The sequence below is a fragment of the Sus scrofa genome, chromosome 6, assembly GCF_054392235.1.
Source record: "Sus scrofa isolate SSC_HxYL_T2T_F1_AM1 chromosome 6, Sscrofa_HxYL_maternal_Yorkshire_Landrace_v2.0, whole genome shotgun sequence".
Classification (NCBI taxonomy): Eukaryota; Metazoa; Chordata; class Mammalia; order Artiodactyla; family Suidae; genus Sus; species Sus scrofa.
Window position 1 is genome coordinate 61,915,152 of NC_139388.1, and position 108,823 is coordinate 62,023,974.

Below are 108,823 nucleotides of genomic sequence, written 5' to 3' on the forward strand. Positions count from 1 at the left end.
AGCTATTTATAAAAACTTTGACTTCATGGAGTGGCAAACCTTTGCTCTCCCCCTTCCTCCTGGGCACTGTCTGCCTCCTCTTTAAACCCTGGGTCCCCACTCCCTTCTCCTTGGTCTTGGGTAGCATATAAACTCCAAGTGTCTGACTGTCTTTGAGCCACAGAGTTTTTATGGGCCTCCTCTAGATACCAAACGACATTCGTCAATCTGTTAGGAAAATGTAATTATTCGACCAGGCAAAGAAATGTTTTCTGTCCCTTCAGAAACTAGAGCTGCTTGAGAGAGGATTAAGACGGCAGAAGAGAAGGACTGGAGCTCAACTTCTCTCCTAAAAAGAACAAAAGTCACACCTAAAGGCTGACCAATCTCCACCCAAATGGACTGGAAACCTTAAAAAAGACATCCTACTCCAGAAGAAAAAGAGGTAGGAGAGGTGATTACATGATATAAACAACCCCATACCTCCCAGGTGGGAAGCTCTACAGACTGGAAACTAACTGGTTCACAGAGACTCACCTACAGGAGTGAGAGTTCGGAGCCCCACATCAAACCCTCACATGCGGGGATCTGGCACTGGGAGAAAGAGTCCCTGGAGCATCTGGCATTGAAGGCCAGTGGGGCTTGTGCACAGGAGCTCCACGGGACTGGGGAAAATGGAGGCCCCATTCTTAAAAGGCACACACAGACATTCACGAGCACTGGGTCCCAGGGCAGAGCAAGGTCTCCATAGGTATCTGGGTCAAACTTGACTGCAGTTCTTGGAGGACATCCTGGGAAAACAGGGGTGAATGTGGCTTGTTGTGGGGGAAGGACATTGAAGGCAAAGCTCTCTCAGGAATATTCAGCAGCAGTGCCTTTCTCTGGAGGTGGCCATTTTGGGAAAATCTGGCCCCACCTGTCAGTCAGAGCTGAGAAGCCCCAGGGCAAACAACAATCCAGGTGGGGTCACAGCCCCATCCCTCAATAAACAGGCCACCTCAAGACCCCTCAGGCACACAGTTGCCTCTAGCCCCATCCAGAGACTAAGCCCCACCCACCAGAGGGATTAGAATCAGCTCCACCTACCAGTGGGCAGGCATCAGTACTTCCCATCAGGAAGCCTACAGCAAGCCCCTGTACCAACTTCAGCCACAAGGAGGGCAGACACCAGAAGTAAGAGAGGCTACAACTCTAGTATCTGTCAAAAGGTCACCACACCAAAAACCTATCAAAATGAAAAGACAGAGAACTATAGCTCAGATGAGGGAGAAAGAAAAAAACCCAGAAAATCAGCTAAGTGACCAGGAGATTCTCAGCCTCCAGGAAAAAGACTTTAGATTGTTGATGCTGAAGATGAGGCAAAACATTGGAAATAAACTGGAGGCAAAGGTGGATAACTTACAGGAAACACTGACCAAAGAGATACAAGCTATAAAACTTAAACAAGAAGAGATGCAAAATACAATAACGGAAATAAAAAGTTCACTAGAGGCAGCTAACAGCAGAATACAGGAGGCAGAAGAACGAATAAGCGAGGCGGAGGACAGATTAGTGGAAATCATGGATGCAGAACAGAAAAGAGAAAAAAGATTGAAAACAAATGAAGAGAGTCTCAGAGAACTCTGGGACAACGAGAAACACACCAACATCCGTATTACAGGGGTGCCAGAAGGAAAAGAGAGAGAGAAGGGGACAGAAAAAATATTCCAAGAGATAACAGCCAAAAACTTCCCTAACACGGGAAAGGAACTACTCACTCAAATCCAGGAAGCACAACAAGTACCACATAAAATAAACCCAAGGAGGATACACCCCAAGGCACATATTAATCAAACTGACCAAGATTAAAGACAAAGAGAAAATCTTGAAAGCAGCTAGGGAAAAGAAACAAGTAACATACAAGGGAACCCCAATAAGGTTATCCGCAGATTTTTCAGCAGAAACTCTGCAGGCCAGAAGGGCGTGGCATGATATACTTAACGCGGTGAAAGGAAAACACCTCCAACCAAGAATACTCTACCCAGCAAGGCTCTCCTTCAGATTTGAAGGAGAAATCAAAACCTTCACAGATAAGCAAATGTTGAGAGAATTCAGCAACACTACACCAGCTTTACAACAAATACTAAAGGAACTTCTCTAGGCAGAAGAGAAAAGACAGCAACAGGAAACAAAAATGCCACAAATGACAAGGCTCACCAGGAAAGGTATAGATACAGTAAAGATACAAAATCATCCATGCACAATTATACCACCAAAATCATAAATCATGAGAAGAGGTGGTACAAATGCAGGACACTGGAGATGAACTTGCAATTAAGAGAACAACAACTTAAAATGTAGGAGAAAATGTCCCAATAAAATGTAGAAAGGAGAGACCCCAGCCATGATGACTAAGCAAAGTCTAGCCAACTGCCCCAACCAGTCCTCCCCCATGCATCTGCTTCTGTAAATTTGTTTCCACATCTACTACCTTGCCTGACGTCACTCCAGTCCAACTAGCCAAGCTTGGACCCGGAAGACATAGCCCATAAAAGCCTTGTGAAACCCTTCTTCCGGGCTCAGACTCTGGAGAGCGATCTCCTCTGAGCCCGCCGGCGTAATAAACCTGAGTTCTCCAACTCTCCGAGTGCTCACTTGGTTTCTCACCGGGTAAAAGAGCTGATCCACTACAGCCACAGAGCTGCCTGAGCTGGTATGCTACAGCCACGGGGCTGTCGCCAGAGCTGATACGCTGCAGCACAGGGCTGCTGGGTATCTGCTGTAACAAAAACAATCTCACATACATATAGACTCTTCTATCAAAACTTCAGAATAACTGCAAACCAAAAATCTACAAGTGATACACAAACAAGGACTCTCTGGGGAAGAAACACAGCTCATAGTCAATAAGTGCATAATCCACCATGAAGGGGGTCATTTGACATCATTCTTGGAATGATGAAGTCTTCTTAGATCTGATTCTGATTTCCTCTCCATCAAAGAATTGATGATAATTATAATCAAATAATGCCACTGTACAATTAACTAATACAGTTCTACAATTGTATTATTAATAACCATTTCTCTCCATGGTACAATGTAAGGTCTATAATGAATGCCTTGTTTATCACATCACCTAGAATGGCGTAATGCCTATATTGAAGAATCAATAAGATGTAACAAATTGTGAGGACATATTTATATAGTTACATTATTTTTTAACCAATTTATGCATTTTATATTTTACTTATTTTCAGAGGGTGTATTATTTTTGTTATTCTTACAAGTTAAGTTATTCTTTTTATTATGCTATATAAAATATTTAATGGTATATAAGGCTTTCTTTATAAATTTTAGTTGCATAATATACACAATTTTAATATAATGCTAATTTTTAAAGAAAAATTGAAATGTAATAGATAAAACTAAGTAGTAAAGATAAAAGCTATAAAAAATGGGATAAAGTACAGAATAAATTTCCTATTTGTCTCAGCATATTTTCCATTCCACTTCTCCAGTGGAGGAGTCACTTAATCTGCTTCTTAAGATCCATGATATAATAATCTGTGTGAATGTAATTGTGTTTAAATGTATGTATTTTATTCTGTAAAAAATAAAAATAAAATTTCAGAAAAAAATTATACAATATTAAAGTGATTCAGTCCTCTGTCAATGAAAACAGGGCTCTAAATGCAACCCACTCATACCCCACAGAGGATCACAGTGTCCCTTGAACCACAAGACACCTCCCGTGTTTGAAGGGAAACACACACAGCATCTACTTCCTACGGTTAAGAGGATTCAGCACCAGGGGTGTGTTCATCCAGAGTCTGGAAATTGGAGGCTGGTGGCTGTGGATCCCTCTTCTCCTCCAAGCTGTGTCGGATCCCATATTCAAAGAATATAGCAAGTCCTAGCAGGGAAATGAGACCATGAGAAGGAAAGTAGGCCCTCTCCCCACTTACAAATGCCCCAAAGAACCCCTATTACGGCATCTGACACAGTTTGTGGGGAGAGGTAATTAGGAAGGGAGTTGGGTTCAGTCACTCTAGAGGCTTCTTCATCCCAGAAAGCCACTCACCAAGGGCATTCCAGATGCCACACTGGGCCCAGGTCGCAGAGGACATCTGCATCATCAGGTAGACATTCACAAAGATGCTCAGCACTGGGAGGACGGGCAGAGCAGGGACCTGGAGGCAAAGTCAGTGACTCCCTGAACATAACACCCACATCTCTGAGAGGGAGACCCCAGTCCTCCTCAGGCTGTGCATGCAGGGCCCACTGAGACTGGGTGGGACCAGGGAAGGTCCATTGCTTTGAGCAAGGCCCCCCTTCCCTGGTCCAGCAAAGGAGGCTTCACCTCAAAGCATGCCGACTTCAGCCCCTCAGCCTGGACAGCTGGGCACATAAGGTCACCTACCCTGAAGGGAAGAGGAGAGGGGTTCTGGGGCTGCCTCCAAATGATGGCAGTGATCCCCGCAATGAGCAGCAGCAGCAGCACAGCCCCTGCTGTGAACCCGGGGTCTCCAGAGAACACGCGGCTGGGCCACTGGGCCAGAAACAGGCCCAGGATGGTCAGCAGGAGAACTGCACGGGTCAAGGGGGAGGACAGCAGGCTCAACTCCAGAGGCCAAATGGGCCAAGACCTCGGGTCACCCCTCCCCACACTGCCCACCCCAGGAAGGGCCATCACATCTGCAAGACCCCTCAGCTGCCAGCACACCCACTCCCTGCCCATCCTGCCAATCTCAGAAGGTGACCAAAGAGAAGTCCCTGTGCTCACCCAGCAGGAAGGCGCATCCATAGACCATCTGGCCAGATTTCAGAGTGGGGGTGGGGCTGACAGGCTCCCACAGACTCTTTAGAGGGTTTGAGGTTCCTGCTTCAGGTACAGATCCCAAAGGACTTTCTTCAGCTGTATGCTTCAGTTGAATTTCCTCCTCTACTTTCTCCTTCTTGCTGAAGTTCTGGTCTGGCTGGTACTTGCATTAGCGGCACAAGGCAGTACTAACGGCAGCCCCTACTCATCCAACATCAGACAGTCTCATTCATCTCTCTCCTGACTTAAACCCAGCAGGATTTTTTGAAAGGTTTATCTCCCCCTGAGTCCAAGACCCCAAGTCAAGGTGTGGTGGAGTCTCACCTGAGGATAAGGACCGAAAGAGCCACGAGGGAATAAGCAAGCAGGGTCCCGATTAACGTGAGGTGCACAAGATCCCTAAGCTTGAAGAGTAAAGCCATAACCCCTGGAATGAGGGCACACACAAGGTGGGAGAGGGAATTCATAAAAAAAAAAAAAAAAAAAAAAAAAAAGTCGAAATAGCTAAGTTGAGGAAATTTGTCAAAGAGGAAGTGGACTTTTTTTTTTTTTTTTTATTCACCTGCAAGCATTCCAGAAGCCAATATGGCCATGATCAGGGTGCCTGTGCGCCTTCGGGCAAGTCCCCAGAAAATGAGCCCTTCTTCTGCCATTTCATCAATTACCGACAGCATGGGGAACATGTCACCCAAGAGGCTGGAGCAGAAAATGGAAAAGCGTGTGAGGATGTGGCGAATCAGGACAGACTGGGGCTTCTTCTCCCTAATAAGCCACATGGGGTGAGGTGTCTTCCCCTCTTGCGTCTCAGTCCCAAGGGCTGGGACACCTGAGCATGTGACAGTAGCTGGGCAGCAAGCTGTGACACTGACCTGGATGTCAGAGCACAGAGGGTGCCAACAGCCACGACATATCCAGCAGGGGCCCAGCCGACCTGGAGAAAAGCCTGCGGCAGGGGGTTCTCAGGCTGAATCTGGTAGTAGGGAACCATGAGGGTGAGCACCGCCGACACCAAAGCACATCAGAAAGCAGAGGCAGATCGTGATCATGATGCTCCAGGGGATGGAACGCTGGGGATTTTGAGCCTCTGCCACTGCAGGACAAGTGGACATACCGGGTTGGAAAAGCACGCAAGAGTGAAACGCAAACTGCCCTTCCCTCTTCCCCACCAAGAGCAGGCTAACCTGGAGTTCCCATTGCAGCTCAGTGGCTAACGAACCCGACTAGCATCCATGAGGACGCAGATTCAATCTCTGGCCTGGCTCAGTAGGTTAAGGATCTGGCGTTGCCGTGAGCTGCGGTGTGGGTCGCAGATGTAGCTTGGATCCCACATTGCTGTGGCTGTGGTGTAGGCTGGTGGCTACAGCTCTGATTGGACCCCTAGCCTGGGAACCTCCATATGCTGCAGGTGCAGCCCTAAAAAGACAAAAAAAAAAAAAAAAAAAAAAAAAGAGCAGACTAACCATCTACCCACGCCTATGCCCGAGGGCAGCCCAGTCTCTGCCCTGACCCCTGATGGGACCCACAGGGACCACATTACCTTTAGTGACAATATCATCAAAACCAACAAACACGTAGTAACATGTAGCTGCTCCTTGGAGAATCCCTTCAAAGCCAAAAGGCACAAACCCTCCAGAACCCAGAAGGCCGAGGCTGTGGTGAGAGAAGGGAGGAGGAGGAACATGGGGCAGGTTCAGACAGCCCTACTGTTCAGCCATCTCCTCTGCTGATACCCCGAGTCCTGGGCTCCAGGACCCCATCATCTGGATCCATCAGCCCAAAGCTCTTTAGACCCCACTATATTCCCAGCTCTTCCCCATGACACTCACAAGCAATCCTATGGCCAAGGGGACCCTCCTAACCTAGAGGTGTCACTGGATCCAGATGCAGCCAGTTTGTAGTCCTGTTCTGTGAGCTGCCAGTTGTGCAGGTCTCCCTTAATGATGCCAGAGAGGATGATGAAGCTGAGCACCAAGAGATTGATGGCTGAGAACACCTTGTTACCCAGGGCTGACTCATGAGCTCCCAGAGCCAGCATTCCTGTGGGAAAGATGGACTATGAAATATCTAACATAACCAATATACAGCACAAATGAACATTTCCACAGAAAAGAAAATCATAGACTTGGAGACTAGATGTGTGGCTGCCCGGGGGGAGAGGGGGAGTGGGAAGGATAGGGAGCTTGGGGTTCATGGAGGCAAATGATTGCTCTTGGAATGGATTTACAGTGAGATCCTGCTGCGTAGCACTGAGAACTATGTCTAGATACTTACATTGCAGCACAACAATGGGAGAAAAAAGTATGTATACGTGCATGGGTAACTTGGTCCCCATGCTGTACAGCAGTAAAAAATTAAATTAAATTAAATTAAAAAGTGGTAAAATTTTTAAAAAATAAAAATAAAATAAAATAAAATAACCAATGCAGGCATTCCTTTTGTGACTCAGGGGATTAAGAACCTGACATAGTCTCTGTGAGGATCTGGGTTCGATCCCTGGCCTCACGCAGTTGGTTAAGGACTCGGCTGGCCATGAGCTGTGATGTAGGTCACAGAATTGGGTCGGATCTGGTGTTGCTGTGGCTCTGGTGTAGGCCAGCAGCTACAGTCCAAATGGACCCCTAGCTTGGGAACCTCCATATGCCGCAGGTACAGCCCTAAAAAAAGACAAAAAAAAAAAAAAAAAAAAAAAAAAAGGTAATTTTATGCTATGTTGAATTTCCTCTCAAAAAAAAAACCCTTTGGTTTCAGTACAGATGAAGTAATTATTTGCTCTAAATAAATGATCCTGGGAGTTATCATCATGGCTCAGTGGTTAATGGACCTGACTAGTATCCATCAGGATGCGGGTTCCATCCCTGGCCCCACTCAGTGCGTTAAGGATCCGGAGTTGCCATGAGCTGTGGTATATGTTGCAGACATGGCTCGAAACCCACATTGCTGTGGCTATGGCATAGGCTGGAAGCTGCAGCTCTGATTCAACCATTAGCCTGGGAAGATTCATATACTGTGGGTGCAGCCCTAGAGATACAAAAAAAAAAAAAAAAGATCCTTAGCTGGTGTGATTTTGCCCCCCAGGGGACATTAGACAATGACTGAAGATGTTCTGATTGTTACAATTTGGGATGTAGGCATCACTGGTATCTAGTGAGTAAAGTCCAGGGATGTTACCCATCTGACAGTGATTAAATTAAGAAAAATCTACAATGCACAGGACGGCACCTCACGCTAAAAAATGTCCAGGCTAGGAATTCCCATCGTGGCTCAGTGGTTAACGAATCCGACTAGGAACCACAAGGTTGCAGGTTCAATCCCTGACCTTTCTCCGTGGGTTAATGATCCGGCATTGCTGTGAGCTGTGGTGTAGGTCCCAGACGCGGCTCAGATCCCGAGTTGCTGTGGCTGTGGTGTAGGCTGGTGGCTACAGCTCCAATTGGACCCCTAGCCTGGGAACCTCTATATGCACTGGGTGGGACCAGGGAAGGTCCATGGGTTTGAGCAAGTCCCCCCTTCCCTGGTCCAGCAAAGGAGGCTTCACCTCAAAGCATGCCGACTTCAGCCACTCAGCCTGGACAGCTGGGCACATAAGGTCACCTACCCTGAAGGGAAGAGGAGAAGGGTTCTGGGGCTGCCTCCAAATGATGGCGGTGATCCCCGCAATGAGCAGCAGCAGCAGCACAGCCCCTGCTGTGAACCCGGGGTCTCCAGAGAACACGCGGCTGGGCCACTGGGCCAGAAGCAGGCCCAGGATGGTCAGCAGGAGAACTGCACGGGTCAAGGGGGAGGATAGCAGGCTCAACTCCAGAGGCCAAATGGGCCAAGACCTCGGGTCACCCTTCCCCCATACTGCCCACCCCAGGAAGGGCCATCACATTTGCAAGACCCCTCGGCTGCCAGCATACCCACTCCCTGCCCATCCTGCCAATCTCAGAAGGTGACCAAAGAGAAGTCCCCGTGCTCACCCAGCAGGAAGGCACATCCGTAGACCATCTGGCCAGATTTCAGAGTGGGGATGGGGCTGACGGGGTCACACAGACTCTTTAGAGGGTTTGAGGTTCCTGCTTCAGGTACAGATCCCAAAGGACTTTCTTCAGCTGTATGCTTCAGCTGAATTTCCTCCTCTGCTTTCACCTTCTGGCTGAAACTCTGGTCTGGTTGGTACCTGAAGCAGAGGATTTAAGGCAATGTTAATAGCAGCCTGTACGCATCCAACATCGGTCGGCCTAACCCACGTCTTTCCTTCCAGAAGCCTAGCAGGACACTTAGAAGATAGATATTCATTAACTCCCCTTCAATTCCCATGAGCCCAAGACCCCCAGTCAACGTGTAGTGGAGTCTCACCTGAGGACCAGGACAGAAAAAGTCACGAGGAAGTAAACAAACAGGGCCCCAACTGACAGGAGTTCCACAACACGAAAGATCTCGAAAAGCAATGCTGTTATCCCTACACCGAGGGTTGGGGGAGGGAGTGAGAAGCCACGGGATATATCCAAGCTAAAGAAATTGATCCAGGAAGGGCTGGGTTGTGTTTATGGACCTGAAAGAGTTGCAGAAACCAGGACGGCCACGAGGGGTGTGCCTCTTCGGGCATAGATTTGGCCAAGTCCCCGGAAAAGGAGCCCATCCTCTGCCATTGCACCAATCAACCGAGACATGGCCAACATGACAACCAGGAGGCTGGAAAAGACAATAATGGGGACACGTGTGAGGATGTAGAGAAGCAGGACAGACCTGCTTTCTGCTCCCTGCTCCCACCTGGGGTGAGGTGTCTTTCGCTCTCATCCCTCAGTCCCAAGAGAGAGGATGCCTGAGCATCTGACGGTACATGGAGAGAAAGCTTTGACACTGACCTGTATAAAAGAGCACACAGGATGACAACAGCCACGAAGTATCCGGCAGGAGCCCACCCAACATGGTGGAAAGCCTGCGGCAAGGGGCTGTAAGGATGAATCTGGTAGAAGGGCACCATGAGGGTGAGAGCTGCTGAGACACCAGAATAGGTCAAAAAGCAGCTGGAGGAGTTCCCGTCGTGGCACAGTGGTTAACGAATCTGACTAGGAACCATGAGGTTGCGGGTTCGGACCCTGCCCTTGCACAGTGGGTTGACCATCCGGCATTGCCCTGAGCTGTGGTGTAGGTTGCAGACGCGGCTCAGATCCCGTGTTGCTGTGGCTCTGGCGTAGGCCAGTGGCTATAGCTCCGATTGGACCCCTAGCCTGGGAACATCCATATGCTGTGGGAGCGGCCCAAAGAAATAGCAAAAAGACAAAAAAAAAAAAAAAAAAAGCAGCTGGATATGAAGATTACTAGGCTCCAAGGGATGAAACGCTGAGGATTGGGGGTTTCTTTCCCTGCAGGATGGTGGGAGCATCAGGTCAGGAAGACACACAGCTGTGAAATCATTCAATATTCTTCCACCTCCCACCTCCAAAAGCAGCCTCATCAACTGCTAACCCCATTGCTCAAGGGCACCCAAACTGAGCAAAGCCGGAAAGGACACATGAAGACCATGTTACCTGTAGTGATAATGGCATTGAGACCAAAGAATGAGTAGAAAGGCATTGCTGCTCCTCGGAGAATCCCTTCAAAGCCAAAGGGCACAAACCCTCCAGAACCCAGAGGGCCCAGGCTGTGGTGAGAGAAGGGATGAGGAAGAGCATGGGGGAGGTTGCTCAGACATCTCTACTGGACTCCTCCGTTAATACCCCAAGACCTGGGCTCCAGGACCCCATCTTCTGGATCCATCAGCCCAGGTCTCCTCCGTTCCCACCGTATTCCCAGATCTGCAGCCCCCTTTCAGCAGGACTTGGGGCAAAAGGACCCTCCTAACCTATAGCTGTCAGAGGATCCAGATGTGGCCAGTTTGTAGTCCTGTTCTGTGAGCTGCCAGTTGTGCAGGTCTCCCTTAATGAAGTCAGAGAGGATCATGAAGCTGAGCAACAAAACACTGAAGCCTGCGGACACTTTGCTAACCAGGGCTGAGTCACGAACTCCCAAAAGCACTAGCCCTGTGGAAAGATGGAAAGTGTAAAACCTCCAAAATAATTAAATCCGCAGAGACAGAAAGTGGACTGGCGGTGGTCAAGGGCTTAGGGCTGGGGACCTGAGGTGGGGTGGGGGATGGACAGTGATGCTCAGTGGGTACAGGGCTGCTTTTGGGGGAGATGAAAATGTTTGGAAGTAGAGGGAGATGTTGGTTGTGAATGTCCTAAGTGCCACTGAATTGTACACCCTAAGATGGTTCATTTTTTCTCTCTTTTTTTTTTTTTTTTTTTTTCCTTTTTGCCATTTCTAGGGCCACACTTGTGGCATATGGAGGTTCCCAGGCTAGGGGTTGAATCAGAGCTATAGCCACCGGCCTAAACTACAGCAACGTGGGATCCAAGCCACATCTGCAACCTACACCACAGCTCACGGCAACGCCGGATCCTTTACCCACTGAGCAAGGCCAGGTATCGAACCTCATGGCTCCTAGTCAGATTCTTTAACTACTGAGCCATGACAGGATTCCCTAAGATGGTTCATTTCGTATTGTGGCAATCATCTCTCAATATATACATCTATTGGAAAATCATGCTGTATATTTCAAACTTACAGACTGTTGTATGTAAATGATATTTCAATAAAGCTGAAAAAAAGAGTAATTAGTTCTTCCTCTGAGAAACTCGTTTCCTTTATTTTTTTAATTTTTTTTCTTTTTGCCTTTTCTTGAGTTGCTCCTGCGGCATATGGTGATTCCCAGGCTAGGGGTCTAATCAGAGCTGCAGCCACCGGCCTATGCCACAGCCACAGCAACTTGGGATCCGAGCTGCGACTGCGAACTACACCACAGCTCATGGCAACGCCAGATCCTTAACCCACTGAGCAAGGCCAGGGATCAAACCCACAACCTCATGGTTCCTAATCGGATTCGTTAACCACTGTGCCATGACGGGAAGTCCCGAATCTCCTTTCCTTTAAAAGAATATCCTTGTTCTCAATACAGAGGAGGAAACTTCTCATTTTCTAAGTGGTTCGGAGCTGGGCTGATTTTGTTCCCGGATGGAGGTGTGGCCATATCTGGAGACGTTCTGACTATCATGTGTCATATGGGGGAGCAAAGGCCAGGGATGCTAGTCAACATCCAACAGTGATTTTACAGGAGTTCTCATTGTGGATCAGCAGGTTAAGTACCCAGCTTTGCCTCTGGAGGATGCGGGTTGGATCCCTGGCCTCACTCACTGGGTTCAGGATCCAGTGCTGCCATGAGCTATGGTGTAGGTCACAGATGTGCCTTGGATTCAAATCCTAGCCTCAGGAACTCCCATCTGCCACCACTACACATGTATTAAAAAAAAGAAAAAAATAATTCGGGGAGCACAGGACAGCCCCCACCCGTGGGCAAACGTCAGTACTGCAAAGGTGGAAAACAATGGGCTCAGCTTTGCCTTCCTGACCCTTTCTCTCCAGTCCTAACCCCCCCACCATTCGGGGACCCAAGCCCTTCCCACCCCAGCGCCCCCATTCACAGTCCATGCTCCCCAGCTTAGCTCTGACCCCTTCTTACCAGCCATCAGCAGCACCAGGGCCAGCGCAACAAAGTCTGGGTATGGGGCCAGGAACGAGGGCATATGCTCAGAGAACGTTCCCTCTAACACCTGTGAGATGTGGTTCCCAATCAGGCTGTCAAAGGTGTAGCTCCAGGCCCTGGTCAAGTAGGCGGTGGCTGCAGTGGCAGAAGGAAGATTCATGAAAGGACAGTAACTGAACCCCTACGAACTCCCTGGAGTAGATTGGGGGCGGGGGGGGAGGGGGCAGAAACGGACAACATACCCCGTCTCAAAGTTTCTCTTCATGGGCTGGGGGGGCAGGGCCAGGTGACTAAATCAGCTATGTGATATGTAAGGAGGAGATGGAGGTTATGCAAGAAAAGAACACAGGGAAGTAGGACCAGCACGGCTGGGAGATGAGGGCTGAAATCTCCCTCAACTGGTACAGGGAAATCCAGGAAGACAACAGCTGAGCAAAGCCTTTCAAATGCTGAGGGATGGGCCTGTGGGACGTGCCTCCCTCGCACCCACTCCCTACACTTCCCCCTCCTTCTAGGTTTTGGGTCCAGTCATTTTACGATGACAGGATAGAGCCGAGGAGAATGCAAGTGGAGGGGATTCTGCCACGACGACCTGACTCCCTCTACAAGGTCAATGACAAAGGGCAGATGAACGAGGGAAGACCCCAGATCTCTCTCCCAGGTCCCTGGTCTTAAGCCCACAGCATGCGCCACTTGCGTCATCTCACCAAGGACGAAATGCAGTATGAGGGTCCAGCCAGTGATGAAGGCATACAGTTGTCCCATTGTCACATAGCTGTAGAGATACACAGAACCTGAGCGGGGTACCCGGGCCCCAAACTCAGCGAAGTAGAATCCAGACAACATGGAAAAGAAGCCAGCCACCAAGAGGGAGAGGATGATCCCAGGTCCAGCTACATACACGGCCACTGAACCAGCCAGGATGTACACACCAACACTCAGGGTTCTGTTCACACCAAAGACCAGGAGGCTGAAGATGTTTGGATGAGGTGTGGGAATCTCAGACTCGTCACTGGGCTCCAGTGGCCGCATTCAGACCTGTTTCTCACAAAACTGGCGAACATACTGACCCAGCATCCCACACAGAGTTGAAGAGGCTCGACCCTGCAGAGACAACAACACCCAAAGTCACCAAGAATGTCCATGCACACTTGACCCTGGGAGTCTGACTCCACGAAGCAACGGGGTTATGGGAACAGCGGGTAAAGGGGTACACGGGGCACGTCTTCCAGCTCTGAGCTTTGGTTTCCTCAAATCTAAGGAAGACTTTCCACATGGTTCAAAGTTACTGGAAGGGCTGCTTGCAGCGAAGGGAGGGGAGAGAATTATGTCTCCCCCAAAATGCACCACTTCACATGTGCACTGTTTTCAGCGAAAGGCAATGAAGACTCAGCAGACTCAGGAACAGTTCTTGCCTCTCCCTTAACTGATCAATAACTTAGACGGACCGCTTTCTGTGTCACTGCTTGCAGAGTGACATGGAGTTGGGACTGCGAGTTCAGGCAGAATGACATGGGACAGACTCTAGCCCAGCTCAGTCAAGGCATCAAACCACACTGGTCTGTCTCCCAGCTGCCTGCAGGAAAGGGTCCCACCTTCACTCTCAATCAGAAGTGACAGGATTCTGTCTCCTAATCTTTGGGGCACACAATGTCTCCCCACTACCCAGCTCTGAGGGCCAGGCTGACCCAGAGAACACAGTCATCTTCAGGAAGCTCCTGCCCATGGATCCTCCAAAGTTCAAGCTCAGCCCATTGGTTAAGAGCAAGCATTTGATGGAGTTCCCGTCGTGGCGCAGTGGTTAACGTATCCGAATAGGAACCATGAGGTTGCGGGTTCAGTCCCTGCCCTTGCTCAGTGGGTTAACGATCCGGCGTTGCCGTGAGCTGTGGTGTAGATTGCAGACGCGGCTCGGATTCAGCGTTACTGTGGCTCTGGCGTAGGCCGGTTGCTACAGCTCCAATTAGACCCCTAGCCTGGGAACCTCCATATGCCGCGGAAGTGGTCCAAAGAAATAGCAAAAAGACAAAAAAAAAAAAAAAAAAAAAAAAGAGCAAGCATTTGAAGAGCCAGCTAACTCTGACTAAAATCTAAGCTCAGAATTTCTATGCTCAGTGGAAACCAAACTGACTAGCATCAATGAAGACACAGGTTCAACCCCTGGCCTCGCCCACTGTGTTAAGGAACTGCCGTTTCCATGGGCTGTGTTTAGGTGGCAGATGCAGCTCGGATCTGGCATTGCTGTGGCTGTGGCATAGGCCAGAGGCTGTAGCTCCAATTCGACCCCTAACCTGAGAAATTCCGTACATCTTGGGTGCGACCCTAAAAAGACTGAAAAAAAAAATTTTTTTTACAAAGAATCTTGGCTCCACCAACCCCTCTGTGTGCTCGGAGAAGACATTTCATTCTCTGGGTGTCTGTGTTCTTCTGGTTCAGATACTATGGAGGAGCCCTTGGGCACTGTGAGTAGGAAAGAAAAATGGAGAAGGGAGGAGATACAATGCATAAAATATGGTCATTCCTCAAATATTGAAAATGGATTTACCCTATGGTCCAGCAATTCAACTTCTGGGTATAGACCCAAAGGAACAGAAAACAGGGTCTCAAAGAGATAACCATACACCCATGGTTATACCAATACTATTCACAGTAGCTCAAACATGGAAGCATGTCCTACGTCCATCCACAAAGGAATAGATAGACACAATGGGTTCCATACAGACAGTGGAATATGATTCAGCCTGAGAAGACAGCAATGGCTGACCCCTGCTACAACACGGAGGACCCTTGAGGACATTTTGCTGAGTGACATGAGCCAGTCACACAAAGACAGACAGTGTATGACTCCACTTCTATGAAATGCCCAGAGAATCAAATTCATAGACAGAAAAGTCAATTGGTGGTTTGCCAGGAGCTGAGGTGAGGGGGGAACGGGAGATATTGTTAATTGGGCACAGGAAGAGAAGAGTTCTGAGACTGGACGAAGGACAATGGAAATGTACTCAATGATACAGAACTGTACATGTACAATGGTGGAGACGGCTAATTTTATGCTATACGTATTTTACCACCACATTTTATTTCTATTTTATTTTCAATTTTTGGTTTTTTAGGGATGCACCCGCAGCATATGGAGGTTCCCAGGTTAGAGGTGGAATTGTAGCTGTGGCTGCTGGCCTATGCCACAGCCACAGCAACTCAGGGTCCAAGGCACTTCTGAAACCTACACCACAGCTCATAGCAACACTGGATCCTTAACCCACTGAGCGAGGCCAGAGATCGAATCTGTGTCCTCAGGGATGCTACTCTAGATTCCTTTCCACTGAGCCACAATAGCAACTCCTACCACCATATGTTCAATTAATACCACTAATGTGTCCTCTGAGCCAGCATCACAGTGTCAGCAAGCCTAGTGTTGATTCATATGCATCACCATCAGCCCTCCTCCACAGATACCAAAAGCCACAGGTGTCCAAGTCAGTTCCCTCGGTTACAATGTTCCAGGAATCCGCAGAGGTGGAAACCCAGACCTCCAACTGTACACAGGAAGCTGAAGTCAGTGGTTCTCATGTCATAAACCCTGTATAAGGGTCATCTTTACCGCTGTTTGAGCACAGGTCCAAAAAAATGAGTCTTAGAATCCAGGCACTGAGCCAAGCTCCACCTCTTCTTTCACAAACATAGCAGCTCCCAGCCCCTTCCGCTTTCAAGTGTACAATGGGTCTTCCCACCCTCAGGCTGAGCCAGGCTGACCCAGATGCACCCTGGGATGGCAGAGTCTCTTTAGGAGCAGATAAACCCTGCACCCAGACTCGTCCAGGAGAGGGAATACCCAAGACTTACTGGACCCATGGAGCAGAACCTGGAACAGGGATGAACCAGGGAAGCTGAGGTTAAGCTATGTGGGGCTGGAGCTGCCACATCTCCAATGAGGGAAGTGGAGGGTCCCTGAGCATCAAGGATAAGGCTTAACCCCTGGGTTGTTGGGTGGGGGTGGGGCTGGGGCTGGATGGGTGGGAGCATCTGGAGTGTTGCTGTCAGCCCTTGACATGTCTGCAGTTGCCCTCAGGAGGGCATGGTTCTGAGACAATTTTTCCAGTTGTAAAATATGAAGATTTCATCCACTTTAGGTGTCCGGTACAGCCATATTAAAGTATGTTCAGGGAGTTCCTGTCGTGGCGCAGTGGTTAATGAATCCGACTAGGAACCATGAGGTTGCGGGTTCGATCCCTGGCCTTGCTCAGTGCGTTAAGGATCCGGCATTGCCGTGAGCTGTGGTGTAGTGGCAGATGCGGCTCGGATCCCGCCTTGCTGTGGCCCTGGCAAAGGCTGGCAGCTTCAGTTACGATTAGACCCCTAGCCTGGGAGCCTCCATATGCCGCAGGAGCGGCCCAAGAAATGGCAAAAAAAAAAAAAAAAAAAAAAAAAAAGACAAAAAAGACAAAAAAAAATAAAAATGAAAAAATAAACTGTGCTCACATTTTGTGCCACCAAACCCCAGATGGTTTTGCCTCTTGCACAATTGAAACTGTACCCACTCACCAACAAACCCCATCTCCTCTCCCGGTTCCTCACAATCTCCCTACCACTTTTTGTCTCTAGGCATCTGACCACTCCAGGTGCCTCTTACAATACTTAAGTGGAGTCATTCCAAGTTCTCCTTTGCAGGAAAGCTCACCTTACTTAGCAGGACGTCTGTAAGGTAGACACACGGTGCGGCATGTGTTAGCATACCCTTCCTTCTTAATGCTGAACAACACGCTGCTGTGTGTACACACGACCTCCGACAGCCCTTCATTGGTCCGTGGGCACTTGGGGTGCTGCGTGTTCTAGCTCTCGTGAGCAACGCTGCCATGAACAAGGCTGTACAGAGAATTCTTCTGGAGGGTGCCTTCAGTTCTTCTGGGTGAGTCCTCAGAAGGAGAATTGCTGGACCTGATGGGTCGAAGAGTATCATGCGTTTGCAGTGGAGACAACGTTCACCACTCGAGGGGTGGAGACGTCATTTTGGCTCATACGTGCTTCTGCCTGAACTTTGTGGGAACTCATCCTCTCAACCCCTCCTGGCAGATCTGCTTTAACCATTGAGGTAAAGAATGCCTTTTTTTTAAAATAATGATTTTCATTTTTTCTATTATACTTGGTTACAGTGCTCTGTCAGTTTTCCAAATAGCAGAGACCCAGTCACACACACACACACACACACACACACACACACACATATGTCTGTGTATGTATTCATTCTTTTTCTCACATTATCCTCCATCATGCTCCGTCACAAGTCACCAGATGGAGTGCCCAGGGCTACACAGCAGCATCTCATTGCTTATCCATTCCAAATGCAAGAGTAACCCCACATGCCCAGGCCATCCCACTCCCTCCCCCTCCCCCTAAGAATGTCTTTTTCATAGATAAGGATGAATCCCTCCCTCCTTATGGTTCCAGGTTAACCCTCTCTCACAGATAAGGAGTGTCGGAGTTCCCGGTGTGGCTCGGTGGGTTAAGAACCAGACATTGTGTCTATGAGGAGGCGGGTTCCATCCCTGCCTTCACTCAGTGGGTTAAGGATCCAGCATTGCCAAAATCTGCAGCTTAGGTCACAGGTCTGGCTGGGATCTGGCCTTGCTGGGTCTGTAGGATAGGCTGGCAGGTGCAGCCCCCATTCAGCCCCTAGCCTGGAAATTTCCATATGCACCAGGGGAGGTCCTAAGAAGAAAACCACAAAACCACAAAGATAAGGACTGGTAACATTACCTTCCCAGCCACCATGCTCCTGCTGTGCGGCTCTATATATACGAAACCTGTCACTTTCAAAACCTGAAGGAGTATATCCTGCCCAGTTTGAGGTATATCCTTAGTTTGGAGGAGGTATGAGAATGTGCTGAAAACCATGCCTCAGTGGAGCAGGTCCTCAGAGCCATTGGAAGGATGTCTCCCCTGCTATATAGTCCTCAGTTTGGCTCAAATATAAAAATATATGTATGTATATAAATATATACACATCCCCATATGTGTGTATACATACACACATATATTGTATACATAGAATACGTATATATCTGTGGGTATATATTTAACTGAATTTTTGCTGTACACCTGAAAAATTGTAAATCAATTATATGATAAAAATGAAATTAAAAATTAAAATAAAAGTTTGAAAAGACATACATTTAAAAGATAAAAAAATATATCTCACCTCAATGAGAAATAAATCTAGGGAGTCCCCCGGTTGCCTAGTGGTTAAGGGTCCAGCATTGTCACAGCTATGACTTAGGTCTGATCCCTGACCCAGGAACTTCTGCATGTCACAGGTGTAGTCAAAAAAAAAAAATCTAAATGAAGTCTTTTTGACTAGAACATACAAAGACAAATGCACATGTCATAGGATAGAGGTTGATGAATTTTCACAAATGAATGTACTCACATTAGGACAAGCAGGGAAGGAGTTCCCATCATGGCGAAATGGAAACGAATCCAACCAGGAACCACGAGGTTGCAGGTTCCATCCCTGGCCTTGCTCAGTGCGTTAAGGATCCAGCATGACCTTCAGCTGTGGTGTAGTCGCAGATGCGGCTCGGATCTAGCATTGCTGTGGCTGTGGTGTAGGCCGGCCCCTGAGGCTCTGATTAGAACCCCTACCCTGGGAATCTCCATATGTGAGGGTGCGGCCCTAACAAGACCACACACACACAAAAAAGGAGCCAAGCAGAAATATTGCCAGCACCCTGGAACCTCCCCTCCCCCCACTGCCAATCCAGTCCCCACTCCTCCTAGGAGGACCTCTGTCCTGATCCAGCAGCAGAAACTGATGTTGTCTCACGTCGGGTGATCTATAAATGGACCCAGTGAAGATGGACACAGGGTCTGGCCTCTTTCATGTATCTTGGGTTTGCAGGTCCCTCTGCAGGGCTGTTGCAGGGAACTGAGAGGGCCCAGACTCCCTGCAGGCAGGTAAACTTCAGCTCATCACAGTCTCCACCTAAAAATTACCCAGGGTTTTGGGCACTTGTATCCCATCGAAGCTGGAAGAAATCATGTCCATCCCTCACAAAGAACTGACCCCGTCCAGTCTCCATGGGCTTTTGGTCGGCTCCAGTGGGGAGCCATCACAAGGAGAGCTGAGATGAACCTCTAGTAGATGTGTCGTCGTGCATATTTGGGTCAAACTGTGTTGGGAACATACCTAGAAGAGGTGACACCTCTTTCTATTTCCAACAGCAGAATATCCACACTCCACATCCCACCAAACCCTGTTTCTTTTGTTTTTTTTTCCCCCATCGTTTTCATTCTAGCTCTTCTGGAGCATGTCTAGTGGTATTGCATTTTATTTTTAATTTTAAAATATTTAATGTAGTTAATACCTGCATCATAAGGGGAACTCCTATCATGCAAAGGTTTTAATCTCAGCCACTAGAAGGAGTTCTGAGTGAGAAAGGAATCTGAGCTCTTCATCCAAGCCAACAATCCCTCAGGGAGTTTTTCTGTCCTTCTTCTGGCTATTAGGTGATGTCTAGGCACTGGACGAGGGCGTGGAAGATCCACAGGAAGGAAGGGAAGGGTCGTTTAAGAGTAGAGTGAAGGGCTCTGGTTCTGGAGGTACACTGCCCGGGCTGACCCCCTCTCTATGGGGCAACCCATGGAGGCTGTCACTAAGCTTCAGAGTCACATCTGTAAGTGAGAGAAAGAACCTTGTAAGCTTGAAGCAAGTCCAGGTCCTAAGCGTCCTCCACTTCCTTTGTAGGAGTCTCCTACATAGAGTCGATCCCTTGCAAATATTGGTTGAGCTTTCCCGAGTGACAGAATTGACACCAGGCCATGGTGGAGACCCGGGTTTCTGTCCCCAAGGGGCTGATAACTGTTCGGGATCCAGACAGGAAAGCAGCTCAGGGAAGCTGGCCAAAGCTTTAGAAGAGCGGTGATGACATGCCAGTTTCACGTGTTTGGTGTGAGGCGCTTTCTCTTGGATGTGGTTCCTCAAGGCAAAACCTGGGATGGGTTCTGCCCACATGTGTTTGTTCCTAGTTGTCCCTCAGGCCCTTCTTTCCCCACCCCGATTTCCCATCATCCTGTCTTCCCTCCAATCCAGCTGGGCACTTGGGCATTTAGGGTCCTTTGTTCTGCAAACTGAACCCTCATACCTCAGAGTGTGTCTGTATTTGGAGACAGGCCCTTAGAGGGGGAATTCAGGACAAGCAGGTCATTGGGATAACCCCTAACCCAATGCACTCAATGTCTCTCTAAGAGGAAATGAGAATGCAGAGAGCATACACAGAGACCGACGGGTGAGAGACACAGCAAAGAAACACACACGATGCCGCGAGACAGTGAATTCCAGATGAACAGGGAAGAGTAACACGTGTCTTTTTAGTACTTAAACTACATGTACCTATTTGATGGGTATTGACTACACATAAACATATGAACATATATGTGTACAGGCACACCTTGCTTTACTGGGCTTGGAAAACACTGCATTTCTTTTTTTTTCTTTTTTTTTTTTTTTTTTTTTGCAAATTGAAGCTTTGAGGCAACCCTGTGTTATCCAAGATGATTGGGGTTTTTCCTTTTTTTTTTTCCTTTTTAGGGCCTCAGACACCTAAGGTAAATTGATCTTCAACAAAGGAGGCAAGAATATAAAACGGGAAAAAGGAGTGCCCATAGACACACTGTGTATTTTGTCTGCACTATCCCAACACTCAACATCTTGCTCTAGGAATTCCTGTTGTGGCTCAGCGGAGACAGATCCAACTGGGATCCAGGAGAAATGAGGGTTCCACACCTGGCCTCACTCAGTGGGTCAGGGATCTGGCGGTGCGTGAGCTATGGTGTAGGTCTCAGACATGCCTCGGATCCTGAGTTGCTCTGGCTGTGGCATAGGCCGGCAGTTGTAGCTCCGACTCACCCTCTGGCCTGGGAACCTCCATATGCTGCAGATGTGGCCTTAAAAATCAAATAATAATAATAATAATAATAATTAATGTTTTAATTAAAAAGATGGGGAGAAGACAGTCTTTTCAGCAAGTGGTGCTGGGAAAACTAGACAGCTGCATGTAAATCGATGATACTAGAACACACCCTCACACCATGCCCAAAAAGAAACTCAAAATACCTTAAAGACTTCAACCTAAGACAAGGCAACATAAAACTCCTAGAAGACAACCTAGGCAAACATTCTCTGACATCAACCCCACAAATGGTGTCATAGATTGTCTCCCAAGGCAATAGAAATAAACACAAAAATAAGCCAATGGGGTCTAAGAAAACTTATCAGCTTTTGCAAGGCAAAGGAAACCAGGAAAAAAAAATAGACAATGTACAGAATGGGTGAAAAGAGTTGCAAACGATGCCACTAAAGAGGGCTTATTCTCTAAAATAGACAAAAAACTCATACACCTCAATAGCAAAAAAGGCAAACAACCCAATTTTAAAAATGGGCAGAAGACCTAAATAGACAGTTCTCCAAAGAAAACATAGGGATTTATTTCCAACAGGCACATGAAAAATGCTCAACTAATCACCAATTATTAGAGGAATGCAAATCAAAACTACAGGGAGGTACCACCTCAAACCGGTCTGAATGGCCATCATTAATAAATCTACAGGAGTTCCCGGCCGGGCTCAGCAGAAACAAATCTGACTAGCATCCATGAAGACGCAGGTTCAATCCCTGGCCTCACGCAGTGAGTTATGGATCCAGTGTTGCCATGAGCTGCCGAGTAGGTGATACATGTAGTTTGTATCTCACTTTGCTGTGGCTGTGGTGTAGTGTGGCAGCTACAGCTCCAATTACACCACTACCCTGGAATATCCACATCCCCCAGGTGCGATCCTTAAGAAAGAAAGAGAGAAAGAGATAAAGAAAGAAAAAGAGAAAGAGATAAGAAAGAATGAAAGAAAGAAAGAAAGAAAGAAAGAAAGAAAGAAAGAAAGAAAGAAAGAAAGAAAGAAAGAAAGAAAGGAAGGAAGGAAGGAAGGAAGGAAGGAAGGAAGGAAGAAAGAAAGGAAAAGATAAAGAAGGAAGGAAGGAAAGAAAGAAATGTATAGTTAAAAATTACACAATATGAAAGTGATTTTGTCCTCTGTCAATGAAAACAGGTCTCCAAATGCAACCCACACATACCCCACAGAGGATCACGGTGTTGCTTGAACAAGAAAACAGACACAGTATTGGAGGGAACCACACAGCATCTACTTCCTGTGGTTAAGAGGATTCAGCACTAGAGGTGCTTTCATGCAGAGTCTGGAAGGTGGAGGCTGGAGGCTGTGGATCCCTCTTCTCCTCCAAGCTGTGTTGGATCCCATATGCAAACTATATGGCCAGTCCTAGTAGGGAAATGAGAATAGGAGAAGGAAAAGCAGACCCTCTTCCCACTTACAAATGCCCAGTAGGTCTCCTATTATGGCATCTGACACAGTTTGTGGGGAGAGGTCATTTGGAACGGGGTTGGGTTGTGTCCCTCAAGAGGCCTCTTCATCCCAGAAGGCCACTCACCCATGGCATTCCAGATGCCACACTGGGCCCAGGTCACAGAGTACATCTGCATCATCAGGTAGACATTCACAAAGATGCTCAGCACTGGGAGCACGGGCAGAGCAGGGACCTGGGGGCAAAGTCAGTGACTCCCTGAACACAGCACCCATATTGAAGAGGGAGGCCCCTCCCCCACGTGGGCAAGGAGACCCCAGTCCTCCTCAGGCTGTGCACACAGGGCCCACTGAGACAGGGGGTGGGTGGAGGACGCACGGGGTGGGACCAGGGAAGGTCCATGGGTTTGAGCAAGTCCCCCCTTCCCTGGTCCAGCAAAGGAGGCTTCACCTCAAAGCATGCCGACTTCAGCCACTCAGCCTGGACAGCTGGGCACATAAGGTCACCTACCCTGAAGGGAAGAGGAGAGGGGTTCTGGGGCTGCCTCCAAATGATGGCAGTGATCCCCGCAATGAGCAGCAGCAGCAGCACAGCCCCTGCTGTGAACCCAAGTTCTCCAGATAACATGTGGCTGGGCCACAGAGCCAGAAGCAGGCTCAGGATGGTCAGCAGGAAAACTCCATGGGTCAAGGGGGAGGACGACAGGCTCAACTCCAGAGGCCAAATGGGCCAAGACCTCGGGTCACCCCTCCCCCACACTGCCCACCCCAGGAAGGGCCATCACATCTGCAAGACTCCTCAGCTGCCAGCCCAGACACTCCATGCCCATCCTGTCCATCTCAGAAGGTGACCAAAGTGAAGTCCCAGTGCTCACCCAGCAGGAAGGTGCCTCCATAGACTATCTGACCAGACTTCAGAGTGGGGGTGAGGTGTCTCGATATAGGGTTTGAGGTTCATGCTTCAGAAACAGATTGTGAAGGATTTAACTGAACTATTGGCTGCATCTCAATTTCCTCCTCTACTTTCTCCTTCTTGCTGAAGCTCTGGTCTGGCTGGTACCTGAATTAGAGGTATAAAGGTAACATGAACAGCTGCCCCTATGCATCCAGCATCAGACAGCCTAGTCCACTGCTTTCCTGACTCAAGCCCAGCAGGACATTTAGGAAGCAGCAGGAGGGGATCATACTGTCAACCTCCACAAGTCCAAGACCCCCAGTCAAGGTGTAGTGGAGTCTCACCTGAGGACCAGGACAGAAAAAGTCACGAGGAAGTAAACAAACAGGGCCCCAACTGACAAGAGTTCCACAAGATGAAAGATCTCGAAAAGCACTGCCAGGATCCCTAGAACGAGGGTTGGGGGAGGGAGTGAGAAGCCACTGGATATATCCAAGCTAAAGAAATTGATCCAAGAAGGGCTGGGTTGTGTTTATGGACCTGAAAGAATTGCAGAAACCAGGACGGCCACGAGGGGAGTGCCTCTTCGAGCATAGATTTGGCCAAGTCCCTGGAAAAGGAGCCCATCCTCTGCCATTGCACAAATCAACTGAGACATGGTCAACATGACAAGCAGGAGGCTGGAAAAGACAATAATGGGAACACGTGTGAGGATGCAGGGAAGCAGGACAGCTCCGGTTTCTGCTCCCTGGTCCCACATGGGGTGAGGTGCTTTCCCTCTTGTCCCTCGATCCCAAGAGAGAGGATGCCTGAGCATCTGACGGTACATGGAGAGAAAGCTTTGACACTGACCTGTAAAAAAGAGCACACAGGATGACAACAGCCACAAAGTATCCGGCAGGAGCCCACCCAACATGGTGGAAAGCCTGCGGCAAGGGGCTGTAAGGATGAATCTGGTAGTAGGGCACCATGAGGGTGAGAGCTGCTGAGACACCAGAGTAGGCCAAAATGCAGCAGAAGATGACGATTACTAGGCTCCAAGGGATGGAACGCTGAGGGTTGGGGGTTTCTCTCCCTGCAGGATGGTGGGAGCATCAGGTCAGGAAAACACACTGTGAAACCATTCAATATTCTTCCCCCTCCCACCTCCAAAACCAGCCTCATCAACTGCCAACCCCATTGCCCAAGGACAGCCCAAATGACCATGTTACCTGTAGTGATAATGGCATTAAGACCAAAGTATGAGTAGAAAGGCATTGCTGCTCCTCGGAGAATCCCTTCAAAGCCAAAGGGCACAAACCCTCCAGAACCCAGAGGGCCCAGGCTGTGGTGAGAGAAGGGATGGGGAAGAGTGTGGGGGAGGCTGTTCAGACATCTCTACTGGACTCCTCCGTTAACGCCCCAAGACCTGGGCTCCAGGACCCCATCATCTGGATCCATCAGCCCAGGTCTCTTGCGTTCCCACCGTATTCCCAGATCTGCAGCCCCCTCTAAGCAGGACTAGGGGCAAAAGGACCCTCCTAACCTAGAGGTGTCATTGGATCCAGATGCGGCCAGTTTATAGTCCTGTTCTGTGAGCTCCCAGTTGTGCCGGTCTCCCTTAATGAAGCCAGAGATGATGATGAAGCTGAGCAACAAAACATTGAAGCCTATGGACACTTTGGCAACCAGTTCTGTCACCTGAACTCCCAGAATCAGTAGCCCTGTGGGAAAGATGGAAAGTGTGAAACCTCCAAAATTATTAAATCCGCAGAGACAGAAAGTGGATGGGCGGTGGTCAAGGGCTTAGGGTTGGGGATCTGAGGTGGGGTCTGGGATGGACAGTGATGCTCAGTGGGTACAGGGCTGCCTTTGGGGGAGATGAAAATGTTTGGAAGTAGAGGGAGATGTCGGTTGTGCAACACTGTGACTGTCCTAAGTGCCACGGAATTGTACACTCCAAGAGGGTTCATTTCTTATCGTGGCAATCATCTCACAATACATACATCTATCGAATAATCATGCTGTATAACATAAACTGAGACAATGTGGTATGTGAATGATATTTCAATAAAGCTGAGGCAAATAGTACATTAGTTCTTCCTCTGAGAATCTCCTTTTCTCTCAAAGAATATCCTTGTTCTCAATATAGCGGAGGAAACTTGTCATTTTATCAGTGATTCTGAGCTGGGGAGATTTTGTCCCCTGAGGAAAATGTGCCCATATCTGGAGACATTCTGACTGTCACAGTTGGGAGCAAACTCTAGGGATGCTAGTCAACATCCAACAATGATTTCAAAGGAGTTCCCATTATGGATCAGCAGGTGAAGTACCCAGCCTTGCCTCTGGAGGATGCAGGTTGGATCCCTGGCCTCATTCAGCGGGTTCAGGATCCAGTGTTGCCATGAGCTGTGGTGTAGGTCATACATGTGCCTTGGATTCAAATCCTAGCCTCAGGAACTTCCATATGTCCCCCATGCAGCTGTGTTAAAAAAAAAAAAAAAGAAAGAAAGAAAGAAAGAAAGAAAGAAAGAAAGAGAAAAGAAAAATGCAATTTGGGGAGCACAGGACAGCCCCCACCCATGGGCAAACGTCAGTGCTGCAAAGGTCTAAAAGAAAGGTCTAAGCTTTTGCTTTCCTGTCCCGTTTCTCTCCAGTCCTAATCCCCCAACCATCCTGGGACACAAGCCCTTCCCACCCCAGCTCCCCCATTCACAGTCCATGCTTCCCAGCTTAGCTCTGACCCCTTCTGACCAGCCATCAGCAGCACCAGCACCACTGCAACAGTCTGGGTATGAGGCCAAGAACAGGGCATATGCTCAGAGAAAGTTCCCTCTAACATCTGTGAGATGTGGTTCCCGATCAGGCTGTCAAAGGTGTAGCTCCAGGCCCTGGTCAAGTAGGCAGTGGCTGCAGTGGCAGAAGGAAGATTCGTGAAGAGACAGTAACTGAACCCCTACGAACACCCTGGAGTGGATTTGGGGGGGGGGGGAACCAGACAACATACCCCGTCTCAAATTTTCTCTTCATGGGCTCAGGGGAGCTGAACCAGGTGACTAAATGTAATATGTTAGGAGGAAATGGAGGTTATGCAAGGAAAGAAAACAGGGGGACTCCCTGTTGTGGCTCAGTGGTTAGCAAAACCAACTAGGAACCTTGAGCTTTCGGGTTGGATCCCTGGCCTCACTCAGTGGGTTAAGGATCCAGGGTTGCCATGAGCTGCGGTATAGATTGCAGACTCAGCTTGGATCCCGCTTTCCTGGTGGCTACAGCTCTGATTTGACCCTTAGTCTCGGAACCTCCATGTGCCGTGGGTCCGCCCCAGGAAAAAGGAAAAAAAAAAGTAAAGAAATGAAAAAAAGCACAGGAAAGTAGGACCAGCAGGGCTGGGAGATGAGGGCTGAAATCTCCCCTCGACTGGTACAGGGAAATCCCAGGAAGACAACAGCTGAGCAAAGCCTTTAAATGCTGAGAGGTGAGCCTGTGGGATGTGCCTCCCTCTCACCCACTCCCTACATCTCCCCCCCACTTCTAGGTTTTGGATCCAGTCATTTTAGGACAACAGGATAGAGCCAAGGAGAATGCAGGTGGGGGGGATTCTGCCACAACCACCTGACTCCCTCTACAAGGTCAATGACAAAGGGCTGATGAATGAGGGAAGACCCCAGTTCTCTCTCCCAGGTCCCTGGTCTTAGGCCCACAGCATGCCCCGCTCCCGACATCTCACCAACGCCTAAATGCAGTATGAGGGTCCAGCCAGCGATGAAGGCATACAGTTGTCCCATTGTCACATAGCTGTAGAGATACTCAGAACCAGAGCAGGGCACCCGGGCCCCCAACTCAGCAAAGCAGAATCCAGACAACATGGCAAATAAGGCAAAGACCAAGAAGGAGATGATGATCGCAGGTCCAGCTACATACACGCCTGCTACGCCAGCCAGGATGTACACACCAACACTCAGGGTTCTGTTCACACCAAAGACCACTAGGTCAAAGCTGTTGAGATGAGGTGTGGGAATCTCAGACTCGTTCCTGGGCTCCAGTGGCCGCCTTCGGAGCAGTTTCTCACCAAATTGGTGAACATGCTGACCCAGCATCCCAGACATAGTTGAGGAGGCTCCAATCTGCAGAGAAAATAAGACCCAAAGTCACCAAGAATGTCCATCCACACTTGACCCTGGGAGTCTGACTCCATGGGGAAACGGGGTTATGGGATCAGCAGATAAAGGGGTACACGGGACACGTCCTCCATCTCTGAGCTTTAGTTTCCTCAATTCTAAGGAAGACTTTCCACATGGTTCAAAGTTACTGGAAGGGCTGCTTGCAGAGAAGGGAGGGGAGAGAATTATGTCTCCCCCAAAATGCACCACTTCACATGTGCACTGTTTGGAGCTGAAGGCAATGAAGACCCAGCAGACTCAGGAACAGCTCTTGCCTCTCCCTTAACTGCTCAATAACTTAGACAGACGGCCCATGCCAGGAAGAGAGCTGTTTCTGGAGATAACCTTTTATCTCAGAAAGACGTCTCTAACTAAATGGGCAAACATCTGCTTTCCAAGCATTTCTTCTCCCAGCTTCCTGGGGGCTGTCTCCCTCCCGTGGGAACCCACAGATCCCCACCCACTTCTCCTTAAGCTCAGGGTGTGAGCATTTAAGCCTCAGGTGCCTGACTGTCTTTGAGCCTCTGAGTTTCTATGGGCCTCCTGTACCTAACAAACTAAATTTGTTCATCTGCTATGTAAATGTCATGATCAGACCAGCCAAAGAATCTAGAAAGCCAAGATTCCTGCCCCTTCAGGAGCAAAAGTTTCTAAAACAGTGCCTGGCACACACAGCAGCCTCTTAATTGTTCTAAGCTGAGTGGCTAAGAATGATGATTTTAGAACTGAAGTCAACCAGATCTGCTGGTTCCAATTCAGCTCTGCTGTGCATCAGCTTGTCTGATTGTGTACAAACTATGTGCCATCTTCGTCCTCCTTTCCACCATAAAACAAGGGATATTGTTACCATCCTTATTCCTTCCCTTCCTTGTTATATGTGAAGTGACTTTTAAGGGGCTGGGTGATCAGAGAACGTAAGACTCCACAGGTTTCTACACCAAGGTTCCTGAAAATGGACCGCTTTCTGTGTCACTGCTTGCAGAGTGACAGGGAGTTGGAACTGCGAGTTCAGGCAGAATGACATGGGACAGACTCTAGCCCAGCTCAGTCAAGGCATCAAACCACACTGGTCTGTCTCCCAACTGTCTGCAGGAAAGGGTCCCACCTTCACTCTCAATCAGAAGTGACAGGATTCTTTCTCCTAATCTTTGGGGCACACAATGTCTCCCCACTACCCAGCTCTGAGGGCCAGGCTGACCCAGTGAACACAGTCATCTTCAGGAAGCTCCTGCCCACGGAGCCTCCAAAGCCCAAGCTCAGCCCAGTGGTGAAGAGCAAGCTTTCCAAGAGCCAGGAAACGCTGATTCGCATCTTGGCTCCGCCCCCACACCTGTGCCTTTGAACATGTCATGTACTGCTCAGCACCCCCGTTTGCCTCTTTTTCAAATGCTTCTGACCAATCTCGTGCACTGTTAGGATGAGTGTAAAAGGAGCAGCTTCTGTGGAGAAAAGACGGGGGTTCCTCCAAAAACTAAAAATGCTTTCCCATATAATCCAACACTCCTCCTCTGGGGATACCCTCCAATAACAGAGAAGATGGTCTCAGAGAGCTGTGGACACCCCTCTTCACAGAAGCATTAGTCACAAATGCTGAAACATGGAAGCAACTCAGATGTCCATCCATAAAAGAAAGGAGAAAGACAGTGGGATATCCACTGAGATCAGGAACAAGACAAGGATGTCCACTCTCGCCACTACTCTTCAACATAGTTCTGGAAGTCCTAGCCACAGCAATCAGAGAAGTGAAAGAAATAAAAGGAATCCAAATTGGAGTAAAAGGTATCCAAATTCGAAAGAGATCCAAAGAACTATCACTATTTGCAGATGACATGATACTATACCTAGAGAATCCCAAAGACTCTACCAGAAAACTGTGAGAGCTCATCCATGAATCTGGCAAAGTCACAGCATACAAAATTAATCCACAGAAATCAACGGCATTTCTATACACTAACAATGAAAGAGCAGAAAAAGAAATTAGGGAAGCAATCCCATTTACCATCACATCCAAAAGAATAAAACACCTAGGAGACAAAAGACCTATACTCTGAAAACTATAAGCCACTGATGAAAGAAATCAAAGATGATGCAAATAGATGGAAAGACATACCATGCTCTTGGATTGGAAGAGTTAATATTAGCTAAATGACTATACTACCTAAGGCAGTCTACAGATTCAAATGCTATCAAAGTACCAAGGACATTTTTCACAGAACTCAAACACAATATTTTAAAGTTTCTTTGGAAGCACAAAAGACCCAGAAGAGCCAAAGACATCCTGAAAAAGAAAAATGGGGCTGGAGGAATCAGGCTCCTGGACTTCAGGCTATACTACAAAGCAACAATCATCAAATCCGCATGGTACTGGCACAAAGACAGACATAGAGATCAGTGCAGCAGGATAGAAAGCCCAGAATTCAACCCACGCACCTACAGCCAACTCATCTAGGACAAAGGAGGCAAGGATATACAATGGAGAAAGGACAGCTTGTTCAATAAGTGGTGCTGGGAAAACTGGACAACCATGTGGAAAAGAATGAGATTAGAACACTCCCTAACACCATCCACAAACATAAACTCCAAATGGATTAAAGACCTAGATATAAAACCAGACACTATAAAACTCTTAGAGGAAAACATAGGCCAAACATTCTCCCACATAAACGACAGCAACATCTTCTCAGATCCACCTCTTATTAGAGTATCGACAATAAAAACAAAAATAAACAAATGGGACCTAATCAAACTTCAAAGTTTCTACACAGCAAAGGAAACGCTAAACAACATGAAAAGACAACCCACAGAATGGGAGAATATGTCTGCAAATGAATCAACTGACAAGGGATTCATCTCCAAAATTTATAAACATCTTCTGCAGCTCCATACCAAAACAACAAACAACCCCATCAAAAAATGGGCAGAAGAGCTAAACAGACAGTTCTCCAAAGAAGACATACAGATGGCCACAAAACACATGAGAAGATGTTCAACATCACTCATTATTAGAGAAATGCAAATCAAAACCACGATGAGGTACCACCTTACACCAGCCAGAATGGCCATCATCCAAAAGTCGACAAACAATAAGGGCTGGAGAGGGTGTGGAGAGAAAGGAACCCTAGTACACTGGTGGTGGCATTGAAAATGGGTGCAACCACTGTGGAAAGCGGTATGGAGATTCCTCAGAAAACTAAACAGAGAACGACCATTTGATCCAGCAATCCCGCTCCTGGGCATCTGTCCAGAGAAAACCAGGACTCGCAAAGACACGTACTCTGATGTTCACTGCAGCACTATTTGCAACAGCCAAGACATGGAAACAACCTAAGTGTCCATTGACAGAGGAGTGGATCAAGAAGATGTGCTACATATACACGATGGAATATTACTCAGCCATTAAAAGGAATGAAATACCAGCATTTTTTGCAACATGGATGGACCTAGAAACTATCATGCTAAATGAAGTCAGCCATACAATGAGACACCAACATCCAATGCTTTCACTGACAGGTGGAATCTGAAAAAAGGACAAACTGAACTTCCTTGCAGAACAGATGCTGACTCACAGACATTGAAAAACATATGGTCCCCAGAGGAGACAGTTTGGGGGGTGGGGGGATGTGCTTGGGTTGTGGGATGGAAATCCTCTGAAATTGGATTGTGATGAACATTATAGAACTACAGATGTGATAAATTCATTTGAGTAATAAAAAAATTTTTTAAAAAGACAGTGGGATAGTAGTCAGCCTTCAAAACACAGCATTTCTTGTTTTCTTTTTTTCTTTTCTTTTACTTTTTGGGGCTGCACCCTCAGCAATGGAGGTTGCCAGGCTCGGGATGGAATCAGAGCTGCAGCCACAAGCCTACACCACAGCCACAGCAACAGGGATCCAAGCCACGTGCGTGACCTACACCAAAGCTCATGGCAACACCTGATCCTTAACCCACCAAGCAAAGCCAGGGACTGAACCCAAATCCTCATGGATCCTACTCAGGTTCGTTAACCACTGGGCCATGAAGGGAACACAAAGACAGCAATATCTGACCTGTGCTACCACCTGGAGGAAGCTTGAGGACATTGTGCCAAGTGACAGGAGCCTGGCACCAAAAGACAAATACTGCGAGTTTCCACCTCCATGAAGCACCCAAAGGAGTCAGATCCTTAGAGACACAAAGTCAAACGGAGCTGGGGTGAGGGGACAATGAGAAGCCCTTGTCCAATGCGGACACAGTTTCAGGTTTACAGCATGAAAAGCGTCTGGAGACTGGATGCTCAGCAAATATGTAAACGTACATCAACTTAGTGACCTGCACACTTTAAACTGCTTAGCATGGGTGCCGGCCTCAGCAGCACCTCTGCTAAAACTGGAATCTTGCAAAGAAGATTAGCATGGCCCCTGCGCCAGGATGACACACAAAGTCATGAAGCATTCCATGGTCTTTACCTGAACCCCTTTGCTGTAAAGCAGAAATGATCAAAACACTGAAAATCAGCCATCATCGGGGATTCCCGTTGAGGTGCAGGGGAAACCAATCTGACTAATATCCATGAGGATGTGGGCTCCATCCCTGGCCTCGGCCTCGCTCAGTGGGTTAGGGATCTGGCATTGCTGTGAGCTTGGATCCCACGCTGCTGTGGCTGTTGTGTAGGCTGGCAGCTGTAGCTCTGATTTGACCCCTAGTGGGGGAGCTTCTATATGCAGCGGATGTGGCACTAAAAAGCAAAAGAAAAAATGAAAGAAAGAAAAGAAGGAAGGAAATCAACTATACTTCCATAAAACTTGAAAAATTTTTAAATACTTAAATAGATTTTGTTGTGTATTTTATCACCAATTTTAAAATTGCCGCTGCCAATGATAAACAATAGAGCCAGCTTCACAGAGTTCCTGGCTGTAACAAACCCCAAGGGGATTTAACATAAATCTCCACACAGTCATCCTTCACGGATACCAAATCCAGGATGCTGCCAAGTCCCTCACGTCATCCTTGTACCTGCAGACACAGTGCGCCAGGTAGTAGACAGGAGCCTGAAGTCAGTGGTCCCCAGGTCATACACCTTACATAAGGGCAATTTTTCCTGTTGTCAGAACACAAACCTAAACACTAGTCTTAGAGCCTCTGGACACGGATGTAATCTCCCCACCCCCACCTCTTCTCACACAAACCCTTACACCTGCTAGCTCCTGCTTTCCTGTGCAAAATGGGTCTTTCCACCCTTAGGCTGAGCCAGGCTGACCCAGCTGCACCCTGGGATGGCAGACGACTCTTTAGGAAGAGCTAAGGAGTTCCACTGTGGCTAGGCGGCAACGCACCCAACTGGTATCCAGGAGGATGGGGGTTCGATCCCTGGCCTTGCTCAGTGGGTTTAGGATCTGGCGGTGCTGTGGCTATGGCAAAAGGCTGGTAGTTGCAGTTCAGATTCCACCCCTAGCCTGGGAACGTCCCTATGCTGCAGGTGCGGCCACAAAGAGACAACAACAACAGCAAATATCCAGGAGAAGCTGAACCCAGCACCCAGTCTCCTCCAGAAGAAGGGGATGCCAAGACTCACCGGATTCTTGGAGCAGAGCCTGGAGCACTGGATTACACAAGGAGCCTGAGGTTAAGCTGTGTGGGGCTGGAGCTGACACATCTCCAAAAACGAAAGCAGGAAATTACTGAGCACAAAAGGCTAGACTCAATTAACCTTGGGTTGTTGGCATGGGGCTGGGAGTGGGGCTGGGGGTGGGGCTGGGTGAGCAGGATCACCGGTAGTGTTGCACTGTGGTTACCCTCAGTGCAAGGTTCTTGGGGGTTTGTTTTGTTGTTTCTTTATTTGTTTTTCCTTTTAGGCACCTGCAACATATGAAAGTTCTGAGGCTAGGGGGCCGATCGGAGCCAATGCCAGGAAGAGAGCTATTGTCACAGGTAACTTGTTATCTTGGAAAGACTTCATGAGTGGCAAAGCTTTGCTCCTCCCATCCTCCTGGGCACTGTCTCCCTCCCCTTTGAACCCCCAGAACCCCACCCCTTCTCCTTGGCTCTGGGTAGCATATAAACCCCAGGTGCCCGACTGCCTTTGAGCCTCAGAGTTTTTATGGGCCTCCTCTAGATACCAGACTACATTCGTCCATCTCTTAGGGAAATGTAATTATTACAGCAGGCAAAGGAAAGTTTTCTGTCCCTTCAGAAGCAAAAGCAGGAGTTCCTGTTGTGGCGCAATGGAAAGGAATCTGACTGGGAACCATGAGATTGTGGGTTCCATCCCTGGCCTCACTCAGTGGATTCAGGATCTGGCATTGCCATGAGCTGTGGTGTAGGCCATAGACACGGCTCGGATCTGGCTTTGCTGTGGCTCTGGCATAGGCTGGCAGCTACAGCTCTGATTAGACCCCTAGCCTAGAAACCTCCATAGGCCGCAGGTTCCGCCCTAAAACGTCAAAAGGCAAAAGGCAAAAAAAAAAAAAAAAAGGAAAGAAAGAAAGAAAAAAAGCGAGAGCAAAAGCTTCAGAAGAAACAGAGAAAAAAGTCTTCTGTCCCTTCAGAAACAAAAGCTGCTTCTTTTTGTGTGTTCTTTAGGGCCATACCCAGGGCATATAGAAGTTCCCAGGCTAAGGTTCCAATCAGGGCTGTGACTGCCTGCCTACACCACAGCCACAGCAACAGCAGATCAGAGCTGATACTGCAGCCTACACCAAAGCTCATGGCAATGCCAGATTTTTAACCCTCATCTCAAGGCCAGGGATCCAACCCACATCCTCACAGACACTGGCTGGGATCTTAACCTGATGAGGCACAGTGGGAACTCTGTAAAAGCTTCTGATACAGTGCCTGGCACACACAGCAGCTGCTTAATTGGTATACGGTGCTGATTTGAGAATTGTTGATTCTATTATTTTTATTTTTCTTTCTCCTTGTCTTTTTAGGGCCACACCCACGGCATAGGGAGGGTCCCAGGCTAGGGGTAGAATCCCAGCTACAGCTGCCGGCCTACACCACAGCCACAGCAACGCCGGATCCTTAATCCAACAAGTGAGGCCAGGGATCAAACCTGCGTCCTCATGGATGCTAGTCAGGTTCATTTCCACTGAGCCACAAGGGGAGCTCCCCTAGAATTGATGATTCTAGAATTGGGATCAACCAGCTCTGCGAGTTCAAATCTAGCTCTGCTATGCATTAGCTTGTCTGGTTTGTCCTTCTATTTTCTAGTTTTAAAACAGGAAATTTTCATCATTATTCCATTCCCTCCATGTTATGTGTGAAGTGACTTCTAAGGGGCTGGGTGATCAGAGAACGTAAGACTCCACATCTTTCTACACCAAGGATCCTGAAAACGGACCACTTTCTGTGTCACTGCTTGCAGAGTGACATGGAGTTGGAACTGCGAGTTCAGGCAGAATGACATGGGACAGACTCCAGTCCAGCTCAGTCAAGGCATCAAACCACACTGGTCTGTCTCCCAACTGCCTGCAGGAAAGGGACCAACCCTTCATTCTTCATCTTCAGGAAGCCTCTGCCCATGACACCCCAAAGTCCATGATTAGCACTTTGGATAAGAGCAAACATTCAAAGACCCAGGGAACTCTGGTTAAAATCTTGGTTTAGGAGTTCCTGTTGTTAAAGAATCCGACTAGGGACCATGAGGTTGCAAGTTCAATCCCTGGCCTTGCTCAGTGGGTTAAAAGATCCGGCGTTGCCGTGAGCTGTGATATAGGTTGCAGACGCGGCTCGGATCCTGTGTTGCTGTGGCTCTGGTGTAGGCTGGCGGCTACAGGTCCTATTGGACCCCTAGCCTGGGAACCTCCATATGCCACTGGAGCAGTCCAAGAAATGGCAAAAAGACAAAAAAAAAAAATCTTGGTTCAGAGCTTCCGTGCTCAGTGGAAACGAATCTGAATAGCATCCGTGAGGACACAGGTTCAATCCTCAGAATCACTTGGTGGGTTAAGCATCCGGCATGGCCCTAAGTTCTGGTATAGGTCGCAGATGTGGTTTGGATCCTGCTTTTATGTGGCTATGGTTTAGGCTGGCAACTACACTTCTAATTCGACCCCTAGCCTGGGACCCTCCACATACTAGGATGCAGCCCTAAAAAGATTAAAAAAACATTTAAAAATAAAGAGTTTAAAAAAGAATCTTGGCTCCACCAATACCTCTGTGCCCTTGGAGAAGTCATTTCATTCTCTCGGTGTCTGTGTTCTTCTGCTTCAGATACTACGGAGGAGCCCTTGGGCACTGTGAGTAGGAAAGTAAAATGGAGAAGGGAGGAGATACAATGCATAAAATATGGTCATTCCTCAAATATTGAAAATGGATTTACCCTATGCTCCAGTAATTCAGCTTCTGGGTATAGACTCAAAGGAACTCAAAACAGGGTCCTAAAGTGATAACCATACGTCCATGTTTATAACAATACTATTCACAGTAGCTCAGACATGGAAGCTTCTCCTATGTCCATCCACGAAGGAATGGACAGACACAATGTGCTCCATACAGACAGTGGAATATGATTCAGTCTGAGAAAACAGCAATGGCTGACCCCTGCTACATCATGGAGGACCCTTGAGGACACTGTGCTAAGTGACATGAACCAGTCACAAAAAGACCAAAAGTGTATGATTCCACTTCTATGAAATACCCAGAGAATCAAATTCATAGACAGAAAAGTCAAACAGTGGTTTGCCAGGAGCTGAGGTGAGGGGGCAACGGGGAATTATTGTTAAATGGGCACAAGAAGAGAAGGGTTCTGAGACTGGTCGCAGGACAATGGAAATGTACTCAATGGTACAGAACTGTACACCTACAATGGTGGAGACGGTTAATTTTATGCAATCAGAGCAACCAGGGACCCAAGCCACGTCTGCTACCTACACCATAGCTCACAGCAACACCAGATCCTTAACCCACTGAGTGAGGCCAGAGATCAAACCTGGGACCTCTTGGATGCTAGTAAGATTCCTTTCCGCTGAGCCACAACAGCAACTCCTACCACCATATGTTCAATTAATACCAGTAATGTGTGCTCTGAGCCAGCGTCATGGTGTGAGCAAGCCCAGTATTGATTTCGTATGAATCACCATCAGCCCTCCTCCACAGGTACTAAAAGCCACAGATGCTCAGGTCAGTCCCTCAGTTACAGTGTTCTGGGAATCCGCAGAGTTGAAAATCACAGACCTCCAACTATACACAGGAAACTGAAGTCAGTGGTTCTCATGTCATAAACCCTATATAAGGGTCATTTTTACCGCTCTTGGAGCACAGGTCAAAAAAAAAAAACGAGTCTTAGAATGCAGACACTGAGCCAACTCCCTCCACTTCTCACACAAACACAACAGCTCCCAGCTCCTTCTGCTTTCGTGTGCACAATGGGTCTTCCCACCCTCAGGCTGAGCCAGCCTGACCCAGCTGCACCCTGCGATGGCAGAGTCTCTTTAGGAGATGCTGAACCCCACGCTCAGTCTCCTCCAAGAGAGGGCATACCCAAGACTTACTGGATCCTTGGAGCAGAGCCTGGAGCAGGGATCAGTCAGGCAAGCTGAGGTTAAGTTGTGTGGGGCTGGAGCTGACACATCTCCAAAGAGGGAAGCAGGGAGTCCCTGAGCACCAACGACTAGGCTTAAACCTTTGGTGGGGTGGGGCTAGGGTGGGGCTGGGGCTGGGTGGGTGGGAGCATCTGGAGTGTTGCTATCAGCCCTTGACATGTCTGTGGTTACTCTCAGAGGATGGGTTCAGAGATTTCTTTGTACTGGGCTAAAATACACAGTACATAAAAGTGGCCATTTTATTTTTTTATTTATTTTTATTTTTTTGGCTTTTTGCCTTTTCTAGGGCTACTCCTGGGGCATAAGGAGGTTCCCAGGCTAGGGGTTGAATCCGAGCTGTAGCTGCCGGTCTACACCACAGCCACAGCAACTCGGGATTAGAGCCGCGTCTGCAACCTACACCACAGCTCACGGCAACGCTGGATCCTCAACCCACTGAGCAAGGACAGGGATCAAACCCCCAACCTCATGGTCCCTAGTCGGATTCGTTAACGACTGAGCCACAACGGGAACTCAAAAGTGGCCATTTTCATCACCTTCAAGTAGGCAGTTCAGTCCTGTTAAGCATGTTCACCTTTTGTGCCGCCAAACTCCAGAACTTTCTGCATCTTGCAAAACGGAACCTCTGTACCCACTCGCCCCCAATGCCCCTTCTCCTTTCCCAGTTCCTAGCCAATCCCATCCTACACTCTGTCTCCATGAATCTGACCCTTCCAGGTGCTGCACTGAAGGGAATCCTTCAATATTCGTCCTTTCCCGTCAGGGCTGTTTCAGTGAGTAAAGTGTCCACTGGGTTTCTCCACGTTGTAGCGTGTGTGAGATTCCCTGCCTTGTTGATGCTGAATGATGTTCTGTCATTTACACATATGATGTTTGGCTTATCCATTCTTTGGTCAGTGGGCACGTGGGCTGCTCCACGTTTTAGCTCACGTGACTTAACGCTACTCTAAACGTGAATGTACAAGTGTCTCTTCCAGGGTGTGCTTTCAGGTCTTTTGGGAAGATCCTCAGCAGAGGAATTGTTGGGTCACATGGCTCTAAGACTTGCCAAGGCTGGTGATGGAGAAGGTGTTCACATACTGAGGTGTGGGGACGTCAGGGTGGCTGGTACAGGCTTCAGCCTGAATGTTGTGTGCAGCTGCGACAGCCGGTCAGACCCTCACGGCACATCTGCTCTCACCACTGAGGTCAAGGAGGTCTGTTTGGAGGATGAGGATGAACAACTCCCAGCTTATGGTCTCCATGGCAACACTCACTCGAAGATAAGGTTTCCTTCCCACCCAGACCCGAGGGTCCCGCTGTCTCGCTGTCTGTGGACTAAGTCTGTCTTTTTTGAAATCCTGAAGGAACCTAACCGGTCATGGTTGATGTCTGACCTATATTTTAACAAGATAGAAGAGTATGCTGAAAACGATGCTTCCATGGAACAGGTCCTCAGAGCTACTGGAAGGCTGTCTCCCCTGCTATGGGCCTCAGTTTGGCTCAAATGAAACTCTTTCCTATGTTTGTTTGTTTGGCTGCACTCCTGGCATGTGGAAGTTCCCAGGCCAGGATCAAACACCATGACACAGTGGTGAAAATGCCAGATCCTTAGCCCACTTGGTCACAAGAGAACTCCAACGCTTTCCTATTCTTCTTTCTTTTTATTTCTTTTTTTTTTTTAGGGCCGCACCCACGGCACATAGAGGTTCCCAGGCTAGGGGTCCAATCGGAGCTACAGCTGCCAGCCTACACCACAGCCACAGCAACACAGGCCCTGAGCTGTCTCTGCGACTTACCCCACGGCTGGCCGACAGCCATGCCAGATCCTTAACCCTTTGAGAGAGGCCAGGGATCAAACCTGCATCCTCATGGATACTAGTCAGATTCATTTCTGCTGCGCCACACCAGGAGCTCCCTCTTTCCTATTCTTATGACAGATTGTTTATCGATTATTTCTGTGGACACTTGAGTTCCTTTGATCAGCAAGGACCCTGAGAAGTGGGGGCTGCAAGACCGGGGACCCCGCTCACAACCCTACTCCCTCCCAGGCTTCTTACCCTACTCAACTCTCCACAGTCTGCACGTGGCCTGAGATGCTCCAGGGTGGGCAACCCCCAAGCCCAGCTGCACCCCACCCAGGAGAAGGGGAGCTTAAAACCTCTGCTGTGAAGTCAGGCAACAAAAGCATTGAACAAGCATCCTGCCTGCACCCAGCCTTGCAGGAAGGGAGGGAGGAGACAAAGGGGAGGGTGACCTGGGCCCCTTCTCCAAGCAGCTCTGTTTGCTGGAGAAGAGCTGAGCACACAGGCAGAGCAGGGGACCTGGATGTCAGAGCAGAGGAGCCCCGCTCCTCAGGGAAGGAAGCCCAGGAGCAGGAAGTGGAGAGGGGCAGGGTGGTGGTGGCGGCAGGGGAATGGCAGGTGGTGGTGAAGCGGTGACAAGACCATGACACGCATCAAGTGACACTGAGCACAAACTCAGTATCAAAAGGGACTTACATGTAGTAGTTGACTCTTACATGAACATTTTTCTTTTTTCTTTCTTTCTTTTTTTTTTTTTTTTGCTTTTTAGGGCCCCACCTGTGCCATATGGAAGTGCCCAGGCTAGGGATCCAATCAGAGCTGTAGCTGTGGGCCTACACCACAGACCCAGCAAGGCCAGATCTGAGCCACATCAGTAAACTACACCACAGCTCACGACAACGCCGGATCCTTAACCCACTGAGCGAGGCCAGGGATCAAACCTGCAACCTCATGGTTCCTAGACGGATTCATTTCTGCTGCACCAGGACGGGAACTCCTGCAATCAGATATTTAATCATGGCACTTGAAGTCTTCTGTCCTTTGTGCTTTTGCAAACATGCTTCATCTTTGGAGTTTCCAGATGGTCTAGGGGGTTAAGGATCTGGCATTCTCACTGCTACGACTCAGGTTGCTGCTGTGGCACAGGTTCCATCCCTGGCCTGGGAAGTCCCGCATGTGCCACAAACATGGCCAAAAGAAAAAAAGAAAGAAAAAAAAAGTTTTATCTTCAAGAAGATTCATAGAAAGGACTTGGCTTTCTGGACTGAGAGGTTTCTGATACCTTTTGGACCATACCAGCGGGCTGGGTAAGAAATTCTAGGACTCTCACGGAAAACCTGGTCGCTTTGTGTCCCTGCTGACCAAAGATCAACGAGAATTCAACACCAGGACTGGATGAACGCGTCCATACAATTTACACCTTGTATGACTTTTTGTCTGGAACACTACTGGCTTTTCCATCTCTGTTTCCCAAACACAAACATCAGACCTTAGCATCCTTCACCAGCTAAAATGGAGCATCCTGGAGAAAGGAGGGAATGACCGAGACGGCCAGGGGTTTCTCACACACTAGCCAGAGAAACTGCACAAAGAGATGGCTGAGATCTTCTCAGCAAAAGAAGGGGGATCCCGGCAGGAAACAAATTCACTGAGACCCACTAGAGCGGATACTTCACAAATGTCAGCATGACGGTGACTATGACAGGGCTAAACCTGGGGACACCAGGAATGAACAGTCATCAACTGTGTGAGTCCAGTGGGGCTGATTCTTGCTTCGCTGCTCAAGGGGAAGAGGAAGGACAGAAAATGAACTGATGGAGGAGTCCCCGTCGTGGCTCAGCGGAAACAAGTCCAACTAGGAACCATGAGGTTTCGGGTTCCATCCCCGGCCTTGCTCAGTGGGTTAAGGATGTGGCGTTGCCGTGAGCTGTGGTGTAGGTGGCAGATGCGGCTTGGGTCACAGGTGGCTGTGGCTCTGGTGGAGGCTGACGGCTACAGCTCCGATTAGACACCTAGCCTGGGAACCTCCATATGCCCCAGGAGCAGCCCTAGAAATGGCAACAAAAAAAAAAGAAAACAAAGATTGATTCTAAGTTTTCAGAGTTTCCTGGGTCCCCGAGGCCTGACCCACCTACCTCTTGGGAACTCCCCGGGTAAGAACTGGGGAGGACAAAGCCTTCCTCACATGTCCCATCTGGGCTGTGACCCCGTATCTGAAATAACAGTGACCCGAGGGGACCAGGGGAGCCCCATTCTTACCAGCGCCATCCAAGAACCCCTTAGGTTTTCAAAATCGTTTTTGCTCATGGGCTCTCTCTGATCCCTGACTCATTCTACGTGATTTTCTTTTCTGTTCTCTCTCTACATCTTCTTTTTCTTGCTCTATCTGTCAGCTCCTAGCTCTTTCTTTCCTTCGTCTCCAGTTCTCTGTCTTACCTGGTCTTCTTCGGCTTCTCTGCCCCAACCTGGACCCTCCCTGCCTTTCTCCTTCCTTCAGCATCTGTCTGCGTTGACTGTGTTTCTCTCTTTTCCTCTCCAGGGCCTGTCCTTGTCTCTGTCACTGGCTCATTGTGTGGGTCACCTTCTCCTTTGCCTCTGCTTCGTGCCATATGCCTCTCCGAGAAAATTCTAGATCTAGTCTTGGACCCTTTGTGACAAAGACGACTGTAAACGCCAGGTAAAAACCTCACTGCCTGTCATCTGGATGCCAGTCCCACCACCTTCCGGGAAACTGGGGACAGAGCAGGAGGGGATGCTGAAGAGGCTTTGGGGAAGGAACTGAGGTCAGGGGAGTGCTTCCTGATTCCAAGAGAAATAGAATTTGACTGCAGCCTGAAGGAGGTGGTGGGGGGATCGAAGCCACAGCGGTCCCCGTGCGGGAGCCCTGAGCTGGCTGCCGACACTGGGCCCTCGAACCGTGCCTGCTCTGCAAGGGTCTGGGCTGTGAGTGTGAACTCACACCTGAGTCTGAACACAGAGACCACAAACACATAAGCAAACAAATAAAAAGGAATGTAACACAATTCACCTACGGCCTTTTCACAGTGATGGCACGTGGAAATGATAACGCTTATACCCACGGGGTCAGATAAAACCTGTTCCTCACACCCCCTGCACCTGTTTCTGTTTCCTCAGTCTATTCATGTGGCTCCTAGAAAATCCAAAAGAACACCTGGGGCTTGGGTTTGTGATGCAGGTTACCTCGCTCAGGGGCCAGAGCTGGTCTAGGCGTGAGTGTGTTTCAGGTGAGGACAGAGGAGGCATCGAGCAGCCATAGGAGGCTGAGAGTATCGATGTGATACAGTAGTTCCTGGGAGCTCAGAACTGTCAAGACTCTTCCAGCTGCCCAGCACCCCCTCGTCTCTCCCCTCCCCTATCCCTTCCCTGTGCACACCTTTGGGAGAGGGCGTTCTGCCAAGAAGGGGCACGAGGTCCTATTCTGTGTCTCGATCCGGGTGCTGGTGGCAATTGTCTGTTCCATTTGAGAAAAGGCACTGAATGTTCAGGGATGACATATGCACGTCTGGAAATGGATGTTACCTTACAATTCATAAATACAAGCAATCAGATAGATAAATAGCTGTGACAAGCAAACCCCCAATTCTCTCCATTACTCGTGCCTGGTTCCCACCTGTATTAACTCGTTCAATCCAAAATAACAGCCCACCAAAGAACAGGACTCACCCCTCAGCGGATTATCAAAGAATTTACCCAGCAAACTGGGTAGGGGCAAGAGGAAAATTTTTCTGACGAAAGCAAACGATGCTTTGTCCATTATATACAGATAATAGCCAGCATCCGGGAGGGTGTTATCACCCGTCAGGCCCTGTTCCAGGTTGCCATTCATTCCTTCTTCACAAGCACCCCAAGGGATGGGTCCTCTTAGCATCCCTGCCTTCCTGATGAAGCGCTGAGCCCCAGCCAGGCCAAGCCACAGAGCCAGGACCAAAGCAGGTTGCCCTGACTCCCGAGTGGGCACACCGAACCCCCACGCTCGGCTGCCTTCCCAGACGGGACCCCCTGGCCAGGCCATGCCGCCAACCGCACCGCACTGCTGGCGTTTGTGCTCTTGGGGGTCACCCACGTGCGGGCACCCCAGCTCCTGCTCTGCGCTGAGCTCGGGTCACTTACCTGCTGCCTCTCCTGGGCAACCTGCTCGTGGTCACCTTGACCCTGGCTGACCGCCGCCTCGCCTCCCGGATGGATTCCTTCCTCCCCACTTCTGGCGGCTGGAGGTGGGCTTCACCTCCGCCATCGCCCCGCAGGTGCGCGTCCCCCTGGTCACGGGGCAAGGGACCATCTCCAGAGCCAGATACTTCGCCCAGACGGAGCTCTCCTTCGTCCTGGGCACCGCCGAGTCCCTGCTGCGGGCGGTCATGTCCGCGGACCGCCACCTGGCTATCCGCCGGCCCCTGCGGTACCCGGCCCTCCTGAGCCCCCGGCTCTGCCCCGTGCTCGGGCTGCGCTGCTGGGCCGGCCGCCTCCGCGTCCTCGCGGAGCCCAGCGCCTGGCTGTTCTCCCTACCCTTCTGGGGCCCCAGCTGCTCCTGTGACACGTCTTCTGTGACAGCACGCCCTCGCTGGAGCTGGTATGTGCAGACACCAGGCCCCTGCAGTTCCGGTCCTTCCTGGCAGCCGTGTGCCCCCTGGCCGGCGCCCTGGCGGTCACCCGCCTGTCCCACGGCCGCATCAGCAGCCGCACCATCGGGTGCCCGCCTCCGCCAGGGGGCCGCCCCAAGGCCTCCTCCACCTGCTCCCCCCACAGCCTCGGGCCTCCCTCAGCCTCGGGAGCTGCCTCCTCCTGGACCTGAGCCCCGCCCAGGCGGGGCGGCAGAAGCTCACCAAGGGGCTTGCTTTCTTCAGCACCATCGTGTGGGCCCCGCTGAGCCCCTTCATCTCCTGCCTGAGGAGTGAGCTGGTCCACAAAACGAGCAGGGATCTGCCGATCAAGGCGGGAAGGTTTCTTGCCAAGAAGCTCCAGGCAGGAGCCTTCCAGCAGGGCTGCCTGTTATTTCATCCATGTTGCCCCCAAGGAAGGCCTTTTTTTCCCTCCTTGAGCAGGGAGAACACGTTTGCTGGTTTGAAAGCTGATTGGGGTTAGTTCTGCCTTCTAGGCCCACAAACCGTGGCCTGAACGGCTCGTTTGCTCAGGAAAACACCGCCTTTTGGCAGTAACCATGGAGACTGCCAGCCACTCTCCTCCGGTCTCTAGGTGAGTGGCAGCACACTCTGAATTTTCTCTGGGCACGTGGGGGCCACAGAGGGACAATTTCCATCACCCTCCCTTGCAGCTGCTGTGGGCACATGACCACGTTTAGAGGATGGGGTGTCAGTGGAATGATCGCTGTGATTTATGGGTTGTGATCTCCTAGGAAAACTGCATCCTCTCCATGTTTTTCCTTCCATCTTCTTGCTGCCTGGGGTGCCTGACAACGGTCGTGGCCACCTTGGGACAAGGGGTGTTAGCAGTTGTGGAGAGCAGACACCCCACCAGCCTGGGTCCCTGGAGGCGCTTGCGGAACAGAGCCCCCTGCTGGCCGGGCATCAACCACACACTTGCCCTGCAAGCCCAGAAAGAAAGGTCTATCTTATCCGGTCCCTGGGACTTGGGGATTCTTTGTTACATCCGCTTAGCATCGATTTCCCCGCTGATGCAGATATCCAGGAAAATCCTCAGAGCATAGCCTGGCATGGGACGTGAAGCTAAAAGCACAGAACTGCTGTGGAAAGGAAGGTAACAAGATGTGCCCTGTGAGCTGGGAAGGGTGTTGCAGTGCAAACCGGGCTGGGCTCCCAAGATAGCACTTGTGTGGGGAGCCTGAACCTTTAGAAGAGAAGGAAGATCACATTTGCTTAGGGAAAAAAAGGGCCTAACAGCATGGTGGGCAGGAGGCAAATGGATAAGACGGAAGGCAGCCACCAGAGAGGAGGTTCAAGGACTGGCTGCTGTCTGCTGCATTTTGTGATTAAAGATCTCTGATGGTCAGGCTCTTTTTTTGGGGTTTTTTAGGGGGTGCCGCCCCCGTGGCATATGGAGGTTCCCAGGCTAGGGGTCCAATCAGAGCTGTAGCCACTGGCCTATGCCGCAGCCACGGCGATGTGTAGGGTGCAGACGAGGCTCAGATCTGCGTGGCTGTGACTGTGGCTGGGGTGTAGCCTGGCAGCTATAGCTCTGATTCAGCCCCTCCCCTGGGACCCTCCATATGCCATGGGTGCTGCCTAAAGCCATCATCATCCTCCTAACCCCTCACAACAGCCAGGAGAATGTTGTGGAATGAAGCAGCTTGCCTGACTATAAAACCAAAAAGGTGTCCAGGGACAGATAAAGTGAGGCCCGTCTTCAAGTTCAGCAAGATACTCATCCTTAGGACCCGGGACAGGAAGGGAAGGGAAAGCGGACCTTCCAGAGGAGGAGCCCCTCCTTATAGGGAACCCTGAGATAATGCAACATAATCTAGCACAAGTTACCACCCCTCTGCTGATTGGAACCAGCACCACGACCGTCCTCGTTGCACCTCACAAGGTCAAGTATGTTCTTACCCAAAACGAAGAAGGAGCTGGTGATGTAAGCCTGACTCTGCCTTCTACCGGAAGAGTGAGGAAGGTGGACTTTCCCTCTCCCCCACGTTCCTTGGATCATAAAACTGTAGCCCACCTGATCCTCGGGCCAGAGCCCCCTTGCCTGCCTGCCTGTATCCCTCACAAGCATCCTGTCTGCATAAATCGATTTCTTGCCTATCCCTTGGTCTCTCGCTCAATTCCTTCTGTGCTGAGACACAAAGAACCTGAGCTTCAGTAGGTCCAGCTTCAGTAGGTCCAGACATCAGGTGAGTGATTCGAATTAAAAAAAAAAAAAAACCTGTGGGTCCAGGGAGTTCCCATTGTGGCACAGTGAAAACAAGTCTGATTAGGAACTATGAGGTGGTGGGTTCGATCCCTGGCCTCGCTCAAGGCTTAAGGATCCAGCGTTGCCGTGAGCTGTGGTGTAGGTCGCAGTCGTGGCTCGGATCCTGTGTTGCTGTGGCTGTGGTGTAGGCTGGCAGCTGCAGTGCCAATTTGACCTCTAGCCTGGGGAGCTCCCTGTGTCGCAGGTGCCGCCTTAGAAAGCCAAAACAACAAAATCTGTGGGTTCAGCTCCAATCTGGGTTTAGGCTGGCTTTGAGGCTGAGGCGTTTTTGTTTCACTGTGACCACATTTGGGGGTTTTTTTAGGACAAACGCTTTTACCAGGCATACGGAGGTTTTTACCAAGGCTGGTGCCCCAGAATGACACCCCTGCCCCTCTCTTCAACAGAAACCAGTTGCTCCTACGGAATTTTCGGGAGGAGGCTGCAAAGAGAAAACAAGAACTGATGAGAACAAGCTAGCCTGTGATTTGACCTCCAGTGGACCTAGAGCTCATATGCACTCATGATAACACACGAGGATGCTGCTAAGCGACACACCCACCGGCACCCTGACCCGGGATGGTTGCCATGACGACCACCAGAACAAGCCCTTACAAGGACTGGAAAGGAGAGGTGCCTCCCTTTGGGGTCCAAACCACATCAGAGAAGCGATGAATATCCCTCCCTCTCTTCCCAGTCCCCTCCCTTTCCCCTCCACCCTCCTAGATGCCCAGTGTCTCCGCCAGAATTAACAGTCTCCACCTGAATTGGGTTGAGAGGCTGATTGGCAAATTAAGTTCCTGCTTCTCCCTTCTCTGGCCGTTGAATGAAATTTGTGCTGTTCCAGTCTCAGCACTGCTGCATTATAAGCTCGAATCCAAGTGGGAAAAGGATCTCCCTGCAGGGAACTTGATCCAGTTTCTGGGGATAGAAGCTAATGGAAGATAATACAAGAAAAAGAATTTATATATATATGACTGGGTCACTTTGCTGTACAGCAGAAGTTGGCACAACATTGTCCATCCACTATATTTTAATTAAAAAAAAATAGAACCTGTCTGGCTGAGACAAGGAGTCAGCCCCTGGGTCGGGCCCCGGGCATGGGTCCAGGGGATCAATTTGAAAACAAGGTGATCCTGTGCCTGCTTTGTTTCCTTTTATTGGTGAACATGTTGCATTATGTTGATGGATTCTTTGGACCTCGGTTTACCTCGCGTTCAGGATGAACTGCGGAAAATATTCACCGTTGAGCCTCTACCATATAAGGATTCTTTGAGTCAAAGTTGATCCATTGCTTCCTTGAGGGTCTAATGTAACTGGGCATCGTGGATTTTTTATCCGGGCATTTATTTCCACTGCCCAGTGGTCTGTGAGTGCCTTTGTCTGGCAGAACTGTCTCCCTGCCTTTGTTTTTTGGTTTTTCTTTGTTTGTTTGTTTGGCGGTGCCCACTACTTGCAGAAGTTCCTGGGCCAGGGATCAAATCCCCTGATCCACAGCACTGACAATGCCAGGTCCTTAACCCACTGAGCCACAAGGGAACCCCTCCCTGCCTTTGTTGCTGTGGTCAGATGGTGCTTAGTCTCCCATAAGAAACCTCATCATCCATTTTTTTTTGGGAACTGATTGAGAAAAATGTTTTTGAGCAGTAGCCCCTGCCAAACACTGAACTGCTCTTTGGATGGGTGAATTCAAAAACAGCAGTGGAGTTCCCAGTGGGGTGCAGTGGAAACACATCTGACGAGTATCCACGAGGATGCAGGTTCGATCCCTGGCCTCACTCAGTGGGTTGGGGATCTGGCATTGCCATGAGCTGTGGTGTAGGTGAAAGACGTGACTTGGATCCCATGTTGCTCTGGCTGTGGCACAGGCTGGCAGCTGGAGCTCTAACTGGACCCCTAGCCTGGGAACTTCCATATGCCATGGGTGTGGCCCTAAAAAAAAGCCAAAAAAAAAAAAAAAAGAATAACATCTGTCAAAAGGATCTTAGGGTCCCCCAGTAGGATACAGAAATGCATCATTAAATGAAATAGAGACTAGGAGTGCTCTGCTGGCACAGAGGCTGAGGGATCTGGCATTGTCACTGCAGTGGCTTGGACTGCCACTCTGCTTGGGTCAATGAGGTGGCACGGGTTCAAGTTCTGGCCCAGGAACTTCCACATGCCGTGGGCACAGCCAAATAAATAAGAATGATACAATTAAATACAGACTGATACGCATCACAATAAATAAGTTACAATGACCCACAGGCTTTGAAAACACAGGGTTACCCCAGGGGAGGGGGAGGGGATGGAGTGGGGGTTTGGGGTTGGCAGATGCCCACGGTGATGTATGGAACGACTGGCCCAGGGGACCTGCCGTCTGGCACAGGACACTCACCCAATATTCTGTCATGGTTTTGATGGGAAAAGGATCTAGAAAAAAGCTAATGTGTCTACATGTATAACTGAATCACTTTGTTGTACAGCAGAAAGTATCACATTTTAAATCAACTACACTTCAATAAAACTTTTTTTTTCTCTTTTTGCCATTTCTTGGTTCTCTCCCGTGGCATATGGAGGTTCCCAGGCTAGGGGTCCAGTCAGAGCTGTAGCCACCGGCCTACGCCAGCACCACAGCAACGCAGGATCTGAGCCGTGTCTGCAACCTACACCACAGCTCACAGCAACGCCGGATCCTTGACCCAGTGAGCAAGACCAGGGATTGAACCTGCAACCTCATGGTTCCTAGTCAGATTCGTTAACCACTGAGCCACGACGGGAACTCCTAGATAATTTTTAAAAGGTAAAAGTTGACAGGGGAGTTCTCTCAAGGCCCAGTGGGTTAAGGATGGGGCATTGCCACAACTGTGGCTGGGATTCGATCCCTGACCCAGGAACTTCCATTATGCCATGGGTGCTCCAAAAAAAATAAAAAATAAAAGTTTGACAGGCCTCACTCCCACCCACCTACCTTTCTTTCTTTCTTTCCTTTTTTGGCTTTTGTGGGCCACACCCAAGGCATAGGAATCAAACCCACAACCTCATGGGTAGATTCCCAGGCTGGTTGGTTGAATCAGAGCTACAGTGGCCAGCCTACACCACAGCCACAGCAACCCCAGATCCACGCTGAAACTGCAACCTACACCACAGCCCTCAGCATTTCTCGGATCCTTAACCCACTGAGCAAGGCCAGGGATCGAACCCGAATCCTCAGGCATACTAGGCCAGTTTGTTACTACTGGGCCACCATGAGAACTCCTCTTTCTTTCTTTCTTTCTTTCTTTTTTTCCCTGCCTTCCTTCTTTCACTATCTTTCTCTCAGCTGAGGAAAGTTCCCAGGGCCAGGGAACCTGTGCCACCGCAGTGACGCCAGCTCCTTCACCTGCTGAACCACCAGGGAACACCCTGCCCTTGGTTCTTTCCCCCCAATCATTGTGTCCTCACCACCCACCCAAACAGGGGGTCCTGCAGTCACAACACATTGTCGCCTGTGTTCCTTGGATTTGTACCACCTGCATCGTTTTGTTCTCCCAACAGTGAATCCTGGAAATTTCTCCAAATCAGAAAGCGCATCCTCACTTTTTCTATAGAGTTGCATCTCTTCCAGTGTGTCTACGACTCAGAATCATGTATTTAGGCCCTGACGGATGGATTGTTTCTAATATTTTGCCGTTACCACAGATCCCCGATCTACACTCTGTAGGCAGTTAGGGGGAGAAGTTCAAAGGTTCTCCCTGAGTCTTTTGGGCCAGGGCTGTTTTCAGCACAAAATAATCCCCATGCCAAAGAGGCACCTATTGGGGTGGCCAATTTTGCTCCCCTGCAGGCCTCGGAGGAGGCTGACTCAAGTTTGGTCAAGAAGAAAGTCCTGATCAGAACACGCACTTGAGGAGTCGCTGTCAGGGCTCAACAGAAAGGAATCTGGGAGTTCCCGTCGTGGCGCAGTGGTTAATGAATCCGACTAGGAACCATGAGCTTGCGGGTTCGGTCCCTGCCCTTGCTCAGTGGGTTAACGATCCAGCGTTGCCGTGAGCTGTGGTGTAGGTTGCAGACGCGGCTCGGATCCCACGTTGCTGTGGCTCTGGCGTAGGCCGGTGGCTACAGCTCCGATTGGACCCCTAGCCTGGGAACCTCCATATGCCGCGGGAGCGGCCCAAGAAATAGCAACAACAACAACAACAATAGACAAAAGACAAAAAGACAAAAAAAAAAAAAAAAAAAAAAAGAAAGAAAGAAATCTGACTGGTATCCATGAGGACGAAGGTTCAATCCCCCGACTAGCTCAAGGGGTTAACGATCCAGTGTTGCCGTGGCATTGCTGAAGGCCAGCAGCTACAGCTCCGATTTAACCCCTAGCCTGGCAATTTCTGTATGCTGTGGATGCGGCCCTAAAAAGACACACACACACAAACAAAAGTTTATTTTAAAAAAAGGGCAGTTCCCAGAGTTCTCATCGTGGCTCAGTGGTTAACGAACCCAACTACTATCCATGGGGATGCGGGTTCCATCCTGGCCTTGCTCAGTGGGTAAAGGAGCAAGCATTGCCGTGCCCTAGCCTGGGAATTTCCACATGCTGCAAGTGCGGCCCTAAAAAGACAACAACAACAAAAAAATTTTAAAAAAGGAGAAAAACTGTTCTGGGCGTTCGTGTTGTGGCACATCAGAAACCCTAGGAACCACGAGGTTGCAGGTTCAATGCCGGGCGTTGATCACTGCGTGAAGGATCTGGCCTTGCCATGAGCTGTGGTGTGGGTTGCAGATTCAGCCTGGATCCTGAGTTGCTGTGGCTGTGGCATAGACCAGCAGCTATAGCTCCGATGTGACCTCTGGTCTCTGCTTACATTGTTGTACTTTCTTTGTGAAAATTCATCTTGCCAGCACACTTACGAAGCGCATGATTTTCCGCATGCATGTTATGCTTTTAAGGGTTTGCGTTATGCCCTCCAGGGGTACAGAGACATCGCCAGACTGCAAAACCAAGAGGTCATGGGAAAACACCCATCCTGAGTAGGAAATTAGGTCCAGATGAAGAGAGCATGAAAGAGGAGACTGGGGAGGTATGTAAGGAGAACTTCCAAAGGAGTAAAAAGATTGAAAAGACTGTGAGAGGCAGGAAGCCAAAAGACCAGGGTAGCTTCTCAAATGATAAGACAAAGTCTGTTGGTTGAAGGAAAGTGCTGCCTTGAACATGGTGATTCCTGAGGATTCAGGAGACTCTGCATTGGGAGAGGAAGGCGACGATGAAATGGATGAGGTCGAATGCCTTCTTGAAGAAGGGAGTCTGCAGAGCCCTCTGACAGCTTCCAAAGGAAGGTCTCAGCAGAAGGCTGGGAGGATGCTCAGGGTGCCCCTTGAGAGCCCGGTCCCTCCCCAACTATCACCTGGACCACGAGAAATCTGTACAAGTGACCGCAAGTTCATGGTGGATATGAGCGCATCCCCAAGGTCTATCAGGAGGAACAACAGGATGGCTGTGGGAGCGGTGGCCACAGGCTCCGAAGCAAACACACCATGACCAGGCTGAAAGGCCTGGAGTCCAGGAGAGCCTCCCACAAATGACTGGAGTGAATATCACCGAAGCAGCTACCGTCCTGGGCAAGACCACTGCCCCGAGCAAGAAGCCCGGAGTCAGAGCACCGCTCAGCCTCTTACCTGGGACACTTCCTGACATATGCAAGGCGGCTTCATGATCTACAGAATAGGGATCATGCCTTGACTTTAACAGCGCTGTGCTGAGAACGAGTGAATTAAAAGAAGTAAACTCATTTATTAAAAAAAAAAAAAAAGTTTACTTTAAATTACATGTTAAAGTCATTGTGTCCACCAGCAATAAATAGAGGGCTCTAAATGCATCCCACATTCATAGGCAACAGAGGCTTAAAACTCCATTGAATCAGAAAGCATTTGCCCTTTTGGAGGGACCCACAGAACATCTACTTCCTGTGCTTAAGAGGATTCAGCACCAGGGGTGTGTTCATCCAGGGTCTGGAAACTGAACGCTGCTGCTGTGGATCACTCTTAAACTCCGGGCTGTGTCGGATCCCATATCCAAAGTATATAGCCAGTCCTAGCAGGGAAATGAGACCATGAGAAGGAAAAGCAAACCCTCTCCCCATTTGCAAATGTCCAGAAGGTCCCCTATTATTGCGTCTGACACAGTTTGTGGGGAGAGGTCATTAGGAAGGGGGTTGGGTTCTGTCCCTCAAGAGGCCTCATAATCCCAGAAAGCCACTTACCAATGGCATTCCAGATGCCAAACTGGGCCCAGGTCACAGAGGACAGCTGCATCATCAGGTAGACAGTCACAAAGATGCTCAGCACTGAGAGCACGGGCAGAGCAGGGACCTGGGGGCAAAGCCAGTGACTCCCTGAACACAGCACCCATATCGGAGAGGGAGGCCCCAGTCCTACTCAGGCTGTGCATTCAGAGCCCACCGAGACTGGGGATTGGGTGGGGGGAGCACTGGGTGGGACCAGGGAAGGTCCATGGGTTTGAGCAAGTCCCCCCTTCCCTGGTCCAGCAAAGGAGGCTTCACCTCAAAGCATGCCGACTTCAGCCACTCAGCCTGAACAGCTGGGCACATAAGGTCACCTACCCTGAAGGGAAGAGGAGAGGGGTTCTGGGGCTGCCTCCAAATGATGGCAGTGATCCCCGCAATGAGCAGCAGCAGCAGCACAGCCCCTGCTGTGAACCCGGGGTCTCCAGAGAACACGCGGCTGGGCCACAGGGCCAGAAGCAGGCTCAGGATGGTCAGCAGGAGAACTGCAAGGGTCAAGGGGGAGGACAGCAGGCTCAACTCCAGAGGCCAAATGGGCCAAGACCTCGGGTCACCCCTCCCCCACACTGCCCACCCCAGGAAGGGCCATCACATCTGCAAGACCCCTCAGCTGCCAGCACACCCACTCCCTGCCCATCCTGTCCATCTCAGAAGGTGACCAAAGAGAACTCCCAGTGCTCACCCAGCAGGAAGGCACATCCGTAGACCATCTGGCCAGATTTCAGAGTGGGGGTGGTGCTGACAGGCTCCCACAGACTCTTTAGAGGGTTTGAGGTTCCTGCTTCAGGTACAGATCCCAAAGGACTTTCTTCAGCTGTATGCTTCAGCTGAATTTCCTCCTCTGCTTTCGCCTTCTTGCTGAAACTCTGGTCTGGTTGGTACCTGAAGCAGAGGATTTAAGGCAATGTTAATAGCAGCCTCTACGCATCCAACATCAGGCAGCCTAACCCACCTCTTTCCTTCCAGAAGCCTAGCAGGACACTTAGAAGACACATATTCATTGGCTCCCCTTCAATTCCCATGAGCCCAAGACCCCCAGTCAACGCGTAGTGGAGTCTCACCTGAGGATCAGGACAGAAAAAGTCACAAGGAAGTAAGAAAGCAGGACCCCAACTGACATGAGTTCCACAAGATGAAAGATCTTGAAAAGTACTGCCAGGATCCCTAGAACGAGGGTCGGGGGAGGGAGTGAGAAGCCACTGGATATATCCAAGCTAAAGAAATTGATCAAAGAAGGACTGGGTTGTGTTTATGGACCTGAAAGAGTTGCAGAAACCAGGATGGCCACGATGGGGGTGCCTCTTCGGGCGTAGATTTGGCCAAGTCCCTGGAAAAGGAGCCCATCCTCTGCCATTGCACCAATCAACCGAGACATGGCCAACATGACAACCAGGAGGCTGGAAAAGACAGTAATGGGAACACGTGTGAGGATGCAGAGAAGCAGGACAGACCTACTTTCTGCTCCCTGCTCCCACATGGGGTGAGGTGTCTTTCCCTCTCATCCCTCAGTCCCAAGAGAGAGGATGTCTGAGCATCTGACGGTACATGGAGAGAAAGCTTTGACACTGACCTGTATAAAAGAGCACACAGGATGACAACAGCCACGAAGTATCCGGCAGGAGCCCAACCAACATGGTGAAAAGCCTGCGGCAATGGACTGTAAGGATGAATCTGGTAGTAGGGCACCATGAGGGTGAGAGCTGCTGTGACACCAGAGTAGGCCAAAAAGCAGCTGGAGATGAAGATCCCTAGGCTCCAAGGGATGGAACGCTGAGGGTTGGGGGTTTCTTTCCCTGCAGGATGGTGGGAGCATCAGGTCAGGAAAACACACAGCTGTGAAATCATTCAATATTCTTCCCCCTCCCACCTCCAAAAGCAGCCTCATCAACTGCCAACCCCATTGTTCAAGGGCACCCAAACTGAGCAAAGCCGGAAAGGACACATGAAGACCATGTTACCTGTAGTGATAATGGCATTGAGACCAAAGAATGAGTAGAAAGGCATAGCTGCTCCTCGGAGAATCCCTTCAAAGCCAAAGGGCACAAACCCTCCAGAACCCAGACGGCCCAGGCTGTGGTGAGAGAAGGAATGAGGAAGAGCATGGGGGAGGTTGCTCAGACATCTCTGCTGGGCTCCTCCGTTAATGCCCCAAGACCTGAGCTCCAGGATCTTCTGGATCCATCAGCCCAGGTCTCTTCCGTTCCCACCATATTCCCAGATCTGCAGCCCCCTTTCAGCAGGACTTGGGGCAAGAGGTTCTTCCTAACCTATAGCTGTCAGAGGATCCAGATGTGGCCAGTTTGTAGTCCTGTTCTGTGAGCTGCCAGTTATGCAGGTCTCCCTTAGTGAAGCCAGAGAGGATCATGAAGCTGAGCAACAAAATATTGATGCCTGCGGACACTTTGGCAACCAGGGCTGTGTCATTAACTCCCAGAATCAGTAGCCCTGTGGGAAAGATGGAAAGTGTGAAACCTCCAAAATAATTAAATCCAGAGACAGAACGTGGACTAGCAGTGGTCAAGGGCTTAGGGTTGGGGACAAGAGGTGGGGTGAGGGATGGACAGTGTTCCCATTGTGGCTCAGTGGGTTCAGGGCTGCCTTTGGGGGAGATGAAAATATTTGGAAGTAGAGGGAGCTGTCGGTTGTGCAACACTGTGACTATCCTAAGTGCCACGAAATTGTACACTCCAAGATGGTTCATTTCTTTTTTTTTTCTTTTTTTTTCTTTTCATCTTCTCGAGGGCCACTCCTGCAGCATATGGAGGTTCCCAGGCTAGGGGTCTAATCAGAGCTGTAGCCGCCAGCCTGCAGCACAGCCACAGCAATGTGGGATCCGAGCTGCGTCTGCAACCCACACCACAGCTCATGGCAACGCCAAATCCTTAACCCACTGAGCAAGGGCAGGGATCGAACCCCCAACCTCATGGTTCCTAGTCGGATTCGATAAACACTGCGCCACGACGGGAACTCCCAAATCTCCTTTCCTTTAAAAGAATATCCTTGTTCTCAATACAGAGGAGGAAACTTCTCATTTTTCAGTGATTTGGAGCTGGGGTGATTTTGTTCCCAGATGGAGGTGTGTCCATGTCTGGAGACATTTTGACTGTCACGTGTCACATGGTGGAGCAAAGGCCAGGGATGCTGGTCAACATCCAACAGTGATTTTACAGGTGTTCCCATTGTGGCTCAGCAGGTTAAGTACCCAGCTTTGCCTCTGGAGGATGCGGGTTGGATCCCTGACCTCACTCACTGGGTTCAGGATCCAGTGCTGCCATGAGCTGTGGTGTAGGTCACAGAGGCGCCTTGGATTCAAATCCTAGCCTCAGGAACTCCCATCTGCCACCCACGCAGCTGTATTTTAAAAAAAGAAAAAAGAAAGAAAAAAAAATGCCATTCAGGGAGCACAGGACAGCCCCCATCCGTGGGCAATCGTCAATGCTGCAAAGGTGGAAAACAATGGGCTAAGCTTTGCCTTCCTGAACCTTTCTCTCCAGTCCTAATCCCCCGAACATTCTGGGACCCAAGCCTTTCCCATCCCAGGGCCCCCATTCACAGTCCATGCTCCCCAGCTTAGCTCTGACCCCTTCTTACCAGCCATCAGCAGCACCAGGGCCAGCGCAACAAAGTCTGGGTATGGGGCCAGGAACGAGGGCATATGCTCAGAGAACGTTCCCTCTAACTTTTGTGAGATGTGGTTCCCAATCAGGCTGTCAAAGTTGTAGCTCCAGGCCCTGGTCAAGTAGGCAGTGGCTGCAGTGGCAGAAGGTAGATTCATGAAAGGACAGTAACTGAACCCCTACGAACTCCCTGGAGTGGATTTGGGGGGGAAGAAACAGACAACATACCCTGTCTCAAAGTTTCACTTCATGGGCTCAGGGGAGCTGAATAGGTGACTATATGGGCTATGTGATATGTTAGGAGGAGATGGAGGTTTTGCAAGAAAAGAACACAGGGAAGTAGGACCAGCATGGCTGGGAGATGAGGGCTGAAATCTCCCTCGACTGGTACAGGGAAATCCAGGAAGACAACAGCTGAGCAAAGCCGTTCAAATGCTGAGGAATGGGCCTGTGGGACGTGCCTCCCTCGCACCCACTCCCTACACTTCCCCCTCCTTCTAGGGTTTGGGTCCAGTCATTTTACGATGACAGGATAGAGCCGAGGAGAATGCAGGTGGAGGGGATTCTGCCACGACGACCTGACTCCCTCTACAAGGTCAATGACAAAGGGCTGATGAACAAGTGAAGACCCCAGTTCTCTCTCCCAGGTCCCTGGTCTTCGACCCACAGCATGGCCCGCTCCCGGCATCTCACCAACGCCTAAATGCAGTATGAGGGTCCAGCCAGTGATGAAGGCATACAGTTGTCCCATTGTCACATAGCTGTAGAGATACACAGAACCAGAGCGGGGTACCCGGGCCCCAAACTCTGCAAAGCAGATTGCACACAACACGGCAAATAAGGCAACGACCAAGAAGGAGATGATGATAGCAGGTCCAGCTACATACACGGCCACGGCACCAGCCAGGATATATACACGAGCCTTTGGGGTGTTCACACCAAAAAGTACTAGATTGAGGGTGTTTAGATGAGGTGTGGGAATCTCAGATTCTTCCCTGGGCTCTAGTGGCTGCCTTCGGACCAGTTTCTCACAAAACTGGCGAACATACTGACCCAGCATCCTGGACATATTGAAGATGCTCCGCCCTGCAGAGAAAACAGTCACAAAGTCCACAGGAATGCCCATCCACACTTGACCCTGGGAGTCTGACTCCACAAAGCAACGGGGTTATGGGAAAAGCGGGTAAAGGGGTACACGGGGCACATCCTCCCCTCTGAGCTTTGGTATCCTCAAATCTAAGGAAGACTTTCCACATGGTTCATAGTTACTGGAAGGGCTGCTTGCAGAGAAGGGAGGGGAGAGAATTATGTCTCCCCCAAAATTCACCACTTCACATGTGCACTGTTTGGAGCTGAAGGCAATGAAGACCCAGCAGACTCAGGAACAGCTCTTGCCTCTCCCTTAACTGCTCAATAACTTAGACAGACGGCCCATGCCAGGAAGACAGCTGTTTCTGGAGATAACCTTTTATCTCAAAAAGATACATCTAGGAGTTCCCCTCTTGGCTCACTGATTAACAAATCCAACTAGGAAACATGAGGCTTCGGGTTTGATCCCTGCTCTTCCTCAGTGGGTTTACAATTTGTCATTTCCGAGAGCTGTGGTGTAGGTTGCAGATGTGGCTCGGATCCCACGTTGCTGTGGCTCTGGCATAGGCCAGTGGCTACAGCGCCAATTGGATCCCTAACGTGGGAACCTCCATATTCCGCGGGAGCGGCCCATTTCAAAAAAAAAAGACATCTCTAAATACATGGGCAAACATTTGCTTCCCAAGCAGTTCTCCTCCCAGCTTCCTGGGGACTGTCTCCCTTCCCTGGGAACACCCAGATCCCCACCCCTTCACATTAAGCTCAGGGTGTGAGCATTTAAGCCTCAGGTGCCTGACTGTCTTTGAGCCTCTGAGTTTCTACGGGCCTCCTGTACCTAACAAACTAAATTTGTTCATCTGCTATGTAAATGTCATGATCAGACCAGTCAAAGAATCTAGAAAGCCAAGATTCCTGCCCCTTCAGGAGCAAAAGTTTCTAAAACAGTGCCTGGCACACACAGCAGCTGCTTAATTGGTCTACGCTGAGTGGCTAAGAGAGATGATTATAGAATTGAAATCAACCAGATCTGCTGGTTCCAATTCAGCTCTGCTGTGCATCAGCTTGTCTGATTGAGTAAAAACTGTGTGCCGTCTTCGTCCTCCTTTCCAACATAAAACACGGGAAATTGTTGCCATCCTTATTCCTTCCCTTCCTTGTTATGTGCAAAGTGACTCTTTAAGGTGCTGGGTGATGAGAGAACTGAGACTCCACATCTTTCTACACCAAGGTTCCTGAAAACTAACTGCTTTCTGTGTCACTACTTGCAGAGTGACAGGGAGTTGGAACTGCGAGTTCAGGCAGAATGACATGGGACAGACTCTAGCCCAGCTCAGTCAAGGCATCAAACCACACTGGTCTGTCTCCCAACTGCCTGCAGGAAAGGGACCCACCTTCACTCTCAATCAGAAGTGACAGGATTCTGTCTCCTAATCTTTGGGGCACACAATGTCTCCCCACTACCCAGCTCTGAGGGCCAGGCTGACCCAGTGAACACAGTCATCTTCAGGAAGCTCCCACCCATGGATCATCCAAAGCCCAAGCTCAGCCCAGTGGTGAAGAGCAAGCTTTCCAAGAGCCAGGAAACGCTGATTCGCATCTTGGCTCCGCCCCCACACCTGTGCCTTTGAACATGTCATGTACTGCTCAGAACCCCTGTTTGCCTCTTTTTCAAATGCTTTTGACCAATCTCGTGCACTATTACGATGAGTGTTAAAGGAGCAGCTTCTGTGGAGAAAAGACGGGTGTTCCTCCAAAAACTAAAAAAGCTTTCCCATATAATCCAACACTCCCCCTCTGGGGATACCCTCCAATAACGGAGAAGATGGTCTCAGAGAGCTGTGGACACCCCTGTTCACAGCAGCATTGGTCACCAAAGGTGAAACACGTAGGCAGCTCACGTGTCCATCCATGAAGGAAAGGCTAACAGTGTGGTCTCTACAGACAGTGGGATAGGAGTCAGCCTTCAAAAGACAGTGTTTCTTTTTTTCTTTTTTCCAGTTTTTTTTTTTTTTTTTTTTGGCTTTTTGAGGCTGCACCATCAGCAATGGAGGTTGCCAGGTTCGGGGTGGAATCAGAGCTTCAGCCACAAGCCTACACCACAGCCATAGCAACAGGAATCCAAGCCACATGTGTGGCCTACATCACATATCATGGCAACACCAGATCTTTAACACACCAAGCAAAGCCAGGGACTGAACCCAAATCTTCATGGATCCTACCAGGTTCGTTAACCACTGGGCCATGAAGGGAACACAAAGACAGCAATATCTGACCTGTGCTACCACCTGGAGGAAGCTTGAGGACATTGTGCCAAGTGACAGGAGCCCGGCACCAAAAGACAAATACTGTGTGTTTCCACCGCCATGAAGCACCCAAAGGAGTCAGATCCTTAGAGACACAAAGTCAAACGGAGCTGGGGTGAGGAGACAATGAGAAGCCCTTGTCCAATGGGGACACAGTTTCAGGTTTACAGCATGAAAAGCGTCTGGAGATTGGCTGCTCAGCAAATATGTAAACATACGTCAACTTAGTGACCTGCACACTTAAAACTACTTAGCATGGGTGCCGGCCTCAGCAGCACCTCTGCTAAAACTGGAATCTTGCAAAGAAGATTAGCATGGCCCCTGCAACAGGATGACACACAAAGTCATGAAGCATTCCATGGTCTTTACCTGAACCCGTTTGCCATATAGCAGAAATGATCAAAACACTGAAAATCAGCCATCATCGGGGATTCCCGTTGAGGTGCAGGGGAAACGAATCTGACTAACATCCATGAGGATGTGGGCTCCATCCCTGGCCTCGGCCTCGCTCAGTGGGTTAGGGATCTGGCATTGCTGCGAGCTTGGATCCTACGTTGCTGTGGCTGTGGTATAGACTGGCAGCTGTAGCTCTGATTTGACCCCTAGTAGGGGAACTCCCATATGCCACACATGTGGCCCTAAAAAGCAAAAGAAAAAAAGAGAGAAAGGAAGAGAAAGAGAACATGAGAGAAAAAGAAAGAGAAAGATCAACTACACATCCATAAAACTTTAAAATTTTAAAAATAATTAAATGGATTTTGTTGTGTATTTTATCACCAATTTTAAAATTGCTGCCAATGATAAATGGCAGAGACAGCTTCACAGAGTTACTGGCTGTAACAAATCCCAAGGGGATTTAATATAAATCACCACACAGTCATCCTTCACGGATACCAAATCCAGGATGCTTCCAAGTCACTCACGTCATCCTTGTACCTACAGACACAGTGTGCCAGGTAGTAGAAGACAGGAGCCTGAAGTCAGTGGTCCCCAGGTCATACACCTTACATAAGGGCAATTTTTCCTGTTGTCAGAACACAAACCTAAACACTAGTCTTAGAGCCTCTGGACATGGATGTAATCTCCCCAACCCCACCTCTTCCCACTCAAACCCTCACACCTGCCAGCTCCTGCTTTCCTGTGCAGAATGGATCTTTCCACCCTCAGGCTGAGCCAGGCTGACCCAGCTGCACCCTGGGATGGCAGTGGTCTCTTTAGGAAGAGCCAAGGAGTTCCACTGTGGCTCAACAGCAATGCACCCAACTGGTATCCATGAGGAGGCAAACTTGATCCCTGGTGTCACTCAGAGGGTTTAGGATCCAGCATTCCCATGGCTGTGGCATGAGGCCGGTAGTTGAAGTTCAGATTCAACCCCTAGCCTGGGAACTTCCCTATGCCGTGGGTGCGGCCCCAAAGAGACAACGACAACAACAAAAAAATATCCAGGAGTAGCTAACCCAGCGCCCAGTCTCTGCCAGATGAAGGGGATACCAAGACTTACTGGATTCTTGGAGCAGAGCCTGGAGCACTGGAACACGCAGGGAGGAGGAGGTTAAGCTGTGTGGCGCTGAAAAAAAGGAAATCTCCAAAAACGAAAGCAGGAAGTTACTGAGCACAAAAGACAAGCTTAACCCTGGGTTGCTGGCTGGGTGTGGGGTGGGGTGGGGTGGGGGTGGGGTTGGGAGAGTGAGATCACCTGTAGTGTTAGAATCTGCCAGTGATTCTTCTATGGTTACCCCTCAAGGCAAGGTTTTTTAGTTTTTCTTTGGTTTTTGGTGTCTTTTTGCCTTTTAGGCACCTTCAGCATATCCAAGTTCAAGGCTAGGGGTCTAATCAGAGCCAATGTCAGGAAGAGAGCTATTTATACAAACTTTTAATCTCAGAATGACTTGACTTCATGGAGTGGCAAACCTTTGCTCTCCCCCTTCCTCCTGGGCACTGTCTGCCTCCTCTTTAAACCCTGGGTCCCCACCCCCTTCTCCTTGGTCTTGGGTAGCATATAAACTCCAAGTGTCTGACTGTCTTTGAGCCACAGAGTTTTTATGGGCCTCCTCTAGATACCAAACGACATTCGTCAATCTGTTAGGAAAATGTAATTATTCGACCAGGCAAAGAAATGTTTTCTGTCCCTTCAGAAACTAGAGCTGCTTGAGAGAGGATTAAGATGGCAGAAGAGAAGGACTGGAGCTCAACTTCTCTCCTAAAAAGAACAAAAGTCACACCTAAAGGCTGACCAATCTCCACCCAAATGGACTGGAAACCTTAAAAAAGACATCCTACTCCAGAAGAAAAAGAGGACACAAGAGGGAGGAGGGGCAATTACATGATATAAACAACCCCATACCTCCCGGGTGGGAAGCTCCACAGACTGGAAACTAACTGGTTCACAGAGACTCACCTACAGGAGTGAGAGTTCGGAGCCCCACATCAAACCCTCACATGTGGGGATCTGGCACTGGGAGAAAGAGCCCCTGGAGCATCTGGCATTGAAGGCCAGTGGGGCTTGTGAGCAGGAGCTCCACAGGACTGGGGGAAATGGAGACCCCATTCTTAAAAGGCGCACACACGTGCACTGGGTCCCAGGGCAGAGCAAGGTCTCCATAGGCATCTGGGTCAATGCTGACTGCAGTTCTTGGAGGACATCCTGGGAAAACAGGGGTGAATGTGGCTTGTTGTGAGGAAAGGGCATTGGAAGCAAAGCTCTCGGGAATATTCAGCAGCAGTGCCTTTCTCTGGAGGTGGCCATTTTAGGAAAATCTGGCCCCACCCATCAGTGCTGAGAAGCCTCAGGGCAAACAACAATCCAGGTGGGGTCACAGCCCCATCCCTCACTAAACAGGCCACCTCAAGACCCCTCAGGCACACAGTTGCCTCTAGTCCCATCCAGAGACTAAGCCCCACCCACCAGAGGGATTAGAATCAGCTCCACCTACCAGTGGGCAGGCATCAGTCCCTCCCATCAGGAAGCCTACAGCAAGCCCCTGTACCAACTTCAGCCACAAGGAGGGCAGACACCAGAAGTAAGAGAGGCTACAACTCTAGTATCTATCAAAAGGTCACCACACCAAAAACCTATCAAAATGAAAAGACAGAGAACTATAGCTCAGATGAGGGAGAAAGAAAAAAACCCAGAAAATCAGCTAAGTGACCAGGAGATTCTCAGCCTCCAGGAAAAAGACTTTAGATTGTTGATGCTGAAGATGAGGCAAAACATTGGAAATAAACTGGAGGCAAAGGTGGATAACTTACAGGAAACACTGGCCAAAGAGATACAAGCTATAAAACTTAAACAAGAAGAGATGCAAAATACAATAACGGAAATAAAAACTTCACTAGAGGCAGCTAACAGCAGAATACAGGAGGCAGAAGAACGAATAAGCGAGGCGGAGGACAGATTAGTGGAAATCATGGATGCAGAACAGAAAAGAGAAAAAAGATTGAAAGCAAATGAAGAGAGTCTCAGAGAACTCTGGGACAACGAGAAACACACCAACATCTGTATTACAGGGGTGCCAGAAGGAAAAGAGAGAGAGAAGGGGACAGAAAAAATATTCCAAGAGATAACAGCCAAAAACTTCCCTAACACGGGAAAGGAACTACTCACTCAAATCCAGGAAGCACAACAAGTACCACATAAAATAAACCCAAGGAGGATACACCCCAAGGCACATATTAATCAAACTGACCAAGATTAAAGACAAAGAGAAAATCTTGAAAGCAGCTAGGGAAAAGAAACAAGTAACATACAAGGGAACCCCAATAAGGTTATCCGCAGATTTTTCAGCAGAAACTCTGCAGGCCAGAAAGGCGTGGCATGATATACTTAACGCGGTGAAAGGAAAACACCTCCAACCAAGAATACTCTACCCAGCAAGGCTCTCCTTCAGATTTGAAGGAGAAATCAAAACCTTCACAGATAAGCAAATGTTGAGAGAATTCAGCAACACTACACCAGCTTTACAACAAATACTAAAGGAACTTCTCTAGGCAGAAGAGAAAAGACAGCAACAGGAAACAAAAATGCCACAAATGACAAGGCTCACCAGGAAAGGTATAGATACAGTAAAGATACAAAATCATCCATGCACAATTATACCACCAAAATCATAAATCATGAGAAGAGGTGGTACAAATGCAGGACACTGGAGATGAACTTGCAATTAAGAGAACAACAACTTAAAATGTAGGAGAAAATGTCCCAATAAAATGTAGAAAGGAGAGACCCCAGCCATGATGACTAAGCAAAGTCTAGCCAACTGCCCCAACCAGTCCTCCCCCATGCATCTGCTTCTGTAAATTTGTTTCCACATCTACTACCTTGCCTGACGTCACTCCAGTCCAACTAGCCAAGCTTGGACCCGGAAGACATAGCCCATAAAAGCCTTGTGAAACCCTTCTTCCGGGCTCAGACTCTGGAGAGCGATCTCCTCTGAGCCCGCCGGCGTAATAAACCTGAGTTCTCCAACTCTCCGAGTGCTCACTTGGTTTCTCACCGGGTAAAAGAGCTGATCCACTACAGCCACAGAGCTGCCTGAGCTGGTATGCTACAGCCACGGGGCTGTCGCCAGAGCTGATACGCTGCAGCACAGGGCTGCTGGGTATCTGCTGTAACAAAAACAATCTCACATACATATAGACTCTTCTATCAAAACTTCAGAATAACTGCAAACCAAAAATCTACAAGTGATACACAAACAAGGACTCTCTGGGGAAGAAACACAGCTCATAGTCAATAAGTGCATAATCCACCATGAAGGGGGTCATTTGACATCATTCTTGGAATGATGAAGTCTTCTTAGATCTGATTCTGATTTCCTCTCCATCAAAGAATTGATGATAATTATAATCAAATAATGCCGCTGTACAATTAACTAATACAGTTCTACAATTGTATTATTAATAACCATTTCCCTCCATGGTACAATGTAAGGTCTATAATGTCTTGTTTATCACATCACCTAGAATGGCATAATGCCTATATTGAAGAATCAGTAAGATGTAACAAATTGTGAGGACATATTTATATAGTTACGTTGTTTTTTAACCAATTTATGCATTTTATATTTTACTTATTTTCAGAGGGTGTATTATTTTTGTTATTCTTACAAGTTAAGTTATTCTTTTTATTATGCTATATAAAATATTTAATGGTATATAAGGCTTTCTTTATAAATTTTAGTTGCATAATATACACAATTTTAATATAATGCTAATTTTTAAAGAAAAATTGAAATGTAATAGATAAAACTAAGTAGTAAAGATAAAAGCTATAAGAAATGGGATAAAGTACAGAATAAATTTCCTATTTGTCTCAGCATATTTTCCATTCCACTTCTCCGGTGGGAGTCACTTAATCTGCTTCTTAAGATCCATGATATAATAATCTGTGTGAATGTAATTGTGTTTAAATGTATGTATTTTATTCTGTAAAAAATAAAAATAAAATTTCAGAAAAAAATTATACAATATTAAAGTGATTCAGTCCTCTGTCAATGAAAACAGGGCTCTAAATGCAACCCACTCATACCCCACAGAGGATCACAGTGTCCCTTGAACCACAAGACACCTCCCGTGTTTGAAGGGAAACACACACAGCATCTACTTCCTGCGGTTAAGAGGATTCAGCACCAGGGGTGTGTTCATCCAGAGTCTGGAAATTGGAGGCTGGTGGCTGTGGATCACTCTTCTCCTCCAAGCTGTGTCGGATCCCATATCCAAAGAATATAGCAAGTCCTAGCAGGGAAATGAGACCATGAGAAGGAAAGTAGGCTCTCTCCCCACTTACAAAGGCCCAAAAGAACCCCTATTAGGGCATCTGACACAGTTTGTGGGGAGAGGTAATTAGGAAGGGAGTTGGGTTCAGTCACTCTAGAGGCTTCTTCATCCCAGAAAGCCACTCACCCACAACATTCCAGATGCCAAACTGGGCCCAGGTCACAGAGGACAGCTGCATCATCAGGTAGACATTCACAAAGATGCTCAGCACTGGGAGGACGGGCAGAGCAGGGACCTGGGGGCGAAGTCAGTGACTCCCTGAACATAACACCCACATCTCTGAGAGGGAGACCCCAGTCCTCCTCAGGCTGTGCATGCAGGGCCCACTGAGACTGGGTGGGACCAGGGAAGGTCCATGGGTATGAGCAAGTCCCCCCTTCCCTGGTCCAGCAAAGGAGGCTTCACCTCAAAGCATGCCGACTTCAGCCCCTCAGCCTGGACAGCTGGGCACATAAGGTCACCTACCCTGAAGGGAAGAGGAGAGGGGTTCTGGGGCTGCCTCCAAATGATGGCGGTGATCCCCGCAATGAGCAGCAGCAGCAGCACAGCCCCTGCTGTGAACCCGGGGTCTCCAGAGAACACGCGGCTGAGCCACTGGGCCAGAAGCAGGCTCAGGATGGTCAGCAGGAGAACTGCACGGGTCAAGGGGAAGACAGCAGGCTCAACTCCAGAGGCCAAATGGGCCAAGACCTCGGGTCACCCCTCCCCCACACTGCCCACCCCAGGAAGGGCCATCACATCTGCAAGACTCCTCAGCTGCCAGCACACCCACTCCCTGCCCATCCTGCCAATCTCGGAAGGTGACCAAAGAGAAGTCCCCGGGCTCACCCAGCAGGAAGGCGCATCCATAGACAATCTGGCCAGATTTCAGAGTGGGGGTGGTGCTGATAGGGTCACACAGGCTCTTTAGAGGGTTTGAGGTTCCTGTTGCAGGTACAGATTCCAAAGGACTTTCTTCAGCTGTATGCTTCAGCTGAATTTCCTCCTCTGCTTTCGCCTTCTGGCTGAAACTCTGGTCTGGTTGGTACCTGAAGCAGAGGATTTAAGGCAATGGTAATAGCAGCCTCTACGCATCCAACATCAGGCAGCCTAACCCACCTCTTTCCTTCCAGAAGCCTACCAGGACACTTAGAAGACAGATACTCATTAGCTCCCCTTCAATTCCCATGAGCCCAAGACCCCCAATCAACGCGTAGTGGAGTCTCACCTGAGGACCAGGACAGAAAAAGTCACAAGGAAGTAAGAAAGCAGGGCCCCAACTGACAGGAGTTCCACAAGATGAAAGATCTTGAAAAGTACTGCCAGGATCCCTAGAACGAGGGTCGGGGGAGGGAGTGAGAAGCCACTGGATATATCCAAGCTAAAGAAATTGATCAAAGAAGGACTGGGTTGTGTTTATGGACCTGAAAGAGTTGCAGAAACCAGGACGGCCACAAAGGGGGTGCCTCTTCGGGCATAGATTTGGCCAAGTCCCCGGAAAAGGAGCCCATCCTCTGCCATTGCACCAATCAACCGAGACATGGCCAATATGACAACCAGGAGGCTGGAAAAGACAATAATGGGAACACGTGTGAGGATGTAGAGAAGCAGGACAGACCTGCTTTCTGCTCCCTGCTCCCACCTGGGGTGAGGTGTCTTTCCCTCTCGTCCCTCAATCCCAAGAGAGAGGATGCCTGAGCATCTGACGGTACATGGAGAGAAAGCTTTGACACTGACCTGTAAAAAAGAGCACACAGGATGACAACAGCCACGAAGTATCCGGCAGGAGCCCACCCAACATGGTGAAAAGCCTGTGGCAAGGGGATGTTAGGATGAATATGGTAGTAGGGCACCATGAGGGTGATTGCTACTGTGACACCAGAATAGGTCAAAAAGCAGCTGGAGGAGTTACCGTCGTGGCACAGTGGTTAACGAATCTGACTAGGAACCATGAGGTTGCGGGTTCGGACCCTGCCCTTGCACAGTGGGTTGAGGATCCGGCGTTGCCGTGAGCTGTGGTGTAGGTTGCAGACACGGCTCAGATCCCGTGTTGCTGTGGCTCTGCCGTAGGCCAGAGGCTACAGCTCCGATTGCACCCCTAACCTGGGAACCTCCATATGCCACGGGAGCAGCCCAAAGAAATAGCAAAAAGACAAAAAAAAAAAAAAAAAAAAAAAAAAAAAGCAGCTGGAGATGAAGATCCCTATGCTCCAAGGGATGGAATGCTGAGGGTTGGGGGTTTCTTTCCCTACAGGGTGTTGGGAACATCAGGTCAGGAAAACACACAGCTGTGAAATCATTCAATATTCTTCCCCCTCCCACCTCCAAAAGCAGCCTCATCAACTGCCAACCCCATTGTTCAAGGGCATCCCAAACTGGGCAAAGCCGGAAAGGACACATGAAGACCATGTTACCTGCAGTGATAATGGCATTGAGACCAAAGAATGAGTAGAAAGGCATTGCTGCTCCCTGGAGAATCCCTTCAAAGCCAAAGGGCACAAACCCTCCAGAACCCAGAGGGCCCAGGCTGTGGTGAGAGAAGGGATGAGGAAGAGCATGGGGGAGGTTGCTCAGACATCTCTACTGGACTCCTCCGTTAACGCCCCAAGACCTGGGCTCCAGGACCCTATCTTCTGGATCCATCAGCCCAGGTCTCTTCCGTTCCCACTGTATTCCCAGATCTGCAGCCCCCTCTCAGCAGGACTTGGGGCAAGAGGACCCACCTAACCTATAGCTGTCAGAGGATCCAGATGTGGCCAGTTTGTAGTCCTGTTCTGTGAGCTGCCAGTTGTGCAGGTCTCCCTTAATGAAGCCAGAGAGGATCATGAAGCTGAGCAACAAAACATTGATGCCTGCGGACACTTTGCTAACCAGGGCTGAGTCATGAACTCCCAGAAGCACTAGCCCTGTGGGAAAGATGGAAAGTGTGAAACCTCCAAAACAATTAAATCCACAGAGACAGAAAGTGGACGGGCGGTGGTCAAGGGCTTCGGGTTGGGACCCAGAGGTGGTGTGGGGGATGGACAGTGATGCTCAGTGGGTGCAGGGCTGCCTTTGGGGGAGATGAAAATGTTTGGAAGTAGAGGGAGATGTTGGTTGTGAATGTCCTAAGTGCCACTGAATTTTACACCCTAAGATGGTTCATTTTTTTCTCTCTCTTTTTTTTTTTTCCCCCTTTTTGCCATTTCTAGTGCCACACTTGCGGCATATGGAGGTTCCCAGGCTAGGGGTTGAATCAGAGCTATAGCCACCGGCCTAAACCACAGCAACATGGGATCCAAGCCACATCTGCAACCTACAGCACTGCTCATGGCAACGCCGGATCCTTAACCCACTGAGCAAGGCCAGGTATCGAACCCCCAACCTCATGGCTCCTAATCAGATTCTTTAACCACTGAGCCAAGACGGGATTCCCTAAGATGGTTCATTTCGTATTGTGGCAATCATCTCTCAATACATACATCTATTGGAAAATCATGCTGTATATCTCAAACTTACAGACTGTTGTATGTGAATGATATTTCAATTAAGCTGAAAAAAGAGTAATTAGTTCTTCCTCTGAGAAACTCGTTTCCTTTATTTTTTTTAATTTTTTTTTCTTTTTGCCTTTTCTTGAGTTGCTCCTGCGGCATATGGTGTTCCCAGGCTAGGGGTCTAATCAGAGCTGCAGCCACCGGCCTATGCCACAGCCACAGCAACTCGGGATCCGAGCTGCGACTGCGAACTACACCACAGCTCACAGCAATGCCAGATCCTTAACCCACTGAGCAAGGCCAGGGATCAAACCCACAACCTCATGGTTCCTAATCGGATTCGTTAACCACTGTGCCACGACAGGAACTCCCGAATCTCCTTTCCTTTAAAAGAATATTCTTGTTCTCAATACAGAGGAGGAAACTTCTCATTTTCTAAGTGGTTCGGAACTGGGCTGATTTTGTTCCCAGATGGAGGTGTGGCCATATCTGGAGACATTCTGACTGTCATGTGTCATATGGGGGAGCAAAGGCCAGGGATGCTGGTCAACATCCAACAGTGATTTTATAAGAGTTCCCATTGTGGCTCAGCAGGTTAAGTACCCGGCCTTGCCTCTGGACGATGCGGGTTGGATCCCTGGCCTCACTCACTGGGTTCAGGATCCAGTGCCATGAGCTGTGGTATAGGTCACAGATGTGCCTTGGATTCAAATCCTAGCCTCAGGAACTCCCATCTGCCACCACTACACATGTATTAAAAAAAAGAAAAAAGTAATTCAGGGAGCACAGGACAGCCCCTACCCGTGGGCAAACGTCAGTGCTGCAAAGGTGGAAAACAATGGGCTCAGCTTTGCCTTCCTGACCCTTTCTCTCCAGTCCTAATCCCCCCACCATTCGGGAACCCAAGCCCTTCCCACCCCAGCACCCCCATTCACAGTCCATGCTCCCCAGCTTTGCTCTGACCCCTTCTTACCAGCCATCAGCAGCACCAGGGCCAGCGCAACAAAGTCTGGGTATGGGGCCAAGAACGAGGGCGTATGCTCAGAGAACGTTCCCTCTAACTTTTGTGAGATGTGGTTCCCGATCAGGCTGTCAAAGGTGTAGCTCCAGGCCCTGGTCAAGTAGGCTGTGGCTGCAGTGGCAGAAGGTAGATTCATGAAAGGACAGTAACTGAACCCCTATGAACACCCTGGAGTGGATTTGGGGCGGGGGGGAAGAAACGGACAACATACCCCATCTCAAAGTTTCTCTTCATGGGCTGGGGGGGCAGGGCCAGGTGACTAAATGGACTATGTGATATGTTAGGAGGAGATGGAGGTTATGCAAGAAAAGAACACAGAGAAGTAGGACCAGCACGGCTGGGAGATGAGGGCTGAAATCCCACTCAACTGGTACAGGGAAACCCAGGAAGACAACAGCTGAGCAAAGCCTTTCAAATGCTGAGGGATGGGCCTGTGGGACGTGCCTCCCTCTCACCCACTCCCTACACTTCCCCCTCCTCCTAGGTTTTGGGTCCAGTCATTTTAGGACAACAGGATAGAGCCGAGGAGAATGCAGGGGGAGGGGATTCTGCCACGACGACCTGACTCCCTCTACAAGGTCAATGACAAAGGGCTGATGAACGAGGGAAGACCCCAGATCTCTCTCCCAGGTCCCTGGTCTTAACCCCACAGCATGCCCCACTCCCATCATCTCACCAAGGACGAAATTCAGTATGAGGGTCCAGCCAGTGATGAAGGTATGCAGTTGTCCCATTGTCACATAGCTGTAGAAATACACAGAACCTGAGCGGGGCACCCGGGCCCCAAACTCAGCGAAGTAGAATCCAGACAACATGGAAAAGAAGCGAGTCACCACGAGGGAGACGATGATCCCAGGTCCAGCTACATACACGGCCACTGAACCAGCCAGGATGTACACACCAACACTCAGGGTTCTGTTCACACCAAAGACCAGTAGGCTGAAGATGTTTGGATGAGGTGTGGGAATCTCAGACTCGTCCCTGGGCTCCAGTGGCCGCCTTCGGACCAGTTTCTCACAAAACTGGCGAACATACTGATCCAGCATCCCACACAGAGTTGAAGAGGCTCGACCCTGCAGAGACAACAACACCCAAAGTCACCAAGAATGTCCATGCACACTTGACCCTGGGAGTCTGACTCCACAAAGCAACGGGGTTATGGGAAAAGCGGGTAAAGGGGTACACGGGGCACGTCCTTCATCTCTGAGCTTTGGTTTCTTCAAATCTAAGGAAGACTTTCCACATGGTTCAAAGTTACTGCAAGGGCTGCTTGCAGAGAAGGGAGGGGAGAGAATTATGTCTCCCCCAAAATGCACCACTTCACATGTGCACTGTTTTCAGCTAAAGGCAATGAAGACTCAGCAGACTCAGGAGCAGTTCTTGCCGCTCCCTTAACTGATCAATAACTTAGACAGACGGCCCATGCCAGGAAAAGAGCTGTTTCTGGAGATAACTTTTTATCTCAGAAAACCATCTCTAAATAAATGGGCAAATATTTGCTTTCCAAGCATTTCTCCTCCCAGCTTTCTGGGGGCTGTCTCCCTCCCCTGGGAACACCCAGATCCCCACCCACTTCTCCTTAAGCTCAGGAGGTGAGCATATAAGCCTCAGGTGCCTGAATGTGTTGAGGCTCAGAGCTTCTATGGGCCTCTTATACCTAACAAACTAAATTTGTTCATCTCCTACATAAATGTCATGATCAGACCAGCCAAAGAATCTAGAAAGCCAAGATTTCGGCCCCTTCAGAATTAAAAGCTTCTAATACCGTACTTGGCACACACAGCAGCCTCTTAATTGTTCTAAGCTGAGTGCCTAAGAATGATGATTTTAGAACTGAAGTCAACCAGATCTGCTGGTTCCAATTCAGCTCTGCTGTGCATCAGCTTGTCTGACTGTGTACAAACTATGTGCCATCTTCGTCCTCCTTTCCACCATAAAACACGGGAAATTGTTACCATCCTTATTCCTTCCCTTCCTTCTTATGTGTGAAGTGACCTTTTTGTTTTTGTTTTTGTTTTTGTCTTTCTGTCTTTTGAATGCTGCATCTGAGGCATATGGAGGTTCCCAGGTTAGGAATCTAATCTGAGCTGTAGCTGCCAGCCTATGCAATAGCTCATGGAAATGCTGGGTCCTTAACCCACGGAGAAAGACGGGATCGAACCGCCAACCTCATGCTTCCTAGTCGGATTCCTTTCTGCTGAGTCACAACGGGCTCCTGAAGTGACTATTAATAACTAGGTCATTGGAGAACTGAGACTCCACATCTTTCTACACCAAGGTCCCTGAAAACGGACCACTTTCTGTGTCACTGCTTGCAGAGTGACATGGAGTTGGAACTGCGAGTTCAGGCAGAATGACATGGGACAGACTCCAGCCCAGCTCAGTCAAGGCATCAAACCACACTGGTCTGTCTCCCAACTGCCTGCAGGAAAGGGACCAACCCTTCATTCTTCATCTTCAGGAAGCCTCTGCCCATGACACCCCAAAGTCCATGATTAGCACTTTGGATAAGAGCAAACATTCAAAGACCCAGGGAACTCTGGTTAAAATCTTGGTTTAGGTGTTCCTGTTGTAGCTCAGTGGTTAACGAATCCAACTAGGAACCATGAGGTTGCAGGTTTGATCCCTGGCCTTGCTCAGTGGGTTAAAAGATCCGGCGTTGCCGTGAGCTGTGATATAAGTTGCAGACGCGGCTAGGATCCTGCGTTGCTGTGGCTCTGGTGTAGGCCGGCGGCTACAGGTCCGATTGGACCCCTAGCCTAGGAACCTCCATATGCCACTGGAGTGGCCCAAGAAATGGCAAAAAGACAAAAAAAATCTTGGTTCAGAGCTTCCATGCTCACTGGAAACGAATCTGAATAGCATCCGTGAGGATGCAGGTTCAATCCTCAGAATCACTTGGTGGGTTAAGGATCCGGCATGGCCCTGAGTTCTGGTATAGGTTGCAGATGTGGCTTGGATCCTGCTCTGATGTGGCTGTGGTGTAGGCTGGCAACTACACTTCTGGTTCGACCCCTAGCCTGGGATCCTCCACATACCGCAGATGCAGCCCTAAAAAGATTAAAAAAACATTTAAAAATAAAGAGTTAAAGAAAGAATCTTGGCTCCACCAACACCTCTGTGCCCTTGGAGAAGTCATTTCATTCTCTGCGTGTCTGTGTTCTTCTGGTTCAGATACTACGGAGGAGCCCTTGGGCACTGTGAGTAGGAAAGTAAAATGGAGAAGGGAGGAGATACAATGCATAAAATATGGTCATTCCTCAAAAACTGAAAATGGATTTACCCTATGGTCCAGTAATTCAGCTTCTGGGTATAGACCCAAAGGAACTCCAAACAGGGTCTCAAAGTGATAACCATACGTCCATGTTTATAACAATACTATTCACAGTAGCTCAGACATGGAAGCATCTCCTATGTCCATCCCCAAAGGAATGGATAGACACAATGTGCTCCATACAGAGGGTGGAATATGATTCAGCCTGAGAAAACAGCAATGGCTGACCCCTGCTACAACATGGAGGACCCTTGAGGACACTGTGCTGAGTGACATGAGCCAGTCACAAAAAGACCAAGAGTGTATGATTCCACTTCTATGAAATACCCAGAGAATCAAATTCATAGACAGAAAAGTCAATCGGTGGCTTGCTAGGAGCTGAGGTGAGGGGGCAACAGGGAGTTATTGTTAAATGGGCACAAGAAGAGAAGGGTTCTGAGACTGGTCGCAGGACAATGGAAATGTACTCAATGGTACAGAACTGTACACCTACAATGGTAGAGACGGTTAATTTTATGCAATCAGAGCAACCAGGGACCCAAGCCACGTCTGCTACCTACACCACAGCTCACAGCAACACCGGATCCTTAACCCACTGAGTGAGGCCAGGGATCGAACCTGGGACCTCATGGATGCTAGTAAGATTCCTTTCCGCTGAGCCACAACAGCAACTCCTACCACATTTTCAATTAATACCAGTAATGTGTCCTCTGAGCCAGCGTCACGGTGTGAGCAAGCCCAGTGTTGATTTCATATGCATCACCATCAGCCCCCCTCCACCAATACCAAAAGCCACAGATGCTCAGGTCAGTCCCTCAGTTACAGTGTTCTGGGAATCCGCAGAGTTGAAAATCACAGACCTCCAACTATACACAGGAAACTGAAGTCAGTGGTTCTCATGTCATAAACCCTATATAAGGATCATCTTTACCGCTCTTTGAGCACAGGTCAAATAAAACCAGTCTTAGAATGCAGACACTGAGCCAACTCCCTCCACTTCTCACACAAACACAACAGCTCCCAGCTCCTTCTGCTTTCGTGTGCACAATGGGTCTTCCCACCCTCAGGCTGAGCCAGCCTGACCCAGCTGCACCCTGCGATGGCAGAGTCTCTTTAGGAGCCGCTGAACGCCACGCTCAGTCTCCTCCAAGAGAGGGCATACCCAAGACTTACTGATCCTTGGAGCAGAGCCTGGAGCAGGGATCTCTCAGGGAAGCTGAGGTTAAGTTGTGTGGGGCTGGAGCTGACACATCTCCAAAGAGGGAAGCAGGGAGTCCCTGAGCACCAACGACTAGGCTTAAACCTTTGGTGGGGTGGGGCTGGGGTGGGGCTGGGGCTGGGTGGGTGGGAGCATCTGGAGTGTTGCTATCAGCCCTTGACATGTCTGTGGTTACTCTCAGAGGATGGGTTCAGAGATTTCTTTGTACTGGGCTAAAATACACAGTACATAAAAGTGGCCATTTTATTTTTTTATTTTATTTTTTATTTATTTTTTTATTTTTTTGGCTTTTTGCCTTTTCTAGGGCTACTCCTGGGGCATAAGGAGGTTCCCAGGCTAGGGGTCGAATCCGAGCTGTAGCTGCCGGTCTACACCACAGCCACAGCAACTCGGGATTAGAGCCGCGTCTGCAACCTACACCACAGCTCACGGCAACGCTGGATCCTCAACCCACTGAGCAAGGACAGGAATTGAACCCCCAACCTCATGGTCCCTAGTCGGATTCGTTAAGGACTGAGCCACGATGGGAACTCAAAAGTGGCCATTTTCATCACCTTCAAGTAGGCAGTTCAGTCCTGTTAAGCATGTTCACCTTTTGTGCCGCCAAACTCCAGAACTTTCTGCATCTTGCAAAACGGAACCTCTGTACCCACTCGCCCCCAATGCCCCTTCTCCTTTCCCAGTTCCTGGCAATTCCCATCCTACACTCTGTCTCCATGAATCTGACCCCTCCAGGTGCTGCACTGAAGGGAATCCTTCAATATTCGTCCTTTCCCGTCAGGGCTGTTTCAGTGAGTAAAGTGTTCACTGGGTTTCTCCACGTTGTAGCGTGTGTGAGATTCCCTGCCTTGTTGATGCTGAATGATACTCTGTTATTTACACATACGACGTTTGGCTTATCCATTCTTTGGTCAGTGGGCACGTGGGCTGCTCCACGTTTTAGCTCACGTGACTTACGCTACTCTAAACGTGAATGTACAAGTGTCTCTTCCAGGGTGTGCTTTCAGGTCTTTCGGGAAGATCCTCATCAGAGGAAATTGCTGGGTCACATGGCTCTAAGACTTGCCATTGCTCGTGATGGAGAAGGTGTTCACATACTGAGGTGTGGGGACGTCAGGGTGGCTGGTACAGGCTTCAGCCTGAACGTTGTGTGCAGCTGCGACAGCCGGTCAGACCCTCACGGCACATCTGCTCTCACCACTGAGGTCAAGGAGGTCTGTTTGGAGGATGAGGATGAACAACTCCCAGCTTATGGTCTCCATGGCAACACTCACTCGAAGATAAGGTTTCCTTCCCACCCAGACCCGAGGGTCCCACTGTCTCGCTGTCTGAGGACTAAGTCTGTCTTTTTTGAAATCCTGAAGGGACCTACCTGGTCATGGTTGATGTCTGACCTATATTTTAACAAGATAGAAGAGTATGCTGAAAACGATGCTTCCATGGAACAGGTCCTCAGAGCTACTGGAAGGCTGTCTCCCCTGCTATGGGCCTCAGTTTGGCTCAAATGAAACTCTTTCCTATGTTTGTTTGTTTGGCTGCACTCCTGGCATGTGGAAGTTCCCAGGCCAGGATCAAACACCATGACACAGTGGTGAAAATGCCAGATCCTTAGCCCACTTGGTCACAAGAGAACTCCAACGCTTTCCTGTTCTTTTTTCTTTTTACTTCTTTTTTTTTTTTTTAGGGCCGCACCCACGGCACATGGAGGTTCCCAGGCTAGGGGTCCAATCGGAGCTACAGCTGCCAGCCTACACCACAGCCACAGCAACACAGGCCCTGAGCTGTCTCTGCGACTTACCCCATGGCTGGCCGACAGCCATGCCAGATCCTTAACCCTTTGAGAGAGGCCAGGGATCAAACCTGCATCCTCATGGATACTAGTCAGATTCATTTCTACTGCGCCACACCAGGAGCTCCCTCTTTCCTATTCTTATGACAGATTGTTTATCGATTATTTCTGTGGACACTTGAGTTCCTTTGATCAGCAAGGACCCTGAGAAGTGGGGGCTGCAAGACCGGGGACCCCGCTCACAACCCTACTCCCTCCCAGGCTTCTTACCCTACTCAACTCTCCACAGTCTGCACGTGGCCTGAGATGCTCCAGGGTGGGCAACCCCCAAGCCCAGCTGCACCCCACCCAGGAGAAGGGGAGCTTAAAACCTCTGCTGTGAAGTCAGGCAACAAAAGCATTGAACAAGCATCCTGCCTGCACCCAGCCTTGCAGGAAGGGAGGGAGGAGACAAAGGGGAGGGTGACCTGGGCCCCTTCTCCAAGCAGCTCTGTTTGCTGGAGAAGAGCTGAGCACACAGGCAGAGCAGGGGACCTGGATGTCAGAGCAGAGGAGCCCCGCTCCTCAGGGAAGGAAGCCCAGGAGCAGGAAGTGGAGAGGGGCAGGGTGGTGGTGGCAGCAGGGGAATGGCAGGTGGTGGTGAAGCGGTGACAAGACCATGACACGCATCAAGTGACACTGAGCACAAACTATCAAAAGGGACTTACATGTAGTAGCTGACTCTTGCATGAACATTTTTCTTTTTTCTTTCTTTCTTTCTTTTTTTTTTTTTTTCCTTTTTAGGGCCCCACCTGTGCCATATGGAAGTGCCCAGGCTAGGGATCCAATCAGAGCTGTAGCTGTGGGCCTACACCACAGACCCAGCAAGGCCAGATCTGAGCCACATCGGTAAACTACACCACAGCTCACAACAACGCCGGATCCTTAACCCACTGAGCGAGGCCAGGGATCAAACCTGCAACCTCATGGTTCCTAGACAGATTCATTTCTGCTGCACCAGGACGGGAACTCCTGCAATCAGATATTTAATCATGGCACTTGAAGTCTTCTGTCCTTTGTGCTTTTGCAAACATGCTTCATCTTTGGAGTTTCCAGATGGTCTAGGGGGTTAAGGATCTGGCATTCTCACTGCTACGACTCAGGTTGCTGCTGTGGCACAGGTTCCATCCCTGGCCTGGGAAGTCCCGCATGTGCCACAAACATGGCCAAAAGAAAAAAAGAAAGAAAAAAAAAGTTTTATCTTCAAGAAGATTCATAGAAAGGACTTGGCTTTCTGGACTGAGAGGTTTCTGATACCTTTTGGACCATACCAGCGGGCTGGGTAAGAAATTCTAGGACTCTCACGGAAAACCTGGTCGCTTTGTGTCCCTGCTGACCAAAGATCAACGAGAATTCAACACCAGGACTGGATGAACGCGTCCATACAATTTACACCTTGTATGACTTTTTGTCTGGAACACTACTGGCTTTTCCATCTCTGTTTCCCAAACACAAACATCAGACCTTAGCATCCTTCACCAGCTAAAATGGAGCATCCTGGAGAAAGGAGGGAATGACCGAGACGGCCAGGGGTTTCTCACACACTAGCCAGAGAAACTGCACAAAGAGATGGCTGAGATCTTCTCAGCAAAAGAAGGGGGATCCCGGCAGGAAACAAATTCACTGAGACCCACTAGAGCGGATACTTCACAAATGTCAGCATGACGGTGACTATGACAGGGCTAAACCTGGGGACACCAGGAATGAACAGTCATCAACTGTGTGAGTCCAGTGGGGCTGATTCTTGCTTCGCTGCTCAAGGGGAAGAGGAAGGACAGAAAATGAACTGATGGAGGAGTCCCCGTCGTGGCTCAGCGGAAACAAGTCCAACTAGGAACCATGAGGTTTCGGGTTCCATCCCCGGCCTTGCTCAGTGGGTTAAGGATGTGGCGTTGCCGTGAGCTGTGGTGTAGGTGGCAGATGCGGCTTGGGTCACAGGTGGCTGTGGCTCTGGTGGAGGCTGACGGCTACAGCTCCGATTAGACACCTAGCCTGGGAACCTCCATATGCCCCAGGAGCAGCCCTAGAAATGGCAACAAAAAAAAAAGAAAACAAAGATTGATTCTAAGTTTTCAGAGTTTCCTGGGTCCCCGAGGCCTGACCCACCTACCTCTTGGGAACTCCCCGGGTAAGAACTGGGGAGGACAAAGCCTTCCTCACATGTCCCATCTGGGCTGTGACCCCGTATCTGAAATAACAGTGACCCGAGGGGACCAGGGGAGCCCCATTCTTACCAGCGCCATCCAAGAACCCCTTAGGTTTTCAAAATCGTTTTTGCTCATGGGCTCTCTCTGATCCCTGACTCATTCTACGTGATTTTCTTTTCTGTTCTCTCTCTACATCTTCTTTTTCTTGCTCTATCTGTCAGCTCCTAGCTCTTTCTTTCCTTCGTCTCCAGTTCTCTGTCTTACCTGGTCTTCTTCGGCTTCTCTGCCCCAACCTGGACCCTCCCTGCCTTTCTCCTTCCTTCAGCATCTGTCTGCGTTGACTGTGTTTCTCTCTTTTCCTCTCCAGGGCCTGTCCTTGTCTCTGTCACTGGCTCATTGTGTGGGTCACCTTCTCCTTTGCCTCTGCTTCGTGCCATATGCCTCTCCGAGAAAATTCTAGATCTAGTCTTGGACCCTTTGTGACAAAGACGACTGTAAACGCCAGGTAAAAACCTCACTGCCTGTCATCTGGATGCCAGTCCCACCACCTTCCGGGAAACTGGGGACAGAGCAGGAGGGGATGCTGAAGAGGCTTTGGGGAAGGAACTGAGGTCAGGGGAGTGCTTCCTGATTCCAAGAGAAATAGAATTTGACTGCAGCCTGAAGGAGGTGGTGGGGGGATCGAAGCCACAGCGGTCCCCGTGCGGGAGCCCTGAGCTGGCTGCCGACACTGGGCCCTCGAACCGTGCCTGCTCTGCAAGGGTCTGGGCTGTGAGTGTGAACTCACACCTGAGTCTGAACACAGAGACCACAAACACATAAGCAAACAAATAAAAAGGAATGTAACACAATTCACCTACGGCCTTTTCACAGTGATGGCACGTGGAAATGATAACGCTTATACCCACGGGGTCAGATAAAACCTGTTCCTCACACCCCCTGCACCTGTTTCTGTTTCCTCAGTCTATTCATGTGGCTCCTAGAAAATCCAAAAGAACACCTGGGGCTTGGGTTTGTGATGCAGGTTACCTCGCTCAGGGGCCAGAGCTGGTCTAGGCGTGAGTGTGTTTCAGGTGAGGACAGAGGAGGCATCGAGCAGCCATAGGAGGCTGAGAGTATCGATGTGATACAGTAGTTCCTGGGAGCTCAGAACTGTCAAGACTCTTCCAGCTGCCCAACACCCCCTCGTCTCTCCCCTCCCCTATCCCTTCCCTGTGCACACCTTTGGGAGAGGGCGTTCTGCCAAGAAGGGGCACGAGGTCCTATTCTGTGTCTCGATCCGGGTGCTGGTGGCAATTGTCTGTTCCATTTGAGAAAAGGCACTGAATGTTCAGGGATGACATATGCACGTCTGGAAATGGATGTTACCTTACAATTCATAAATACAAGCAATCAGATAGATAAATAGCTGTGACAAGCAAACCCCCAATTCTCTCCATTACTCGTGCCTGGTTCCCACCTGTATTAACTCGTTCAATCCAAAATAACAGCCCACCAAAGAACAGGACTCACCCCTCAGCGGATTATCAAAGAATTTACCCAGCAAACTGGGTAGGGGCAAGAGGAAAATTTTTCTGACGAAAGCAAACGATGCTTTGTCCATTATATACAGATAATAGCCAGCATCCGGGAGGGTGTTATCACCCGTCAGGCCCTGTTCCAGGTTGCCATTCATTCCTTCTTCACAAGCACCCCAAGGGATGGGTCCTCTTAGCATCCCTGCCTTCCTGATGAAGCGCTGAGCCCCAGCCAGGCCAAGCCACAGAGCCAGGACCAAAGCAGGTTGCCCTGACTCCCGAGTGGGCACACCGAACCCCCACGCTCGGCTGCCTTCCCAGACGGGACCCCCTGGCCAGGCCGTGCCGCCAACCGCACCGCACTGCTGGCGTTTGTGCTCTTGGGGGTCACCCACGTGCGGGCACCCCAGCTCCTGCTCTGCGCTGAGCTCGGGTCACTTACCTGCTGCCTCTCCTGGGCAACCTGCTCGTGGTCACCTTGACCCTGGCTGACCGCCGCCTCGCCTCCCGGATGGATTCCTTCCTCCCCACTTCTGGCGGCTGGAGGTGGGCTTCACCTCTGCCATCGCCCCGCAGGTGCGCGTCCCCCTGGTCACGGGGCAAGGGACCATCTCCAGAGCCAGATACTTCGCCCAGACGGAGCTCTCCTTCGTCCTGGGCACCGCCGAGTCCCTGCTGCGGGCGGTCATGTCCGCGGACCGCCACCTGGCTATCCACCGGCCCCTGCGGTACCCGGCCCTCCTGAGCCCCCGGCTCTGCCCCGTGCTCGGCTGCGCTGCTGGGCCGGCCGCCTCCGCGTCCTCGCGGAGCCCAGCGCCTGGCTGTTCTCCCTACCCTTCTGGGGCCCCAGCTGCTCCTGTGACACGTCTTCTGTGACAGCACGCCCTCGCTGGAGCTGGTATGTGCAGACACCAGGCCCCTGCAGCTCCGGTCCTTCCTGGCAGCCGTGTGCCCCCTGGCTGGCGCCCTGGCGGTCACCCGCCTGTCCCACGGCCGCATCAGCAGCCGCACCATCGGGCGCCCGCCTCCGCCAGGGGGCCGCCCCAAGGCCTCCTCCACCTGCTCCCCCCACAGCCTCGGGCCTCCCTCAGCCTCGGGAGCTGCCTCCTCCTGGACCTGAGCCCCGCCCAGGCGGGGCGGCAGAAGCTCACCAAGGGGCTTGCTTTCTTCAGCACCATCGTGTGGGCCCCGCTGAACCCCTTCATCTCCTGCCTGAGAAGTGAGCTGGTCCACAAAGCGAGCAGGGATCTGCCGATCAAGGCGGGAAGGTTTCTTGCCAAGAAGCTCCAGGCAGGAGCCTTCCAGGAGGGCTGCCTGTTATTTCATCCATGTTGCCCCCAGGGAAGGCCTTTTTTTCCCTCCTTGAGCAGGGAGAACACGTTTGCTGGTTTGAAAGCTGATTGGGGTTAGTTCTGCCTTCTAGGCCCACAAACCGTGGCCTGAACGGCTCTTTTGCTCAGGAAAACACCGCCTTTTGGCAGTAACCATGGAGACTGCCAGCCACTCTCCTCCGGTCTCTAGGTGAGTGGCAGCACACTCTGAATTTTCTCTGGGCACGTGGGAGCCACGGAGGGACAATTTCCATCACCCTCCCTTGCAGCTGCTGTGGGCACATGACCACGTTTAGAGGATGGGGTGTCAGTGGAATGATCGCTGTGATTTATGGGTTGTGATCTCCTAGGAAAACTGCACCCTCCCATGTTTTTCCTTCCATCTTCTTGCTGCCTGGGGTGCCTGACAACGGTCGTGGCCACCTTGGGACAAGGGGTGTTAGCAGTTGTGGAGAGCAGACACCCCACCAGCCTGGGTCCCTGGAGGCACTTGGGGAACAGAGCCCCCTGCTGGCCGGGCATCAACCACACACTTGCCCTGCAAGCCCAGAAAGAAAGATCCTAGGCCCCTGGGACTTGGGGATTCTTTGTTACATCCACTTAGCATCAATTTCCTGGCTGATGCAGATATCCAGGAAAATCCTCAGAGCATAGCCTGGCATGGGTACGCGAAGTTAAAAGCACAGAACTGCTGTGGAAAGGAAGGTAACAAGATGTGCCCTGTGAGCTGGGAAGGGTGTTGCAGTGCAAACCGGGCTGGGCTCCCAAGATAGCACTTGTGTGGGGAGCCTGAACCTTTAGAAGAGAAGGAAGATCACATTTGCTTAGGGAAAAAAAGGACCTAACAGCATGGTGGGCAGGAGGCAAATGGATAAGACGGAAGGCAGCCACCAGAGAGGAGGTTCAAGGACTGGCTGCTATCTGCTGCATTTTGTGATTAAAGATCTCTGATGGTCAGGCTCTTTTTTTGGTCTTTTTGGGGGGGTGCCGCCCCCGTGGCATATGGAGGTTCCCAGGCTAGGGGTCCAATCAGAGCTGTAGCCACTGGCCTATGCCGCAGCCACGGCGATGTGTAGGGTGCAGACGAGGCTCAGATCTGCGTGGCTGTGACTGTGGCTGGGGTGTAGCCTGGCAGCTATAGCTCTGATTCAGCCCCTCCCCTGGGACCCTCCATATGCCATGGGTGCTGCCTAAAGCCATCATCATCCTCCTAACCCCTCACGACAGCCAGGAGAATGTTGTGGAATGAAGCAGCTTGCCTGACTATAAAACCAAAAAGGTGTCCATGGACAGATAAAGTGAGGCCCGTCTTCAAGTTCAGCAAGATACTCATCCTTAGGACCCGGGACAGGAAGGGAAGGGAAAGCGGACCTTCCAGAGGAGGAGCCCCTCCTTATAGGGAACCCTGAGATGATGCAACATAATCTAGCACAAGTTACCACCCCTCTGCTGATTGGAACCAGCACCACGACCGTCCTCGTTGCACCTCACAAGGTCAAGTATGTTCTCACCCAAAACGAAGAAGGAGCTGGTGATGTAAGCCTGACCTCTGCCTTCTACCCGAAGAGTGAGGAAGGTGGACTTTCCCTCTCCCCCACGTTCCTTGGATCATAAAACTGTAGCTTACCTGATCCTCGGGCCAGAGCCCCCTTGCATGCCCGCCTGTACCCCTCACAAGCATCCTGTCCTCATAAATCGATTTCTTGCCTATCCCTTGGTCTCTCACTCAATTCCTTCTGTGCTGAGACACAAAGAACCTGAGCTTCAGTAGGTCCAGCTTCAGTAGGTCCAGACATCAGGTGAGTGATTCGAATTAAAAAAAAAAAAAAAAAAAAAACCTGTGGGTCCAGGGAGTTCCTGTTGTGGCACAGTGAAAACAAGTCCGATTAGGAACCATGAGGTGGTGGGTTCGATCCCTGGCCTCGCTCAAGGCTTAAGGATCCAGCGTTGCCGTGAGCTGTGGTGTAGGTCGCAGTCGTGGCTCGGATCCTGTGTTGCTGTGGCTGTGGTGTAGGCTGGCAGCTGCAGTGCCAATTTGACCTCTAGCCTGGGGAGCTCCCTGTGTCGCAGGTGCCGCCCTAGAAAGCCAAAACAACAAAATCTGTGGGTTCAGCTCCCAATCTGGGTTTAGGCTGGCTTTGAGGCTCTGGCGTTTTGGTTTCACTATGGCCACATTTGGGGGGTTTTTTAGGACAGATGCTTTTACCAGGCATACGGAGGTTTTTACCAAGGCTGGTGCCCCAGAATGACACCCCTGCCCCTCTCTTCAACAGAAACCAATTGCTCCTATGGAAGTTTCGGGAGGAGGCTGCAGAGAAAACAAGAACTGATGAGAACAAGCTAGCCTGTGATTTGACCTCCAGTGGACCTAGAGCTCATATGCACTCATGATAACACACGAGGATGCTGCTAAGCGACACACCCACCGGCACCCTGACCCGGGATGGTTGCCATGACGACCACCAGAACAAGCCCTTACAAGGACTGGAAAGGAGAGGTGCCTCCCTTTGGGGTCCAAACCACATCAGAGAAGCGATGACTATCCCTCCCTCTCTTCCCAGTCCCCTCCCTTTCCCCTCCACCCTCCTAGATGCCCAGTGTCTCCGCCAGAATTAACAGTCTCCACCTGAATTGGGTTGAGAGGCTGATTGGCAAATTAAGTTCCTGCTTCTCCCTTCTCTGGCCGTTGAATGAAATTTGTGCTGTTCCAGTCTCAGCACTGCTGCATTATAAGCTCGAATCCAAGTGGGAAAAGGATCTCCCTGCAGGGAACTTGATCCAGTTTCTGGGGATAGAAGCTAATGGAAGATAATACAAGAAAAAGAATTTATATATATATGACTGGGTCACTTTGCTGTACAGCAGAAGTTGGCACAACATTGTCCATCCACTATATTTTAATTAAAAAAAAATAGAACCTGTCTGGCTGAGACAAGGAGTCAGCCCCTGGGTCGGGCCCCGGGCATGGGTCCAGGGGATCAATTTGAAAACAAGGTGATCCTGTGCCTGCTTTGTTTCCTTTTATTGGTGAACATGTTGCATTATGTTGATGGATTCTTTGGACCTCGGTTTACCTCGCGTTCAGGATGAACTGCGGAAAATATTCACCGTTGAGCCTCTACCATATAAGGATTCTTTGAGTCAAAGATGATCCATTGCTTCCTTGAGGGTCTAATGTAACTGGGTATTGTGGATTTTTTATCCGGGCATTTATTTCCACTGCCCAGTGGTCTGTGAGTGCCTTTGTCTGGCAGAACTGTCTCCCTGCCTTTGTTTTTTGGTTTTTCTTTGTTTGTTTGTTTGGCGGTGCCTGCTACTTGCAGAAGTTCCTGGGCCAGGGATCAAACCCCCTGATCCACAGCACTGACAATGCCAGGTCCTTAACCCACTGAGCCACAAGGGAACCCCTCCCTGCCTTTGTTGCTGTGGTCAGATGGTGCTTAGTCTCCCATAAGAAACCTCATCATCCATTTTTTTTTGGGAACTGATTGAGAAAAATGTTTTTGAGCAGTAGCCCCTGCCAAACACTGAACTGCTCTTTGGATGGGTGAATTCAAAAACAGCAGTGGAGTTCCCAGTGGGGTGCAGTGGAAACACATCTGACGAGTATCCACGAGGATGCAGGTTCGATCCCTGGCCTCACTCAGTGGGTTGGGGATCTGGCATTGCCATGAGCTGTGGTGTAGGTGAAAGACGTGACTTGGATCCCATGTTGCTCTGGCTGTGGCACAGGCTGGCAGCTGGAGCTCTAACTGGACCCCTAGCCTGGGAACTTCCATATGCCATGGGTGTGGCCCTAAAAAAAAGCCAAAAAAAAAAAAAAAGAATAACATCTGTCAAAAGGATCTTAGGGTCCCCCAGTAGGATACAGAAATGCATCATTAAATGAAATAGAGACTAGGAGTGCTCTGCTGGCACAGAGGCTGAGGGATCTGGCATTGTCACTGCAGTGGCTTGGACTGCCACTCTGCTTGGGTCAATGAGGTGGCACGGGTTCAAGTTCTGGCCCAGGAACTTCCACATGCCGTGGGCACAGCCAAATAAATAAGAATGATACAATTAAATACAGACTGATAGGCATCACAATAAATAAGTTACAATGACCCACAGGCTTTGAAAACACAGGGTTACCCCAGGGGAGGGGGAGGGGATGGAGTGGGGGTTTGGGGTTGGCAGATGCCCACGGTGATGTATGGAACGACTGGCCCAGGGGACCTGCCGTCTGGCACAGGACACTCACCCAATATTCTGTCATGGTTTTGATGGGAAAAGGATCTAGAAAAAAGCTAATGTGTCTACATGTATAACTGAATCACTTTGTTGTACAGCAGAAAGTATCACATTTTAAATCAACTACACTTCAATAAAACTTTTTTTTTCTCTTTTTGCCATTTCTTGGTTCTCTCCCGTGGCATATGGAGGTTCCCAGGCTAGGGGTCCAGTCAGAGCTGTAGCCACCGGCCTACGCCAGCACCACAGCAACGCAGGATCTGAGCCGTGTCTGCAACCTACACCACAGCTCACAGCAACGCCGGATCCTTGACCCAGTGAGCAAGACCAGGGATTGAACCTGCAACCTCATGGTTCCTAGTCAGATTCGTTAACCACTGAGCCACGACGGGAACTCCTAGATAATTTTTAAAAGGTAAAAGTTGACAGGGGAGTTCTCTCAAGGCCCAGTGGGTTAAGGATGGGGCATTGCCACAACTGTGGCTGGGATTCGATCCCTGACCCAGGAACTTCCATTATGCCATGGGTGCTCCAAAAAAAATAAAAAATAAAAGTTTGACAGGCCTCACTCCCACCCACCTACCTTTCTTTCTTTCTTTCCTTTTTTGGCTTTTGTGGGCCACACCCAAGGCATAGGAATCAAACCCACAACCTCATGGGTAGATTCCCAGGCTGGTTGGTTGAATCAGAGCTACAGTGGCCAGCCTACACCACAGCCACAGCAACCCCAGATCCACGCTGAAACTGCAACCTACACCACAGCCCTCAGCATTTCTCGGATCCTTAACCCACTGAGCAAGGCCAGGGATCGAACCCGAATCCTCAGGCATACTAGGCCAGTTTGTTACTACTGGGCCACCATGAGAACTCCTCTTTCTTTCTTTCTTTCTTTCTTTTTTTCCCTGCCTTCCTTCTTTCACTATCTTTCTCTCAGCTGAGGAAAGTTCCCAGGGCCAGGGAACCTGTGCCACCGCAGTGACGCCAGCTCCTTCACCTGCTGAACCACCAGGGAACACCCTGCCCTTGGTTCTTTCCCCCCAATCATTGTGTCCTCACCACCCACCCAAACAGGGGGTCCTGCAGTCACAACACATTGTCGCCTGTGTTCCTTGGATTTGTACCACCTGCATCGTTTTGTTCTCCCAACAGTGAATCCTGGAAATTTCTCCAAATCAGAAAGCGCATCCTCACTTTTTCTATAGAGTTGCATCTCTTCCAGTGTGTCTACGACTCAGAATCATGTATTTAGGCCCTGACGGATGGATTGTTTCTAATATTTTGCCGTTACCACAGATCCCCGATCTACACTCTGTAGGCAGTTAGGGGGAGAAGTTCAAAGGTTCTCCCTGAGTCTTTTGGGCCAGGGCTGTTTTCAGCACAAAATAATCCCCATGCCAAAGAGGCACCTATTGGGGTGGCCAATTTTGCTCCCCTGCAGGCCTCGGAGGAGGCTGACTCAAGTTTGGTCAAGAAGAAAGTCCTGATCAGAACACGCACTTGAGGAGTCGCTGTCAGGGCTCAACAGAAAGGAATCTGGGAGTTCCCGTCGTGGCGCAGTGGTTAATGAATCCGACTAGGAACCATGAGCTTGCGGGTTCGGTCCCTGCCCTTGCTCAGTGGGTTAACGATCCAGCGTTGCCGTGAGCTGTGGTGTAGGTTGCAGACGCGGCTCGGATCCCACGTTGCTGTGGCTCTGGCGTAGGCCAGTGGCTACAGCTCCGATTGGACCCCTAGCCTGGGAACCTCCATATGCCGCGGGAGCGGCCCAAGAAATAGCAACAACAACAACAACAATAGACAAAAGACAAAAAGACAAAAAAAAAAAAAAAAAAAAAAGAAAGAAAGAAAGAAAGAAATCTGACTGGTATCCATGAGGACGAAGGTTCAATCCCCCGACTAGCTCAAGGGGTTAACGATCCAGTGTTGCCGTGGCATTGCTGAAGGCCAGCAGCTACAGCTCCGATTTAACCCCTAGCCTGGAAACTTCTATATGCTGGGGATATATGCTGTGGATGCAGCCCTAAAAAGACACACACACACACACACAAGATTGTTTAAAAAAAAGAAAAGCAGTTCCCAGTGTTCTCATCGTGGCTCAGTGGTATACAAACCCAACTACTATCCATGGCGATGCGGGTTCCATCCTGGCCTTGCTCAGTGGGTAAAGGAGCAGGCATTGCCGTGCCCTAGCCTGGGAATTTCCACATGCTGCAAGTGCGGCCCTAAAAAGACAACAACAACAAAAAATTTAAAAAAAGGAGAAAAACTGTTCTGGGCGTTCGTGTTGTGGCACATCAGAAACCCTAGGAACCACGAGGTTGCAGGTTCAATGCCGGGCGTTGATCACTGCGTGAAGGATCTGGCCTTGCCATGAGCTGTGGTGTGGGTTGCAGTTTCGGCCTGGATCCTGAGTTGCTGTAGCTGTGGCATAGACCAGCAGCTATAGCTCCGATGTGACCTCTGGTCGCTGCTTACGTTGTTGTACTTTCTTTGTGAAAATTCATCTTGCCAGCACACTTATGAAGCACATGATTTTCCGCATGCATGTTATGCTTTTAAGGGTTTACGTCATGCCCTCCAGGGGTACAGAGACATCGCCAGACTGCAAAACCAAGAGGTCATGGGAAAACACCCATCCTGAGTAGGAAATTAGGTCCAGATGAAGAGAGCATGAAAGAGGAGACAGGTGAGGTGTGTAAGGAGAACATCCAAAGGAGTAAAAGTATTAATAAGACTGTGAGAGGCAGGAAGCCGAAAGACCAGGGCAGCTTCTCCAAGGGTAAGACAAAGTCTGTTGGTTGAAGGAAAGTGCTGCCTTGAACATGGTGATTCCTGAGGATTCAGGAGACTCTGCATTGGGAGAGGAAGGTGACAATGAAATGGATGAGGTCGAATGCCTTCTTGAAGAAGGGAGTCTGCAGAGCCCTCTGACAGCTTCCAAAGGAAGCAAGACCACTGCCCCGAGCAAGAAGCCCGGAGTCAGAGCACCACTCGGCCTCTTACCTGGGACACTTCCTGACATATGCAAGGCGGCTTCCTCATCTACATAATAGGGATCATGCCTTGGCTTTAACAGCGCTTGTGCTGAGAACCAGTGAATTAAAAGAAGTGAACTCATTTATATATATATAAAAGAAAGGGGACTTCCCGTCATGGCGCAGTGGTTAACGAATCCGACTAGGAACCATGAGGTTGCAGGTTCGGTCCCTGGCCTTGCTCAGTGGGTTAACAATCCGGTGTTGCCCTGAGCTGTGGTGTAGGTTGCAGACGCAGCTCGAATCCCGCGTTGCTGTGGCTCTGGCGTAGGCCAGTGGCTGCAGCTCCGATTCGACCCCTAGCCTGGGAACCTCCATATGCCGCGAGAACGGCCCAAAGATATAGCAAAAAGCCAAAGAAAAAAAAAAAAAAAAAAAGTTTACTTTAAATTACACAAAAGTTACTGTGTCCACCGTCAATAAATAGAGGGCTCTATATGCATCCCACCTTCACACTCCACAGAGGCTTAAAAAGTCCCTTGAATCAGAAGACATTTGCCCTTTTGGAGGGACCCACAGAATATCTATTGCCTGTGCTTAAGAGGATTCAGCACTAGGGATGTGTTTATCCAGAGTCTGGGAGGTGGAGGTTGATGGCTTTGGATCACTCTTCTCCTCCGGGCTGTGTCGCATACCATATCCAAAGTATATGGCCAGTCCTAGCAGGGAAATGAGACCATGAGAAAGAAAAGCAGGCACTCTCCCCATTTACAAATGCCCAGAAGGTCCCCTACTATGGCATCTGACAGAGTTTGTGGGGAGACGTCATTAGGAGGGGATTTGTTTCTATCCCTCAAGAGGCCTCTTCATCCCAGAAAGCCCCTCAACTATGGCATTCCAGATGCCAAACTGGGCCCAGGTCACAGAGGACAGCTGCATCATCAGGTAGACAGTCACAAAGATGCTCAGCACTGAGAGCACGGGCAGAGCAGGGACCTGGGGGCGAAGTCAGTGACTCCCTGAACATAACACCCACATCTCTGAGAGGGAGACCCCAGTCCTCCTCAGGCTGTGCATGCAGGGCCCACTGAGACTGGGTGGGACCAGGGAAGGTCCATTGGTTTGACAAGTCCCCCCTTCCCTGGTCCAGCAAAGGAGGCTTCACCTCAAAGCATGCCGACTTCAGCCCCTCAGCCTGGACAGCTGGGCACATAAGGTCACCTACCCTGAAGGGAAGAGGAGAGGGGTTCTGGGGCTGCCTCCAAATGATGGCAGTGATCCCCGCAATGAGCAGCAGCAGCAGCACAGCCCCTGCTGTGAACCCGGGGTCTCCAGAGAACACGCGGCTGGGCCACTGGGCCAGAAGCAGGCTCAGGATGGTCAGCAGGAGAACTGCAAGGGTCAAGGGGGAGGACAGCAGACTCAACTCCAGAGGCCAAATGGGTCAAGACCTCGGGTCACCCCTCCCCCACACTGCCCACCCCAGGAAGGGCCATCACATCTGCAAGACTCCTCAGCTGCCAGCACACCCACTCCCTGCCCATCCTGCCAATCTCGGAAGGTGACCAAAGAGAAGTCCCCGGGCTCACCCAGCAGGAAGGCGCATCCATAGACCATCTGACCAGATTTCAGAGTGGGGGTGGTGCTGATAGGGTCACACAGGCTCTTTAGAGGGTTTGAGGTTCCTGTTGCAGGTACAGATTCCAAAGGACTTTCTTCAGCTGTATGCTTTAGCTGAATTTCCTCCTCTGCTTTCGCCTTCTGGCTGAAACTCTGGTCTGGTTGGTACCTGAAGCAGAGGATTTAAGGCAATGTTAATAGCAGCCTCTACGCATCCAACATCAGGCAGCCTAACCCACCTCTTTCCTTCCAGAAGCCTACCAGGACACTTAGAAGACAGATACTCATTAGCTCCCCTTCAATTCCCATGAGCCCAAGACCCCCAGTCAACGCGTAGTGGAGTCTCACCTGAGGACCAGGACAGACAAAGTCACAAGGAAGTAGGAAAGCAAGACCCCAACTGACAAGAGTTCCACAAGATGATGGATCTCCAAAAGTACTGCCAGGATCCCTAGAACGAGGGTCAGGGGTGGGAGTGAGGAGCCACTGAGTATATCCAAGCTAAAGAAATTGATCCAAGAAGGGCTGGGTTGTGTTTATGGACCTGAAAGAGTTGCAGAAACCAGGATGGCCACGAGGGGCGTGCCTCTTCGGGCATAGATTTGGCCAAGTCCCCGGAAAAGGAGCCCATCCTCTGCCATTGCACAAATCAACCGAGACATGGCCAACATGACAACCAGGAGGCTGGAAAAGATAATAATGGGAACAAGTGTGAGGATGCAGAGAAGCAGGACAGACCTGCTTTCTGCTCCCTGCTCCCACCTGGGGTGAGGTGTCTTTCCCTCTCGTCCCTCAATCCCAAGAGAGAGGATGCCTGAGCATCTGACGGTACATGGAGAGAAAGCTTTGACACTGACCTGTGAAAAAGAGCACACAGGATGACAACAGCCACGAAGTATCCGGCAGGATCCCAGCCAACATGGTGAAAAGCCTGTGGCAAGGGGTTGTAAGGATGAATCTGGTAGTAGGGCACCATGAGGGTGAGAGCTGCTGTGACACCAGAGTAGGTCAAAATGCAGCTGGAGATGACGATCTCTAGGCTCGAAGGGATGGAACGCTGAGGGTTGGTGGTTTCTTTCCCTGCAGGATGGTGGGAGCATCAGGTCAGGAAAACACACAGCTGTGAAATCATTCAATATTCTTCCCCCTCCCACCTCCAAAAGCAGCCTCATCAACTGCCAACCCCATTGCTCAAGGGCAACCCAAAATGGGCAAAGTCAGAAAGGACACATGAAGACCATGTTACCTTTATTGACAATGGCATTGAGACCAAGGAATGTGTAGAAAGGCATAGCTGCTCCCTGGAGAATCCCTTCAAAGCCAAAGGGCACAAACCCTCCAGAACCCAGAGGGCCCAGGCTGTGGTGAGAGAAGGGATGGGGAAGAGCGTGGGGGAGCCTGTTCAGACATCCCTACTGGACTCCTCCATTAATGCCCCAAGACCTGGGCTCCAGGACCCCATCTTCTGGATCCATCAGCCTAGGTCTCTTCCAGTCCCACCGTATTCCCAGATCTGCAGCCCCCTCTAAGCAGGACTAGGGACAAGAGGACCCTCCTGACCTATAGCTGTCAGGGGATCCAGATGTGGCCAGTTTTTAGTCCTGTTCTGTGAGCTGCCAGTTGTGCAAGTCTCCCTTAATGAAGCCAGAGAGGATGACGAAGCTGAGAACCAAAACATTGAAGCCTGTGGCCACTTTTCTAACCAGTTCTGTCACCTGAACTCCCAGAATCAGCAGCCCTGTGGGAAATATGGAAAGTGTGAAACCTCCAAAATAATTAAATCCGCAGAGACAGAAAGTGGACTGGTGGTGGTCAAGGGCTTAGGGTTGGGGACCTGAGGTGGTGTGGGGGATGGACAGTGATGCTCAGTGGGTACAGGGCTGCCTTTGGGGGAGATGAAATGTTTGGAAGTAGAGGGAGATGTTGGTTGTGCAACACTGTGAATGTCCTAAGTGCCACGGATTTGTACACTCCAAGAGGGTTCGTTTCTTTTTCTTTTTCTATTTTTTCTTTTCTTTTTTTTTTTTTTTTTTTTTTTTTTTTTTTTTTTTTTGTCTTTTTGCCAATTCGAGGGCCACACTTGCGGCATATGGAGGTTCCCAGGCAAGGAGTCGAATCAGAGCTGTAGCCTGCGGCCTACACCACAGCCACAGCCACGTGTGATCCGAGCCACATGTAAAATCTACACCACAGCTCACAGCAATGCCGGATCCTTAACCCACTGAGCGAGACCAGGCATCAAACCCGCAACCTCATGGTTCCTAGTCGATTTCTTTAACCACTGAGCCACAACGGAAACTCCCTAAGATGGTTCACTTCGAATTGTGGCAATCATCTTACAATATATACATCTATTGGAAAATCATGGTGTATATGACCAACTTAAGAATGCTGTATGTGAATGATATTTCAATAAAGCTGAGAAAAAGATTAATTAGTTCCTCCTCTGAGAATCGCATTTCCTTTACTTTTTCGTTTTTCTTTTGTTTTTTGCTTTTTCTTGAGCTGCTCCTGGGGCATATGTAGGTTCCCAGGCTAGGGGTCTAATCAGAACTGCAGCCACCAGCCTACACAACAGCCATAACAACTCGGGATCCGATTTGCGACTGCAACCCACACCACAGCTCACAGCAACGCCAGATCCTTAACCCACTGAACAAGGCCAGGGATCAAACCCACAACCTCATGGTTCCTAGTTGGATTTGTCAACCACTGTGCCACGATGGGAACTACAGAATCTCCTTTCCTTTAAAAGAATATCCTTGTTCTCAATACAGAGGAGGAAACTTGTAAGTCTATATTTGATTCTGAACTGGAGTGATTTTCTCGCCAGATGGAGGTGTGGCCATATCTGGAGACATTCTGACTGTCATATGTCATATGGGGGAGCAAAGGCCAGGGATGCTAGTCAACATCCAACAGTGATTTTACAGGAGTTCTCATTGTGGATCAGCAGGTTAAGTACCCAGCGTTGCTGCTGGAGGATGCGGGTTGGATCCCTGGCTTCACTCACTGGGTTCAGGATCCAGTGCCATGAGCTGTGGTGTAGGTCAGAGGTGTGCCTTGGATTCAAATCCTAGCCTCAGGAACTCCCATCTGCCACCACTACACATGTATTACAAAAAGAAAAGGAAAGAAAATAGGAAAATGCAATTTGAGGAGCACAGGACAGCCCACACCCGTGGGCAAATGTCAGTGCTGCAAAGGTGGAAAACAATGGGCTAAGCTTTGCCTTCCTGAACCTTTCTCTCCAGTCCTAATCCTCCGAACATTCGGAGACCCAAGCCCTTCTCACCCCAGGGCCCCCATTCACAGTCCATGCTCCCCAGCTTAGCTCTGACCCCTTCTTACCAGCCATCAGCAGCACCAGGGCCAGTGCAACAAAGTCTGGGTATGGAGCCAGGAACAAGGGCATATGCTCAGAGAACGTTCCCTCTAACTTTTGTGAGATGTGGTTCCCAATCAGGCTGTCAAAGTTGTAGCTCCAGGCCCTGGTCAAGTAGGCAGTGGCTGCAGTGGCAGAAGGAAGATTCGTGAAGAGACAGTAACCAAACTCCTACGAACACCCTGGAGTGGATTTGGGGGGAAGAAAAAAACAGACAACATACCCCATCTCAAAGTTTCTCTTCATGGGCTCAGGGGAGCTGAATAGGTGACTAAATGGGCTATTCGATATGTTAGGAGGAGATGGAGGTTATGCAAGAAAAGGACACAGGGAAGTAGGAGCAGCAGGGCTGGGAGATGGCTGAAATCCCACTCGACTGGTACAGGGAAATCCCAGCAAGACAACAGCTGAGCAAAGCCTTTCACATGCTGAGGGATGAGCCTGTGGGATGTGCCTCCCTCTCACCCACTCCCTACACTTCCCCCTCCTTCTAGGTTTTGGGTCCAGTCATTTTAGGACAACAGGATAGAGCCGAGGAGAATGCAGGTGGAGGGGATTCTGCCACAACCGCCTGACTCCCTCTACAAAGTCAATGACAAAGGGCTGATGAATGAGTGAAGACCCCAGTTCTCTCTCCCAGGTCCCTGGTTTTAAGCCCACAGCATGCCCCGCTCCCGGCATCTCACCAACGCGTAAATGCAGTATGAGGGTCCAGCCAGTGATGAAGGCATACAGTTGTCCCATTGTCACGTAGCTGTAGAGATACACAGAACCACAGCAGGATACCCGGGCCCCAAACTCAGCAAAGCAGATTGCACACAACACGGCAAATAAGCCAACGAGCAAGAAGGAGATGATGATAGCAGGTCCAGCTACATGCACGGCCATGGCACCAGCCAGGATGTATATACGAGCCTTGGGGATATTCACACCAAAAAGCACTAGATTGAGGGTGTTTAGATGAGGTGTGGGAATCTCAGACTCGTCGCTGGGCTCCAGTGGCCGCCTTCGGACCAGTTTCTCACCAAATTGGCGAACATGCTGACCCAGCATCCCAGACAGAGTTGAGGAGGATCCGCCCTGCAGAGAACACAAGTCACAAAGTCCCCAAGTATGTCCATCCACACTTGACCCTGGGAGTATGACTCCACGAAGCAATGGAGTTATGGGAGCAGCGGGTAAAGGGGTACACGGGGCACGTCTTCCATCTCTGAGCTTTGGTTTTTCTTCAAATCTAAGAAAGACTTTCCACATGGTTCAAAGTTACTGGAAGGGCTCCTTGGGGAGCAGGGAGGGGAGAGAATTATGTCTCCCCCAAAATGCACCACTTTTTTCTTTTTTGTCTTTTTGCCTTTTTGAGTGCCGCTCCTGCGGCACATGGAGGTTCTCAAGCTAGGGGTTGAATCAGAGCTGTTGACACCAGCCGACACCAGAGCCACAGCAATGCGGGATCTGACTCGCATCTGTGACCTACACCACAGCTCACAACAACACCGGATACATAACCTACTGAGCAACGCCAGGGATCAAACCTGCAACCTCATGTTTCCTAATCAGATTCCTTAACCACTTAGCCACGACAGGAACTCCCAAAATGCACCACTTTATATGTACACTGTTTTCAGCTGGAGTCAATGAAGACCCAGCAGACTCAGGAACAGCTCTTGCCTCTCCCTTAACTGCTCAATAACTTAGATAGACGGCCCATGGCAGGAACAGAGCTGTTTCTGGAGATAACCTTTTATCTCAGAAAGACATCTCTAGGAGTTCGCGTCGGGGATCAGTGGTTAAAGAATCCGACTAGGAACTATGAGGTTGCGGGTTCCATCCCTGGTCTTGCTCAGTGGGTTAAGGATCTGGCGTTACCTTGAGCTGTGGTGTACCTTGCAGATGCAGCTCGGATCCCACGTTGCTGTGGCTCTGGCATAGGCCAGTGGTTACAGTTCCAATCGGACCCCTAGCCTGGGAACCTCCATATGCAGCTGGAGCGGCCCAAGAAATGGCAAAAAGACAAAAATAAAAAAAAAGAAGACATCTCTAAATACATGGGAAAACATTTGCTTCCCAAGCATTTCTCCTCCCAGCTTCCTGGGGGCTGTCTCCTCACTGGGAACACCCAGATCCCTACCCGCTTCTCCTTAAGCTCAGGGTGTGAGCATATAAGCCTCAGGTGCCTGACTGTCTTGAGCCTCTGAGTTTCTATGGGCCTCCTGTACCTAACAAACTAAATTTGTTCATCTGCTACATAAATGTCATGATCAGACCAGCCAAAGAATCAAGAAAGCCAAGATTTCGGCCCCTTCAGGAGCAAAAGCTTCTAAAACAGTGCCTGGCACACAAAACCGCTGCTTAATTGTTCTAAGCTGAGTGGCTAAGAATGATGATTTTAGAACTGAAGTCAACCAGATCTGCTGGTTCCAATTCAGCTCTGCTGTGAATCAGCTTGTCTGATTGTGTACAAACTATGTGCCATCTCTGTCCTCCTTTCCAACATAAAACAAGGGAAATTGTTACCATCCATATTCCCTCCCTTCCTTCTAATGGGTGAGGTGACTTTTAAAGGGTTGGGTGATCAGAGAACGTAAGACTCCACAGGTTTCTACACCAAGGTTCCTGAAAACGGACCGCTTTCTGTGTCACTGTTTCCACAGTGACATGGAGTTGGAACTGCGAGTTCAGGCAGAATGACATGGGACAGACTCTAGCCCAGCTCAGTCAAGGCATCAAACCACACTGGTCTGTCTCCCAACTGCCTGCAGGAAAGGGACCCACCTTCACTCTCAATCAGAAGTGACAGGATTCTGTCTCCTAATCTTTGGGGCACACAATGTCTCCCCACTACCCAGCTCTGAGGGCCAGGCTGACCCAGTGAACACAGTCATCTTCAGGAAGCTCCTGCCCATGGAGCCTCCAAAGTCCAGGCTCAGCCCAGTGGTGAAGAGCAAGCTTTCCAAGAGCCAGGGAACGCTGATTCGCATCTTGGCTCCGCCCCCACACCTGTGCCTTTGAACACGTCATGTACTGCTCAGCACCCCTGTTTGCCTCTTTTTCAAATGCTTCTGACCAGTTTCGTGCACTGTTAGGATGAGTGTAAAAGGAGCAGCTTCTGTGGAGAAAAGACGGGGATTCCTCCAAAAACTAAAAATGCTTAACCACTGAGCCACGATGGGAGTGGCAAACCTGTGCTCCTCCCATCCTCCTGGGCGCTGTCTCCCTCCTCTTTAAACCCTGGATCCCCACGCCTTATTCTTGGCTCTGGGTAGCATGTAAACCCCACATGCCTGACTGCCTTTGAGCCTCAGTTTTTATGGGCCTCCTCTAGATACCAAACTACATTCATCCATCTCTTAGGTAAATGTAATAATTAGACCAGGCAAAGAAAAGTTTTCCGTCCCTTCAGAAGCAAAAGCTGCTTCTTCTTCTTTCTTGTTTCGTAGGGCTGTACCCAGGGCATATGGAAGTTCCCAGGCTAGCATTCCAAGCGGGCTGCAGTTGCAGGCTTACATCCCAGCCACAGCAACAGCAGATCAGAGCTGATACTGCAGCCTACACCACAGCTCATGGCAATGCCAGACTTTTAACTCACTGAGCAAGGCCAGGAATCCCACCCACATCCTCATAGACACTAGTTGGGATCTTAACCTGATGAGGCACAGTGGGAACTCTATAAAAGCTTCTGATACAGTATGTGGCACACACACAGCAGCTGCTTAATTGGTAAAAGGTGCTGATTTTAGAATTGATGATTCTATTTGTGTTTTTTTGGGATTTGGTGGGTTTTTGTTGTTGTTGTTTTTTGGTTTTTGGTTTTTGTGTGTGTGTCTTTTAAGGCCCACACCCATGGCATATGGCGGTTACCAGGCTAGGAGTAGAATCCAAGCTACAGCTGTCGGCCTATGCCACAGCCACAGCAACGCTGGATTCTTAATCCACCAAGTGAGGCCAGGGATCGAACCTGCATCCTCATGGATGCTGGTCAGGCTCATTTCCACTGAGCCACAAGGGGAACTCCCCTAGAACTGATGATTCTAGAATTGAAGTCAGCCAGCTCTGCTAGTTCAAATCTAGAGCTTGTCTGGTTTTGTACAAACTATGTGCCATCTTTGTCCTTCTATTTTCTAGTTTTAAAACAGGACAAATTTTCATCATTATTCCATCCCCTCCATGTTATGTGTGAAGGGACTATTGAGGAGCTGGGTGATCAGAGAACTGAGACTCCACATCTTTCTACACCAAGGTTCCTGAAAACGGACTGCTTTCTGTGTCACTGTTTGCAGAGTGACATGGAGTTGGAACTGCGAGTTCAGGCAGAATGACATGGGACAGACTCCAGTCCAGCTCAGTCAAGGCATCAAACCACACTGGTCTGTCTCCCAACTGCCTGCAGGAAAGGGACCAACCCTTCATTCTTCATCTTCAGGAAGCCTCTGTCCCTGACACTCCAAAGTCCATGATTAGCACTTTGGTTATGAGCAAACATTCAAAGACCCAGGGAACACTGGTTAAAATTTTGGTTTAGGAGTTCCTGTCGTGGCTCAGTAGTTAATGATTCCAACTAGGGACCATGAGGTTGGGGGTTCAATCCCTGGCCTTGCTCAGTGGGTTAAGATCCAGCATTGGGAGTTCCCGACGTGGCGCAGTGGTTAACGAATCCGACTAGGAACCAAGAGCTTGCGGGTTCGGTCCCTGCCCTTGCTCAGTGGGTTAACGAACCGGTGTTGCCGTGAGCTGTGGTATAGGTTGCAGACGCGGCTCGGATCCCGCGTTGCTGTGGCTCTGGCGTAGGCCGGTGGCTACAGCTCCGATTCGACCCCTAGCCTGGGAACCTCCATATGCCGCGGGAGCGGCCCCAGAAATAGTAACAACAACAACAACAACAACAACAACAAAAGACAAAAGACAAAAAAAAAAAAAAAGAAGAAAAAAAAGATCCAGCATTGCCGTGACCCGTGATGTATGTCGCAGACTTGGCTCAGATCCTGAGTAGCTGTGACTATGGCATAGGTCAGCGGCTACTGCTCCGATTGGATCCCTAGCATAGGAACCTCCATATGGCATGAGTGAGGCCCTATAAAGCAAAAAAAGATAAAAATATAAATACAATCTTGGCTCAGACTTTCCGTGCTCACTGGAAACGAATCTGAATACTGAATAGCGTCTGAATAGCGTCGTGAGGACGAAGGTTCAATCCCTGATCTCACTCTATGGGTTAAGGATGCGGCATGGCCCTGAGTTCTGGTATAAGTCGCAGATGCGGCTTGGATCCTGCTTTTATGTGGCTGTGGTGTAGGCTGGCAACGACACCTCTGATTCGACCCCGAGCCTGGGACCTTCCACATACTGAGGATACAGCCCCAAAGACAAAAAAAAAAAAAAAAAAAATTAAAAAAATAAAGAATTTAAAAAAGAACCTTGGCTCCACCAAAACCTCTGTGCCCTTGGAGAAGTCATTTCATTCTCTGGGTGTCTGTGTTCTTCTGGTTCAGATACTACGGAGGAGATCTTGGGCACTGTGAGTAGGAAAGTAAAATGGAGAAGGGAGCAGATACTATGCATAAAATATGGTCATTCTTCAAAAATTGAAAATGGATTTACCCTATGATACAGCAATTCAGCTTCTGGGTATAGACCCAAAGGAACTCAAAACAGGGTCTCAAAGAGATAACCGCACACCCATGGTTATACCAATACTATTCACAGTAGCTCAGACATGGAAGCATCTCCTACGTCCATCCCCTAAATAATGGATAGACACAATGGGCTCCATACAGAGAGTGGAATATGATTCAGCCTGAGAAAACAGCAATGGATGACCCCTGCTACAACATGGAGGACCCTTGAGGACACTGTGCTGAGTGACATGAGCCAGTCACAAAAAGACCAAGAGTGTATGATTCCACTGCTATGAAATACCCAGAGAATCAAATTCATAGACAGAAAAGTCAATCGGTGGCTTGCCAGGTGCTGAGGTGAGAGGAAAATGGGGAGTTATTCTTAAATGGACACAAGAAGAAAAGGGTCTGAGACTGGTCACAGGACAATGGAAATGTACTTAATGGTACAGAACTGTACACCTACAATGGTGGAGATGGTTAATTTTATGCTATATGTATTTTACCACCACATTTTATTCTTATTTTATTTTCTTTTTTTGCTTTGTTAGGGATGCACCCACAGCATATGGAGGATCCCAGCCTAGGGGTGGAATTGAAGCTGTAGCTGCTGGCCTATGCCACAGCCACAGCAACTCAGGATCCAAGGCACTTCTGAAACCTGCACCACAGCTCATAGCAACACTGGATCCTTAACCCACTGAGCGAGGACAGGAATCAAACCTGGGTCCTCAGGGATGCTACTCAGATTCCTTTCTGCTGAGCCACGACAGCATCTCCCACCACCATGTTTTCAATTAATACCAGTAATGTGTCCTCTGTGCCAGCGTCACAGTGTCAGCAAGCCCAGTGTTGATTCATACGCATCACCATCAGCCCTCCTCCACAGATACCAAAAGCCACAGGTGCTCAAGTCAGTCCCTCAGCTCAAGTCAGTCCCTCAGTTACAGTGTTCCGGGAATCTGCAGAGGTGGAACCCACAGACCTCCAACTGTACACAGGAAAATGAGGTCAGTGGTTCTCATGTCATAAACCCTGTATAAGGGTCATCTTTACCACTGTTTGAGCACAGGTCCAACAAAATGAGTCTTAGAACCCAGGCACTGAGCCAAGCCCCACCTCTTCTTTCACAAACACAGCAGCTCCCAGCCCCTCCGCTTTCAAGTGTACAATGGGTCTTCCCACCCTCAGGCTGAGCCAGGCTGACCCAGCTGCCCTCTGCGATGGCAGAGGTCTCTTTAGGAGCCGCTGAACCCCGCACCCAGTCTCCTCCAGGAGAGGGAATACTCAAGACTTACTGGATCCTTGAAGCAGAGCCTCGAGCACTGGAACACCCAGGGAGGCTGAGGTTAAGCTGTGTGGGGCTGGAGATGACACGTCTCCAAAGTGGGAAGCTGGAAGTCCCAGCAAGGATAAGGCTTAACCCCTGGGTTGTTGGGTGGGGCTGGGGCTGGGTGGGTGGGAGCATCTGGAGTGTTCCTATCAGCCCTTGACACGTCTGGGGTTATCCTCAGGGCATGGTTCTGAGACATTTTTACAGTTATAAAACACAAAGAACATCAAATTTCCATTTCATCCATTTCAAGGGTCCAGTTCAGTCATGGTAACCTATGTTCACATTTTGTGCCACCAAACCCCAGAAGGGTTTGCCTCTTGCACAACTGAAACTGTACCCATGCACCAACAAACCCCCTCTCCTCTCCCGGTTCCTCACAATCTCCCTACCACTTTCTGTCTCTAGGCATCTGACCGCTCCAGGTGCCTCTTACAATACTTAAGTGGAGTCATTCCAAGTTCTCCTTTGCAGAAAAGCTCACCTTACTTAGCAGGATGTCTGTAAGGTAGACACACGGCGCGGCATGTGTTAGCATTCCCTTCCTTCTTAAGGCTGAACAACACGCTGCTGTGTGTACACACGACCTCTGACAGCCCTTCGTTGGTCCGTGGGCACTTGGGGTACTGCGTGTTCTAGCTCTTGTGAGCAACGCTGCCAGGAAAAAGGCTGTACAGAGAATTCTTCTGGAGGGTGCCTTCAGTTCTTCTGGGTGAGTCCTCAGAAGGAGAATTGCTGGACCTGATGGGTTGAAGAGTATCATGCGTTTGCAGTGGAGACAACATTCACCTCTCGAGGGTGGAGACATCATTTTGGCTCATACGTGTTTCTGCCTGAACTTTGTGGGAACGAATCCTGCCAACCCTCCTGGCAGATCTGCTTTAACCACTGAGGTAAAGAATGCCCTTTTTTTAAATAATGATTTTCATTTTTTCTATTATAACTGGTTACAGTGTTCTGTCAATTTCTGAATAGCAAAGAGACACAGTCACACACACACACACACACACACACACACACACACATATGTACTGTATGTATTCATTCTTTTCCTCACATTATCCTCCATCATGCTCCATCACAAGTGACTAGATGTAGTGCTCAGGGCTACACAGCAGCATCTCATTGCTTATCTATTCCAAATGCAAGAGTTTGCAGCTAGTAACCCCACATGCCCAGGCCATCCCACTCCCTCCCCCTCCCCCTAAGAATGTCTTTTTCATAGATAAGGATGAATCCCTCCCTCCTTATGGTTCCAGGTTAACCCTCTCTCACAGATAAGGAGTTCCCAGTGTGGCTCAGTGGGTTAAGAACCAGACATTGTATCTGTGAGGATGATGGTTTCAGCCTGAACTGTGGGTTCAGTGGGTTAGGATCCAGCATTGCCAAAATCTACAGCTTAGGTCACAGGTCTGGCTCGGATCTGGCCTTGCTGGGTCTGTAGGGTAGGCTGGAAGGTGCAGCTCCCATTCAGCCCCTAGCCGGGAAGCTTCCATGTGCACCAGGGGAGGTCCTAAGAAGAAAACCACAAATCCACAAAGATAAGGAGTGGTAACATTCCCTTCTCCGGCTGTGCTGCTGTACACATACGAAACCTGTCTCTTTCAAACCCTGAAGGAGTATATCCTGCCCAGTTTGAGGTATATCCTTAGTTGGAGGAGGTATGAGAATGTGCTGAAAACCATGCCTCAGTGGAGCAGGTCCTCAGAGCCACTGGAAGGATGTCTCCCCTGCTATAGTCCTCAGTTTGGCTCAAATATAAAAATATATGTATGTATATAAATATATACACATCCACATATGTGTGTATACATACACACTATATTGTATATATAGAATACCTATATATGTGTGCGCATATATTTAACTGAATTTTTGCTGTACACCTGAAAAATTATAAATCAATTATATGGTAAAAATGAAATTAAAAAATTAAAATAAAAGTTTGAAAAGACATACATTTAAAAGATATAAAATATATATCTCACCTCAATGAGAAATAAATCTAGGGAGTCCCCTGGTGGCCTAGTGGTTAAGGGTCCAGCATTGTCATATCTATGACTTAGGTCTGATCCCTGACCCAGGAACTTCTGCATGTCACAGGTGTAGTCAAAAAAAAAATCTAGACTGAGTAAATTGGAGAGAGAGGACAAGATGGTGGAGGAGTAGGGGGACACGCTCGCCCTCTCCCACAAACACAACAAAAAAAGCACATCTACAGAATAAATGACTCGCACAGAACAGCAACCAATTGCTGAACCTAAACTCCAATAACGGCAAGAAGTTCGTGACATTACTGGGCAGAACGGGAGAAAAGAGGAGAGTGAGAGAAGGTGAATCCGAGCGGGACGGGCGCTCCCGAAAGGGAACTGCGGAGGAGAAAGGGATCCCGCACCCTGGAAAGTCACCTACCGGGGGAAAGATCAAACAAACCGGAGGAATCTCCAGATGCAGAGAAGAGTGTAGCTGTAAGTTGGAGTATGGAAAAGCCGATCAAGAACCGAACGGACCATCATAACTGCGGGCACAGTCACCAAAAATTGAGACGCCTGGGTGGGGGCTGGGCACCGAGACCTCGACTCCAGAGGTTAGTCCCCGGGCTGGGGGGGCGGGGCGGAGCGGAAACTGCTTGGGAGGTCTAGAAACCATTTGACGGGGCAGAGACTGCCTGGGAGACTAGAAAACAAAGCTGTCGCAGAGGAAGGGAACTATACTCTAGGGGCGGGGAAGTGGAAAGCTGCATCAGAGGGAACCTGGGAGAAGAGCCTGGTCAGCGCCCGTGCTGGGGAGGGGAGAGAAGAAGGGGTGGGTCCCCATAGAATACCCCCCACGCCACAGCAAGCTTACAGGCCGGCTAGCTAGCAGAAAGCTGTGCTTCCCAGTGCATCCCCTCCCCCCACTCCCACCACCCCCTACGCTCTCACCGGACCTGGGGCTGCCTGCCATCCAGGAGGGCTGGCCTCAACAATTGCCTGAAGCCTACCACTGCAGGGGCTGTCCCTGCACAGGCCTGCTTGCCCTTTGGAGGGGCTACACTTCCTCAGAGCAGCACCAAACACCACCAGCCCCCGAAAAAAGGCCTGCAGCCCAGAAAAGCTCGAACAAGCTTAGCCAGGCCGTGAATAGATCGGCCTAATTCTTGGACGGTTTTTCTGAGTCGGGCTGCCCTGGGGAGGAGCCTCGTGGGTTTCCAATGGCCCTGCTACCCGCCCAAGCCCCCAGGGGGTGCCCTAGTGGATCAGCTGCATAGGACTGCCAGCTCCAGGCAGGACCCCCTGCAGCCCAGAAAAGCTGCAACAAGCCTGGTTGAGTCGGGAAAAGATCTCAGATGGTCTTTCTGAGTCGGGCTGCCCTGGGGAGGAGCCTCTTGGGTTTCCAGTGGCCCTGCTACCCGCCCAAGCCCCCAGGGGGTGCCCCACTCCCGCAGAATAGCTGCTCAGCACCACCAGACCCCTGGAAGAGCCCCTGCAGCCCAGAAAAGCTGCAACTAGCTTGGCCAGACTGTGAAAAGATCCGCCTACATTCTCAGGCCGTCCTTCTGAGTTGGGCTGCCCTAGGGAAGAGCCTCTTAGGTTCTCAGTGACCCAGATAGCTGCTCCAGCCCCCAGGGGGTGCTGCACTCCTGAGGAACATCTGCCCAACACCGCCAACCCCCTGCAAGAACCCACAGCCTAAAAACACCAGAGCAAGTTCTGCATGACCAAGTGAAATCTGCTACCATCGTGGTGTGGACCTCCCAGTCCTGTCGGCCCTCAGGAAGTCCTCCTTTGCTTCAAAGAAACACTGTTAGCCCCATCAACACTCCAGAAAAGCCACACTGCCTCAAAAAAGATTGACCAACAACGCCAGCCCTCAGGAAATATTCCACGGCAGTGACAAGGCAAACACTGCCCGATCACGGAGAGTACAACTCCCTCAGGAGAAAGAAAACAACAAGCAAGATGAAGAAGCTGAGAAACCACCCCCAGTCAAACCAACAGGAGAACTCACCTAAAACAGTCAACAATGAAACAGATCTCTGCAGTCAGACAGACCTGGAGTTCAAAAGAGAAATAGTGAAAATACTGAAGGAATTAAGAGAAGATATGGACAGTAATGCAGATACCCTCAGAAAGGAACTAGAAAATATAAGGAGGAGCCAAGAAAAACTAGAACATTCATTTGCAGAGATGCAAACTGAACTAGGGGCAGCAAAAACCAGAATGAGTAATGCAGAAGAACGAATCCGTGATATGGAAGATAGAATAATGGAAATCACTCAATCCGGTCAACAGACAGAAAACAAAATCAAAAAACTGGAAAGCAATATAAGAGACCTATGGGATAGTATAAAGCAGGCCAATCTACACATAATAGGAATTCCAGAAGGAGTAGAAAAAGATAAGGGAATGGAAAATATATTTGAGGAAATTATCGATGGAAACTTCCCAAATCTAAAGGATACTGGGTTCAAGATACAAGAAGCACAGAGGGCCCCAAACAAACTGAACCCAAACAGACCCACACCAAGACACATCATAATAAAAATGGCAAAAGTTAGTGATAAAGAGAGGATCCTAAAGGCAGCAAGAGAAAAACAGAATGTTACCTACAAGGGAACCCCCATAAGAATATCAGCTGATTTCTCTACAGAAACACTACAGGCCAGGAGGGAATGGCAAGAGATATTTAAAGTGCTCAAAGGAAAAAATATGCAACCTAGAATACTCTATCCAGCAAGAATATCATTTAAAATAGAAGGGGAAATAAAAATTTTTCCCAACAAACAAAAACTTAAAGAATACAGCAACACAAAACCCAGGTTAAAGGAAATATTGAAAGGGCTTCCTTAACCAAAAAGATAGGAAGGAAAGGGAAGAAAAAAGAAAAGAAAAAAAAATAAGAAGAAGAAGAGGAAGAACTAGGACTGAGGAAACCGCAATCAGAGAGCAGTCACTCAAATAAGCCAGCATACAGATTTAATCATGAACAGGCTTCAAACAAAATAAAATTAAAAAGAAAAAAATAAAAAAGAGTCATCAAAACCATAAAATGTGGGCAAGGGATGTTAGGAGGTAAATAACCCTTTTTGTTTGTATGTATGTCTCTCTTCTTAATTTTAATATAGTAATGAAGTGTTTGAACTTACAGGACCATCAGGCTAAAACACACAATTATGGGAAGGGGTTAGCATACTTAAAAAACAGGGCAACCACAAGCCAAAACCAAATATTGCATTTGCAAAAAATGAAAAAAAAATACACTCAAGCAGATAATAACAGGAGACCATCCAACCAAAAAAAAAAAGAAAGAAAGGAAGGAAGAATGGAGAACCATAGAATCAACTGGAACACGAGGTTCAAATGGCAATAAATAATCGTCTATCAATTATCACCTTAAATGTCAATGGACTGAACGCCCCAATCAAAAGACACAGAGTGGCTGAGTGGATAAAAAGGCAAAAACCTTCAATATGCTGCCTACAAGAAACTCACCTTAGGACAAAAGATACATATAGATTGAAAGTGAAAGGGTGGGGAAAAATATTTCACGCCAATAGACATGACAGAAAAGCAGGAGTCGCAACGCTCATATCAGACAAAATAGACTTTAAAACAAAAGACATAAAGAAAGACAAAGAAGGACACTACTTAATGATTAAGGGATCCATCCAAGGAGAGGATGTTACTATTGTCAACAGATATGCCCCAAATACAGGAGCACCCAGATACATACAACAAATATTAACAGACATAAAGGGAGATATTGATGAGAATACAATCATAGTAGGAGACCTAAATACCCCCCTCACATCAATGGACAGATCCTCTAGACAGAAAACCAATAAAGCAACAGAGATCCTAAAGGAAACAATAGAAAAGTTAGACTTAATTGATATCTTCAGGACACTACATCCAAAAAAAGCAGAATACACATTCTTCTCAAATGCTCATGGAACATTCTCAAGAATCGACCACATATTGGGACACAAAGCTAATCTCAATAAATTTAGGAGCGTAGAAATTATCTCAAGTATCTTCTCTGACCACAATGCCATGAAATTAGAAATCAACCATGGGAAAAGCAAAGAGAAAAAACCTACTCCATGGAGACTAAACAACATGCTACTAAAAACCAATGGGTCAATGAGGAAATCAAGAAGGAAATTAAAAACTACCTTGAAACAAATGATAATGAAGACACAACCTCTCAAAACCTATGGGATGCTGCGAAAGCAGTGCTCAGAGGGAAATTTATAGCAATACAGGCCTTTCTCAAAAAAGAAGAAAGATCCCAAATTGACAACTTAACCCTCCACCTAAACGAATTAGAAAAAGAAGAACAAAAAAGTCCTAAAGTCAGCAGAAGGAAGGAAATTATAACGATCAAAGAAGAAATCAATAAAATAGAAACTCAAAAAACAATAGAGAAAATTAATAAAACCAAGAGCTGGTTCTTTGAAAAGATGAACAAAATTGACAAACCCCTGGCCAGACTCACTAAAAAGAGGAGAGAAAGAACCCAAATAACCAAAATTATAAATGAAAAAGGAGAAATCACAATGGATACAGCAGAAATACAAAAAACCATAAGAGAATACTATGAACAACTATATGGCAACAAGTTTGACAATCTGGAAGAAATGGACAATTTTTCTAGAATCTTACAGCCTGCCAAAACTGAATCAAGTAGAAACAGACCAACTGAACAGACCGATCACTAGAAATGAAATTGAAGAGGTCATAAAATCACTCCCTACAAATAAAAGTCCAGGACCAGATGGCTTCACAGGTGAATTTTACCAAACATATAAAGAGGAATTGGTGCCCATCCTCCTTAAACTCTTTCAAAAGGTCGAAAAAGAAGGAATACTCCCAAAGACATTCTATGATGCCACCATCACCCTCATTCCAAAACCAGACAGAGATACCACCAAAAAAGAAAACTATCGGCCAATATCATTGATGAATATAGATGCAAAAATTCTCAACAAAATCTTAGCCAACCAAATCCAACAACATACCAAAAAAATTATACACCATGACAGGTTGGGTTCATCCCAGGTTCACAAGGATGGTTCAACATACGCAAATCAATCAGCATCAAACACCACATTAACAAAAAAAAAAAAAGTCAAAAATCATATGATCCTCTCAATAGACGCAGAAAAAGCATTTGACAAAGTTCAACATCCATTCATGATCAAGACCCTCGCCAAAGTGGGTATAGAGGGAACATTCCTGAATATAATCAAAGCCATTTATGATAAACCCACAGCAAATATAATACTCAATAGGGAAAAACTGAAAGCCTTCTCACTCAAATCTGGAACAAGACAGGGATGCCCACTCTCACCACTGCTCTTCAACATAGTTTTGGAAGTCCTAGCCACAGCAATTAGACAAACAAAAGAAATAAAAGGCATCCATATAGGAAGAGAAGACACAAAACTGTCACTGTATCCAGGCAACATGATTCTATACATAGAAAACCCTAAGGACTCAACCCAAAAACTACTTGAACTGATTCATAAATTCAGCAAAGTAGCAGGATATAAGATTAACATTCAGAAGTCAGTTGCATTTCTGTATACCAGCAATGAAACATTAGAAAAGGAATACAAAAATACAATACCTTTTAAAATTGCACCTCACAAAATCAAATACCTCGCAATACACCTCACCAAAGAGGGAAAGGACCTATATGCCGAGAACTCTAAACTTTAATCAAAGAAATCAAAGAAGATGTAAAGAAATGGAAAGATAGTCCATGTTCCTGGATTGGGAAAATCAATATTGTAAAAATGGCCATACCACCCAAAGCAATCTACAGATTCAATGCAATCCCTATCAAATTACCCAGGACATTTTTCACAGAACTACAACAAACAATCCAAACATTTATATGGAACCACAGAAGACCCAGAATCGCCAAAGCAATCCTGAGAAACAAAAACCAAGCAGGAGGCATAACTCTCCCAGACTTCAAGAAATACTACAAAGCCACAGTCATCAAAACAGTGTGGTACTGGTATCAAAACAGACAGACAGACCAATGGAACAGAATAGAGAACCCAGAAATAAACCCTGACACCTATGGTCAATTCATCTTTGACAAGGGAGGCAAGAACATAAAATGGGAAAAAGAAAGTCTATTCAGCAAGCATCGCTGGGAAACCTGGACAGCTTCATGCAAAGCAATGAAACTAGAACACACCCTCACACCATGCACAAAAATAAACTCAAAATGGCTGAAAGACTTAAATATACGACAGGACACCATCAAACTCCTAGAAGAAAACATAGGCAAAACACTCTCTGACATCAACATCATGAATATTTTCTCAGGACAGTCTCCCAAAGCAACAGAAATAAGAGCAGAAATAAACCCATGGGACCTCATCAAACTGAAAAGCTTTTGCACAGCAAAGGAACCCAAAAGAAAACAAAAAGACAACTTTCAGAATGGGAGAAAATAGTTTCAAATGAGGCAACGGACAGGGGCTTAATCTCCAGAATATATAAGCAACTTATACAACCCAACAGCAAAAAAGCCAATCAATCAATGGAAAAATGGGCAAAAGACCTGAATAGACTATTCTCCAAGGAAGATATACAGATGTCCAGCAAACACATGAAAAAATGCTCAGCATCGCTGATTATAAGAGAAATGCAAATCAAAACTACCATGAGATACCCCCTCACACCAGTCAGAATGGCATCATTCATAAGTCCACAAATAACAAGTGCTGGAGGAGAAAAGGGAGAAAAGGGAACCCTCCTGCACTGTTGGTGGGAATGTAAACTGGTACAGCCACTATGGAGAACAGTTTGGAGATACCTTAGAAATCTATACATAGAACTTCCATATGACCCCGCAGTCCCACTCTTGGGCATACATCCGGACAAAACTCTACTTTAAAGAG

The 108,823-nt window shown here is 49.1% G+C and overlaps 5 protein-coding genes, 2 non-coding genes and 2 pseudogenes across 24 annotated transcripts; 4 read left to right on the top strand and 5 right to left on the bottom strand.

Annotated features, from left to right (window-relative positions):
- Window positions 1-3,536: 3,536 nt before the first annotated feature.
- On the bottom strand, window positions 3,537-13,421 carry LOC110261040 (cationic amino acid transporter 3). The gene is given in 12 exon segments (XM_084961942.1): window positions 3,537-3,871; window positions 4,040-4,148; window positions 4,379-4,545; window positions 4,742-4,940; window positions 5,074-5,204; window positions 5,340-5,473; window positions 5,647-5,784; window positions 5,786-5,867; window positions 6,315-6,427; window positions 6,637-6,814; window positions 12,321-12,479; window positions 13,052-13,421. Coding segments are annotated over 12 exon segments (1,902 nt in total). The 3' UTR covers window positions 3,537-3,749.
- A 7,889-nt stretch (window positions 13,422-21,310) lies between these two features.
- On the bottom strand, window positions 21,311-43,569 carry LOC100620251 (cationic amino acid transporter 3-like). 4 transcript variants are annotated; one of them, XM_084961924.1, is made up of 12 exons: window positions 43,180-43,569; window positions 42,443-42,588; window positions 27,311-27,707; window positions 26,338-26,493; window positions 25,130-25,307; window positions 24,816-24,928; window positions 24,457-24,679; window positions 24,145-24,284; window positions 23,949-24,051; window positions 23,585-23,769; window positions 23,161-23,221; window positions 21,311-22,945 (listed from the first exon to the last, which is right to left on the bottom strand). In XM_084961924.1, the coding sequence occupies exons 2-10, from the start codon at window positions 42,527-42,529 to the stop codon at window positions 23,664-23,666; spliced, it is 1,503 nt and encodes a 500-aa protein (XP_084818050.1). In that variant the 5' UTR covers window positions 42,530-42,588; window positions 43,180-43,569; the 3' UTR covers window positions 21,311-22,945; window positions 23,161-23,221; window positions 23,585-23,663. The 4 variants fall into 4 exon arrangements, with proteins under 4 accessions (XP_084818050.1, XP_084818053.1, XP_084818052.1 ...); XM_084961928.1 differs by lacking the exons at window positions 42,443-42,588; window positions 43,180-43,569 and adding an exon at window positions 33,295-33,385 and having other exon boundaries at window positions 21,795-22,667; window positions 22,837-22,945; window positions 25,927-26,493; XM_084961927.1 differs by lacking the exons at window positions 26,338-26,493; window positions 42,443-42,588; window positions 43,180-43,569 and adding exons at window positions 25,927-26,065; window positions 33,295-33,385.
- Window positions 32,079-32,185, top strand: LOC146402448 (U6 spliceosomal RNA). The gene has a single exon (XR_014808799.1). It is a non-coding gene; the product is annotated as a U6 spliceosomal RNA (small nuclear RNA).
- LOC146402449 (olfactory receptor 6E1-like) lies at window positions 42,557-44,148 on the top strand (annotated as a pseudogene).
- A 7,529-nt stretch (window positions 44,149-51,677) lies between these two features.
- LOC146402450 (cationic amino acid transporter 3-like) lies at window positions 51,678-60,792 on the bottom strand. Its single transcript, XM_084961902.1, is given in 13 exon segments — window positions 51,678-51,917; window positions 51,920-51,979; window positions 52,149-52,257; window positions 52,509-52,675; window positions 52,873-53,072; window positions 53,252-53,354; window positions 53,448-53,587; window positions 53,761-53,983; window positions 54,149-54,261; window positions 54,458-54,635; window positions 55,782-55,940; window positions 56,501-56,893; window positions 60,701-60,792. Coding segments are annotated over 12 exon segments (1,887 nt in total). The 5' UTR covers window positions 56,877-56,893; window positions 60,701-60,792; the 3' UTR covers window positions 51,678-51,858.
- On the top strand, window positions 59,459-59,565 carry LOC146402451 (U6 spliceosomal RNA). The gene has a single exon (XR_014808677.1). It is a non-coding gene; the product is annotated as a U6 spliceosomal RNA (small nuclear RNA).
- A 157-nt stretch (window positions 60,793-60,949) lies between the features above and the next one.
- On the bottom strand, window positions 60,950-79,989 carry LOC100620152 (cationic amino acid transporter 3-like). 2 transcript variants are annotated; one of them, XM_084961901.1, is made up of 13 exons: window positions 79,875-79,989; window positions 79,138-79,283; window positions 70,124-70,520; window positions 69,400-69,558; window positions 67,677-67,859; window positions 67,368-67,480; window positions 66,691-66,764; window positions 66,378-66,517; window positions 66,182-66,284; window positions 65,803-66,002; window positions 65,440-65,606; window positions 65,101-65,209; window positions 60,950-64,932 (listed from the first exon to the last, which is right to left on the bottom strand). In XM_084961901.1, the coding sequence occupies exons 2-13, from the start codon at window positions 79,222-79,224 to the stop codon at window positions 64,811-64,813; spliced, it is 1,854 nt and encodes a 617-aa protein (XP_084818027.1). In that variant the 5' UTR covers window positions 79,225-79,283; window positions 79,875-79,989; the 3' UTR covers window positions 60,950-64,810. The 2 variants fall into 2 exon arrangements, 1 of the variants encoding a protein (XP_084818027.1); XR_014806646.1 differs by lacking the exon at window positions 60,950-64,932 and having other exon boundaries at window positions 67,682-67,859.
- On the top strand, window positions 79,252-80,957 carry LOC146402452 (olfactory receptor 6E1-like; annotated as a pseudogene).
- A 7,430-nt stretch (window positions 80,958-88,387) lies between these two features.
- On the bottom strand, window positions 88,388-100,860 carry LOC146402453 (cationic amino acid transporter 3-like). Of its 14 annotated transcripts, none has more exons than XR_014806649.1 (11): window positions 100,403-100,860; window positions 93,660-94,053; window positions 92,940-93,098; window positions 91,149-91,326; window positions 90,835-90,947; window positions 90,446-90,668; window positions 90,133-90,272; window positions 89,937-90,039; window positions 89,558-89,757; window positions 89,194-89,360; window positions 88,388-88,687 (listed from the first exon to the last, which is right to left on the bottom strand). XR_014806649.1 is itself a non-coding variant. In XM_084961917.1 (11 exons), exons 5-11 carry the CDS (start codon window positions 90,878-90,880, stop codon window positions 88,553-88,555), a joined length of 1,014 nt encoding a protein of 337 aa, XP_084818043.1. In that variant the 5' UTR covers window positions 90,881-90,947; window positions 91,149-91,326; window positions 92,940-93,098; window positions 93,660-94,053; window positions 99,884-99,973; the 3' UTR covers window positions 88,388-88,552. The 14 variants fall into 14 exon arrangements, 11 of the variants coding, with proteins under 11 accessions (XP_084818043.1, XP_084818044.1, XP_084818045.1 ...); XM_084961917.1 differs by lacking the exon at window positions 100,403-100,860 and adding an exon at window positions 99,884-99,973; XM_084961918.1 differs by lacking the exon at window positions 100,403-100,860 and adding an exon at window positions 99,884-99,973 and having other exon boundaries at window positions 93,197-94,053.
- Window positions 100,861-108,823: the final 7,963 nt, after the last annotated feature.

Excerpts from the sequence above, each read along its gene's own strand:
- LOC100620251 (XM_084961924.1), bottom strand. The coding sequence starts at position 42,529 with ATGGAACAGACAATTGCCACCAGCACCCGGATCGAGACACAGAATAGG. Across the intron at positions 26,494-27,310 it reads CATACTGCATTTAGGCGTTG|CCACTGCCTACTTGACCAGG; the intron begins GTGAGATGTCGG and ends CTGCCACTGCAG. Across the intron at positions 24,680-24,815 it reads TAATGCCATTATCACTACAG|GGAGAGAAACCCCCAACCCT; the intron begins GTAACATGGTCA and ends ACCATCCTGCAG.
- LOC100620152 (XM_084961901.1), bottom strand. The coding sequence starts at position 79,224 with ATGGAACAGACAATTGCCACCAGCACCCGGATCGAGACACAGAATAGG. Across the intron at positions 66,518-66,690 it reads CTGTGTGCTCTTTTTTACAG|CCTCCTGGTTGTCATATTGG; the intron begins GTCAGTGTCAAA and ends TGTCTTTTCCAG. Across the intron at positions 65,607-65,802 it reads TGGATGCGCCTTCCTGCTGG|TTCTCCTGCTGACCATCCTG; the intron begins GTGAGCCCGGGG and ends TGACCCGTGCAG.
- LOC146402453 (XM_084961908.1), bottom strand. The coding sequence starts at position 100,729 with ATGATGTCTCCACCCTCGAGAGGTGAATGTTGTCTCCACTGCAAACGC. Across the intron at positions 90,669-92,939 it reads CCTGGTGCTGCTGATGGCTG|GGAAAGAAACCACCAACCCT; the intron begins GTAAGAAGGGGT and ends ACCATCCTGCAG. Across the intron at positions 88,965-89,193 it reads CCTCTCCTCTTCCCTTCAGG|GTCCCTGCTCTGCCCGTGCT; the intron begins GTAGGTGACCTT and ends CTTCGCCCCCAG.